This window comes from Myiozetetes cayanensis, unplaced genomic scaffold (genome assembly GCF_022539395.1).
Source record: "Myiozetetes cayanensis isolate MyiCay16 unplaced genomic scaffold, myiCay2020 scf4, whole genome shotgun sequence".
In the NCBI taxonomy this organism is placed as follows: Eukaryota; Metazoa; Chordata; class Aves; order Passeriformes; family Tyrannidae; genus Myiozetetes; species Myiozetetes cayanensis.
This window is the reverse complement of record NW_026087631.1, coordinates 14,199,913-14,344,091: the sequence shown is the minus strand read 5'-3', so window position 1 is coordinate 14,344,091 and position 144,179 is coordinate 14,199,913. Positions and strand designations below refer to the sequence as shown.

Genomic DNA, 144,179 nt, shown 5'->3' with positions numbered 1-144,179 from the left:
TTGCACTTTAAAAAGAAAATGATACCAAGAGTCAGAGCAAAAGTACTCAAATCTTACCAACCCTACATTATAGAAGTTACAGAATCATTAGTCTCTTCAAAAGCATCCAAGCCTCTCAGCCAAGTCCTTTGTCAGTGATTTCATGTCATGTTTACTACTGCTGTGAAGCATCAGGACCTTGGAGTACAGCATTCTTACCAGCTGAGGAACAGCTGAAGAATGTAGTGTCTGCTTTAAAGAGCAAGTGAAACTGCCTAACTTACACATAATATTAATATTCAAACCACAACCATGAGAAGCCAGTGAAGAAAGTATTTTATACTTGAAGGTTAACAAGGCCAAAGGACTACAGGGGACAAATAATTTCACAGGAGAATCAATTGTTGAGGTAGACATTACAGAATAAAACCACTTACATAGCCTTTTGTTTAACCTTTCCAAGTACTTTGGAAATCTCTTCAATTCTCCTGTCTGTGACAGATTTTATGGGCAGATTTTAGAAGAGACTTGCCAACTTCTTCAGTAATTCCAGACACTGAGGTCTCTAGATATTTGAAATGATTCATACTTGTAATACAGATTTCACTCATAATTGTTAATACATATTTTACTCAGTTCTGAAGCCAGAATTTTATTAACTTCACTGTCTAGCTCAGATGAATTAAATACAGCCCACTAGTAAAGATTCCTTTTTTCTCTTACAAACATTGAATTAACAGTGCAGAAATTTCTATGAGTGGTTCTTTCTATTGCCCTGGTTCAGAAAATATCTCTCACTAGTAGCTTCCTAATGGATAATTTCTTGGGTATTGATGCTGGCTTTAGCAAATAGCCTACAATCTGTTGAATCCTTTCCTCAGTGTTTTCAGACATGTTTTCTGGATACTGCTGTAGAAAAGACAGGGTGTACTCACTAACAGTCACCTAACTATTACAGTAATTCCTCTTTTCCGTCCCTTGTTATGCCCTCATTTTATCAATAGATACATTTAATAATAAAATTACAACCTGCTCATTGGAACAGTCTTTTCCTTTTCATTCTCAACTGATCTACTAATAGTTTTCACTTTCTGAGCATTAGTCATTCACAACTAGTAAAACTATTCACAACTAGTAAAACTATTCTTCTTTAGTAGTTCTAGACTTTAAAAATACAGCTGCAGTGAACCTAGTCCTTTGGAACATATTAAGGGTAGTAAGTAGCCATCGGGGAAGGAACGTCTAACTTATGTACTGAGTTATTTGCATAAATCAAAAACTAAAACACTCTTGCCTGACAGTATTACTTTTACAATCAGTAAAAGGACTCAAGAGAATACCTTAGATATCTCTTCAGAGTATCAAGGAAAAGCATCAAGAACTCCTGCACAGAAGCACGGCAATAAGCATGAAGGAATTTATTTCAGTGCAAAAGCTGAATTGTTTCTTTAAAATACTAAGCCCTTGAGAGAGGAGGGAAAATTAACATTTAAATCATTGAAACTTAAAATGTTCTCCTATAAACCTGAAGACAGAAGGACACTATTTCCCTAGGCTGTGAAAAATAGCCATATAGAGAAAATATTTTCAAATATTAAGAAATAAGCTTAAATGTTAATGATCTTGGTCCAGTTATGCTCAAAGCAAAAGCAACACAGTAGTATAATTATACAAGAAATGCCACAGAAGTAGACTTATGCAAAATTAATGAAAATAAATTAAAACTATATAGAAAAGACCATACCACTACATACTTTTGCCTTGATGATTTGAAGAAATAAACAATCCATAGTTAAGATAACATCATAAATGAAAAATAGAAAAGGATTAAAAAAGAATACTGCAAATAGTGAATAAAGAAAGAGATCTTAAAACACAAAATTGACTTATCCAAAGTCAATTTAAAAGTATTTTCGACCATCAACAAGAATATAAAAGTGATAACAACCTCATAGATATACAATTGTCACATGAAAATAAATATGGGAATATTAAAAAGCAGAGAAGAGAGCTTCGGCACAAATCAATTGTTGGTTAATGTCAACAAGACTACAGTAGCATTTCTCAGCACAATTTTTCATCCTGACTCCTTTAACAACTATACATGGTTTTGTTTTCAACAAACTGGTATTTTTAATACTGGGTTTTTTTAAATTTTTATCCTCTTCTAACATTTTAGCTTTAACCACTATCATTAAAGGTCAGACTTTACAGAGCTTTTCTTGAATGTTTTCAACTCCTCTGAGAAGGAATAAGTTATTTGTTCATGCTTTTACTTCATGTTGACAGGCTATTTACTTGACAGGAAGTCAGAAAATTCCTGCTTCAAACTGATGGAAATTCTTTCTCACTAATTGTTGCATTAGCAAGCTGAACAATTTTATATAACTGATACTCACCTTTTTTTCTCAGGAGAAGAGTATGAAATTTGTTATTACAATAACACAGCTAAAACCAACTTCCTATGGATCAAGTGACTGCTTGCTCTACTCTTATATTGGTATTCTTAAGTGATTCAAGGGACACTCTGTAAGAATTAGACTCAGTTCCTCTCAAATAAAAACTGGGCTCCTAAAGGGGACCAAAAAGATATGGTCATTAGCTCTTATAGTAAAATTGAAGAAGACACTGTATCTTTAAGAAAAGACTTTTACAGGTGTAAGAGTGTAAGACAGGTGTTTCTTCTTGGAGATCAGTATTAACAAGGTACAGTTATGTAAGTCATGAATCAAACAGAGAAATCAGACCATTTTTTATTGATGTATCATTCATCTGCATCATAAACCTCTCTTCACTTTAAATATAAACAGTCTCTTTTGGCGGGGTTGGTCTTTTCAAATTAAATACAAAGTAGTAAAAAAGATATGTTCATTGAGGAAAAAATATGTAAAATAGATAAAAGAGCAAGAGGAAACACACTTTAAGCTACAGTATATGAGAATAAAATCTGTGTTCTCATAAACATCCTGTAGTCTCCCTGCACAAACACATTCTGATAATAGTTCATCAAATGCATATGTGAATGATGAATTCCTACCAGATATAATGATTTTTACATGAAAACCACTTGCCTCTTCGAAAAGAATCATAGAATCATAGAATCATAGAATAGATTGGGTTGGAAAAGACCAGACCATTGCCAAATTGAAATGTAATGCTTAAACACAGGGGAAAAAAAGAAAATAATCTCTAATATGAATATTGGGTTAACATTTCCAATAGCTCTTTAGCAAGTGCCAAAGGACTGAAGCAGACTGAGCAAATAAAAATATAGAGAAAGACAAACACCATTAACTTGACTTGAACTCCATCTGCAGAGAGAATACTGTTAGCCTGGTTCTGGCAGATTATGGGCAGACACACAGGCCTCTATCCAGTCCACCTCTAATTAACAGGCTTCAGATACTTCTTAGTTGAACTATTTCTCATTGCTGTGACCAATACCTGAGTACAAAATACATCAGGAAAAAAATCAATTGCTTTATAATCATCTGAAGAAAACATTTCCTTCATCTATAGATATGTTAGTCACTTTTAGCCATACTGGACCTGAAGTCACAGGTGTATACAGAGAAACAATCTGACTTATTCAATATTATCTGCTAACTTTCCAAGGATTTTTTGTGCTTTTTCTATAACAATGATCAAGTGCTCTGATTTAATGCAGTAGTTTTTTTATGTATTTGGTATCAAATGCGTACTTTAGTAACAGTCAATTGCAAATATTTTACTCACTCCTTAAAATTTTAACAGCAGGTGTTCATTCTCATTTATTAAATTTTGTGGGACACTGTGTACCTAACCAATGGCTTTTTAAAATTATGAAGAGACTAGAATGTATTCATCTCATTCTTGGCAAATGGGTCATAGGCCAGACACCTTAGCTCCAAAACACCCGAGTACAGTTCACAGCTGTTTAGCAGCACAGAGTGCTTTACTTCCTCTCCTGCATTATATACCAGCCACATAAACAGCCTACAAAATCAATGGGTTGATTTTTCAGCTTAATTTTTGTGCAGTTGGATGGTACATCATGAATATGTAATTACCAAGATTTGACAGATGAATGCAATCAGTAAATATTTCTCTCCGTTTGAGCATACCTTCCATCAGAGGGAGTAAGATGAAACAATATGCTGCCAGTTTCCACGCCTCTCCATATGAACTGAGCACGCACCCTGTGGTGACAGCAGCTGCTGCTTTCTGCTGTAATGGATATAGACTTGGAAACATCGTTAGTAGACAGGATTACATCTGTGGTCTCTAGAATTTTTACTTCTTCAAATGCACATTCCCTTTCTCTTCCTAAGACGTCTTGGGAATCTTTTGAAAAACTGTTTCTTTGTCCTGGCTGGCCAAGAGCAGATCACCTTTACATTTGCACTGTGGTTGGGCTCACAATGAGTACTTGTATCAGCTCCACTATACTTAAAAGTGTTGAAATGAGAACTAGGCTTCAGCAATTGAGTCCCATAAAAGTTAATCTTTGTTTTATTAAAAATTGCCAAGGAGAAGGTACACCCACTTGTTAAAGTGCAGAGTTATGTCTCAAACACAGGGCAGCTTCATCTCAGTGTTGACTAGAGACACAGAACCACTGCCCCTGGAGCTCTCCAGCTTCTGTCTCAGGGATTTTCCAGGACTGACTCCACTGTGTTGGAACACCTCCATCACTTGTTCTGTTACATAGTAACATTATCTTTCAATTTCAAGTAGTAACCTTAGTTCACCTGATGATATGCTAAGTTTATCTTCCATATTTCTCCTACAAAAAACAATCTTCTCTATAAACTTCCAGGCCTTGTCAAATCTTTATTTTCCTTTGGAAGACTCCCTGAACACAAATAATACTGAATGAGGAGCAGTGAAGTCTGTGTTTAGTGAAGGATGTTATAAAAACTGCAGCTTGACTAACCATGCTAGTAGTCGGGAAATAATGTGTACATATCAATGAAGCTGATTTTTTTTTTTTTATACATTTTTATTAGCTACCTTTTCAGTTGGTCACTTTGCATGTTTTGCTTGCAAAAAAGGATTCCACTTGAAAAGTTAGCTGGCTTCACCAAAATTGGGTGGCTACAAGATCCCAGAAGTTGTTTTTGACAGCACTGGTAAGCCTCCAGCATCACAACACAGACCTTAATTTCAGTCTTGTATACTTACTTGGTCACTGCGAGTAAAACACATTTCTTTCACTCCTTTGGGAAAGGGATTCATAAAAACATGCTTTAAAAAACAGTATAGCCATCTTACAAAAGATAACTGGTAAATGTAAGAGCATCAGGGAGAATAGACTCCCTGTAAGAGAGTAAGACAAAGAACATCAGCCAGCAACATAAATAAATTTATTTAATAATAATAATAATAATAATAATAATAATAAAAAGTTTAAAGACAGACAGACACTTGGAAATTTTCATTTGTCTTTATTTGACCAAAATTACACCAGGAATAAGCAATGCAAACTGTCTCAGCTGTACTCTTGCCATACATGTTGCAGCAATGTAACAATATTGTAGCCTTTCCTCCGTGTGTGATGCTTTTTACCTAATCAGTTGTGACTCAGTTATTTAATTATGAGAAATGCAAACATTTCTTTATCAACTCATTTCGCAAAATATTCTGCCCAATTAGTCTCTCTCCAACACTACCTATTGCTTTCTCTCTGTTTTTAACCACAAGTTTTCACAGCTAACTTACAAGAAGATGACAAGGGCAATTATCATTAAAACAGAGCAGAACAAAGCTATGGTAATGAGAGGAACTACAGTTCATTTACTGAGGTGCTGGCAGTGATGAAAGAAGTAAACTAAGCCTACCTTTATTTTAAAGATAACAAAGCAATTACACCATGTAAAGTAATACAGAGAAAACAATAATTTAGTGGAAAACTGAGAGAACAGCAGGCTCTGAAAAATACAAAGGAAACCAACTTCTATAAAGAATAATTCACTGCATCAAAATTACTATGAATAAGTGACATATCAAAAGTGTTGGGACACATAGCAAACAAAACCACTGTTTCAAAAAGAAATACTGTTAACTGGAGAAGGGGGGGAATGGAGGTGGGGGTGGTAGATGGAAGGAAGTGGAACCCAAAACAACAAAACCAGAACAGAACAAAAGAAAAAATACAAGAAGAAATAGAAGTGATTTATTGAATCCTGCAAAGAAATAGCATATTTTATTATCACAAAATGTAACCACAGACACCAAAAGCCTATTTAAGTAGGGGAAACACCATGATCCAGGGGCAACCCATATACACTGAGAGGAATAGACACATAACTTTAGCAAGCTGCACTCTGGGCACTTTGGCAGGCTGGTGCAGACCAGTATAAATTGGAGATACAATTACACCTGCTCTATAGCTGTCACTCAGGATCTGTCAGAATGGCAAATTAAAGTTGCTTCTTTCTTCCTGCTCCACAGTGCTTTTGAACAAAGTGCAGGAATGGAAAACAGCATATGATTTGGTGTGTTCAGATAGGGCTCAGATGTTGCCCCTCCTAAAAACTGGCCACCCACAGTCCCCTCCACCAGATGGAGATGCTGGCAATAGAAATTGGTTGCGCATTCACGTCATATAATCTTGGCTTCTGATGCCAGCAATTTGGTCCTTCTTAGGAACAGCAAGGAAATAAGTAAAAGCCTTAGTTAGGAAGAAACTTCTGCACAAGAAACTCAGATTAATCTGAAAGCCATGAAACACCACACTAAAATCCAAGATTTCTTAGGCTCATGTTTTGTCAGCACAAAATGACTTTAAAGTAAATTAAGAACATGCAAGAGGAAGTCAGAGGCTCAAAAAAGACAAATTACAGCCTCAGACTCATGCAGTGAGTAACCAACCAATCCTCAGGTCCTTCTTCTGCAGAGTCAATCTAGTGCCCTGCTCTGCATCCTCTTCAGCTATATTTTTGGAGGTCTCTTAGAGTTTCAATATCCCTTAAAGTAAGACATCATTCTGTTGCCTTCTTCTGGGAAAGAATTGCCCATTTTTTTCTACAAGGAATTTCCTAAGTATTCAGCAAGGTCAGTGGTACCTTCCACAGAAGACAAATGCCACAGATGTGTCTCTTCCTTATCTCCCTGGCCCACAGTACAGGATGAAAAGCCACAGACTGGAAAGCAGCATTAACCCAATATGCTAGTCTAAGGAGCTGAGGTTTTAAACAGTACCCCAGCAGATTAGGAGCAGGAATAAGTGCCAAGTGAACCCTTGGGTTCCCACCCTCTTTTTGAACTTGTTTTATTGCAGAGCATAACCTCTGTGAGTCTCAATTCTCACACTTGAAAAAGTCAGATAATTACACCTCTGTACCTTACAGGGACTTTGTGAAGTTTAATTAATAATGTTTGCCAAGTGCTATATAAGTGTAAAAAATTATTAAAGTCATTCAGCATCAAAAAGGGGATCAGAGTCCAAAGTTTTATGGCTCTTGGACATATGTATAAAACACAAGACTTTCCACTCAAGCAGTTGTATTAAATAAATCCAGGGCTTCAATTCTTTAGTATGTGAAATGTCTAGACAGTCGTTCATTCCAAAACTGATTTCTACAAAACACATAAATTTTTACAAAGCAAAACTGCCTTTTTGAGCTGCCTGACTACTCATTGAGACATTTTCTGCAAGGCTGACTAAAAATTTTCCTCCAGCAGTTCTATTTCACAAGCAAAGTACTTGTTCCAAGAAGTTATAAAAGAAGAAATTTAATGAAAAAAGGATAAATCTTATAAGTATGTAATGGATGGAAGCTTGTTTATTTACAAACCATTTTATTAATATATCACTTTTTTGTTTTTTCTTTTTAAGGTCAAAAAATGCTGCATTTCATTGTGTGGAGAAAAGAATGCAAGTTTTTTCTGTGTTTATATTAATAGAAGAACTTGATCTTAGGAAAAAAACTAACTCATTAACAATACTTAAATTCAAATTAAGCCATTATAAAGAGGATTTAAACATAGTATAAATATGCCCTTAATAAAATTTTGGCCCAGTCATTTGGGAGGCTCACAGGGAAACACAAAGAACAAGAGTAATTTTTTGTTCAAACTATCTCACAGCTAAGGTGCCATAGGTAGCTTTAGTGTTACAAGACAACCTGATAGAATCAGTTGTTTTCTCTTCCAGATATATTCAGTGACAAGTAGTTGTTCTCTGCAATACAGTCTAAGAACTGGAAAAATGTTTCTTATTATCTCATCCAGTCATACTAAGAACAAAGTTCTCCAAAAAGTTTTCAGTTCGTTCCTTTCCTAGGGATGGGCTGGGGAGAGAAATCTCGAATATACTTTAAAAAAAAAATCTCTCATTGACAATGGATAATAATTTAAAACAATAACTCTCTGTAATACGTTCTCCAGCCCACAGGAATCCAGTAAAATTTGCAAATGTCAGACACCCAGAAGAAAATTTCTGAAGCATAAACTAATTTCATATTTTAACATTTCTGTTAAAGAAATAGGAAGCATTCCTGGAACTTCACAAATGAGATTACCCTCAGAACTTCACCCAGATTCTGCAGTAGGCAAACCCAGGCTTTATTTTAACCTCCTTGTCTGCCATTACATGACAGTGATTTTAAAACACAAGACATTTTTTTGTTTTCCTTTGTTCGTGTGTTTGCTTGGTTTTCCGGTTGAGTGGGCCACCATGAAGTTTGAGCACTGCTTTCTCCACCTCTCAATGGTATTCACAGTTAGAGTTTTAATTTTTATGTTATGGAACCATAAAAATAAAATAAAAAAACCAAACCACCAAGATTGGCATTGAACAGGACCGTGACATTTCCTCAGAATTAAAGTCACAAAAGAAATCAAATCAGTAGTGTTAAAGTATATGCAGATTTTTTTTTTTAAGTAAGAGAGCTTCTTATGAAAATTTCTGACAACACTGTAAGATCTAGCTTTACATTCTTCTCATTTGCAAAATCATAGAGTGTTAAGGGTTGGAAGGGACCCCAAAGATCACTTTATCCCATTATCCCCCCTTCTACGGGCAAGGACACATCCCGCTAGATCGGGTTGCTCAAGGCCTTATACAACCTCATTTGGAACACTGCCAGGGTTGAGCCATCCACAACCTCCCTGGGAAACCTGGGCCAGTATCTCACAACCTTCATATTAAAGAATTTCTTCCTAATATCCAGCCCAAATTCCACACCCCCCCCCCTTTTAATTTTTACCCATTACTCCTTGTCCTATCACTGCAGTTGCTGAAGAAAAGTCCCTCTCCAGGATCCCTGTGGGCCCCCTTCAAATACTGGAAGGTTGCTATGGGGTCTCCACCCAATCTCCTCTTTTTCAGGCTGAACAGCCCCAGCTTTCTTCACTTGTTTTCATAGGGGATATGCTCCAGTTCCCTTTTCAACTTTGTGGTCCTCCTGTGGCCTTGCTCCAAGAGTTCCATGTCCCTTTTATGTTGGGGGCACCAGAACTGCATGCAGTACTCTAGGAGCTGATTCTCACCAGAGCAGAGTAGAGGGACAGAATCACCTCCTTTAACCTGCTGGCCACACTCCTTTTGATGCAGCTCAGGACACTCTGGGCCCTTTGGGCCACAAGTGCACACTGACGGCTCATGTTGAGTTTTTCTTCAACCATCAACCGCAAGTCCTTCTCGGCAGGGCTGCTCTCAGTCACCTCTCTGCTCAACCTGTAGGTGTGCCTGGGATTGCCCCGACCCAGGTGTGGGACCTTGTACTTCAATTTAATAAATCTAAAATAATTTTTAAAATAGTTAATAAATATTAAAATAAAATACTCCATCTGGAAAACAATACTGTTATTAACACTACTGAGCCTCAATGTTTACTTCAAAGGAAAATGAACAGAAATAGTATTACCCTGGACCATGCTCTTTCATCAATAATTTTATAAATGCATCAATATCTACTGGGGGAAAGTGGCAATTAATTTGAAAATGAGGACGTAAAAATACATACATTTTCTTGAATCAAGCAAGAATTTTTTTCACTTCTTTACAGCTAGGAAAACACTACCAGCCTTGTAGCCAGATTTTCCTTGTTGATGGAATATAAAACTAATAGCACATTTTATGAAGCTGGAAGAAAGGATGCTAATTTAAAGTGGAACCTTTCATCCATCTTTGAAACAGAGCTTCTGATGAAGACAGCAATTTGAATTTGTTCTGGCTTGCTGGAGTAAAATCATTAGAAGGAGTATCTCATATATTTCTGGTTGTGAACAATAAACATGATACAAAGGTTTAACTTCATATTTCTGTTTGCTTTGTAAGCCATGCTGGAAAGTTTTCAACCATAAAAGCCATGCTGTCCTCAACTTTTCCAGACTGGCAGTGGGTTAACATATTTCCCATAATGTAGCTATCCCTTAAGAGGCAGAATGACCTGTTTCTGAAGTGGTGAGAGGAGAGAACAATTTAAGGTCTATCTGATTAACCAGATGCTTTACAGAGAATATATTTCACCATCTGAAGAGATGGAATGAAATTCAAAACTCCTTATCGCACTTATTTCTTCCTGAACTTCTCAATTTTCATCCCCAAATGGGCATAAGTCAATTCTGCAAGGTGAAAGTAAATTATTTTGATAGTGTCACAATAAAATAAAAGTTACATGCTTGAAATCAGCTTGGTGAAAATAAAAAGAAGTGCCACATACAGCAATGCCTGACATGTTGTGCACATCACTCTTTAGTCCCAGGGAGACTGTATCTTTAAACGAGAAAGAGTTTCAGTTTCAGTGCATTGTCTGGTTCCTGTCTCCTTCCACATTCCGTATGTCAGCTCTGTAACTATTACTTGAGCTAATCTAAAAGAAATAACTACCTATTCAGAAGAGGTCTGAACATTTCACTTAAGATTACATTTCTTCCTTTCTATGTCAGGAGCGATAAGCAAAACCCAATACCCTGAGCAGAGAAATGATAATTCAAAGAGAAAGAAAATACTCTTGACATTTTAACAATAACAAGTTATTAATATAATTCACTTCAGTTGAAAGAAAGTAGAATACATTTACAATGCAACTGCTTAAAGGTTAAGTGTATTTTGTGTTTTGCTCTGCATTAAATATAAATATCTGTCATATCAAATCCTAGACTAGTTGTAAGCACCCTCTTAAAATCTATGTTTCTAGCAGAAAGGAAAGCAATTTAAAATACCATTTTTACAAATGACAAAATCCAAATCAGGCAAACCCCATATGGAGTAGCTTAAAAAATCTAACGTAACTATTCCTGGCAGAGTTCTCTACACACTGGGAACATCACTATCTCTTCAATACAATTGATACTATTAAGATACAATACCCTTACTGCAGCTCACTTAGGGCCAGTTTCCCAAAACAAAGTAATGTTAAACAGACTTGTGTCTTCCTTTTACTTGCTTGTTTCACATACCCCTTTATGAAACCATGCATTTTTACATAGGAAAATATTTAACCAAGAAAAATGACACTATAGATTTATTTATAAGAATTTTTAAAAGGTACATGCAGCTGTTACCTAATGTATTATAAAAGTGCAAGACAAAACCCAAGCACAATTAGTAACAATCCAATGTTATCATCTCCCTCTTGTTAATTTATAAGAGCAGTCTGTCTCAAGGAATCATTGACTTCTTAAGGTGGCATTGCCTTCTCTACATTTGGAGTCACAGGTTGAAGCCACCAGTGTGTCCACTTCCATCAGTGTTATCTTAGCTCTTTCCTGGGACACTTTCAATACAGCATTTGAAATGCCTTTTCTATACTATAAAGCTCAAGTCAAATACAAGTCTCCCAAAGGTAAGGGAAGCAGTGGGTTTCAGGCTGGTTTCCCACCAAAGTTTTGTTTTTAAATTGACCAGCAGAAGTAGAACAGTTCTGTTCTAAGCTAGGAGATATGGCCTGTCATTAGGAAGGATATAAGGTGCTGGAGCAGGTCCAGAGAGGAGCAATGAGGCTGGTGAAGGGACTCGAACACAAGTCCTGTGAGGAGAGGCTGAGGGAGTTGGGGTTGTTTAGCCTGGAGAAGAGGAGGTTCAGGGGAGACCTCACCACCCTCTAGAATTCCCTGAAAGGATGTTGTAGCCAGGTGGGCGTTGGTCTCTTCTCCCAGGCAACCAGCAGTAGGACAAGAGGGTAAGGACTTAAGCTGCACCATGGTAAGGTTAGAAGTTTAGGTTGGATATTAGAAAGAAATTTTTTATGTAGAGAGTAATCAAACATTGGAATGGGCTGCCCAAGGAGGTGGTGGATTCACCATCCCTGGAGGTTTTTAAGATGACACTGGATGTGGCACTGAGTGCCATGGTCTGGTAACCACTGCAGTGTTGGATCAAGGGCTGGACTTGACGACCTCAGAGGTCTTTTCCCACCTGGTTGATTCTATGATTCTGTGATCACTAGCAAGAATCTCATTATTTTCAAAAATAAAAAACAAGCAAAAAATGAAAGCAAATGCTCTAACTTTGAGGAAATTTATACCAATCAGGATTTGGGAATACAGGACTCCACTTACAATGTATACTCCAGGTGGTAAAGTTCTTCGGCCAAGGACTGAACTTCACTTGCTACTATTTGCCTTACGATGGCCAGAAATACACACAAGGTTACCTACACAGATGCCAGCTACCAAATGTGTGGACTTTGTTCTCTAGACCCTAATCAGCCACGAACAAATAAGTCAGTGTAACAGAATAAAGGGTATATGGTAGTAGCATTTCTGTTTCTCTAGTATGCTTTCCTTCAAAGGTAAAGCAGTTTGCAGATGTGGTGAGCAAAAGATGCCTTACAGAAGGTGGGAACCCTCAGAGACAGAAGAAGAAAGAAGACATGAAAGACATCCATGTGCAGAAGTGTTCTTCAGTTGAAGGAAATTAAATGGAGAAAGCTGAGGAAGGAAAAAGACAACAGGGAATAGCACAAAAGGATACAGAGGGGAAAGAAAAACTAAAATTAGAAAAAAAGAGAGTTAATTGAAAGTTCAGATGCAAATCTAGGGAGTATAAAAGTATGCAAAGGTAATTAGAAAAACATGTTTAATCTGTGAAAGCAACACACAACTTATTTGAACAATGGTTTTTGCATTAGAAAGACCATTCCAACACCAATAACAGATACATGTTTACCTACTCTACTACTATGATAAAACATATTTTTACAATGACTTGAATGTTATATTTAAGAAGGTAAGGAATGCAGCCAGATCTCACTAAGGACAGATGTATTTTGTGTGCTGCAGCTCTAAGTTAGAAAATTGTAACACTGATGGTATTTGCAAGGTTTTAAAAGTTACCAGTGCTGTTCAGAAACATCTGCAGAAGCCAGCTGTACATGGACAATGCCAAAGAGTAAGGAAAAAACAAGCCAGTAAATTTTTCCTTTTAAATCTGTGATGACAGGCTCAAAGGCTGCTGAACAGCCACTTTTTACTGGGAAAAAGACACATAAAACTTCTGCAACAAGAGTAATAGTGGGTGGTGGAATGAATACAGAATTCAACTAACATGAATGGAAAGTATAAATGTAAACAAAGCAACTTCAGTGGGAATGCAACAAAGCAATTAAAATGGACACCAGCTCAGAGAAACAATCTTCACCTCCATGTTTGCCTCTGCTACTTTTACTTTAAAGTAAAAACCAAAGATTGAAAGGAAATCCAGCTCACTTCCCTACAGTTGAAAGGGGACAGCCTCCCCATAAGAACAGCAGCTTTCCTGAACGAACTACGCAGTAGGGGTTGAACAGCAGAAAGAGAAGGGAGGGTGAAAAGGTCTACTTAGATATTCCTCAGTCTTTAGGACACTTCCATAGGGAATGTCCTCCGCACATTTTTGACCTCAGAGTAGTTATTACTCTCTGGATTTGTCAAAAGTCCTATGACTTAAAAAATGATCCAACACTAACAGATGTTCAGCAGCTGCGGCTGAGGCAGCATATTTTCTTTTGGATTTACCTACAAAGAGAATTTAAATAGTATACAGCAAGGTGGCAGTTTAAGCCTTGCCATGAACGACCTCAGTTTCCACCCCCTCCCCCCTCACACACTCAGCTGGGGACTCTTGCCTTTGGACTAGTCAGCTATACCACAGTCATGCTGTGAAGTTACTTTCAGCTCCATTGGGAGATTTTAGTTGGAAGAAAATATCTTCAGGAATAAAGTCGGTCTTTAAAAATAGTAAATAAAAAGGTTTAATTAAATTGCACCCCTGTAGTTATTGCAAAACAATATATAGAGCTCTATCACAGTTTCTCAAGGAACTGTGCGAGCTAAGCAATTACTTAGTAAAAGTGTTTTAAAATATTTTTTTCTCTCAAGGAGCATCTGTAAAAGAATTGCAAAAAACATATTGCTTAAAGTATATTTGCCATTCACAAAATCTACCATTGTATGTACTTAATATATTCAAGAACAGCCTTCCTTCAAGTGTCTCACACCCTATTCAAGATATATTTTGGGGGAAGCCCAACAGCACTCCTGTCCTAAATCTATTAAAGGTAAAAGTCTACATGGCATTTTGTTAAGGGGGAGAAATGGAGTAGTAATCAGTGGGCACAACTGGTGAAAGGAAAGAGACCCAAGAAAGATGTTTCTGACTCGAAAAGTAGCTAAAGTATTTTCTGGTTCTTCAACAGATAAACAGGTTAAAAGTTCTGAAGTAAGCCTGATGAACCAAAGCAGTGACACTGGGTTTAAAAGTATTTTGACTGATACAATTGAAAGTGACAGTAACAAAAAACCACCCTTGTAACTAGAAAAGTTACTGCTAACTCCTAAGAGAATTATGAAGAAAAATAATTCTGTTTCATCACAACTTTGGCATTTTCCTTATATGAAAAGAGCAGGGGTTGTGAGAACACAGAAAAACAATGTTCACACTTTCATAAATGAAGCTTGTACCTAAAACTGCATTTTCCACTTTAGAAGCTCTCCATCACTTTTTTTAAGGAGTGGCAAGAGACCCAGGCAATGGAAACACATGTGGGGTTTGCCTTGTCACAACAATATATTTTCTTGAAAACACATTTGTATGAAAACTCTAAAGCTAACACTCAAACTCAGATATATCAAAGTTGCTTTCAGAAAAATATAAAAGAGGACTTTTTGCTACAGGTATTTCAATTGATCATTTCATCTTAAAAAGCTCACAAATACTAGATCATGTTAACAATATTCTTTTAAGGTCACAAGAAAAATCCAACCAGCTGTCTGTGTTTTACATAAGGGTTGAATCAGTGATATCAGATTATAGTATAGAGAATGGTCAAGACCTGAGCATGGAATAAGAATGAAATCTGTTTCTTATTGTAGCTCTTTGTTAACCTTTTGTTGACTTTTGTTTGACAAGTTACCTCTAAGGCAAGAAAGAGCTAAACCATGAATACTACAAGCTTCTAATTTTTTTCCCAATCACTAAAAGCCCAAACAATTATACTGAAATCTTTCCATAATGCAGTAAAGATGTTCTACATGAGTCACTATTAACCAAAGACAATACACTGCCACTAATTACTTTCACTAATTAGTGATATATATTATCACCATCAAGCACTGTCCTCTTTTTTGCTAGGATGTAGTGGGCACCAGTTCACCCAGAAAATATTAAAAAAAACACTCTGGGTTCTCCCAGAAAAACTGAGTGTACATTTTTATTTTAGGATGTTCGTACACGGGTTAGTGTGATACTCAGGCTATCATATCATTGCTCACTTTAAACCAGGTAATTGAGAGTTGTATCAAGAAAGTATACAACTTGGTGGTCAAAAAGTGAGATGAAGACATGCCCTCCTAACATAGGGAGCAAGAGCAAGCCTATAGTTTGTCATGTAATGTTGCAGCTAACCTTCCTGGAGGTGACTAATTCTAAAATATGGTGATGTCCACAAGAGATGCAGTGACACTTCTGACTACTCCAGAAATGTTCTGACACACAAACTTAAAACTGTCATGAAGATAGAATGCATTTCCTTAATAGTAAAAAAGAAAAAAAAGAAACAAAAGGTAGCTAGAATTTGGATGTCAAAGAGAATGTGAATCAACACAGGACTTTGAGATGCAAAAATCAATGGATATGATTCCTGGCACTTCTAGCAACAGTTTCTTGGAAGTTTCTGGAGAGGGAAGTTTTGTTCACTTCAAATCCATTTCCATGTCCCTTGTAAGTGCTACAAAATCCCCACAATCTGTGAATAGTTCACTAAAAGTGGAATAAAGTAACAAAAGGGAAATTATTTGTTTATACTAACCTTCAGAGCAACACTTTTTAAGGGAGAAAAAATCTTTGTAAAAATTCACAAACAAAACAATTGGCATACAGATTAAAATCTGCAGTGCTTTCAACATTAGAAGCAAGCTAAGGTGCCTCACAAAACATCAATGATTTCTTAAGGGTCCCCCAGAGATTAACATACATCAAAACAGCTCTTTCAAAAGATGGGCAAGTTTTGCTACATCACTGAATGCTGGTAGCATGCACACATGGCTGAATAACTAATATTAAGAGTCTAATTTTATCTCTGAAGCTAGTAAGCACTTTTCAGCTGACATAGCATTCATAAATAAATATAATTTAAAACAATTGTATATAATTTCACATATTCTAAATTTTCTTTTCAATTGATAACTGTTACAACAAACCACATATTCTAGATTTTTGTTGGTGTGGACATGCAAACAATAAATAATGTCTTTGTTTACCTCACATGACTTTTTCTTTATTTTTAATTGGAGAAAACATACAGGGGTTTGTTTTTGGTTTTGTTTTTGTTTTTTAATAATAGCCATTCACAGCCAGGAAACAGACTACCATGCACAGAGAAGAGTTTTGTGGCTGTTGCTGTTAGGATAGAGTGTATTTTTATTTTGTGGGTGTTTCTGACCTGAAAATTGAACTTGTACAAAACCCATGGGGCTATCCAAAGAGTAGCAATTTCTCTTCATTTTGCAGGACAGCAGACTCACATTCCCCCTATATCAACTTTTGCATTCATGGAGAATAATAAAATACTTAAGTAAATTACAATGTCTGTTAGAAACAGGTATAGTGTCTGATGCATCATTAATTTTTAGACAATTTACATGATTCAATAAAAAGACAGATAGCTACATAAGACAATTTTATACTGAGCCTGTGGGAAGAGAGTATGATAGCAGTGATGTTATGAATAACAATCTTTCTATTGCAGTTACCTCAGATAAGTAATTTATAGGGTGGTGAGAAGGCTTAACTTCATAAAACTGTGGTGCCACAAAGAAGGATAGTGAACAAAACTGGAGAAGAGTGTCATGGCTCAGTGAAAATCTATGGAACAGCAATATTTTGATATTGCCTCTAATTCTGGACCTGTGCCCAAAAGGAATAAGCTAGAAGGGGCAACATAGATGATTAAAGCTACAACATGATATCTGCCTAAAGAATTACTAGATAAACAAGGTCTCTTCATTCTGGAGAAAAGCAGGAAGGATTTGCTAGGAGTGACCTACAAAATCACAAGTACTTGGAGAAATGAAAGTGAACAGACTTTCCCTAACCTTTTACATCACAATTACTGGCAAAGCAGATGACAAAACCAAGGTGCTATCTTGTGCCCCAAGAACCTCTCCACCCCTCACCCTCTCCAATGGGCATTCATCACATCAGTCAACCTTTGGAAACTCTTTCTACTGGGCACTGCATCTATTAGATGCTTACAGACATTCACAAAACAACTAGACTTCTTGATAGGAGAGGAAAAGACCACCAGCATATCGAATAAAAAGACAGACACACCCAAGCCACAGATGGTTGAACTCTGAGACCTTGTTTTGGAGGAGGTGTACTTACTGTGCTACTACGCCATGGTGTCCTCCATGTCCTGCTGGCGCCTCAACTACTCTGTTCCCAACTCCTGGCCTAACAGACTTGTCTCAGCTTAGAAAAAAATCTTTACAAGATTTTATAGAATCAACTGCTTACCTCAAGCTGTTGAAGGTGTTTTCAGGGTATGATACAACTCTATTTAACCATCTGTTACAGTAACATTAATGCAGAGCACAATTGAATCTAGACAGGAGGTATTATCAAACATTTAAGGCAATACAGTCTTAAACTGTATGACTGTCCACAGCTGAGGAGCAGAGCATATCATAGTTCAGACTTCTCTAGGTATTTAATCCTCTTCATAAAAGACTCTTTTTCTGGGGCTTTTTGAAGTTAATAGAAATTGCTCACAACTTCACGGTTTTCAATTCAATTTTTTTTTCTTGAATTAACTGTTATTTAGTTTTTGTGCTTTATACTGTTTCAAATCATATTATCGATCTCTGCCTATGTAATTACTTCCAGCATCCTAACATAATGCATGGAGTTTATTAATGTGAGTACCACAGTGTTTCAACAATGATCTCCTACAAGTTTCCAAGGGGGTTCCAAGCACAGAAACATATCTTTTAAAAGGTTCTTTAAGATGTTTAAAAGGTACTGTATGAAAGAAACAATGCATACCTTAAGAAGACTAACACTGTGTCACAATCCACAAAGAAGGAGAAAAAGGAAGAGAGGGAGAAAAGGAGGGAAGAAAGGAGAGTAGGAGTGTGGAGAGAGGGAGGGATAGATGGAGAACCTGCTAGGTTAACTAAAAACCAAGCAAAACTCCAGAACATTGTATGAATTACATAAAGCACCTCTGAGGACTCCTCTTCAAAACCACCAACCTTTGGAGCCCTACCTGAGCAAAGCGCATAACTCTTGTTTTCCTGTTATCTGATAGGTTGAATACTACAATTAATCAAAACCCTGTTCCCCTGAGAGCAAAGACTTGGTTGACAAGACCAAAAATACTAAAATAATCCCCACATTTAAAAGAAGAATTTTCTCTTATTAACAACTTATTTAGTACAAATAAAGTGCTCAAACACTATAAAAATCAGAAAATATCTGGTTTTTAGCTTTTGAAAACCAGCCTCAGTATTATAAAATTTCATAAGTTCTAAGTCAAAACAACTTTCTTAGCCCATTCTAGTCAAAGTCCCAAGACATCTCATTTTGCTTTCTTTCTCCAAGACATAATTTTGGAACCTGTCAATGACAGATGCTGTAACCATCCTTCAGACCTAGTTAAGCGCTGTTAGTTATATGATTTAATATATAACCTATTCAAAAGCAATGTGTTGAAAACATTCTTCCAAACCATTGGCTGCTAATGAAATATCAGCTCTTCCACATTAAATTCTATTATATTATGGTGCTGCTTCGCCTCTTCAGAATGTAATTCTCTACTGAGAGATCAAGGATGCTGCCAATCCTGTACCCTTTAATCAAATCTGAATGCTCAGTTGTTTTATCTGGCTTCTACTTGCTAGTTTGGCCTTGCACATGGTCCTATTTAACTCCTGTGTGGTTTCTGTAAAGTCTGACAGGATGTCTTGGCATGATTACAGTTCCTATATGTGCTGAACTTATTACTGTGGTATTAGAAAATGTGTTGTCAACCAGGAATTAGCAAAACAGCTAAGATAAAATAACTGTAATCCTGCACCTTCATTAAAACTGGATTCAAACTGTGATTATCAGTGGGAAGGAAATATGAATTTGCAGCTAATGCCACAGCTATATGCTGAAGCCTTCAGTTCCTGGTAGTCTGAAAGATTTCTTGCTTGATATGGAGCTGTGCCTCTGGGAGCCACAAGACTGAAAGCACCTGCTCTTAAAGCATCTAGTCCCATTTTCAGATTCTCCAAAAGGTCCTTGCATATCACTGACTTTCAATATTATGCAAGCATGAAAACTAGCATTTTTAAAAACTTCAGTGCATATCTATCTGCACCTCCAGAAGCCCGTATGCCTTGGAAATATTGAAAGCTATGTGTTTTCACCCCTTTTCAGCTGTAAATTTGGGATAGCATTGCTAAATCTATTTCACTGTAGTATTAAGAAGATCATTTTACCTGATGACCAGGGTGGGTCATTGTGATATGGTTGTAAGACATGATAGCTCCACACAACCACTCTCTAGCAAAAGTATAGAAAAAAACATCTTGTGCAAAGCTGTTAGTGTTTTCATTATTCTGCTTGAATAATAACTTCTGGTACAACTTTTGTAAGACTTGCTGTAAAAGGAAAAAAACATGACTAGGAAAGACCTTCTTTTTTTTTTTTCCCTATACTAATCATATCATTTACTGTTGTAGGTACAAAGCGAAAAGATCAAATGCATCACTAACAAAGTGCATTTCTCCCTCATGACTCCCTCTCTAGAACACCCACCAATGAAGCTCCTGGATTAATTGCTTTTTTATATAAGCCTAAAATCCACCAGTCCATAAAGCAATTGGTACAAACACAATTATTACCATGATATTTGCAAAATATTAGGTTGTTTCAGAAGTTCCTATGCTTGAGATAAAGAGGATCCATGGGCCACATCATACAAACAAAGCTTCGCTGGAGTCACTAATAGGACTGCTATGGAGGTGGCTCTTAAAGACTAATGAGTGAAAGACTGGAAAAGAATGTTAGTATCACCTCTCAGAAGGTCTGAAAGAGATATCAAAGGCCCTTGAACCAACAGTGTGGATTGACTGAAAAAGCAGAAACACAAACAAAGCTCCAAAGGTAGTTTCAGTTTTGGACTTCAGAGTTTGTCAAAGATTTGAAGAATAAGGACATGGATATTAAATGAAAGCAGAATGCCAATTTGAAAGAAAAAAATCTACTCTTTACTGATTTCTTTTTCAATTATTAAAGAGAGAACCTCATTAATTTTTTCCTGTTGGGCAAGTAGACAATAATTATTTTATATACCCAAATTCCACTGCATTTTTAGTGAAAACAATGGGTAGTCTCTTTCTTCATTAACAACTGTGAAGAGAAGTAATATTAGAAGTAGCAGAGTCTAATGAACAATGTTTACTACTATTAACTATTTTTTAATTATTTGTTATAATTTTATCATATAAATTTATTACATTTATTATGTAAGACATGCCAAAATTCTTAACGAAAATCAGCAAAGTTCCCTTAAAATCAATTATTTTATCAAGAGAAACCTGCAGTTCTGTCATAAAAGTAACTCAATCAGCATGTTCTCCTATTCTATTTTGTACCCAAGGCACAACATTCTCAACAAAATTCAACTTTTAATTCTGCTGGTAGTAGAGGTAATTTTTGGTGGAGTTAATTTTCTTCACAGTGGCTAGAATGGGATTGTGTTTTGGATTTTTGCTGAACACAGGGTTGATAATATAGAGATTTTTTTGTTATTACTGAGCAGGGCTTGAACATTTCGGTTCTTAGTAGTGCCATGTTGGTGAGGAAGTCAGGGGTGCGTGGGAGGCTGGGAGGAGACACAGCCAGGACAGGTGACCCCAACTGACCAAAGGGGTGTTCCAGACCATATGACTTCATTCTCAGTGTATAAAGTGGGGGGAAACAAGAGGAAGGGAAGGATGTTTGGAGTGATGGCCTTTGTCTTCCCAAGTCACTGTAAGGTGTGATGAAACCCTGCTCTCCTGAAGAGGACTAAACACCTGCCTGCCCAAGAGAAGCAGTGAGCAGAATTAATTCTCTGATTTTCTTTGCTTGTGTATGCAGTTTCTGCTTTCCCTATTGAACTGGATTTATCTTGACCCATGAGTTTTCTAGTTTTCTAGTTCTTACCCTTCCAATTTTCTCCTCAGTACTGCTGGTGGGGGAGTGAGCGAGTGGCTGCTGGCTGAGATTAAACCATGACATAAAGTTTTCACTGCAGGCAACTCTGTACCTCAGTGGTCAGAATTCAGTTAGCAGAAGGTGATACCTTCAAATATAGATACTTATCAAATGTAGGCATTATTTTATGCCAATTCTAGACCCTATCATCTCTTTTTGGATGCACTTTCTCAAAAGGAGGAAAAGCCATTGTGCTCAGATGCAAGTGAGTCTTGGTATACTGACTAACTTCTGGAGGGATTACAAAAGGCTCTATGCCAAACTGCTAACTGAAAACTTGTGAGTGAGAGATGAGCTGGGTAACTTTTCCACAGCATGGAGAGAACTATTTTTTTCCAGAACTGAGTCCTTCAACTTCAGTGCACCTTGTGAAACACAAAGCAACCACTATGACTTTTCTCAGGTATAAGGCCTCATTGTAATTTCACAGCATGATAAATGCCCTTGCACTGAGAGTGGCAGAGCACTGGCACAGGCTACCCAGAGAGATCATGGAGTGTCCCTGTCTGGAGGCATTCCAAACCCACCCAGACATGCTCCTGTTTCACCTGCTCTAGGTGACCCTGCCTTGGCAGGGTGTTGGACTAGATGACCTCCAGAGGTCTCTTCCAACCCTAACAATTCTGTGGATTTATGATAATGCAAGGAAAATCTGATCTACATTTGCTAACATTAAAAATTGTCATTTAAAGATTCAGAGAAGGTTTTGTAGAGCTTTTCTCCACTGACAAATGATATCTATATTTGACAGCAGAGATCTGAACTCTGTATTACTGCTTTGATGGTGTGCAAATTTAAATTTTCATACTTTTTAGAAATCTTTCTGTCCATGATCAAGAACAAGCTTGGAATTGCTTTTTATTTAAGGAGATAAGATCACAGCTCTTGGTAAACATATTATATCGCTTTAATTTTTTTAACTGTATTTGAGTATCTGTCTTACACAGTACCTTGTAGACTAGGAATATTCAATATATCCTCTGCTAAGTATTTTCAATTAATCCATCTCTCATGTCACAGTTAGAGAAATGGTTTTCATTTTTTACAGGAAATGGACAGAGTCCCAGTTATCCGTTGCCTGCCAGAACTTACACTTCCCACAGTTCAGAGAAGAAATTGTGCAGGATTTACTACCCATGCTACAATCAGGTTACAATAAATGTTACTTTGAATTAGATGTGCTTTAATTTACCATGACTTTTGCATCTCTAAGCACCCTTCTGCAGTTCACTGTTAATATTAACTGAAGCACATAGTTCTTTTGTTACTCATTAATGACCCTATTCAACAAAAATTGAATTTCCACAGTGGCCAAGCACTGCAAGCTCCTAAGGCTGGGGTATCCATAGCATCTAATCCTGGTGCAACTGATAGAATTTCCTTCCCAGACAGCAAAAGCTTTCTTCAGGGCTACCATTCTATCTTAGACGACCTTCCAGAGCCTTCTGACCTAGATCCAAGAAGAACCACATTCAAGTATCGGACAGAACTTTTTCTGGAAGTGTTGATGTACCTGTCCGTTTAAAAAGGTATGCTCTAGTCATCACAGGGCTTTCCAGGTTTCTCAAGTCACAAATGTGATACCAACCTGGAATGAAAATATTAAAATATAGGAAACCTGATGAAAGCACACTTTTTATTGAGTGTCTGACAGGTGAAAGGAGAGCACTGCAATTTCAATGTTTTCATTCTTTCATTTTGTCGAAGACTATAAAAATTTGATTCTTACTCTTTCCACAATATGTTTCTCAAGATATAAGAGTCATGCTCCACTACGAAGTCTCCAGAATTCAGAAAAAAGCTGAGGATCTTCTCACAGCCTTCATTTCTGTAGTCATTTTATGTTTGCTGGTTAATGTGGGGACATAGGACTTGTTTCTTTACACTAGAATTTCTAATGATGCAGAAGATTTCTATTGAATACAGGAGATTAATATAAATTCATTAGTAATATTTCTCACGTAACCCCATCTTGACTAAAATTACCAGAAACTCAAAAAAAGCATTTTGACATAGCACTTATCAAAGCATATCTATAGATACAGCTCTTCATAGCTTTTACTTTGTCAGTAAACCAGCTTACGCTGGTGTTACAGGAAGACATTAAACACAGTTTAAGCCTCATAATTTATGAAGATGGAATACTATGACAAAAGCAGCACCACAGAAACCTGTGCTCTTCCTGAAAAGACATCTTGAGCCTGTCATAAAATCATTACATCATAAAATAATTTGGGTTGGAAAGATCATCTAGTTCCAGTCCCTCTGCTGTGAAAAGGGACATCTTTCACTAGATCAGGTTGCTCAGACCCCATCCAATCTCACCTTGAACACTTCAAGGGATGGGCTAGCCACAACTTCTCTGGACAATCTGTTCCATTTGTAATTTTCTTGACATTTTACTGTGTAGCACCTGGCATGAGATAGTCTCAATTGCATGTGTACCAATAGTGCTATTGTTATTGCTAATAATTGTTAATGCTTCTTGTTCCCCACTCTCAGATGGGTTCCTGCTGTACATTGTCAAGCTGTTTTGTTATGATGCATTACAGATTCATGGAATATCTCAAGTTGGAAGACTCCCATAAGGGTCATTAAGCCCAGCTGCCTGCTCCTCACAGGACTACCTAAAAGTAAACTGCATGAATAAGAGGATCATCCAGACTGTCCTAGGATTCTAGCAGGCCTAGCACTGTAACCACTTCCCTGGTTAGCCTGTTCCAGTGACTGACCACTCTCTGGGTTAAGAACCTTTCTCTTTGCAAGACCTTTCTACCCTCAAGAAAGTCCACAGCTCGTCCTAATTTAGTATTGCCAGCAAACTTACTCAGTGTGCATTTGTTTACAGCATCCAGGACATTTATAAAAGTATTAAAGAGCACTGGCCCTAAAATTGAGCCCTGCGGAACTATCGTCAACTATTTCTTGATTTTTCCATGCATTTTTAGTTTCTCTTGCTGTACTTACTTCTTTCTTTCTAGGTTTTTTTCTTGTTTTGAGGATTTAAAAATAAAATCTTTATGTATTCTTGAAACATTTCCAAAGTAAAGACAAAGTTATGTAAGATAGTTCCTGTTCCATAGAATTCTGATTATTTGGGATAAAATCTGAAGAAAACTCAATTTTATGGTCAAAAATGGTCACTATACCACCCAAAGTCCTGTTCAAATTAGCAGTCCAGTTGCACTGCACAGTAGGCGTGCAGAGGAACTGTTTTTCAGGAAGGGAAAAAGAACAAGGTGACGAAGTTTTAGTTCATGCTTCTGTGTCAAACAGAAATCAAATATACTAAACAAATACATCTACAAAAATGATCTGAAAGATCACCATGAATGGAAAATCCGTAATATTCCCACATAATATGTTCCAGTGTTTTGCTGGCCTCACCACTGCAAGGTTTTTTGACAATTTCAACCTTGACCTTTATTTCTTCTCGCAACCTGAGCTCATTAGGACTATTCTCTCCAAAGAAGGGAAAAAAAGTCATTCTTTTCCTTTGAGCAAGCACCCTTCTAACTATATCAGTAATTGATATAGTGCTTTCTTGACCTTTTCTTTAAGATAAATATTTATGGGACTTTCAGTTCTTTCTCACAAGACACATTTGCTCAAGCACTGTCCTTTCCTAAATTCATCTTAATTTACCTGTGATTCTCTTTAGGTACCCAAATCCACATGTTCCTCTGGTAAGAGATCACATGTACTGGTCACAAAGTAATACTGTGACCCATTCATGTTTCTCTTGGTATGAGACAATAAGAAACTTTTCCTTGTACTCATGAAGTTCCTGTCCTCTCGTGAGTTTCATCTTAATTTTTCCCCAGACTATTTTTATGAATGTTTTCTCCTATAGTTAGCCATCTCCAAATGTAAATTAGAAGAATTTTTGATTTTCATTAAAAACTGAACAGCCTTAGACCCCATACAGAACCACGATATATATATCCAGTTTAACAGTGAATTTGTGGTAACAGAGTCTTTAAATGTTGTCACTTACTACTGCAGTATTTTCCACCAAGTCAGTGTTTTATTTTTCATCCTCTTAGGCTACTCCAAAGCTGATGGTATTTACTATATCTCCCCTGTCCAAATATCTTGCCCCTTTGCTATGATTTGTTTTGGCTTATTTTGTTCTCAGTAAATCCAGGTTAGTTATTACTCTTTTCCTTGTTATTTTTCAAAAGCTCAAAGTCTTGTGACTGAAGTAGCTTGTTAATCCATAGTTCCTGGATCTCCCCTCTCCCCTTTTCTATGTAAAAGTTAGTACCAGGCACTACACTTGTTATTTTTCTAGCACTCCTCTTCAGCCGCTGTCCTCCGTCATTTCTCAAAGGCAAATTCCAGCCATTCTGACATTGCTTAAGCCAGGTCACTAAGCATAAGATTATGAAGTTTATCAGACCAGACAATTTGAACACATCTAATTTATCTAAGTGGTCTGTTATCTGTCATTTCTGAAGTGCAGCTTGAAATTTTTGTCACTGGTATTGTGTTAACCATGCGCTCCTGATGGAAGAAGAAGACTAAAGGTAACAAGGCTTATAAATCATTTGATGGTTTTTGGTTTGGGAAGGAAAAGGGTTTCCTTTTCCCCTCAACTTTCTTTTACTGATAGTAGATTCATAGAACTTACAATTACCTCATTTTAAAATGCTTTTCTTTTATCCTTGACATTTCTTGCTACTTAACCTCATTCTGTGCATTGACTTTCTGACTTTGTAACTACATATTCACATATATACTTCTTCTCCATAAGACTGTCAGCTAGATAGCCAAGTTTGCATGTTTTGTTCAGTCATTTCTTGAAGTCAGTAAAGCTGCCATGACTTGGCCTTATTTACTCAATCTATCTGTCCTGTGGCAGATTTCTGTAGCTTCTTTTTTCATCAGGTTTTCTTTCCATGTGACTTCAAATAACAATTCTGACAGCTAATTGAAATGTGTTTTGTGGAAGTTTATAATATTTATTTTTCTTTCCTTCTTCTTCTCTTTCCATGGATCATAAAATCTCATTTCAGTTTCACTCACTTTCAGTTCACAACCTCAGGCAATTCCAGATTTTATTTCCCTCTCTCCCTACTTGTTGCCTCCACATTCTTTAACAAAAGAAAGCTTTCACCTGTCAGTTCCTATATTTTGTGGGACAATCTTTACTTCGATTTGTTACTCAGTGTTTTCTATGTTTTGTTTCAACAAAATAAAAGTCACCTATACTTCTACCATGTAAGTCTGTGCCTTTTCTCATAGTCTTTGAACAAAAAAGTCTCTACTGAAAACCTCCAGGCAAGTATACTGTGTTTTCTCCCTATATTTAGGTAAATCCATTCTTGTCCAGTAGTCTGTGAAGTATCACTGCAAGAAATTTTGTGCTTGGAAAATGTATGATGTCTGTGGAAAATGCCAGTGTAGACAATGCTACTCAAAGCTTCTGAGTTCAGACTACATGGGATCTGAGGGGTGGATTTTTTGTGCTTCAATTTTTAGACAGAGGCAGGAGAATTAAAAGGAATAGCAGTGTTTACATTTCAAGTAAATATAAGTGAACATTAAACCTTATTTCTCTAGTCAGTTATAATAAGGTGCTCCAGAAACTCATTCCTTTTTTGCTAAAATCAGTAAAATCTGAAGGTAATCCTCTTCTTTGATTGGATTATTTCATTGCTACCTTTATATTTTCCTTCCAGGAAAAGAAAAAAATGAAATACAACTCTTGCAACTTCCTTGTAAAAAAAGAAAAAAGGAAAAAAAACAAATAGAAAAAAAATGTAATGTGATAGCAATCCTACTGAGGATTGATGATTAAGAGTTTTGTTTGAAATATATTTTAATTCAGATATCTATGTCAGATTTTGTGAAATCCACTTGAAGTCTGATATCCATATCTTAGAAAAGAAGCAATCTTGTTGGAGCCTGAACTTGTAAAGAGTTTCATTTCCACCCATTAGGCAATAATGCTATAATTTATCCTGTCATGGCAAATCTGTTTTAAAAGGTGCAATCTTCACACATTCCCCTTCTTGTTCTGCCAAAATTACCAGTGTGAAATTGGAAGGAGAAGTGATATCTCAGTGACAATAGTTTGACATCTTATTGTACAGTGGTCTGGATAAGTGACTTGGCCTGAATGAGCAACACTATCATAATGAAATATCTTGCCATGTTGTTTGCATGTGTACATTGTCTATCATGCTCCAACATATAAACAAACCATTTTACAATAAGATGTCTTATTACTATTGCAATAACACTTTGCTTACCAAAGAACTACCTCACCAAGAGTGTAACAGAAAGGGAATTTTAAGCAAATCACAATTCTTCTGGAGACTTTTAATTGCAGCAGTCTATATGTGCTTAAAACCTCATTCTGGGTATATTTGTAAATTACATTCTCCCAGGCATCCTATCTGACATCAGGCTTCCAGTATCTCAGTCCTCCTTCTCTAGACTGAATGACAGCAAGTGCTGCAAATCAACCCTGAAAGATGTACAGCCAGACATGGCAATGAAGAGATTCCCTCCGTCACAGAAGTGTACCTTGGAAAGGATGCAGTGCTTCCAGGCAAGAAGACATATGGCTAAGCTCACTGGCAGCTGGTAGAGGATGCAAAACCAGGACAGTACTACTAGCATCCATTTGAAAACACAACCTTGAGAAGCATAAAGCAAAGGAATTACTGAAAACTGACTCTAGCACTACTGAAGTGTGCCTGACAGTTTGTTTCTTAACCTTGTCTTATGATTTCACCCTGGATTGTAAAGATGAAGTTCAAGGTACAGACAAATCTATCATTGATCACACCTCAAGCTATCAGTGATGGACCACTGGAAATGTGGCTGGTAACCTGCTGCCTTCCTGCCTTAAACAGAAGGATAAGGAGGAAAATAGTGTAGAACAAGGATACTTAAAAATAATTTTAAACTGTGACTTTAGGTCTAGATTTATCCCCACTTTTTAAGTGCTTAATGAAGCCACTAAATCATCCTAGCCCTCCTCTGGGGTCAATATAGGAAAACAATAGGCAGAATTACCTACTATATTAAAGAGGTACCCAAAGGCAACAAGTCATCTGTTGTCAGCACCTCAGGCAAGAAGGAACTGATTGGGCCAAACCCACTTACTACTTAGTTCAAGGAAGTAATACACTCTATTCAGTTTATTAATCAGTGATCTACACAATCATTAATTTAAGCGTATTCCTCAGGCTTTCTTCAACTGCCATAAAAAATAGCTAAAAAGACATGAAAGAGTTTACTGGTATTATGGGTATTTCAGCTACATCTACTGGATGGACAAAGACTGAGGTTACTGGAAAGACAAAGGACCATTTTGTGCATTTGCAGGAACTGTTCTAGGTTTGCCTCTGTCAAATTGTGCTTCTTACTATGAAAACCTTGAATTTTAAATTTTTTTCTCCAATTAGGCTTTGTTTAATATGTATTTTCCTATCTCAATAAATTAAATTTCCACTCAGACTTTAATTATTAAAATTTTAGAAGTAAGCTATTTGACCATAATCTTAAGAGTAGGTTCCATATAATGCGTACATTAAGTACAATATATGAGTACTCCTTTGGAATCATGTGTGTTTGTTATGCATAATGCATTTAACAAGCAGAGTAGAATAGCAGTGAACTCAATGGAACATTCAATGAAAAATATATCCTGACAGTATGATTTCTATTCAAATAAATCTCTGGGGGAAAATTCTGTGTAAGCAGAATTACATTAGAAAGTTATTTCAAGAGAAAAGAAACAAAACTTACTGAAACTTTGCAATACTACAGTGTATACAGTCAGTTGACGCCTTAAAATTAGAAAAAACTGTGATTTCAGAGCACAAATAAAAAAAAATCTCACAGTTGCTTTCTGGGAACTGTGATTGGCAGAATTCTTGCATGCAGTTAGTGTAACCTTGGAAATGTCTCTTGGTGTTAATTATTATGAAGAGCAATTGAACAAAAAAAAAAAAAAAAAAAAAAAAAGATGAAGTGTGAACACATATTTCTTCAGGAAAGGTGTCCTTAATCTTTTTACTTGAGCCTGAATTTCATATGAACTTCCTGATAGATTTTCTTAGCACTTGGCAAAAAGGAAAATTATCCTTTCTGACCTCCGTTGTAGGTACTTTTAAAGGAGATAAAAGAGCTTTGCCAATATGGCTACTCATTCTCCCAAACAAATTGTGCTACTTCCTTCCACAAGTCTTGCTACCCCTCCGAGGGAGTGCACGGGTTAAGCTCATGCAACATTGCCATCTGGCGCTGAATTGTTTTCATTACACTATGAGCATGTCAGACAATGCTGTACAGATAGAAAATTAGACAAGATGGCTACTTTACTTACCCATGACTGACCACCTTTAAATGCTCAGGAGGAAAGAGAAGGGATACAGGTAAACAGGCAGTGTCCCTTTAAAAAGTTATTTTCTTGTATATTTAGTTCGAGCCATCCACTGCAAGAAATTATGCTCTGTCTTCACACTGTGAGAAGCTCCAGCTGCATCTATTGCACTGTGCATACAAGTAAACCACATCAGAGCAGTGGAACAAGTTCTGCTGGTTTTAAACAAACATAATTTGCATTAGAATTTTAGTGACGTGAAGAAGAATGTAGCAGAAAAAAAGGAAGTATGATCTTAAGAATCAGAGATGCAGATTTTTTTTTTTAAAAGAAGTCATTGTTGCTACTGTGCTTGCACAATTGCTAGAGACTCGAGAAGCAAAAGTCTTTTGCTTTTTTCTTCTTTTTGTCCCAAAAGAATCTATGTTGATAAAGTTCAAAACTTGACACTATTAAGTTAATGTACCGGTGATATTATTTTTTTCTCCTCTACATAAGTCACTAGAAATGAGTGTCAATAATCCATATCAACAGCTTGTCAAGTCTGCAACTGCACTAGATACATATACAAGACAAAGTATAGAAAAATGGTAACAAATATGTAGATGTATACATACAGTAAAAAACTCCTTTTTAAAATGACAAAAATGTGTACAGTCATGTACAGTGATGTAAAGATATCACAACAAATTCTTAGAAGTTTGATTTCTGATGTCAAAACCATGGGTAATTTAGGTAAAGTCAGTGTAGGAACATGAGGTGCTCATTTTGTATCATCGTTTTATTGCTTGTAGAATTATATCAGCATATTACCATGGTACCTCAGAGGAATTAAATCAGAGTCAGGAGGCCACAGAGCTGACACTGGGAAACAAGCACATTGCTGCTACATACCAGATTTGCCTGGCCCACAGAGTGCTACAGGTAGCCAAGGCAACACAGTTTGGGAAAAAATATTTTGAAAGGGAAGTTCCTCAGAAGATTTCTAGATTCGACTCTGTAGGATGAAATATGGGCCACATAAAGGTAACACAGCAGCTTTCTTATGAGCTATGGGGTGACTTTGGATACCACCAAAACTGAAGGGAAAGCATCTGTCTGCTGCTGCTTTACCTTTGACAGTTATGGCAATATTAGGATGCTTTTTTCCTCACCTCAGGGCACAGGAAAAACCAAGTAGACTCATGTTTGCTCTTTTTACTGAAATTGAAGATCTTTGCTGATCTGGACACATTTTGACCCTCTATGTACAGTAGTTTTTGTGTCTGTCCAGGTACCACTGTTTCTGCTGAAACCAAAGTCACTACCAGAAGCTTATGGACAGTAATGTAAGTGAATTAACTTCAGATGGAGAAATTTCTGCTTTTTGATGAGCAGAAGCTAAATAAGAAAAAAAAAAGTTGCCCTTGTTATAATTCTCATTCATTTGTATATACAATTATTCCATTTGTTCAGGCATGTTCTGAACAAATTATTTGTGGACTTACCAAATCAAAAAGCTGACTTGAGGAAGAGTAAACTTTTTTGTTTGTGACATTTGCAAGTAGTGATACAGAGGGACTGACATGGGCACATGCCAGGCACAGCACTTCTGCTTTTGTCTTCGCAGCTTTGCTCTCCAAGTTTAAAACCAAGAAAGGAAGGGGACTGACAATAGAAAAAATCCCAAACAGTGTGCTGCATGGAAAAGTAAGAAATGAAGTGGGTTTTGGGTTTGTTTGTGTTTTTAAAGGTAGTAGTAAGACTCTCAGGGAGTTCTCTGAACAATTATTTCCTTCGAAAGTCAGCATATCTCATGTACAGACCCTAGAGGAAGAGACATTTTATCTCATGTTCAAGGTGACAAAAATCCTCTGAAAATAAAGTATGAATGAGAGAGAGACTGATGATGTCAAATAGAAAAGTGCAGAGCAACACTAAACAAAAGTCTTACTGCCTGAATACTTTTTATTCTTTTGATATAACACAAAGGCGTTGCACAAGGGTACTATATATGTGGTCTCTATACATGCCCATGCTCCTTGTGCTAGCAGAGGCCTTTCTGGAAAGAACGAAGACATCTATTATGTCAATGTTACCCTTTAATTCTTAATCATAGATTTAATTTCCACAATTCATAGATCTGTGACACATAATGGAAGGTGCTATGCACTGCCCTACCACTATCAGATAGGATAATGTCAGAAAAGCAGAAACACAGTCATCTAAATGATTCTGCAACAATTCTCTGTTTCTTAATTCCTCTCATGATTTTACAGCCTTCTGATATTCACTTTAAGCATTTTGACATGGCTTTAGAATAAGAGAAGACCATTAAAGAACAAAAGCTCAAATACACAATAATGCGAAAATAAGCCTTTAAAAATGGCAGATCCACCTCACTGGCTGCAAGAGCCAGCTTCAAATGACACTAAAAGGATTGCAAGGAAGCATTTAAAAAGGATCCTAATTAAGAAAACTGACTGGCACTTGGTCTCATTGTTGGTCTTTTGGTATAAGGAGAAATCAATCTAGCACAGAAGACTTGACAGCTGTATAACATAAAGGGCACATTGCAAACTGGTGACTAGGTACAGACTAAATTCTGCATTGCACATTCAGAGAGGGCTCTGCCAGCATTAAATCAGAGAAACAGTCAAATACAGGGAGCCTTTGAGCAAACCCTACACACAGCAATTTGCCCAGTGTTTCACCCACAAAAAGAGAAGCCAGCTGTTGCTTTTTGTGTAGTGCAAAAATAAGTAGATTCTCCTCCAACGAGCAGGATTTTACATGGGAAAACTGTGAGGGAGCAGTGAATATTATTTCTCCAAGATTTATCTTCAACCAGCAGAGATATTCAATGCAGTATTATGGAGATATTTTAATTCTTTACCATTCGCTATTTATCTGTGCATTTTGAAACTCCAAGAGACTATTTAAAGTAAGTGAAGTGAAAAGGTATATTCACATATATGCATACAGCATAAAAGCCAAAATAACATAAAAATAAAGATGACTTGGGTTCAAATCAAATAATCTGCAAGACAGTCACATTGTAAGGAGACGGTAAGACAGATACCCTAAAGAAACAAATACACAGGGCGATGCAAAAGAAAAGTCTTTTAGGCAAACAAATTACTTCAAAATTTTACCTTGTCCTAAAGAAAAATCAGAGAAAACACTTACTTCTATAATGCCCATATTGAGAATACAGCTTTAGAAAGCTTTGCAACCTCTGGACAGGAATGTCTTCCCATGACTGTAAGCAAGGCACACAGGTACAGAACATTACAGCTTCAAAATAACCTTGAATAGTTGCCACCCACGTGCATAGAAATTTATTATTTCTAGTCTAACAGTATACCTATACTAATCTGCTACAACCAAAAATAGTGCCTCTGATACTAGTGTCAATGAAAATATTTGTGAAACACACATGATGCAGCTTATTAGAGATATAGAAGAAAAGCTCATGCAGCAACTCAGCTAAAACTGGAGGGGGAAAGACTCAGCACTATTTCATTGAAGTATTTTTTTCTCTGAAAGATATTAAGTTCCATCATTTTATGTCTTTCTATTGCTACAAGCAAATGATGCAAAGCACCGATGAGAAGTCAGCCACTCTTTTTGTCCCGTAGACTAAAGCTGTAATTGCTAGGCCTGTGTGGTAAAGAGGCCAGACACGAAAGCACGCATCTGAAGCTTTAACTACAGATCATGTCTATATCAACCTCTTTCCTAAATAAGAGAAACATTTTAAGAAAGTGTTCTACAGGTGCTCTCATGTATAATGAGCTTATCACCAGCACCTAGAAGTCCCTAGGAGTGAGATCTCTATTGTACGAGCACTGTAAAAAGGCAGTAAACAGATCCTTCCCTAAAAGCTCCCATCAGCAATTAAGAAGATAAGGGAAAAAATCAAGTCTTCTTTGTAGTCAGTAATTGAATTTATTAGCTATTGAGACCTCAAAAAAACCCAATCCATTGAATTTCATCCTGCATTACCATCCCCAAGGATTTTGGGCCATCTTTGTTTACAAATGACACTCAGTCTCTGAACAGTGGGGTGAAGAATTTACCATGGGCTTAAGGAAATAATTCCAGTGCTTAGTTCTACCACATTTAAATATGCATTCTTTGTTTCTGGAAACAACTTTATTGACAGTTTTTCATATTATGCTTTTGTCTCCTTTATTTACCCAAATAGTACTACTTTTGTCTCTGAGGGACTGGTTTGTCAATCCAGGTCCTTAGCATTCTGAAGTCTACCCCACACAGTGTCCTGTGGGACACACATTAGCAGTAGTCAGTGGCATAGTACAATTTGGCAAGTGTATGCCAGCTCAGGTACAAAAGAAATAAAGCTACAGACACATACTGTGGTGAACTGATCACAGAGGTGTATTAACACTACACCTAGATCTGGAGGCGGCTCAGACACTGCCAGCTTCAGCAGAGGTGTACATGTGGAAAGGGGATCTGTGCTACATCACACAGTGTGAGGCAGGCATACCATTTAAGGAACTCCATTTGAGAAACTCCCTTCCTTTAACAAGGTGACAAGAGCTGTTCATCATACTGCTAAACAACCCAAATCTTTGATCCAGAAAATTTAATTCAGCATGATTTCATGTTGATTTGAGAACTCACCCCCACACAAACACCAAGCAGGGTCATATCTGCATGTTTAATTACACAGCATAGTACGGGAAAGCAGGAAGAGCCATTTAGAAGCCTTTTTATTCTCTTGAATCTCAAACACACCACTGCTTTGTTATTAGTTGCAGTAAAAATTACTTGTTCATTTGACTTCTGCAAACAGACATCTTACCATCCAATCTCACATTTAGGGATGTATTGCTGAAACATTAACAAGCACCTAGTCCAAAAGATCAGAAGCTTTGATCAACTGTGCAACGTTATTAATCAAACAGTCTTTCTCAGTGGGCAGGTAGGAAACAGACAATGTGAAAAGGGTTTTAAATATGTCCTGAAAGAAAAATTTATAGATCAGTGACAGTGGACAGAAGCTGAAGTTAAAAAGACTTTTAATCCCATTCCCTACAGTTTCCATTAGAAATTAATGAAATATATTAAATTTAAATTTAGATAGCCTGAAGAACAGAAGCATATAAATTTGAGGGTTTGGTTTCACTCTTAAGATGGTAAGAGGTCATTTGCAAAATTAAAAAATAGACATGGATTTTATGTTCCAGGGTGGTCAAAACCACAGCTTACAGTTTTCAGGTGTGATCAGCTGAGTTTGTGAGTTCCAAAGGAGGCAAAGGAATACAATGATGAGGAGAGCTCTATGCTAACATTCTTCTGTTCACCAAATTCTAATATCTCAGGAGGCCAAAGCTACAACCTCCACCAGCCTCAATCACTAGAACCAGCTTTCACAATTTACTTGCTGGGACCCTTGATGTCACACAACATCATAATGTGTTACTGCCTGAACTTTGAGGGTTGAGGAAGCAAGCAAGTTGTGTCAGGTACAGCTGAATGGTAGCAGAGGCAGGACTATCCTGCAGAGGCAGGATTATTCCATTTTCCTCATTTGTCTGCTTAATCATGCATTCTTCACAGGCCTTGCTTCTGCTGGATCAGGGCTTGTTCAGGTTCCACTTTAGGAAAGTTTCAAGGCCACCTAGTAATTCTTAGCGTATGAAGGTTTGATTCTGTCCCTAGCTTCACATGTTTGTATGTCTTTGGCCCCAGAAACACATTATATTCATTCTGCAAGTCTGATGTTAACTAACCCTTATATTAAATCCTAATCACTGAATTATTGTATTAGTCAAGAACTTCAATTTTCAATCTGATTTTAAAATTTTTTAGGAATACGGATACAGTCCTTATGCTGGGGTGAAAAAACCAAACATGATAACGAAACGTTCAAATATCAAAAGAGTAAGAGTACTATACAATCATTAAAATCACTCAAGACTAACCTGGAGTACAGTTTTTACTAGTTCAAGCTGGCATAATGATTTCAGTTTGTAAACCTGTGTAATAATTTTTGAAATTATTATTTAAGAATATCTGTTTAAGATATACACTGTATAATGCCATACACTTAAAATATCATGAGTGCTTATTTTCATTGGAAGGGTCTTTTGAGACTAAGCATAAGATGAAGACAAGGAGACTCTTGTCTCCAGGATATGGAGTATAACTTGGAACAAGGGTAAAGTTGTAAGATGAAAGGAGAAGGCAACAGAGAAAGACAATCTTTTCTTGTAAATGTTATTTTGACTCTTGAGTCATAAAAACTGGAGGAAAGCACTGAAATTATCCCCCCAGAATCCAAAAAGAAAAAAATTCCTTGACTGTGAAACATGAACTGCTGTCTAGTTACTTCAACATCTATGTACGGTAAGGATACAGAGAGCTGCGGAATACATTTGGAATGAAAATGTATACACTTATATCTGCATGGGACACAGAGACTTTGTTTATTCATAAAGTTTACTCTCTCTACTTGTCATGAGCAAAATTTGATAAAATGAGTTTCCTAAGAGGCAGTTTGCTGGGGGAATTTTGACAGATCCCATTTAAGTTTTCTTTAAACCCTTCAGAGAAACATCAGTTTAAAAAAGTGTATTGCAATAAAAGAGCTTATTCCCTGCTTTTCCTTGCAGCCTATTTTCATAGCTTTTCTTTTGCAATATCTATATGTCTGCTTGTGCTAAGCTAAACCTGGAGAAGGAAAAAAAAATAAAAAAGAATTTACTAGAGATGAAGGGCAGAAGAACATTTAGGAGCAGCTTCCTCTGGGATGTTGCCAGGAATGGGAGAAAAGAAACTGGAGTACTAGCATGTTAGACAGCTTAGTCACATTTTTTAAGCATGAAAGTGTTAAAAGCAACAAAAGACTCAATAGCTGACATACCAGATGGTGGCTTATGCAGGACTCATCTCATTCTTTTTTCCAATCCACAAACTCTTGAGTTAATCCTACACCAGAACAAAAACAGTTGAGTTACCTGCCCTGTTATATAGAGACTTTCTAGAGCTATTAAAATACCATAATGAATGAGAATTTTTGGACTGTGACGGAAAAAGCTGGCTATCATTGATTTGTTTTCCTTAGGGAAAAGCTTCTGGGGAAACTATTGAAATATCATTCCCCTTTTCTTTTTTGCAGCTCCTCTTAAAACTTGATAATCACAATGTGCAAGCAACAAACTCCCATGAGTGTGCAACCCTAAACAATTTCCTAACATACTTGATACTAATGCACATCAGCTGTACACTCCAAAAAAAAGAATTAATAAAAGCGTCACCATTTTTTCTTGGGAAACACTCAAGGAGAGTGTTTTACTCTCCTGTGCTGTTTGCACATGTAGTTCATTGACTTCAGTCTTTAATTTTTATCCTCTGCTACCTAGTGTGAACCAGTTTGGCACTTCCTCACCTGCCCCATAAGCACTTCTCAGTACCTGTTCTTTTAAATTACTTGTAACGTGGTGTTTAATTAATACCTAAGACCCAACATATATAATTTTCTTGATTTTCTGCTTATTAAAATTCTCTGGTTCTTACTTCAAAATTCAAGAATATTTAACATATGCCATAACACTAGCACTAAATTTTACATCATTTTAAAACAAAGAAGAGCTCTCTTTCAACACTTCTGTGACAGATAGGTCCTGCTGACAATTTTAAGATCAGCATTTTGGTACTGAGTAGTGAACTGAGCTTTCCTATGAGACCAAAATAATCCACTCAAGCTATTGGACCACTGCTCTTTGGGTAAAAAACATTCAAAACCATTTAAAATCTCTATAGCTCTACTCATTGTCTGCGCCATGTAATTTTATTGTTTTCCTCCTGTATTTTTGTCATCTTAGTTAAATTTCAGACACATATTAGAACAGTTTAAAAATTACTTTCCTTTCAGAGTCACAGAGTGGGAATATTTGCAATGGAGCTCAGAATATGCTCCCTCTGTTAGCGTTGAAACAGAAAAGTAGACTACAGTGGTCATAAGTATCTCAAAAAGGATTTCTTTGAATTACTTAACCGTTTCATTTGACCTGCATTTAAACTGTTTCTCTCATCTCTGTGTCATGTAATATAGGAATCTGCAACCAGTTTGTTTGAAAGGGACAAGAGCCAGAAGTGCTGTATCCCTCTCCATATGGGAAATTCTGAGGCAAACCATGGTTAGATTGCTCAGGCCAACCAACCTTGCCAAGCACATGTGGCCACCAATAGTGAGGACTGAAGCTTGCTGGTAGCAATATTTATACAGCTCAAGAGCCAAACCTCTCCTAGCATAGCTTTGGAAACAGATAGGTGAGAGTTTGCCAGACAGCAATCCTCACTTCAGTACCAAGTGATAAAATGCATTTGTCCCTGGCAGGCTAACACAGTCACAGTACAAGAGCCGCACAGCCCTCTGTCAGATCAGGGCCAGGATTGTTTCTGCTTGCAGAGACCACACTACAACATCAGATGAGATTCCTCGTATTTGCCTGGTATTTAGTGAGGGGCATTTACTGTTAACCTGTAAGGTTGAACTGAAAAACACCCCAAGCTTAACAAGCCCTCTGGGCAAACACTAAAACAGCTGCCACTGCTCAGCAAATGTGTCTCTGGATAGGTTCCCTAAGTCCCTACATGGCCACCAAAGCCCAGGAGTACCCAGGAATGCTGTTGTAGTTATGGAACTCACCATGGCAACAAATTTCAGTTGGAGGATTCCATGGGGAGTGGAGGTGGGTTTCAACATGGTCCTCCATTTCAGGTGCTGGCTCTTCCAAATTTCTCATGTACCTTTATTCAGAACAACTAATACATGAATTCTCTTTATTAGTGACCATGAATAAGTCAACAAATAATTTACTTCTAGCCATTTTCATGGTAGTTTGCTACCTTTTCAAAATGCAACACAATGTTGTTTTTTTCCACAGGAATGAAGTTTTTCACTTGACTTGCATGTTGTTCTACTGTGAGCAGCTGTAACCAAGGGGAAAAAGACAGAAACCTCCATTCCCAAGTTAGTAAAAACAGTGAAATAAAAGATACAATAAAGAGACTAATTCTTCTACAGTGAAAGCAAAGCTGCATCTTCCCTAAGGACAACAGCTACTTCCTGAAGCACTCTACCTGGGACTCTGAAAATAGCTCTGGCTGTTTCTTTTCTGCTTCACATTATTCATGTACTCACTATAGAGAAATGAAACACTTGATTGTCCAAATGAAAGTTCTGACTACCCAGTGAAGTATCAGAAGTTTTTCAATGGTTGTTTAAGAATTTTGTACAAAATAAAGAAGATTCGCTTTACCTTTTCCTCAGAATACACCATAGTAGATTTCCTGGAAGATTAAATGTATGTAACATATACTGGAGCTATCTTGATACTGTTATGGAAACTGGGCGAGGATCAAAAGCCTGAAGTCCAAACTCATCCCAGGCAACCTAAATAGCCTACCATAGGTAGTGAGTTAGATAACCCTGCCCCATCTTGAGGCAGAGAGGATTAAATTTCACATCCTAGGTCAGAATGCTGAAGTTTTATGGATCATCTACACTGGACCCTAAAAGCTTAGTGACAGATCTCAATCTAAAAATATACGCCTCACACTCCTTTCCCATCTGATCCTGCAATGTTCTATCAAACAGGTAGACTTAAAAAAAATCAACAATTTAAAAGTCTGCCATCCCACAGCACCTTAATTCCTTCTTATTTTGCTGTGAAAAAGTATTAGGAATAAGAATCCAGAGCAGACTTAACAGCCATAAATCTCTGTTCTACTCATTAAAATATAATGTATTTGCAGGAATATCATGATCAAGGAGTAAAATTTTTATGGACAAGATATCTGGACTAAATTTGAAAAAAGTTTTTTTAACAGTGATGGAGCCTACAATAAAAACTGACTAGGTTATAACTGGAGTTCAGGAAAACATGATTGTAAAGAATTTTCTACAATCAGATTCCTCTAAATCTAGTAAACAAACAAAAAAAATATTCTTATAACTGTACATCAAATTAAGGGGTTTATATATTGAAGGAAAAAAAATCATGAAAAAAGTAGAAGAATGTTTTACATTTAGTTTTAAGGCAAACATATTGTCCTTATTAAACATTTGCCAGACTTCAAATACAAAGCAGCACAATACTGGCAAGCTGCAACTCAGACTGTGTTTCAGTCACATGGTTAATATCACGCATTGAGAATTTCTTGATGTTTATGATTAGCATTAAAGTTCAGAGTAAAGACTTTTCTTAAGGAAGACAGATACATTGTTAGCTTTCTTGTTGACATTGTTCAGAACTTCATTACAAGTGCTGTAGGACAGATCATGGCCCTTATTGAGGAAAAAAAGCCCACCACACTAAAATACATAAATACCATTAAATTTGCTCTTATATACTCCCTAAAAAGCAAAGTCAGTACATTCCATCACACACTTGTTCTCAGCATGATGGAAAACAGTAATACATGAGGGGATTTACATAAATATCTGGGAAAAAAAGGTGGTGTTCAGTTTAATATTCTTTTCAGACTGACTTTCATGAATGCTGCTTATAAAGTTCTAAGAATGGTCACTTGGAAGTGTTTAAAAACATACCACACTAGAGTCTGACAAATAACATGAAAAAAATTGTCTGTCTGAAAGGGAGCCTATACAACCTATATTAACTCTTTTAATCCTCTTTTGTTTTAGTTGTGAAGCTTTTGTTTTTAATGAATATCAAAGATATTATCCGAAGGAAACTCTAGTGAGACAATCATCAGCAATGCCTGTGCAACGAAAATACATATTATTCCAGCCAATGTCAGTAGCACATACTAGGACACATTCTAGAGAGGAAAGAACTAGTTAGAGAAAGATTGTAATAAAAAGCTCCTGCCAGACAGCTCTCTCACACACATACACTTTCCCTCATTTAAAATTTATGATGATGAAGTGCTGCTTTTGTTTCCTGTCTCCAAGACGAGCCCTAATACTCTTGCCAAAAACAAGCTAACACAGTGAAATTGTTTTTCATCTAAATTGCATGTCCAACCTGCTTAGTTTTCAAAGAACATTGATGAGGCTACTTTGATACCCAACTGCCAGATGACAAAGTGCAGGGTACAGAGGCAGATGGGCATGATGAGAATTTGTAATCATTATGTCTCTCAATCAGCTCACAGAATGTAGAATAACAGGAGGGAAGCATAAGAGAGAAGAAATAGTCTTTGTAAGAACAAGACGATAACTATTTTCATTAAGAATAACTTCGGAAAACAAATAATGAAAGAAGCAATTCAGAACAAAGGTCCTCTGAGGTGTTTTTAATCTGTTATATTCCACACAGCTAAAAAGGCTTTCTAAAAGGTCACAAAATGAAAGAGAATGGACAGAAGGCACAAAAGAATCTTTCTTTTTTAACAAAGACATGAGTCTTTATTCTGAGAGAAAAGTAGCTTCAGAGTTTGATCTTTGCTGAAACTGTAAATTAGAATATAAAGTTATAATCCTTTAACTTTCTCAAGTTCGTGGACATACCTGAACTGTCAGCACTGATCTCCTATTTTTCCTCTTAGATGTCCTATTCATGCCATCTGTTTTGAGAAAACAGAACCACATGGAAATATATAAGGAAAGCCATGAACAGTTGAATTACCAAAATATATCCTCAATGATTGTCAGCAAGTGTAGAAAGCCATACTGTTTTTAAGTTTGATCCATACACTTCATTCTGCTATCTGGAGCCAGAACAAAAAGAGTGATTCTGTTTATTATGCCTGTTCCATCAATATAATACCTTCACAGGTTAAACTATTGTTCTCTAATTACATTCTCTAAGCTTTACAGAGCAGGGGTCAAGGAGTGTGTTGCTTTCCTTGGTGGGAACGTAAAGCATGTGGCTTCAGCAGCTGCATCAATCCTGCTGGCTCTCTGTAACCTTATCTTTATCATACCTAGTCACTGATGGTTCAAGGAGAAGCAGGGCATCCCATAATAACTCCTTCATATGTGGGTGAACATGTGTGAAGAACAATTACATTCAGAAAATAATGCAAGGAAAAGTCTGACAGCACAAGATGATCACAGTGTTGATGTAGACCTCACTGTGAATTCAGGAAGGAAAGCAGAGATAAGGTTCTTTCACCAAGGCGCCTTTTTTTTTTTTTTTTTTTTTCCATTTATTGGAGCTACTACCATTCTTCTGTTAAATGAAAGGACAAACATAAGTTTCATTTTTAACATACACCCTCTTCTAATCTCAAAATTAGTCAAAAGACATTAGCTGTCATGTCTCTTCCTTTTTCACATAAACTTTCCATCCACTTAGGCACACATATATATTCCTGGCTTCAAAGAAACAGAGATTGATAAAATAAGACCACTGACATTCAATGAAAAATGTTCAAAGAGAAATTGACTCCAGGCATACATACTCAAATCTACTTACTATCACTTTACCATCTGAATACCAACCAGTTGTAACTTCTTTTTGTGACAGGCAGCACATTCATGGAATAGGAACAATCCCATGTACTTTCCCATGCAACACCAAAGTACATTGTATTTCAAGTGTTATTTTGTCCAAGTGCTTAACATTTGGCTGCCCACATGTTTTTTCATTCTCACTACGATGTAACTCTCCAGGTTGTTAGTACACCAGCTCTCAACACCGAACCAAATGTTTAGAACACGTGCTTAATTTAACCATGTTTATGTCTTTAAATATTGGTGTTTTAGCTCTGACACAGGGATTAGTGAGTGCTACTAAGTAATGGCTTGATATTTAAAAATTACCAACTATGTACTTTTACTTGTATAAAGAGTCTTTAACAAGGGCTTACAGAAAGCCTTAGAAAAAAGCATAAAAGATGTGTTCATGGTTTAATCTTTTCTCTCATTAAAGGAGAAAGAGTGGAGTGATTACAAAAATCAGTATGAAGCACAAAATATTCTGCTTCAGAGTAATTGGTGTGCACGGAATGCATCCAACTAGTGAAGTCCCACAGCCTATCAGCAGGAACATAGATTGTGCATTTACTAAAACCTGCCTGACCCTGTGTGAAGAAAGCAAAGAGAAGGGGGAAGCAAACCAGTGACAGACATAGGCTGAACCTCACCTGAGTGCTATTGATCTTATTGACTGGGGCACTGAAGTGCTGCTGTACATTAAGTAGGGAAGAACAACAGAAAATTACATTAATTCAAATTGTTAAATCAATATTTAGCAGTATAGTTAGTGGCAGTTGACCTTCAATACACCTTTAATAAAACAATAGTGAACTAGAATAGCAAGAGTCAGAGGCAAAACAACAGTAATCCAAATTGGTGTGGAAGTTGTGTTTTAAAGGCCTGTATAAATGTAGACATTTCTATATAAGTGTAGACATTCCTTGCAGCTACTTCTTTTCTGGTAGCAAGAAAAAGTTTTCTGTCGCCATGTCTTAACTTGTGCAGTTTTGTTAAGTAGTCATTCAAATAACCACAGACAAAGATTTGGAAGAAATGGAAAATTCTAATGTTTCACTGCCACATATCTTTTCATATGTTTGTGGAATTTGAGAAGAAGAAAGAAACAAAGAGTAACAATATGAATACAGGTCTCTGCCACAGGTCAGTTTGTTTTAGCCACTGCCCATAGAGAACACTGCTTTCTTAGATAAATGAGCTGCATCCTGATCTGAGCCTCAGGGATTGCCTCTGTTGGATGATTCTCATGAGAAAAAAAAAAAAAAAGTAATATTAATTTTTTCACCAAGTTAGCGCTTTGAAAATACAGAGCAAAAAAACAAACAATAAGCAGCTTTTGGTCACTGTAGTTGAATCTCACTGTTACGGGGTCCCAGGATGTACCCAAAGCTGCTACTGACTTTTCAAGTGAGATTCCTAAGGCAACACCTACGCAGTCAGGCTACCAGATCACAATATATGACAGATGATTCCAAGAAATGTAGGCTCATTAAGAGAATAATAGAATTGGGTTAAAAAATCAATTTCAGTAGAAACAGCTTAATCCATTCAATTTAAAAATAATTACTAAACCAGCCTAGCAATGGTTCCTTAGATCCCTAAGATCACTGGAAATCTAGGTTCAAATCCTTCCTTTTTCATAGGCATCTTTCATTGATAGCAAAGTACTGTCTTGACTTACACTCCATTCTGCCTGTGTATCAGAATGTTAATAATACTAAAACACAGAGAGTGAGATTTCTTGTTGAGATCTGATATTTCATAGACATAAATACAATTTAGGCTATTCAAAGGGAGACTAAAAAACTGGGATTTTACCTTGTCAGGCTTAAAAGCTTGCATTATTCAAGGATCTCTAAATGTGTAAATCTCTGGGGAATACCCAAAGACTGAAGCCTAAAATCTTGAACATTTTATGTAATATTATTCACTGTGCTTACTTAGAAGAATAATCTTCACATTTTCTGGTTTTTTTGACCAGGGAGAGAAGACATCAGGCCTTCTGAATCAGATATGAAAGGCCATGCCTACCTGCCTTTTAACTGCCTGATGATTCAGTGCCCCAAAGTCCTTGTACAATCTTTTTTAAGCGCTCTTCCTCCTTACCAGACAAAACATGTTCAATGCAATGCAAGTAAAAAGTCATACACTTTAAAAAAGCATGTAGAATGATACTTCCTAAGCTGACTGTTTCTGGTGACAAAAGATTTTGTGATTAAACTAGATGGTTTTACAAAAATATGTGTCCAACACCCAGTCTCCTGGCAAGGGATGCTTTCCATGCTGGAAGTTTAAAAGAATTCAAACAAAATGAAAAAAAAAAAAATAAAACAAACAAACAAAACAAAGAAGCAAGACTCTATTGTATCTATCCACCAAGAAGTATTAAAACAAGATATTTCTTTTAGTTCACATAATTCCAGAATTACGAGTGTTATTCTACGTTTGCCCTATAACTTCTACATAAACATTCACTACTAACTACTAACAGAAATAAAACTTAGACTCCAAAATATCACCCAGAATGGCTACCCTTTATTTCTCCTATATATGAATGAGCAAAACCATGGTAAATTATACTTTTTATGAGACATGAGATCACTGTAGTTTATACTGGGATATCAGCTAAGTTGCTTTTTGATAACCAGAACTATTCAACTACAGCAAGAGTTAGCATTTACTGCATCAAGTTTGATGTTAATAATACTCTCTTAAATGTCAAAAAAAACCCACCCCAAAACAAACAGGAATGACTGCTATGGAGACAACAGAGTTGTCTACAGCTGCTGCAGTATACCATGCACTCCCTAAGAATATTAACTGCTTATTAATGTAAGAACTTTACCTTCTTTCTGACGGTATTACTTTAGTAGTAGCAGCTAGCATGAAACAGAGCAAAACCTTATACAGCTGTGTTCATTTTGTTGCCAGAATTTCTCAGGCTCTCACAACAGAAAAGCGTGTTTTCCTAACATAGTTAACTTACCTCACAGTATTACTAACATGATTTTAGAAATTACTGGTTAACTAAACATTAGATTTGTAAAACCTGGCTCACAAGTTAATGAGGAATTTTGTTTGTTTGTTTTTTTGTTGTGTTTTTTTATTGTACAGGCATAGCTGCTAAAATTTTGAAAGCATCCACTGTGACCTAATTATTTTAATTCTAAATGCTCCCTAAGTCTTTCTTATTCATTATTTTTATCTGCATGGTCTGGGAAAGTTTTACATCTCCTTTGAAGGTTTAAGTTAAAAATTTTGCAAGTGATGGAGGCATCACGTTTTCATAATGCTTGGGTCCAGGAGGCTCTTGATAGACAGAGTAACTGTGAATTAAGGAATAATAAGCTCCTCTGAAGTGAATATTTAATTACTGCACTGCATTAATGCAGTTCACTGGTGCCATGAATGTCATTGAGGATATATTTTCTAACAGCTTGCTTTTTCTTTAATGCACCTTTCTGTCAAAAACAGATGACATTTTGTCATTACTAAAGCTGAAGTGGTTCAGGCATATCCCTAGTGAGTACACTTAAGTTATTATTTACTGTAAAACATACAGGAGATTTAGACTTAGTCTATTTATTACTTTGGTGAATTTGTTCAAGTGTTACTTCTCTTACATTAACTGAATTCTGGGGAAAAATATTTACTTTCCTTTTATTTCATCAATTAATGAATTTCACTGCCAAAATAATGTCTTCTAGTCAAAGAAAATGTTTAAATAACATTAGGAAAATAGGCTACTCATTGCCAAAAGTACACTGACCATTTTTCTTTCTGTCATTCAAGAAAAATTCCTATTTACAATTGCCAAAAACTTTAAATCAACCTGATGCATCCCAAAATGTCCCACACAACAGATTCTGACTTTCATTTAACATCAATTGAACAGCTTCTTTAATGATCTCCTAGAAAAGAATCAGCTTAAGAAAATGTTTTTTAAAATTTCTTAGTAGTAATTATAATTACTACTTCCTATTAATTTTATACCTACCTACTCAGCAGCATACCATGCTCAGTATATTCACAAGTGACCTGCATTTGTCTTTTCATGTCTATTACTTACCAGCACAAATGCTTTATCCATTCAAATGAAGTTATATAAATAATAGTGACTTGTTTTCAACCAAAAGTATTAGTGGACAAAAACCACAATAGCTGGAAGTGTAATGCAGTGTTCTTGTTTGACAGCTTCCCTTTTGTACAATGTAAACCTCAGCTGGTTTGATAAGAGCACGCTGCAGTTGGAAGTGTTATTTGCAGGGGAATGAGTCGTCATTGAAATGCTGCACTGGGTCTTTGATTTGCATAAAACCACGTTATATTTAGTCTCTGCTCATGTATTCATGCTAAATCAGCATTGCTTCATTGGCACACAGAGGTTATCTTTCTGCCTGTACTTCTTATAAGATCTTCCTAAGACTTCTTACTATTAGCAGGTATCATACTTCAAGTTTAAAAATATGCATAAAATTGTACCTATAATACTCATGAGTACTCAGATGCCTCCTAATATCCTATCTTTCTGTTGAATTTGTTCTTCATCTGCAATAAATGTCTGCAACCAATATTCACTTTCTAAAGGACTCCTCTGGAAGCTGTAGTGACTCCTGAGGTGCAAGTATCCTGAAAAATGTACGAAATTATGATAAAAATTATAGAATCATAGAATGTTAAGGTTTGAAGGGACCTCACAGATCATCTAATTCTAACCTCCCATGTCATTGGCAGGGACACCCCCTACTAGACCAGGTTGTTCAAGGCCTTATCCAACCTGCTCTTGAACACTGGCAGGGATGGGACGTCCACTACCTCCCCAGACAACCTGTTCTAGTGTCTCACCACTTTCACAGTAACATTTCCAACCTAAATTTCCCTTCTTCCAGTTTGTGCATATAACTCCTTGTCCTATCACTACAGTTCCTTATGAATAGTCCCTTTCCGGCTTCCTGTAGGCCCCTCAGATACTGAAAGGTCACTCTGTGCTCTCCGCCCAGCCTTCTCTTCTCCAGGATGAACAACCCCCAACTTTCTCAGACTTTCTTCACAGGGGACATGTTCCAGACTTCTTACCAACTTTGTGGTCCTCCTCTGGGCTTGCCCCAACAGTTCCATGTCATTCTTATGTTCAGGACACCAGAACACACTACTCCATGTGGGGTCTTCACCAGAGCAAAGCAGAGAGGGAGAATCACCTCCTTTGACCTGCTGGCCACATTCCTTTTGATGCAGCCCAGGATTCTGTTGGCTTTTTGGGCTGCAAGTGCACACTACTGGCTCATGTTGAGCTTTTCATCAACCATGAACCCCAAGTTTTTCTCTGTAGGGCTGCTCTCAATCACTTCTCTGCCCAACCTGAGGTGTGTCCAGGATTGTCCCAACTCAGGGGTAGAACCTTGCACTTCACTTTGTTGAACCTCATGAGTTTTGCATCGGGCCTGTCCAGGTACCACTGGATGGCATTCCTTCCCTCCAGTGTGCCAACAGCACCACGCAATTTGGTGTTGTCAGTGAACTTCCTGAAGGTGCACTCAATCTCACTGTCCATGTCAGGAACAAAGACATTGATTGAATTAATGATTAAGAAATTAAAGAATGCAGACAAGAAGATGAAGCTGATATATTCTCAAAGAGAGGGGAGAAAACAGGACAAAATCCTTGCCATCACTCCCAATATGGGGGTTTCTTTGAAGTTGTATGTTATGTGTGTGCCCCAGGCCCAATACTCTAAGTACATGAAGCCAGAAAGCATCCATAGCTCTCTAGATACAGGGACTGAGAAATGAGCATTCTTTAGGAACTCATGCTCTGACAATCAACCAAGAAAGAGAGTCACAAGTAAGTGAAGTTACCTGAGTCTTTAAACACAGACAGTGAGGATGTAAGAATCTGTAGATTTTATGAATGACAAGGTTTTCTTTAGTCTTACTTTGACCTGAGACCATCTTGATCACAGTTGCACTAAACTAGGAAAATAACATGGCATTCTATCCAGCCAGCCATGGTAATACTTTAAAGAAAGAAAGGATCAATATCTGAAGTGCCTTCCACAGCTCTGCTGAGTAATTCTGAGGGTAAATACCTACTTGTCTGCCAGAACAGCCTTGGGCTTGGTTACCATGGCCTCTATGGCCTGAGTGACTAATCAATACCAATCCCATTCAAGAGAAGGTACCACAGTTGTATGTATTTTGCATTACTCTTTTGTAATCAAGCAGAGAGCAATTCTGCAAAAAGTGGGCTTCAATATCATAGTGGCATTTTATGGAAGTGCTTAAACAAAACATAATTTTGGCCAATGTTTTCTACAATTTGTCCAGGTTTTTCATCTAGCAAACAAGAAGGTGGCAGTGAGGAGAAGGAGACAAAATCAGCAGTATGGGATTAAATCCTACAAATATGAGAGTTTTTTGAGCTGAAGCAGTACCTGGATTGTCTTACCAAAGTCAATCACAACTTGTTTTCTGATGTGCAGAAAATTGAAGTGTGTTCTTAAAAATGATGGAATAAAAACTTAGGTTGTTTCGTTGTCTCTTATCCCCCAAGGGGGGGAAAAAAAAAGAGTTCTAAATGCTCTAATGTCTCATTTACCATGTGAAAAGCATTTAGATACCCTCAGACACCAATACTCGGAAGGTTTTCTGGTGTAAGAGATTTAAGTACCAAGAACTGATCTCACTCACCTGGAATAAGTTCCAAAAATAGGAACTTAAACTATATCCAAATCTGCAGCCATCAAAGCACTGTTGGCTACTTGGAACTTAAACTATAGCCAAATCTGCAGCCATCAAAGCACTGTTGGCTACTGCAGTCTTGGTAGCATCAACGTACAGAACTGGTTGCCTTTGTCTGTGGGCTCTGGGCGCCTGTGATCCTGCAGCCAACTATTACTCTGCATGAAAACAAGGTCCCCGAAAAATGAAGTTCCTGAGCAGTCTACCAAGTCCAGCTAGGAGGCAAATATCAGAAAGGTCTTTGTTTAAAAAAAAAAAAAAAAAAAAAAGAAGAAGAAGAAGAAAAAATTATACACTGAAACAGGTGCTTCCAGAAGGGGGAGAAACTCAACTAAAAAAGGGGTTTTCTTTCTACCAAACAGAATTTTTCCAGAAACTCATGATACTTCCAGCACATGTCAGACATATTACTCTGAACTCAATCAACTTTAATTGAGTTCAAATATGATTTCTTTTACATACAGTTGAGTTCTACTGGACTAGAACCAAGTTACACAAAACACTAAGGCACAGATTCTCCAAGCATAAACACATACACCTGTTTAGTGCAGGTATGGATGCCATGTTAAGTATAATTATAACTGTTTCCAGGATCAAGGTCTAATCTAAATTACTAGCACATACAAATGCCTAAATGTGCATGTGGGAAGGTAAAATACACACACATATGTGCAGAGCAATTACCCTTTTTCAGTGGTACAGAACTGAAGTACCAGCAAGCAAGGAGGTAAATGTGGCTTTCTTTTGTTAGACTTAAGGAGAAAAAATTATCCAAGTCTGATAAGAATATTGATTTTAGGTTTTAATTATTATTCTAATGGAGTCACTTTCATTTGCAATTACACATTTCATTTTACAATTTAATAAATCATCACAGTGGGAGATAAATCAGCAGACATTCATGTTTCAGCCTGAAATTTCTGATGCGATTTGCATAAAAGACATCATCTCAGGGAAAATACATTCCTGGTTATGTTTTCATATAGTGGAAATAACTGCAAAAAACTAAAAAAGATGCAGTAGGCACAGGTTTATTTGAAAGAAAAGCCACGGTGCTAAAATTTAAATATGGAAACTTCCTGACAATTGTGTGATTTTTTATAGCTCAGAAATAGAAAAGCTTCCTGCTAAAACTCACGATCTTAAATGTTTTCTGTGATATTATATCAATGTAGCACTCCTTATTTAAAAACAAAACCAACCATATAGAAATCATCATTTTACTAACACTAATGCTATGCATCCATAGGAAAAATCACTGAAAAATCATGTTTTACTAACCAGAGGTATGGTTATGCGTAGTAAGTGGTTTGCATGAAGTAGCTACATTGTGTCAATGACTTAGAGAAAAGGACACATGGTTCTGTAAATCTTCACCCTTATAAAACATAATTATTCATATTTCCATATTTTTTCTTCAAGATTAAAAAATACAGGCACAAAAGTGCCTTTAATAACAGTGGTGCTCTTTCAAAATTTTAACTGCAGGTTGGAAATCAAATTAGAAGTTGATGACGTAGTGCAACATATTAAATGCTGATGGAACTCCAGACCAAAGGATGACACTGACTGAATCTACTCTTCCTCCTGATCTTTATGTAATTCCTCAACTTTATTTTATTTATGCATTAGAGAGCTTTCAAATCAACTAGTTTTTAAACACAATTACATGTAAATAAATTCTCAGGAAAGTATATATTCTTACTGGAATAATTTTCTCATTTCAGAAATTTAACACAGGTATTGAACCCTGTATCAGTTTCTTTCTCCATAACAACTGCTTTTCTACCTAAAAATAGTGCCCCCAAGAGCATCATTAAGCTGTATTGTTTCTTTGCTAGAAATGCAAGTAAAGCAGCAATGTCTCCAATTTGAAGGAAGTCCATGACATTTGAGGTCTCTAGCTTGACCCACAATCATAAGAGCAATTTTAGTGTCTGTGATAAGAAAAGAAGGAAAACTAGTATTTCCATTTGCTGGTAACAGAACATCCAAAGTGTTATAAATAAGAGTTTCCCAGTAGGGGGTATTAAGTAAAGATTTCACAGGAAAAATGGGAAAAAAGTCTCAATTGTTACAATGTCTTAGCTGTTCTTAGTTTTAAGTTCGAAGGCTGAACAAAATTTCACAAATTAGAAACCATCCTCCATACTTGTTAAACTAGAAGAGTATTGAGACAAGAAGTAGAAGGACAATATAGCTAGAATGCAGATTATTTTCACCAAGGAAACTGATTTAAAGGGGCTATGGATTAGAAAGTTTGAAAAACTGCAGATTAAAACAATGTGAAAATTCTACTGAACAGGGGAAAAAAAGAAAGCAAATAAAAGATACTCATAACTATAATGTCTGGCTCAGACATGGGAGAAATACACAGACTATTAGACTACCAAGAACACTTTTTACTCAGAAAAAAAAGAAAAAAGGTAAAAGACATTTATTTACAGCATAAAATGTGTAAGTATTATGTATGTGCATTAATCACACAAGAAATAAAAAAATAAAGTAGAAGCTATGCAAAAGGAAATGCATAAATGCAAAACAAGAGAGATTAATAAAATTAATGGCTTGAGCTGGTGTAAAGAAAACAAAAAATGCCCTGCTTAGTAGGCCACATGGTAGTCGTGTCACTGTGCTAAAGTTTGCAGTAAAGAAAAAATTCACACACTCTGAAAGCAAAACAGAATCTTGGAGGAAAGTTGCTGCACTTTATGACTTTAATGCAATGAAAAATAGCACAAAGAAATGGGTTCTAGAGCTCATACTAGTACCAGATGCAGAGACAAGGCATCAGTAGGCCAGCAGTAAACTGAATGCCAAGCAGACAGTGGGGCACCTACAAAAGGAGACATGGAAAAGGGGAGAAAAGACGACATTATTCAGCCTAATATATCCAGCATTAGGACATTGCAAATTATAGACAAAATTCTGAAGGGGTGGGAGGGGTGAAAACCAAGACATGCTAAAATTTTAGGCAGGAAAAGAAAGGACATGACCCATAAAATGCATAAATATGCGTGCAGGTAAAGCCACCAGCACTAGCAACATTCTGATGGGGCCCGTAGTATCTACTGGCATCTCTACAAAGGTGTTGCATATTTTTGTGACATATTTACAGGACCAGAGCATCCTTGCAATGAACACACTAAACCAGATAAAAACAACTTAAGCAATACATATTCACTGATTGTTTTTGCGATATTAGAGTAATAGAAAGAGCAAACAAAAAAAGAAGGTACTATGAGTAGTTTTTGTAAGTCATCTGTGCCAAAGAAATATTAAAAAAAAGGGGAATGAGAGTCATGAACAGATTAGTCAGTGTTCACGAGGTTGAGAACACAGCTGTTTAAGAAAGATTGTAGTCACAACAAAAATGCTCCAAAGAAATCTTTTAGGAATGGTCTGAAAATGAAGCATTCTCACTTCCCAAGGTTTGCACAGTGTGGTTTTTTACCTAAAATTATCACTTTGTGTCTAAAACAATTCTGCAGCCAAGAGAATCTGGACCACCTGGAAAAACAGAAAACGGAGATAGAGCAGATGAACTTGACTATGTTCCATAATTCAGAGAGAACAAAATCAAAACCAAACAAAAAAAGAAAAGATTGTTTGCATCTGATATTCAAACAAGGATCAGCTACTGAATGTTCTGAACTATCTAAAATCAAGTGAGAACACTGTCACTGTACAATAAAGCATTGAAGTATGTGAGATACAGAATTCTTTGTGAAATTCTTTTAAGCTGATTGGGAATAGACAACCAGTTCTGACTGGATTTGACTTTTGAGTCAAGCCTACTACGGACAGTTGCCTAACATGACCAAATATTCAAAATACAGTGAGCAGTTGTTGACACATTCCAGGAAACACAATACAATAGCAAAAGAAAAAAGTTTCTTGGAAACTGTGAGCATTCCTAGTTTTGGGAAGGGAAAAGGGGAGTACTTCATTGACTGATGGACTTGCTAAGGCTCTGTAAACCAGAACAGCAAGGCAAATGAGTAGAACAGAAATACAAATCTGTTTCTCAGACACTAAACACGTTTTAATTTGCAACCTATTAAGTCAAAATACAAAGTCACTAGCAAACTACCCAGTGTCCTAAGATAAAATACTGCTGATTTGATTTCAATTTACTTTGAAAGAGTGTAAGCACCTACAGCATTCAGGAAGTGATTCATGTTCACTCAGTCTTGAGGCAGGAGTAGGGCATTCCCAGGTGATACAGTCCCAGCTGTTCCCACAAACAAATTATATTAATCACATGCCACTACCCTAGAGGCAAAGACATAACTGAAATGAACATTTAAGTAACTGAGATTAGCTCAGTTGGTTAGAGCATGGTGATAATAATGCCAAGGTCATGGGTCTGATCCCTGTACAGGACACTCACTGAAGAGTTCAATCCCTTCCAACTCAGAATACTCTGTGACTATTTACAGTAAATTCCCTGTCTTGTTTCTATTTTGAAGATAACAGCTTCTGCCTGAGAGGATTAGGCAAGGTTGATCATGACCACCTTTATTCCCACCACAGCAAAAAAGCATGCTGGACACCACACTGAGGTTTCATTCAGACTTTGAGGAAGACAGCGTCCTGCAGATGTTCTTTGCACAAACCCAAGGCAAGAGTTTACAACACTTCAGACACTGTGTGGTTTGACATTGGATGGTTGTTTGCTAGCAGCACATTTTACACCGCTTAGCCAGGAACTCAGTCATATCCCTCTATCACCAGCCAAAGGCCAAAGCTAAAATGTTAACCTTTTAACAGCTGCATGAAGCAAATAAATATGTTAAGCCAGCCTTGAAAGACATAACTGCACATGAAATCTCATTTACAAAGTCTCAGTAAAACATTCAGTGCCAACATGCAGGCCTGGATATCTGCAGCAGGACACAAAATCAGAATCAGACCTACTGCACAGAGAGGTTGTGGAGTCTCCTTCCCTGGAGAAATACAAGAACAGTCTGGATGCAATCCTGTGCAATGTGCTCTAGGATGACCTTGCTTGAGCAGGGGGGTGGGGGCAGGTGACTGACCCATTCTGTGACTCTGTGATATAATGTACCATTATTGTGACACAAAACCTCCCAGGGACCTGAGAGGAGAAAAACCTTTTCTAATCATAAATTATATTCTGGAAAAGAGCTGCATATGTGAACAGAAAACTCCATGGGTTTTGGTTTGTTTAAGTTTTGGGTTAAGTGAAGGGGTACATGCTTTACAAACCCCACAAGTACAGACATTCATTATGAAAACTTGCATCTTGAAATACAGTGAGAATCAGTAACCCAGGAAAAGCATCTGCACTAGTAGGTAGCCAGCACCATTGAAGACATCCTCAAAAACACTATACCCATAAAAAAAGAGCAACAGAAATACTGAAAAAAAGTCCAACTTTAAATCACACACAAAACCCAGTCCCTCATTCAGTGCTGGAACAGAAAAAAAAAAGCTTTCAGACTCAGAGGTAAAGTGGTCAATTCCTAAATAGAAAGGTGAGGTTGAATGCTGAGTTTAAAAGAATAAGGATAGTGACGACAACCCAAGTTTTACCGTAATGATAAAATACAATAGATAAAAGTATGGTACAGTAGCTGCGTTTGTGTTCTGTTGTGTAAACAGACCAAAAGAACTGTTACAAGAATCAGCTACCTGACAGCAAAGGCACATAGAATGCATGTACAAAGGACCTTAAAATATTAGCACTTGAGGGTATATGAGAAAACCAGACCTGTTCAACTAGCTTTGTACGCTCCTTTTGCACTTCAGCAGTGAGCACATTCAACTGCACTTCAGGAGCACTGCTCCTGAATCACAGAATCATAGAATATCCCGAGTTGGAAAGGACCCATCTCTGAGTTGAACTCCTGTTTGAAGGCAAACATCTTTTGGCTTTAAACACATTTACTACAGAGAATCACATTGCACCTTCCAAACCAGTCTATTGGTGAACTTTAAAAATGTCAAAAATGAGTGAGGCAAAGGATGCAAAGTTTTCAGCAGAATTTCAAAGCACTGAGTAAGCACAGAGGCTTGTCTTTTTCTATGCACAGATGCCAGCGTATGAAGACTTTGTTTGTAGAGAAGCTGCTCCAATCACAGTTTCAGTTCCTTTTTTAATGCTCAAGTCCATTTTTTTTTTATCTGAAGTATGCAGTTAATCCTATAAAAATTATGGCAATAACTTCTGGAACACCAAATTAATTTTAGAGAGTTTGCTGACACAGCTTTTTATTTTACAAGTTAAAATGAATTAAAGCTCAGATTCTTTAAAAGTAAAGAATCTGTTGAACTTACTTTGTCTCATTGTAAAAATGTCTTCCTCACGTGTAGTCTGAATCTACGCTCTTTTATTTTAAAATCATTACCCCTCATCCTGTTTCTACAGGCCCTATTGAAACAGTCTGTCCCCATCTTTATTTTAAGCCCCTTTATTGAAAGGCAAGGTGGGTGCCTTTGTTGAAAGAAGCACTTTCTTCACTTAAGGAATCATTTCAGTCATGTTTTCAAGGTTTTCTCTAAATATTGAGAGCTAGAATTATTTTCAAAATGACAGATAAAATGTGCATGTAGCCATGGACCCAGGAACATAAGCTGTAAGTCAAAGTAGTGTTATGAAACTGCCGTATTTGAGAAGCACATACAGATGTGCTAGATTATTTGATGGTAATCTACATCCATGCTACAATACTGGCATCACGGGGAGGATTTCATCAACCTGAGAGTTGCTCAGTTTCTGTAGTCTGTTTGACACACCAGGTATTAAACCTCCTCATTTTTCATCCTCTTACAATTTCTTCAACCTCTTATGTATTGAAACTTATTTAAAAAAATTAATTTTTACATATGTTTGTTCACATTTCTGTTCTTACTGAGAAGATATGAGAAAAAATAATTTCTAGTATATGCAGATTTGAATAATCTAGATTTTTTTTTTTTTTTAAATAACACCACACACACACACACACACTTTCTATCAGCTTACTTCTCTCCTTAGGAAGGGCACATAAATACAAAAATAATCAAGGCCTCAAATTACACAAGAAAACATAAAATCAATATAACCAAATTTTATTGGTTGGAAAATACTAAAGAAACTACAAAATATTTCCCAGAATTGATTACCCAGCATAGAGAACTTTTTGACAGTTCTGGTGTATAAGCCCAGGCGTACCGAATACAACACTGGTATCTAAACAATTGACTTGAGCCTAATAAGAAATGAGACTAATTTGCTACACAGAGAATTAGTAGAATCATTTCAGAAAAAAATAACCAGAATCCACAGTTCCATGTAATTTATTCCTCATTTTCATCTCTAAGATTTCTAGTGTACTTAGTAATAAAAATTGGAAGTGGATAAGTGTGTAATTAGGTTTTGTATGGATTTTCTTTATCAGACAGTAATAGGAAGCTACACTGCCAGCCCATGGAATACTACAGGTTATGTCTAAGGTCCACAAAGGGAGGAAAGTGAGCATTGTATGCCTGATTTAAACAAAAGACCTTTCTCATAGTTTTCTGGAACATAATAAACTGCGGTACAGCATGGTGGACTTTAGTCTGGCAGAGGAAAGCAACAAATGCATCCAGGTTTTTTGTAGTAACAATTACTGTCTTTCAGCAACATATTCACTAAGATATCTCATTGCATAAAATAATAAACTGTGTATTTAGTTCTGTTTTATATTTATGGCAGAATTTTACTTTTAAAGAAATGTAAACGAACATGTATTCCTCATCACATTAGTATGTCTTGCTGTTTATCATCATCTGTAATGATCTTTTGAGAATCTAACTAAAAGCCTGAAGTTTCTCTACATGATGTCCCTTGGAAAACATCACAGAATTCCTGCCGTGTAAAATTAGGCCTAATCTTAATTATCTTGCTGTCTGTTTCCTGAGCTTAATTAACTTTTATGAGTGCTTTTCTACACTGCAATGAGGATTAAACCCATTTTGTCTTATTCAGCATTGCATAATTTCTTTTCCCTCAGTTCCTAGGACAACAAAAAGCTCTTCACAGTCCTAATTGTTACAGCAAAAGCTAAGGTATGAAATTCGAAAGAAAGCTACAACAAAAAATTTGAGAATGTTCAGCCATGCATACAAATAGAAGGACAGAAATCTGTAAATGTTGAGAGATAATCCATTCTATCCTCTAAATGAACTGAGTTTAAATATTTAATTATCTTGTTAAGTAAATTCAGATTATAATACTCAAATCCTATTCATTGTAGGTCATGAGGCTGTTTTAGGTGAATTACAAATTGTCTACAGTCCACAGTGCTCAAATAAGTTTAGAATAATATAGCAGCTCATTTACACAGCCAAGCCTTCTCGCTTACTGCTTGTTCAAATTTCCCTGTGATCTGGCCATTTTTATCACAAGAAAGAACAACACAGTGAAAGCTGAGCATGAATTGTATCATCTCACTTTCCTACTGCTTGAATTGCACTTTGTTTTTTTTTCAGATTATAAAAACCATCTGTATTCTTTGGAGAAAAAAAAAACCAAAACAATAAGACTACTTGCTTCATTTTTTGCCCATTCATGAGACAAAAGGGCAGTTTTATTTAAACTGGCTATCAAAAACTCCAGTACATTTATTTTAGTTAAAAGAATACTTTCTTTCAAGATCAGACAACCTCCATTAGTTCTTACAGTGCGTTTACTACATATGACTCTCTTCATCTCTACCACACCAGCAAGGAACAGAGTGGTTTCATGTCAAGGTATGGTCAGATGAGGACTCTGTGAATGATTAGCTGACATGCAGATGTTCAGCTAGACTGCTTTTTAATAGTACCAAAGGCAGAACAGACAAGTGAAAAAACCGGAAGGGGAGAGCCATCACCCTGTAATCTAAGGTTTACTAGATTTTATGGAATATTTGTTTGACTTCTCAGGATTTGATCCTGTCACTGTTTGACTGTCAGCATCAGAAGACAGATTCAGATATCAAAATAACCAACAACAAAGAAAAAATAATCATCTCAAGCATCTGTCCAGAAAATAGGGAAATCTAAGCTCTGCTTTCTGCTGCCCCTTCTCCCATAACACACACAAAAAGCAATTAAAAATCTTAGCACTAATGTCATCAAAGTGAACAAAAAAGCTGTATGATCATAAATAACTAACATTAAATTAGCCCTAGCCACTCTTGATGGGGCAATAACTCTAACCACTTGGCTCTTCTCCTCTGCTAACCTAGACACCAACAAAGTACCCTTTATACTAGAGGGCATATGCATGAGTGAAGAGTGCCAAAGGGTCACATTCAGCAGCTATGGACTACAGCCTTACAAGTACTGCTGTCCCGAGCTCTCCATGTTTTAGTGGTAACTTTCAGAACAAAGATTCAATAAAGGTATCTGGATGTACTGAAAAACCAGTATTCTCTCCTTCAGCAGCAGGAAGAGGAATCAAGCACAAACATGATAACTCCAGGGGGTTATACAGGAAGCACACTGCAAGGGCAGTTTGATTTAAGATCAAGCAAAACATTTCTCAGTTCCTAGCTTTCTAGGACTAGGGTAATGGTGTAAGAAACCATTGCCTAGAAAAAAGAAAAGTGCCATCATCACCTTACTATATTTATTGCCTTTTGAAGTCAGCGACCTGCTTTGGAATTTAATTGTCATCGACAGATGCAACCAAATACATACACATATATAAACCTTCTTGATGTATATTTGAAAAAATATGGGGGAGGGAAAATATGTATTTCCTTAGTTGTTTTGAAATTAAGTCTGAAAAACCAGAAAAACTCAATATATGTACTCATATCCTCATATTTAATTACAGAGAGCAGTAGGTAAATAAATGAAGTGGAAGAAAGAATCACAAAAATTGAACAAGTTCCTCTTCCACAGAGAAAAAAGTGGCTGCATATTAAAAGTGAGAGTGTAGGTTTCACACCCATGCATGCTCATTACAAAGCAGTATGTATTTTTCTGCTGTTTCTCTGATACGAAGCAGGTGATTAGAAGTGAACAGATTGAGAGACAACTGTCATGTAGGCTAAGTGTTAAAAGAAAGCAAGCTCATGTTATCCCAACCGCACCATCATAACACTTCCAGCTACTACTTGCTTGTCAAAATGAGGCAAAATGAACAACTAGGAAAACAAACAAAGCTAAAATAAACCCTAGTAGGTAACCTTTGGTAATAGCATCTCAAAGCTCTTTTAACCAAAAATAACTTCCTAGCAACAGTAACAGAAATTTGCTCATGTCTGTATATGCAGTGAATTTCCAGGTATGCTTCATGTTTGCTAGAAAATATATTAGTTTTATTTGATCTAGATGAATGGGAAAAAAATAATTCCTACCTCTGCTGAAGCTACTACCAGCTTATGACATATTCAACTGCACCACTTCCAGGTCTTCTCTGCTTTCATTAACATTTATCTTGGCAGTCAGTAGAAACAACAAAACATAGTAATTCAGAAGGTAGAAAAAAGTCAATACATAGCTAAAGAAAAACATACATGAACACACAGGCAACCTTTTTTCCTGTGCTTTTGTTTTTCCTCTCAGTGTGTCCTAATAGTTTTCTGCAGTTGTATCTTTATAAAACTATCATTCAAATTAATATGAATTTAATATATTAACATACGCACACACTTCTCTGCTCTTGCTGACGCCTTAGGATTCTTAAGATTTGTAGCAAATAGGGATTTTTGGTATGGCTGTAAAGTATCTTACACTTTAAAATAGCAGTTGGTAGTTACTAAACCTGTTCTCACACTTCTTATCAAATTTTTCCTCAGGACCAGAATAATAAGATAACATTATAACCAAAGGAACCTTGAAGGCCCAGGAACTTTGGAGGAGGCCATGTGTCCTGTGAGGAAGATGAGGAAGAAAGGGGTCTTGAGACCTCCAGCTCAGTTCCAGGGAGGCATGTCAGGGGGGTAGATTTGGGGAGGTCCTGGGGGCGGATAGTTCTCAGATTGAATGGATTAGTACTATAAAACTGTAGAACCCCTGGACACTCATGTGCACCTGTCCCAGGCTGGACTTGGATCCCAGCCAAGTGCCCGGACCCCAGGGACAAAACCTTCCCCCTCCCTCTCTTTCTCGTGCAATTGATCGAAAAGATCACGAAAAAGAAAATCAAAAGAATCCAAACCGAACTGAATTTTAAGTGGAAGATTTATATATATATATAAAATTATACAGAGGGAACCCCCAAAAAGGTAAAAAGGAAGGGAAAGGGAAAAGGGAAAAAGGGATAAAAAGGGATATAACGCAAATACTTCCCTCCAGAGATGGCGAACCACACCACACAACCACCAGCACTCTCTGCCTCTCAAGGCCAACCAGATGCGCTAGGCCTCACTCCCTCGCCCGGGCAGAGCGACAGCAAAGCTACCTTCGCCTTCGGTCCACGGGAAGAAAGAGAGCGAGAGCTTCCTCTCTCTTCTTATTTATACTCTTGGTTATGTAAAAATCGTATGGAATACTGGGAACATGGCCTTGGTTCCTTGGTTACAACCTGGTCACCAAGGAAGGCCTAGACTCAAAACCACTACAGCACCTTACGTGTTTGCTGCACCATAATGCACTTTATTAAAAGAAACATTTTCTGGCTTACCTATATTAATATTGTCCAGAAAGTTTTTTTTATTTTAGGCAACATTGCAAGCCATAGATTGCTTCACGTATTTTATGGGCGTTTGAAATTACGGTTCCCAGAAGCCACAGAAGCACCACTAGCCACAAACAGAAACATAATGCACAAACATGTCCGTGCATAATACCCATGGAATGCTCCAATGTCCATTCATCAATTCTTCCCTTCCCACCTTGCTTCCATTGCTACACAAGTGAATATTCATTCCTTCCCTTTACAGATTCCAATACATTTTGGCTTACAACATTTCCATGTAAAGATATTTGTAAGGTTTTTGCAGAAACTAAAATATTTTCAAAAGAGGAAATAGTTATTAGAAGGAAATGCTCCTATGAAATGAGCATCATTTCTGAATTTCAACACCTGTGGGGTTTTTTAGATAGCTTTGTATTCAAATCCTTTGTATATAGGACAAGCTGGCTGATATAAATCAAAGGCAGGACTACCTTTTAATGTAGTCTAGATAAATATATATGTATTTATGTACACATAAATAAATCTATATCTGTATATATCCTGATTGTATTCAAAAGTAGTAATAATAATAATAATAATAATAATAATGGCCAGTCTTCGCGAGCGAAGATCCGGGGAAGGTCTTTCCACCTTCCAGCCTGCGCATTGGATTTTTTAGGTGAGACACAGTGTGCGCGGAACTGAGCCCACCCTTTAATCCTAAGGTTCATCTGCTGGGGCCAAGCGAGCTTGGACGGTGGCAGCGAGGTCCTTAGGACGTAGGTGGGTTGCCTTTAAGGGCTAACGAGCCCCACCTGCCCGGGAGTGGCCCTGACCGGGAATCATATATTATTCAAAAGTAGTGCTGTCTATGATTTATATCAACTGGTTTGCTACATAGTAGATAGCAGGATCAGAGGGCCTCCTGTGACTCTAATGTTTTAATACTTTTTTTCAACCCTGTGTCTTCTCTAAGACTTTTGCAACCAGAAGGACAGGTTTACTACATTTTGGCCTGGCAATAAACTGGGAATTCCAAGCCCTGCAAATCCTACTATTACTCTTGATACCACTAGGTGAAGTCAAAATCTGGAAACTGTGAGAGAACTGAAAGTTCCACTGGGTTTTCTTCACTGTATAAGTGGAATTTGAAAGGAACATGAATAACTATTTTTCTGCCCTTCTTATATGCATAATAATAACAAGATCAACATCACTTTAAACACTATTTACAAGCACGAGGAAATAATTCAATTATATAATTTCCCTTTTCCAGTACAATACTCTTTCATGCTCCTTACAAATAAATCTGCCACTGGGCCCTGAAAGAAAGAAAGGATGATTCTACTCATAGTAAAATGTGGGGAATAAATACTTAGATTATGATTTGATACCTACTGGAGGACAATTCATATGAATCTTATGTGAAACCTAGAATAATACACCTTTTCTTCTGAAAAACGATCAGTACAAAGTGTAGCTTTGTAAGATCATACATGTGTGTACTTTCTGTTACTTCCAAATTACAGAAGGGACCAAGTAACTGAAAAGTGCTGAATAACACAAGCTGAAAAACAAGAAACGTGACAGAGCACAAATTTAATATCAATTTGGCTTGCAAGGTTAGAGTTCATGTTGCTTCTGTGAGCACTGGCAGTGTCATTCAGGGACTAACAGTTGATGATAATATGCAATTTCCATGTTTAGCAGTGGAATGGAGCAGGATATAGGCAAGTTCTTCCCAAATATAAGGACATCCTTTAAATACAAATATGTGACAGAAGCTCAGTTTGGAAGTGACAGAGAATAAATGTGGCAGGCAACTTAGATGAGGATAAGGATAAAAATAACATTTCTGGCTTTTAGGAAGAAAAACATGGAAAAAAATCAATACCTTCAGGAAAGCAGATTTCTATAACCCTACAGCTGTGGTCACTGAGGTCTAGTGGGATGAATGTCTAGAAAAGAGAAGGGAATGAGGAGAGCTGGTGACCTTTAAAGGGCACAGGTGCAAGTTATCAGAGTTCAATGAAAAGATAAGGAAGGGTTGGACAGCACTGACTTGGCTAATACAATTTTTCAGTGATTTCAAAAACAAAGTTCAAAGTAGAAATTAGGTTAGATCATTCTTTAATACCACTGGTAATTTACACACACACACAAACCAAACCAACCAACCAACCAGCCAACAAAAAAAAAAAACACCAAAACAAACAAACAAAAAAACAAACAAACAAACAAAACAAATACTGAGAAGAAAATCTAGAAAGATCAATCTATGAAGAGTTAAGGAGAAATTAAATTATTTGCTAAGTAATTTAATAAAAAGACAAACATAAAAGAGTTGGCTTGATACACAGTGAAAAGGAAGCTCTGCTTTTCAGTTCTCAGTGACTGCCATATTCAATACTAGTCCAAGTAATAGATAGGTAAAAACTCCAGCAGGTTTAGGAGCATTGTGACTGTTTTGAAGCTGGCAGTGTTGAAATTCACTTTTGAATAGAATGAGAGCAGCCTCTCCATGAATGGTGCAGCCCATTTAACAGCACACTCGAGCAGACAGCAGAGGAGAGGAACTTGCTTCCTTGCCAGCACCAGGCAGTTTATTGACCCATTTTACATTCCTAAAACCAGTGCTTGCAAAAGGCCAAAGGAAGTAGCTCAAGAACAGCCAGCAGTTATGCTTCAGATTTCATAAAGACCTGGATGAGCTCTGAAGACTGAGGACAGAAAAAATCACCTGGTAACTACCTTTAAAATAGGGGGGAAGAAAGAGGAGTACTTGAAACTCTAAGCCCTGTCAGACTATCTATGACTTCTAGAAAAAAAGGAGAACAAGAATGTTTAAGCCCTGTAGAGGTGTAAATAGCACTTATTCTCTTCCTTAGTACTGAATGGGGAGTGTAATAGTAAGGGTTAATACCTTGACTTTAAGCTTTGATTACAAAGCTATTTCAATTTTTTTTTTTTTTTTGTAAACAATAAGAAAGCAAGTTAAGAGAAAATAGTATGTAAGACAAGTAGGAAATGCGTAATGGAATAGGTTTTATCAGCCATGAGAATTTCTTCACTCATTTAAGTGACTGAGTTGTCCTTAACTGGAGAGTCATGCCCAGTTCTGGGTACTCATTCAAGAAAGATATAAACCAGCTAGAAAAGGCAGTAAAAATAATTAGAGGATTGGAATTCAAGTTATTTAATCTGGAAGGATGAAGAAGAATGTGGCAAAAAAGCCAAATTTACATTAGAATAAATCCTTTAGATCCATTGTCTACCGGCAATAGCTCAAAAGCTTTTACTTTACATGCCATCAAAAAAGTCTTGACATCTAAGACTTTCAGAAATGGAAGATAGTGTCTAGAACCATTCCTATCTGACAGCAGACTTGACAAGCCCCAATGAGAGATAGGTAGAAGCAGCATAACACTGATCCTCTAATTGAATGCAAAATAAATTAAAATAATCAAGTAAAAAGAATTAGAGTTGGGGATACAGGTGAGTGGCTGTCCTATATAAAGTATATCTGAATTATTTGAATTACGTTTGTGTTTGGGCTGCGTGGCAAGGTTTTGGTAGCAGGGGTCTTAAGGACTGGTGTCTGTGAGAAGTTCCTAGAAGCTTCCCACATGTCCAACAGAACCAGTGCTAGCTTGCTCCAAGATGAACCCAGCACTGGCCAAGGCCAAGTCCATCAGCTGAGATGGAAGCACCTCTGGGATAATACAGTGAAGAAGAGGTAAAAACTGCTCCACAACAGCAGCTGGGAGAGAGGAGTGAGAATAGGTGAGAGAAGCAACCTTGCAGCAATCAAGGTCAGTGCAGGAGTGGAAGGAGATGCTCCAGGCAGAGACATTCCCCTATGGCCTGTGGTGCAGACCATGGTGAGGGCAGGTTGTCCCTCTGCAGGCCATGGAGGTCCATGGAGCAGAAAATACCCACCTATGCATGTCTAGGGGGAGGGCCCCATGTCAGAGCCTGATTAGGCTGTAACCCCATGAGAAGCCTGCACTGAAGCAGAGTCCTGACAGGACCTGTGGTCCTGTGAAGAGAGGAGTCCATGCTGGAGCAGTTCATGAAGAACTGGAGCCCATGGGAAGGACACACATTGTAAAAGTTCATTGATGTCTGTCTCCATGGGAAGGAGCCCATGCCAGAGCAGGGAAAGAGTGTGAGGAGTCCTCCCCCTGAGGAGGAAGGAGCAGCAGAGACAATGATGAACTGACTGCAGTCCCCACTGAGATTAAAGTTAGCCCCAGGAAGAAGGGAGGATTGTGAAGGAGGTGTTTTAAGATTTATTTTTTTCTCGTTACTCTACTGATTTGATTGGAAGAATTGAAATTAATTTCCCCAAGTTGAGTCTCTTTTCCCTGTGACTGTAATTTCTGGATGATATGTCCCTGTCCTCATCTTTACTCACAAGAATTTTACTACTTTTTCTCTGCCCTGTGATGGAGCTGCTTGGCAGGCACCTGATATGCAGCTAAGGCCAAACCCACCACAACAGTGAAGATGTCACATACTTCAGGCAGCCTTCTCTTCCTTTCTGATTCGCAGTGACTTCTGCATTCAAGTTTTGTATTAACCTTTAAATCTCAATAGATTTGACACTTTATGGTACATGTTCTTTGCAAATATGACATTATCCCTGCTTTCTGGAACTGAATCATGAAAAGGAAGAAAGTAGTGATCTAGATTCTATGTTAGTATTTGTGAACTTTCCATTGGAAGGTGAGATTAAAGAAACAAAAGATATCTGATCAGTGTTTAATGTCTCACTTAAAGCTGCACATCACTTATAGCATAACAATGCTTTCTCATGCCAAGCCATTATCTCTGCTACAATTAGCTCTATGTATCGCCCACATTGATATCTGTCACTTAGGCAGACAATTCAAATGTGATACCAGAAATGCAGCAGTAGGTGGCATAATTACGCTATGACCTGTTAGAAATTTCAGCTTCACTCTTCTCTTTTGTCTAAGTCATGTAGATCAAATACTAAAAAAAAAAAAAAGCTCTATACTCAGCATATTTTGCTCTCAAACTGAGGAAGTATGAAGCTGGTTGATCAATCATAAGAGCAGAAACAATATAGTGAAAAATTAAGCTATGTTTTCTTGTAATAGAAAATTGTTCTCTAGGCCTAAATTCTTAAAAGAGTGGTCAGGATCAAACTGGAATTCAGTGTTTATATTCACTTCTTGGAATTGCAAGCAATAAAAGTTTCAGAAAAGAAATACATCAAGTTCTTATGTAGATATGTAGGTAATGTGGTTAGCATTACTAACTCTTACTTTAAGACTACTTTCTTCCATACAGATTTTAAGGTAAGGTTGGTTGGAAGTTATAGCTTTGGCAGTTTTTTTAAGAAATCATAATTACATTTAGAACTAACTATAAATCAGATTTTTCCCTTGGTCTTCACAGCTATCATAGGTTTTCAGAAATTTCATGTGAAGTAATTTTAAGCTACTGTAAAATCCCTCCCTGCATTTCAGGCTACGATTTGAAAGTGAGAGTAAATATTAAAGCACATAAAAAAATCACACCATAAACAATGTAGTTTAACAGCTTCAAAGTCATATGCAGCAGTAAAACTAAGCTTCCACTACCAGTAGGGGTTAGCAGCACCTTAAAGAAAAATGAATTGCATAGGACTTGTTTCCTTTGTACTTAAGAACATTTCAAGATGCTTGTTGTCTTGCAAAATACTTTGATCTTTCTGCAGAGTAAACTGTGCAGTAGACATAAGTATTATCTTGCTCATATCGTTCTTATTCATTGAATTGCACTCTCAGAGGGATCAAAAGTAGTAAAGAAAGAGATCCTCAAAAAGCTGTAGCATCAGAGTATAGCTAATATCTCTAATATGTGACATAGCACCTGAAGTACTCCACAGATAACACCAATTCCTCTTAGAATCACAGATTCCATTCTCAGGATCACCTCAATGGGTTCCTCCATCTTTCAGAAGAGCCTTTTATAGCACCTTCAGACAAAAATACCCACAACAGAGGAAAGAGATGAATCACCTTATGTAAGGCTTTACTAAGGAACATTTGAGACTTGGGAAAACAAACTGTTCTTCCAGTTCCACATACCTGTTCAGATTTTTGTTTGATTCAGTTGTGATATAAGCAAAAATGCTCAAGTGGACAAGTCTTGTATACCCTGTGCATTGCAGTAGCCTTAATTACCTTAATTACATTATCAGATTTCTTTCTACAAGACAAGCGTCTTAGTGATTCAGTGACCAGGATGCTGATGTTTACTACTGAAAAGAGGGGACTCAGCATTTTCATGTTCTTCTTATTACTCAGCTCAGCCTCACAATGTAGTACGTTCTTCATACTTTATTGTAATATTGACCTATTACTTTCTGTGAGAAAGTCAAGTGTTTGTCACCCATCACATCGCCTTAGCATTGCCTTCCAAATACTCTGCAAGCATTATGATTCCTTTGCTTTTACCAATGATAAATGAAAGCATGACAGTCAAAGTTAACAACATGACAACTTTTTTGAGTCACTACATTGTGATTCACTAAGTTTTCAGAACGGAACTTCCATTCACTAAGGTTTAACTGTGAAATCTTAGCATATGTGTGAACAGGGATGCTCAGGGTTAGAAGTAGCAATTAATTAGTGAGGGGTTTGGCTTGGGGCTTTGGTTTTTGAGTTGTTTTGTTTGTTTGTAGGAGTTTGATTTGAGTGATGTATTACTATTTCAGTAAGACTGTGCACAAGGGGAATTAAATTCTCAAGGACAAGTTTCATCTGCCTTAGTTTTAACTCCTCTTTCCTCTACATCAGTCATCAAATACTCCTGTCTGCGTATCATTCAATCTCCACAAACCTCTGAGACTTTGGACCTTATATTGCAAATGTTTATTATTTTCACATCAACATCATTACTGTTCAGTATACAGTGCAAGCATTGTAATTGTTCGAAATACAATAGGAAGAGCACTCTGTGAGAGCTTGTCCTGTATAAATTTACTCATACATGGAGATGTACTATATCTTGTTGCAAACTGTAGTATTCCCAAATCCCTTTTTAAGAGTGCTTGGGAATAATCTGCCTTTCCCTAAACTTTATAGCATAAGCTTCTATGTTGCATGTTAAAAACTATAAAAATGAACAATTCCCCTGCATTTTTCTCCAGCCTAAAACTATTTCAAATGCATGTAATCCAGTCCAACTAAATTCTTCAATAATACTAGAACAACTGAGGTCATTATCGCAATGAACAATATTACTGCTTCCAGAGGGAAATATTTTAATGTGGCATGATGGCCAGGGACTCTTCAGACCTATTCTCATGCTCAAGTCAAATCCAGTTGCATCTTGAGTGGATTTAATTGGTTTTTAAACAAAACAAGCTGTTTTGGAGAAAATGTTTTGCAACAGAAATGTGTTGTGTCATTTTTCCTCTTCTTTCTCCTCTCTCCCTGCAGTATATCCTGGAAGCCAAATAAAGTTTCCTAAATAGAACAAATATTCATAATTAAGCTCTCTTCTCACAATTATATCTCCCTTGCAGGTAGTGGAAATTTGGCAAGTTTGAGTGTCTACATAATGAGGACCCTATTGCCTTCTCCAACTCTCTTGCAAAATTCCCTGTTGGAGAATCCATTCTAGCACTGGGGTTTTCTGCTGTTTTTGGTTTTGATTGGGTTTGATTTGATTTGATTTGATGGGTTTTTTAATAACCAAAGGGACCTAGATCCTTTCAGCTTTTGTACTTTTATTTCTGTCACTGCCCTAGCCGAGTTCTTATTTACCACAGGAAAATGTTCTCAGGCTCTGCCTTACAAGTCCTCTCTGAAGGATGTCAGGTACTTTTACATATTTATCTAGTAACAGGTGTTGCTTTGCCCACTCTCTTTTCATGCAACATCTGTCCCAATTCCCTATTTGCCCATAAAAGCCAAGTATATCCTGCCTCATACGACATAAAATTGTTCTCCAGAAACAAATAAACTTTCCTTTTGTGTCAATCGATTCCCACAATATTACTAAAACTACTGTTCTGTCAGGACACTACACGATGTACAGTTGATATTAAAAAAAAAAGAAAAAAGAAAAAATCCAAACAAACAAAAACCAATCTACCAAGCAAAAAAACCCTTACAGCAACATAATCCCACACCATTTACTCTAGCTTAATAGCTCAATACATTATACACAACTCTACTTTTTCCCAGAGTGAAACATAAAAAGAAACCTGATGATGGTTGTATAGTTCCTGGTCTTATTCTTACTAGGAAAACTCTGCTGAGGTTTGCAAATTCAAGTATTGATGTAAGCTTTTTCCACCCTATAGGCAAAGGTGTGTCTCTCCTTCTACTAATTGTAAGGGCCCACACATTTTTATTGACAACAGCTTGGATCTCCACATGTTCATACACTACAATTTTTTTTCTCCATCATATTCCAAATTCTCAAGTCATACATGGTTTTTCAGAGTTTTCATTCAGTATCTTGCCTTTTATTGAATACATTTTGCAAAGCATTAGAAATCAGATGCTTAAGTCTTGCTGCAGCTCTCTCTGATCAGTAAAATCAAGTCCTCCAAATTTAATTTTTGCAAAGAACACCAAATTCTTTTGAGTTCCTATGTTTACATCCAGAGTTGACTCTACGGAACAGATCTGTTGATGTAACTGAATGCCATTACACGTCATAGGAAGACCCTCAGATATACCATGTCTCAACAGCAACTGCTTCTTGGAAAACTGCAGTATCACTACCTATATTTCTAGGGTCAAACCTGATTTAATTTTTCTCACCTTTTTTTTTTTTTTTTTTTGAGTTGTGTTAGCACACTACAATGTGTGGTATGCAGTAATCATTCAGAAATAAGAATAATATGCAGAGCTCAGATTTCAGACACCTCTAAGTTACAAAAAGTAAGCTTTCTCATCACCTGTTTCTCAGATGTGTGTGATCTGCAGCTCTATTGCAGGCAGCAGTCAAGGAATTTGCCTGCAAGGGACACAAGGTGCTCCTGAGGAGAGCAGTGACCCACCAGCAAACCAGAAAATGGAGTTACTACTATTCAATGTTTCATTTTTCAGTACCTGCTAATTGAGTATTCTGCTACTCAATAAAGAGATTCTACACATGCTGGACACTGAGAAGCCTTTTTTTACCTCAGGTTTTGTGGCACCTGCAGTTTTAAAAGCACTCAGATTTTATGCTCAAAATTAATTGACCTGGGAAATTAAATGCAAGGGAATTACTCCTTCGTATTTTTGCAACAAGCAGTAGATCTCCCAGTTTGGAAACCAATTTTTAATCCTCAGTTTCTTGTGAGATCTTTGGACTCCCTTCCAAAAAGCTAGCACAAAATAAAAATTTTACAGGCACTTCATTGAACCGAGAAGAAATTGTTACAGTACTAATTTGGAAAAAGTATTTGAAAATACTACATAGAAAAACAGACATTGCACTGAAAATAATGCAATAATGTAATAGAGATGCAGGTCATTGGTAGATCAGTTCAAAGCTCCTGATACTTGATATATCAATTATAATTAACTTATGGTTATGAAATAATAAGTTTCAATGTAGCATTAGGACTTGCTTATGAAGTAACAGCTAGACTGTCAGGAAAAACTTCAGGATCATTCCAAAGAGTGTACATCTCTGAATGGTCCTAAATGAAAAAAAATCATAAATGGAGTTCTCCTCTAAGGAGTGGTTAATTTAGAATGTTTATAAGACATAATATATATTTGGGGGGCTTGCTTTCTGAATTTTATATATAAAATGAAAGAATAGGACTCCATGCAAAGAAATGGGAGGCAGGGATTGTATGTTTGTATTGTTTTCAAAATGCACTTAGTGCTTTACTTCCAGTTGCTCCCACAGAGCAGACATGGGGACACTGCTGAAATCTTGGAGCATCACAGGGAATGTCCAGGATAAAAGCAAGAGATAAAAGGAATGTCCAGGAGGAGTGCTACTGAAAAATTGAGTGCTACTGAAGGAGGGCTACTGAAATCACAGAACCCTTCTAAGGCTAGAGTAGAAGGAACTGGACACATTGCAAATGATAGCTGGGACTTACCGCCTTCCTACCCCTCCAGCCAGGCACAGTAGTTCTGCAAGTCCCTGAGGCTATCCTGCCTCCCTTCAGGTACACATGGTTTCCCATGGTTGTCTATTCTGGCAGCAGTCTCTGCTCTGGTCAGGTGAGGCCCACTGTGTGTCCAAATCCCAGATGCCCCTCCTAGCCCAACTTGCATGTGCAGTATAAATTCCAGGGTAGGAGCCACCCACAACCCCAGAAGGCTGGGCACTGACTGCAACCCCAACCCTGTATGCCAACAGGGTTGTATATATAAACACAACCCTGGCTCAAGCAGGCTCTCAAGTGGAAGTTCCAAAGCCACCACTACAGCAAAGAGGACAAGGATCCTTCTGCATATGGAGAGGTACCCCATGGATTAACCCCCTCAGTGGGACACTTTGAGGCCTAATGCTGCAGTCTTCCCTCTTTGTCCAGGGCTGCCATCTCCTACAGACAATGAGACTCTGCACTACCCTACCAGTACCTACATTATTTCACAGCAATTGGATTTACTGCTCAGCTCTTGAGTCTAGACATCTGCAGCCCTGGGAATGACATGTGATAACTGCTATTCATCAGCTTCCTCTCTTGCTGCTTCAGCATGTCCGGACACAGGCTCCAGGCTGTGATGTCACCACCATGGAACATCGCAGTGATGTTTGAGAACTTCCCCTTGGAACTCACAGCCAGCTAGTGCCAATTCCTTGGCAGGATTCCTTGGCCAATTCCTTGCTGTCTGGCAGGACAAGCCATGGGGAAGTACCTACAGATAGGAATCACTCTACTCCAATCCTGAGAAGAGAATTCAAATGGGAGTCATCTCCAGGAGAAATATCATTTGTTTCTGCTCAGGATGAGTCCCTTCCAACAGGATACTTAGCTTCTCCTGTCCCTCCAGGATGGGACAAGAAAGCACCTTCTGATGATAGTCTAGCAACCCTCTAGGGAAAAAAGTATTTCCAAACATACAGTAATGACCAAAGCACCAACAGAACCCATCCCCTTTGTTCAGAGGAGTGCTCTGGTGAAGCTGATGATTTTGCCTTTCCAAAGAAACTCTGGAAAATTGCTCAGAGCTCCTAGTTTCAGTCCAGTTCGTAGGTTCATGATGGTATCTGTTTTGCCATTGATGAAGAAGCCTGCCAAAAGGAAGTGTTGGCATGGAGAGGACCTGACAGAGTGTTTTAAACTGACAGCATGAAAAGTTTCCCTCATCAGCTCCACCTCTGTTGATTAAAATGTAGCATGACTCTGATCACACCTTGGTGCCTGGTGACCAGAGTCTCTGCCCAGGCTGAGGGCCTGCCACTTTCCCATGTGCAGGCTGCCCCAGGGGAGGAGCTGAGCACGTGTCCCAGAGGCACACACAGAACATACACAGTACATTGACACAACCACTCACACAGACTGCCACAGTCAAGGTATTGTGGTCAAGAGTGCCCAAGTACAGGATTTACATAAAACATAAGCACACACACAACTTCCTAGATTCACAGGCACACATACATTTCTAGATTTCCTAAGCAGCAGCATGGACCCTCCTGTCCTCTCAGTATCCCTGCATGGATGTCAGCCTTCTTTTAATCCTGCATCTCCTGAGATGTAAGATGGAGTGTCTGCCAATGACAGTTCTGATGTGGCACAAGTGCAGCCCTTTAACTGGTGCACAAGTTGGACCAACCACTTGCCCCCATATTTTTTCCAAGAGTGTACCAAAATACACGGCCTAAAAAACTTTTGGGATCTCTCAGTACTTTTTGGGGGGTTTTTTGATAATGTTTCCTCTTCATGTTTACAAGGACAGGACTCCATTCTGAGTGTGTATCTAATATGACATGGACATACTCAAAGTTACAGCATTTAGGCATCTGACTAAGTCAACTTGGAAATTTACAAATTGTCCTGGTGGTTTTGGATGTGCAGCTATACTTGTGTTCTCCTTTTGTCTTCTATTATTTGTTGAAATCATGTCCTAGCAACAGGAAGGTTCAAGAATGTGAACAGTATTTTGCTGGCAAGCCTCAACTGTTTGAACTCTAATTTTTCTGACAAAAGGAAAGCCCATTCCAGATCAACCAAGCCATAGAACTATTTGATTTTAAAAAAACTGTATGTGGATTATACAAACCATAAATTTGTGTAGACTATTAAGAAAAGAAATTAATTTTCAAATTCTTTTACTTTTCTTTTTTTGGAATTACCTGTATTTTCAGATAAACAAACACTTTACAGGAGTAGCCTGTTTAGAATGGCATTTGAAACTCTACATGTGAAATTGCAGAGACTATCGGTCTCTACAAGAGCGTATTTTTTATCAAAAGAACCAAAACAACTATACAGAGACTGAGCAAGGTATCAAGAATAAAAGCTGAAGCCTCACAGGGCAGGCATGCATTTTGATGCTGCATAGCTCAAAATCAAAAGGCAACACAGGACCCAGAGCAGCCTTTGCTGTGTACCCTCAGTATAAGCAATGCTGGCCAGGACAGCTTTCCTTTCTTGGCTGCACTCCTTGCACATTTCACCAACATGCTCTTTAACCTTTTAAAGACAAGGTATCCTGGAATGAAAGCAAGGCATTGTGAATTTCATATACCAACTGAGGCTCCTCTGAGGATAAGTAAACAGAGGCACGTTCAGCTAGCAGTTTTATCTAGCTTTGTAACAGGCCTCGGAGATTGCATATCACCATCTGCACACTTTGGATTTAATTTTCATGGTTTGGGATGAACTGAAAGGCCAATTTGCCAACAGCACACAACTGCCTGCAATTTGATTGACTGGCAGATGAGAGAAGAGTTTTGTATTTATTACAGTGAAGTCCATTGAATAAGTAACAAGGGAAGCATTACCAAAAATAACAGTTCATTCTTGCCAAGGGTGTTGATTGTTGGAAGGAGTGTGCTGACACCCTTCTGCCTTCCTGCACACAAAGTCTTCATCCAATAAAATCAAACATAATAGGAAATCAAAACACCTTAAAGTCTTTCCTAATGTGCACTAGCAGATACGGTTGTTACCATAACAACAACAACGAAAGGTACAGTGGATGAGACTTTATTTTCAACACTGAAATATCTGCAGAACTATTTTGCTCAGGAAAAAAATCAAGAGGATACTAAATAGTCTCATCTTCAGTCACAAAAGAATCTGAGCAGCTGTTTGGAGAAGGAAACCTACTAGAATAAGGATGCAATTTAACAGAGGAAACAAAATGTACTAATAACCAGATTTGGGAAATATGCAGCAAAGTTTCATCCAGCCCCAACACTCTTGCCATGTTGCGTTCAAAGGAACCAAGGTAAGACACATTTATTGTCCATTAAAAAGGTATTTGATCCTACATCTATGTAACTAAGTCATGAAATTTAGCATTTATGATGAAAAAGAGCTCAAGTACATTCAGTCCTTCTTTCAATTTGTGCAATACTGTTCCTCAAGCCCACAAAGCTTGTTCTTACAAGCAAACGTATTAAATGTTTAATTTAAATATTGCCAGCAATTCTAGCAATCCAGAACCCTAACTGTGGACTTTGTGCCTATTTGTATGCAAGAGGTAGAGCTAGTCACTGCTTAGAAAAATTGGGCAAAAAAATTCAGTTTTCAGATCAGGAGATGATATTAGACACCACAGAAGCCTTCTAAAGTCAAAAGTTCAGAAACAGATAGATGTAGGAGAAATGAAGGTAAACTAGAACACTTCAGCATATTTATGGAGAAATTGATATTTCTGATCCCTCTTCTATCCATCTCCTTTGAGAAAGTGTAATTTATAAAATTCTTCAGATACTTCCTTTTTGGTCCTAAAGATACCAAAAATAAGTCTACAGTCCTTTTTAGCCAGGGGTTGAGGGGTTTTTTTAAACACGCAAAAGCCGTAAAAGAAAAGCACACAAACTTTTTCCCCCCCATAAAAAATTCTGCTGAAGAGTTTGCATGGAATTTTCAGAATTTAAGATGTATACTCACTTCCATATATAATTTCCAGTACACTAGGTATATTACTACAGGGGAAAAGCAAAAGTCAGATCCCTGATTTATTCCCAGAGATCTCTCAGTTACATAATGTAGCCTCTCTGTCCTGATCACATTCCTGTCCACCATCCTGGCAAATGAAGCATTGTTATCAATGGGGCCTCTCCAAGCACAAGCTTGGCAACAGCCTTTAAAGCAAGTTTGATTCACTGACAGATTATTGCACCATCTGCATCTGCAAGATTGTATTGTACAGCAGGCAGTTTGGATTAGCTTTCATCATGTTAACAAGTGTTTTCCAGAAAGCAGACAAACTATGGATTATACAGTAACCATGAATGGTTTGTGACTAAGCATAAATTCCCTAGTATACACAAAAAAATTCTTCCATAGCTGAAGAGCTGTCTTAACTATTAATAAATGCATTGCAGAGATAATCAAGAGTGCTCTCAAATGGGAAACATTTTTAAAAGATTCTTTTAATTGAAATGTTTTCAGAATGGTTTTCAGAACAATTAAATAATTCAATGGATTATTAAAGATCCAGAACTCACCCCAAGCTGTAGAAAAGTCATGCACTAAATTTTTGTATACTGTTTTCAAAATTGACTGCAGGCCCTGTAGTTTATCATTTGCATTAGCCACCATCCCAAGCAAATGGGAGTTGATAGATGCAGAAACAGCAAAAGAGATGCAGGTGTAGGGTCCCTGACTGTGGCTACCAAGGGAGAGGACGGCAAAAACCCAGCACAGGCCACCACCGTGGCAGGACCCACTAGATGGTGCTGTTCCCCCGTATATTTAGTACCCTTGCGATTAAAAGGAATCAGAAGAGAAGAATAACCCACTTCGGGGAGCGATTTTTGAAAAAAAAAAAAAGAAAACAGGATAAAGCTTCAGAAGAATATTTTTTCAGCTTTCTCCTTATCACCCTTGTGAGTGGTGTTGTCTCTATCACATCTTTTTCATTAGATCAGAAAATTAAACCTTGCCCTCGAGTTATAAGTCTGGAGAGGTGTTCTCCCCGCTTTTAACTGTTGTTCTCTAAAATAATCCAAGACTGAGGCTGCTCTAGTGATAATATAAATTATTCAACCAAATACTAATTTATACTTTGGGAGACTTTTCTTATTTTATTTATTCAAAGAGATAGTCAACAGGTTTGAAAATCATTTACATGGAAAATGCAATTCACATTGCAGATTAAAAAAAAAAAAAAAAGATTGTACGGAACAGAACCTGACCTTTTGTTTCCTGAACCTTTTCCAGTTTACTCCCTGATAAATGTCATAAGTTCACTGCACACAAAGAGCAGGACTATTATTTCCAAATGGCCTGCTTCTTTTTTGTCTTGATTTCAAAGTAACAGTCTGTGCACTTCCATAACCCTTAAGGGCATACCAGGAAGCAGGAGTTTTGGTGTAAAAATGGCTGCTTAACCATAAAAGGTGGTAATTTTGTTATTGAAGAAGAAAGCTACACACCTACACACACAAAAAAAAAAGTTATGCATGTAGAATTGGAGGAGAGGAATAATGGGTTGAGTCGTAGGGAAACTTTACTGGATGAGGGAAGGAGAAAGTGTGTAAACTACTAAGCCACTAATGGACAGAAGACTGCATCAGAAAAATAAGAGTCATAATGAAAACCAGTGGCAGTATAATCATTAGCAGATTCAGAATTTATAAAATAGGTGTCTTATTGCTGGAGACCTAATTAAAGTTCAAGAAGGAGAATTCAAGACAATTGCAGACTGTCATTGAAGAATCATGTTACAATCTACCTTTCCTAGCTTCTCAGGGAAAGCTCAGAAGCAAGGCTGAACCCAAAAGTTAGCTTCAACATGTTAGGCAAACAACAGATACAGTGCTTGCCTGAATAACAATACACAGAAAGAAATCTGATGCTGAAAACTGCTGCTGTACATGGAAAGTTACCATCACACCTCAAGAACCTAGTATAAACCAGTGAGTTTTTAAGGACATTTTTTTAGAGACAGGACATAGCCTCAAGCTGTGCCAAGGAAGGTTTGGGTTGAATATCAGGATGACGTTTTTCACTGAAAGTGTGATTAAGCACTGGAATGGACTGCCTAGGGAGGTAGTGGAGTTGCAGTTCCTGGAGGTGTTCAAGAAACAACTCGACATAGCACTCAGTGCTAGGATTTAGTTGTTGTGATGGTGCTCAGTCAAAGGTTGGACCCAGTGATGCTGAAGGTCTTTTCCAACCTCAATGAATCTATGATTCTATGACAGAGGATTAATAGAATGATTAATAGGATTAATAGAATAGGATTAATAGGATTAATAGAATTAGAATGGTGGACATAAAATCAAACCCCTTAAACTATGTAACCATTCTGATTATAAACCAAAAGTGATTCGAAGTATGACTGGAGAGGTTTAATTTAATTTTTTAGATATAAAATCGACAAAAATGTTAAAAGTTACCAGTAAAACTATCAAGCGAGAAAAAGAAGTATTTATGATATTTTGTGTCTTTCCTTAACACAAATAATTTACTATCAGATTACATAATTCAGAAAATTAGTAGGCAATGTTATTATAAATTTAAATTGCTAGCAATGAAAAATAATATTAGAAATTTATAGCTAGATGTTAAAAAGCCTTAAAGTATTGTTTCCAATTTTACTGGAACACTGAGCAATGTCTTCTGTATAAACAGACTTTGTTCACTTAGGGTATTACTATATTATTAATAACAAATTAATAGTTTGGCATAACAAACTGACCTAGAAATCTATACATAGTTTTCAACATAAAAGACTGTTCTGCACACATCAACAACTTATTTGGGCTTTTTATGCTATTAGCTTAACAGGTAGCTTATTACATTTTTCTGTTCAGTGTAGAAGGTATTTTTCAATACAGCACAATACAGAGTAATGGTCTGGATGGAAATTCCAATCGCTTTAATTTTTAATTCCAAAGTTTGTAATCACTGGAAAGTAAAAAAGGGTTGTCATATCAAATACAGAATTTAAAAATGCTTCCTTATATTTTCAAACATGTTTCTATATATTCTAATGACTAATACAAAAGTTTTTCTTGCAAGCTGTCAACTTCTCTGCACTAATCTGCTTTAAATTTGTTCACCTTCATTCTAGGAGTAGCAAAAGTTGCCATAGGAATATTGAAACATATGTAAAGAAGGTTGCTAGAAAACTAACCACAGTTACCATCATCTGAGGAATGGATGCAGAGATGAACAGACTAAAATTAGCACAATTCAGCTCCTTTAAGCAATATCTACTGCAAATTGAGCCAAACAATAGCTTTAGGTGACTCATCTGAAGTATTAGGTACTTCAAGGACACAGTTCTGTATTGCTGGTGGTACTGAAGAGCTGAAGTTTTGAAGGCTCTCCCTGTCTCACTTATTTGAGTGACATGGCCTGCTTGAATAGGCTTTTCAAACACTCAGCATTAATTGGTAACAGAGACTAGATCAAAATCAGTCGAGCTCTTTTAACCTTCCCCAAATACCTTCACATCTTCAAGTTTCACTTAATGTAATTGTAAAAGGAGGTCTACTGTTATTCAACTCTCAAGGGTGGCATTAACTTCATTAGGTGTTGTTTGTACAATGTGTTAAGCTCCTCATTAGAACATGCACAGAGGTATTTCAGACTAATGAGGCTCTATTGTTATAACCTATCCCCCTTTAATTGCAATTTCTTTATAAGTAGTTTATGTGGTGCAAACTCTCTAAAATAGTAAATACTGACCCAACAATCAGTTTTAACTGATGTGTACTTTAAGATAAATCTTCCAATTAAGGACATGCAGGCTTGTATGCCTGCAAGCTTCAGGGAAAAAAATAAAAAAAAGGTTTTAAAAGAAAAAAGAAAAATACATGTGTCCAACACCTCACCCATTTCCAGAAGAGTGTTGCAGACTCCTTTCTTCTTTGCAGCCCTGCTGCACAACCAGACACACATCAGCAGCAGATAGGCTCTAAGCTACTACCGAGTTAGAAGCATGAAATCATTTAGGCTGGAAAAGGCCTCTAAGATCACCAAGTCCAACCGCTATCCCAAGCACTGACAAGTCCAGGGCTAAACCATGCCCTCAGGTGCCACATCTATGGGTCTTTTAAATACCTACAGGAATGACAAAGTCCAGCTCACCCAGGCTCCTTCTAATGGTCATGCCTGGGGAAAAAGTGCTTTGCTATTAACACAATTGCACAGACAAAGACACCATATGAAAAGAGATGTCTGCGTATGCAGGGATAGACATTTACCTCTGAAAAGACATTCAAAAGGAAAAAGTTTCTTTCTAACAAAATATGTACTTTTATTTTACTTTCAGGAAGTACTCTACTGTGCAATCATGTAAGAATAATCTTGTCTCTACAACACTTCCTCCTATTGTTTGTGTTAAATAAAAATATATATTAAGAGGTAGACAGGGAACACATTAACAGCTGGGCTCATATTCTGATCAGGACTACGTCAGGGCAGTAAACTGCCAGTTTTCTTATAAAGAACAGAAAAACAGGTCTGAAGTGCTTAAACTTCCTGAATCTGTACTTTCCTCATGGGCTAGTCTAATCACTCCCTGAGAAAATCAAAGCAACCAAACCCATGACTTGTTCAGATCATCTTTATTGATCACTGCAAGCAATTTTCTATCAAGTGAGGTTTTCCTGTGCCTCCTATCTACAAATTAAATTCACTATTGCAGCACAGGGTTGTCTGACACTGGTTGGATCAGAAGTCTGATGAAGCTTCTGTTCACCTAGGTGGGGTTTTTTGTAATGCCTGAAATGCCATTCCTGCTATAACAATTTATTATACTGACATGCTAAAACTGGCCTTGTTGGAGTTTTATTTCTATTACCACCTTGTTGTCGTTTTATTGACAACTGTGTTTCCAGTTGCTATCTCACTGTCTCATGCATCTTCTTGGTGCTGCTACAGCAGGTAAACCTTGCTGAAATTTCCTGTTTTATTCACTAATGTCTTTGTCCATGCAGTGCTCAAGAGGAGGTGTCAGTATACTGTCAACAATAGTATTTTACACTGTACATACTGATACTTCATTTACCAACTAAACTGTTCAATAAAGCAGAGGTTGGAGGAAAAATTATCATTTTTGTGCAGACTTGTGCAGCAAAAAGGAAAACAAAAACTGAAGGCAATCCTAACCATGAAAGACAATGTCAGTTCTGAATCAGGCAGCTTCTTCTGTATATACAACAACAACAACAAAAGAAAAAAAAATTATGTGTGCTAAACCCATAAAGCAAGAACTTCAGGTCACTAGTTAAATATTGCTTCCCCTATCCTCCACCTGGTTACTGTAGGGATCATAATGGACTAATTATGCACAATCTTATTCCAGTTTACAGGGCCCTAAATTCTGAGACTCAGACCAAACTGATAAAATGCCCACTTATCAACTCCCCTGCTCTTTATCAAAAAAATTATATGGTTTTGTAGCTATAGTCCAGCCAAGATGTAAACTCTTATAAGATTCTACATAACAGCATTCATTACCATCCCAAATCAGTAGTATGACATTCTGCCACAAGCACAGCAGCTGGTTTATTGTTGATTTGATTCATTCTTGGATGGTAATAAAACTGAATGTTTTGTTCAGAATATATTTCCCAACATCCCTTTACATATTTTGTTAACATTTCCTTTTATCATCACTTCAACTTGCAATATTTATGTAGTTTCTTAGCAGTTACCTATCATGTGGTACAGAGGCTTTCCTTGCATAAATGAAACCTCTTGCTCTGAATACCCAGATTTCATCACTTTTTGCTTCCTATCCAATAACACAAGGACATTTTAGTAAAGACATAAGGACCTAAAATGGGTGCAACACAATTGGCATTGCTAATATATTTCCCAGTATCACTGTCCTCAGAAGAAATACTCCAGGGATTGAGAAAGCAATAATAATCTACCATTTCTTTTCCTGGAGTAATTAACTTTATTGTAAATTAAAAAAAAAAAAATCACAGTAGTCATGAGAATTTAAAAAATAAAATACATTTGTACATTTTTCAGGACAAATTCTAGCCTTTTAGTGATGAATGCTGCAGACTGAGAATAAAACTTCATGACGTTCAAGGACACCAAACACTTTTTTTTTTTGCCCTTCTGCCTGCCTATCAGAAATGATTGCAAAGTGCTAGACTCCACAAGATCTAGACTAGCTGGTAAGCGATAACAGAGTGTCAGTGACAAAGGTCAGAATTAAAGGGCATAGTTTGATAATTGAGAAAAATAAGGACACACTGGGGGGCCAAATACACACATGGAGTTGAAAAATAAACTAAAGGAGGAGGAAGATAAATAAAGGGGGAAAGCTATTTTCATTGTATGAGACAGTAAGAGATAGAGTGAAAAAAAGTGTTCAAGCTTACAGGCCACTGAGCTACCAATTTCTTCAGAAGATGAAAAACAATTCTCTAGGGAGAAGTCCTGTACAGCAGATAGCCACACCATCAGGAGTATCAACTTCTCCCCACACCTGATCCACTACATCAGAAAGAGAAAAGATATTGGTGTCTGTATAAGAGGTCTGAAGTAAGCAGATAAGAAAATTAAGTACTGTATCTGCCCCAAACCTCTATACCTGAAATTTCTGTAGGTATCTAAAATTACCTGAAAAAAAATTATGGATACCAGGAATCAGAAATTCAGAGAGTGATTAACTGCTTAAAAAATTTGCCTAGTGATTATAGATTATAAACTAAAAGATTTGAATTCCCTTGCATCCACATATGGCAGTCCCAAAGTTGGATGTACGTGTTAGATGCTCTTGGAATAAAAATGGCATGAATTCAAGTCATATCTTTTATACAGGCACTATCAAGTCACCCTTTTTGGGCTGCTAACTGCAAACAACCATCTAGTATTTTCCAGCCCTAAAACATCTCCAAAACATCTCAAGATAACAGTTCTGCAGAGGCACTAGAAACCAATAGCAAACTCAGTTCGTATGAACTTGATAATAAGGAGAGGAAATTGCCATGCCTTGGGTATATAATTATAGCATTACCACCACTATCTCTTAGAACACTTCCATCAGCACTGCCTCCGTACAATTCTAAACATCCACTGGACTGACTATGTGACCAACACGTCTGTCCTTGAACAGGCAGCAGTCACGAGCATTGAGGCCATGCTGCTGAGAACACAGCTGCGCTGGGCAGGGCACGTCTCCAGGATGCAGGACTGCCGCCTCCCTAAGATCGTGCTCTATGGGGAACTTGCCACTGGCTGCTGCAAGAGAGGAGCCCCGAAGAGGAGATCCAAGGACTGCCTGAAACAATCCCTCAGCCTTGGCCATATTGATCACCACCATTGGTCTACCCTGGCCTCCAATCGGGAGGCCTGGAGACACACCATCTATAACGCTGCTGCTGCTTTTGAGAACACACGCAGGATCACTCTCGAGGAGAAAAGACAACACAGAAAGAATCGCGTCTCGTCTGTATCACCTGGGGAGTCTTTCTGCTGTGCCTTCTGCAACCGGACTTGTCTATCTCGCATTGGCCTTTTTAGCCATCAGCGTGCTTGTAGCAAGCGTGGGTAGAGCCCTTCTCAAATCTTCGTTCGCGAAGCCTAGCCATGATGACCACCACTATACCCCTCTGCTCCCACCAGAAATATATCTTATAGGCCTGCTCCTCTTCTTTCCATCAATCCAGGCAGCAACTACTGCAACATTCAAGATAGGTAAGATCTCTTAATAAGCAGCAGCAGTAAGAGACTCAGTCTTTATTCACACAGTCACAAAAGCCTGTTTGGTTTACATGACCGTACATAACACCAAGTGCCACTGCAGCAAAGTTCATAAGGTGGACTTGGCAGTGCTAAGTTTACAGTTGGACTTGATTTTAAATGTCTTTTTGAACCTAAATGATACTGTGATATGATATGTAGGCAGGCCTGAGCTAAACCTAGACTAACTAGGTCAATACCAGCTGTGTAGACACAAAAGCATTTAAGTCCCTAGCCCAGTACCTGACCTGGTTAGTACTACACTAGAGTGGGTAAACCTAGAAGCTGTTCAGTACAGACATGTGCAAGTAGTCACATAATTGCAGGCTGAAAAATATAGACTTACCCTGTTGGTAGCACAGGATAGAAAACTGTTGCTCAGAGGCAGACACAATACTCTGATAGAATGTAACTGTTTTACATTCGACAAAGATGCATAACATTGAAGAAAAAAACATACCATAATTGTTCCTTCCTATAAAATATTCGTGAAATTACCCATTTGGGGAAAAATCATTGCCTTCTCTCTGTATTTGCTCTTTAACACACAGAGTGAACACAGTTACCATTCTGACTTTTAATGAAGGGTTTCCATTACATTTTACTGTACAAATAGATTGTTTTCAAAGATAAATACTTCATATTAATGATTTACAAGCTCAGTATGTTCACTTTAGTTTTCTAATCAGTTTTAAGAATGTTTCTTTCTTTGAGAAGAATAAAGACTTCCTCTCCTGAGTAGATGTGAACTACACAACAGAGTCAAGGTAAATTCTCCTTATGACCAAGGAAGGTAAAAGCTTTTCTTTACAATATTTGTTGAAGGTTATATCACTTGTTTTATGGAGGAGGAATAAAGTACAGCGACTTTGCCTAGCTGGCCAGCCTTGTGTCTGGCCTGTGATCACGTAGTATGAAAAAAACCTAGGTAGCAGGAAACCAAAGATGTACAGAGCAGCAAGGAGGTATTAAGTCCTATTGCAAGTAGCTTAAATACAGCTTCTTAAGTACAAGTTTCCCAAGGAATACCTAAGATGATGAAGGGCATATATTTGATTGCTTTTCTGCCTTTTATCTCCCCAAACTTCTCACATTTATTTTGAATTTTCACTTCCAAGGAAATAGCTGTTTCATCTTTAGTTTTTCTTCTTATCTATTATGCTAATCCTGTATTTCAATAGTTATTGTTTCACACATTTATAGATTTCATTACAGTTTAATACTGACCACAAAACAAATTTTATATTTAAAAAGACCAAGTATTTAGTTATGTAAAGAAACGAGACACATCTACCCACCCAAAAAAAAAAAAAAAAAAAAGTCATCATAGTATAACTAGATGTCTTTGAGTTTACAAATAAAACCCGTGAACAGTCCCAGTACAGTCCAAATGCATTTGTATTGTTTCACAATCTGTTTATAGATGCTAAGAATAGAAAGAGAGCACTACATTCAACATCTTCCTTCAGTCTCATAGAGAAACCCTTATTACCTTGCAGGTCCTAAATGAAGTCTAACAGAACTTCTGGATGCCTTGAGTGCTAAACTGATACTATAAGAGGATTTACAATTTAAAGAAACATTGCTGATCATTTCCTTGACTAACCTAATCATTATAGTAATCTTCAACAAACAGAAAACTATGTCAGTTTGTAGTTAATGTTTGCCAGTTCCTATGGAAAAACTGGTTTTGTCCCACTGGCTTTTGGTGCATTGAGAATTAATACTATTTTTAAACTGAACTGTAATGATTTGACTTTATAGCAGCTACATGCACAAATGTGCACAAATTTGTCACTGGAGAAGTGCAAATAATAATCTGACATGTAAGGACGGGTTGGCATAGTCACATCTGAAACATATACATATGTTGTTCAAACTTGGGTACTTAGAGATGTAGATAATTCAGAAAGTAGAATTTATAACAGACCACGTTATAGCTTTCGGTAAAATGTCAGCAAAACATCACTTGAAATAAGAGTTTTTGTTTTACATTCCTTCTTAATTCATCAAAACAAGATATTGCTATTAATAATGACATTTCAAAGAAACAGTGTGCTTAGATTTAGATGATTTCTGTTTTCAAGTGAACTTATGAAGTGCTGCGGTTAAAAAAGTAAACTCCCTTATGACGTCACATCAATATGTTACTCATTAACTGGCTTTTAAATCTGGCTGGAGCTGGACTCACAGCAAGACAGCACTTCCTACAGCAGTGAAAGGCTGTACATTTCAAGAATCACTCTAGAACTGAACTTACCTAAATCTGCAATTAACTCCATTAAAATGCTGAGAAAAGGAAACTTCTCAGAGGACTCCGTTTTTCTTTCTGAAAGTCGGAACAGCTTCCGAAACTCAAGTAATGACACCCCAGTCAGCCCGACAGAGAGTGTTGGATCAGTATTTATAAGGTAAATCCCCATGTGTTCGGGTTTATGTATGTACTTGATGTCAGGGGGAACAGGGCAGCAACATGGGAGGGCACTGGGACAAATACAGCAATGACAATACCCAGATGACAAAGCTTAATATGAGAAGGCAATGAATGCAGAGATGATAATTCTTATGTTACTGATTGCACTGGTAAGGGGAGTGTTACTGTAAAGGAGAAAATCATAATGTGGACAAAAAGGTGTTGTTCTTTCCTTCATTACCTACAACACTGAAATAGGGCTTTGAATTTGTATAACACTATATATGAATAAACTTAAGCCTTTAAGTTACCTCTGTGAGGTCATCCAAATCTCTATGATATCTGAGTGGATCTCTGTACATAACAAATGTAAGATTTGTTATATCAGGGAGCTTAACAAAATACTTTCATGTGTGTTTTGGTCTATACAAATTTCGCAATGCTTATTAAATTACGTTTCAAGAGAAAAGCTGCCTTAATCACAAGGAGTATTGTTCATGGAAGTCGAACATTTGCATGCATGAATACTGCTAAAGAGTTTGCTGGTAGAACAATAGTAAAAAAAGTTTTAAGGGGAAATTTGTTTTCTTACTTTGGAAGAGTGGGCTTTTTGGGTTGCATGCCACCACTGAGGTGGAACCTCATTGCAATGAAGGGTTCTGGATAAATCATTCACACTTTAAACAGCACAGAAAAATGAGGAAAGGTAATGTCAGGAAGCTTCTGGCACTTACTTACACTTACTCCTTCGCCATTTACTGCAGGAGCAAGACAAGTAAATGTTGATAGTATTTATGGCAGCCCATCATGAATAAAATAGCTTTAAAAGCTACTCAAAGATATCTTTAGACATTTATTGGTTCTTAGCCCGCTTGAAAATTCTTTACCAAGCTCTCGTGCTTAATATCTGTTCAGTGCCAACAACTTTGAAGAGTCATTTGAAAGGATCATCTCCGTATAGTATTTGTGTGGCTGAGTTACGTTTCTTTGTGGCTGTGCACAAATACTTTATATGGAGTAACAACTCATATTTGTAATTGGGTCACTACTATAAATGAGTCTGTTGGCCTAATTTTTTCTCATTTCAGCTGTTACTAGGGCTTTTTAATACCATATCTGCATACCCTCCTTTCTTCCAACTCATATGTCAGAGAGATAAAATCCAACAATTTGGACAGATAATACAGAATAAAAAATTTCAGTTTTAATTAAAAGTTTCAAAGATTCTTATCTAAAACTAATCACTTAGAGCTTGTTTATAAACAAAAAATCTGCACGTGTTTTTGTATACCTCTTGATCTCATTTTCCAATTGGGTATGGGATGTAAGTACATACAGTGGCATAAGGAAAGTGCAACAGAAACAGGTGACATTTACTCACTTCCTAATTTGTGAAATACAAAGTTTGTCCTCTTTTCTCTCTCCTGTCCAGAACACTGGGCAGACAGATTTACCTGCTTTTTTATTTACCACCAGATAACAGTACACAAAAAGCTGCCATATATACTCTGACAGCAATATGATTGGTCCTTACAAAGAACAGAGTCCTTTACCTCAGATTTCTCAATAATCAACCTGCCTGCCAAGTATTGAGTGGTAGGGGCAGGTCTTCTAGAAATCCAGTTTACTCAACTGCTGTTTTAGTAAGGATAATATGACCATAAACCCCTGATCACTATCAATAGCAAAGATGGAATAGCAGTCTGCAAATACTAGTCAATCTAATAAGAAGAATTCATGATAGCACACAATGAGCTAGTAGCAGGACTGAGCTCTCATCAAACTTGCTTTTCATGTGTTTGTCACAGTCATGATACATTTATTCAAAAATGAGCCACATGAAAAATCAGGTAAAATGCTTTTGGGAAAAAGAAATGCAGATTCTGCATTTAGACTCTATTTTCAATACAGTCCCATTTTTCACATATGTGAAGATGCACCCACAGATAAAATTTACTATATTAATGATTGTTCTTATTCATCCTAATTATTCATGCCTGAGGGTAAAAACTGACTATATGCCTAAGTTTTTATCTACCTCTGTTTTCACCTCACTGTAATTGGCATCACATGGAAGAGTATGAATTTGCCAGAATCCAGAGGGTTATTAACATTTCATAAAGGGGACCTTACAGTTTATTACTGTGGCAGCATGTTATTCCTGACATAGAGCAGAGCTGATTTCATAAGCAAATTAAGTCTCTGGAGCTCTAGCTGAGCTGTCAGCTTTATATGCATTATAGATCGGAAATTTGTATTGATAAAAGTATTGGCCACAGGTGTATGCAGCATTTTATCAGCACAAATGTACAGAGTGGTTCAGACATTAGAACAAAACATTTTCTACTAGTCCAGATCAAAAGATGTCCTAAAACAACAGGAATCTCAACCCCCCATTTGGAGCCCATCCCGATGTGATTCAATACCCTATATTCAAATCACTTAAACTTTAGAAAAATCTCAAGCCTTTTGGTTTTTACCAATCTTGAAAGTGAAAAAAAAAAAAAAAAAAGTAAACACAATAAAATGTGGGTTTTTAGCAATTTAGATCAGGACTACTGACCACTAGGTCTGTGAATGTCATACTGCTCTGTATGTTTACATCAATTCTAGCAATAATCACATTACACGTTGGATATTAAATGCTTCTGAGGAGGACGGGGGGAAGAGAGAAGATTTTGTACTTATCAGTAACATTAATATTAGGCAAAGATTATAAACAATTTCTTTAAAAATATAGAAAAATGCACAGTATGGAGAGATTTGTTTTCTAACTGTAAACTCATGGAAATGGGAGTCAAAAAGGTCCTCAACTCTAATCCTAGCTTGGCAGCTCATTTGGTGCACTAGAATACATAAATAAATTAAATACAATATTCATGTTTTGCATCTGTGATCTGGCATTAATATTTACCTATCTTTTGCATACAGAATAACAGAATAAAAATAACAGAAAAATTGTGTAACAAGTGCTAACATAAACTTTAAAGATGGTTTTGCTACTGATGGCTTTTTGGTTGGACACAAGGAATTATCCCTACATTAGGTTTTCTCTCTGAAAACTTTTTGACAGAAAAGTGACCCTTTTTAAAGTAAATTCTGCATTAAAATTATACCCCTCAGAATCTTCCAATGTACTGCTGTAAAGCTGAGAACTGAGGCTTAGTTCACACTAATTCAAGTAATCACGTTAGTTGCCTTTACAGCTCAATTACGAGTACCTGGAACACTGGCAATGGCTTTACTGTACAATGGCTTGCATCTGGGATTTGGCATTCACACTTTGTGGTCTGACTATGAAGACTTTTTTTTTTTTTTTTCCCCCCAGAGTAATACAGCTCTTAGTTCTAAATGAGACAGAATAGTAACTCTATCAGCTCAAACAGCTTATTATTCACAACCCCATGTGAGAAAACTGACAGAACGACCCACTCTTTCCCATTATCTTGTGTTCCTCACTTTAACCTTCCTCTTCTAAGGGTAAGAACAAACTTTTCCTAAGCTTCTGGAATGTCTGGGTACTATATTTTCTTACAGAAGATTCAATTTAATCTCAAAGAAGCTAATTTTCATTTTCTTACATACTTAACATACCATACTGCTGCTCTTTAGAGACTATCAGAAGACCAAAGTTTTCTCTCAACAAAATAATCACTATATTTAGACATATCATGAATGTTTGCCTGCCTGCATGCATATCTGGTTCCAATCCATATCAGGATCCACTGTATTCCTCTATGATACACAGATTCAATAACTATACACGTGCAAGTACCTTATTCATTCAATGCACATAATCTGTGTGATGTCCTAAACATACAGTTGTACCTGGACTGAAATTTTTTGTCTCAGTTATCTGTATAAAAAGATGTCACAGTTGGATGTCACCTAGCATTTCTTTGGACATTTTTAACCAGAAGATGACAAATCAAGCTAATCTGATCCACCAGAGTAGAACAAGTAATATTTGCATTTATTTTTCCAGCATAGCTAGACAAAATGTTAAATGATAATGCATTTCTTTTATTATATATGGATATATATATATATATATTTGTATTATAAATCGAGAAAAATGCATTTTGCTGTCATGGGATTTGACCCTATCCTTTTAAATTACAAGACTTAGGCATCACAGTACTCTAACATGCTAGCATTGCCACCCATGAGGCATCCAGGGCAATATATTGCATGGAGAATATGCCATAACTGCTTTTTTTTCCTTATGAACTAAGAGAAGACACCGACCTGTGTCCCAGCTGTGTGAGTGCACTCTCACAGGTAACAGAACAGAATTATTACGTGTCACAAGGTTGCTTTTGTCACAATATAAGAAATTTGTCGGGAAGAATTTGGAGAGAGATTAATGTTCCTTTATTTCAACACTGTGTTCTTCCATTCACCCTCCTTCCCATACTGTTCTTTTGATCAGTATAGCCCAGTAAGACACAGCAATGAAACTCACAGTATGCAGTGTGCCCTCTGTGACCCTACATGGGTCCCTGTGAAGGTTATTGGTATAAATATGGTTGATAAATATGCTAATGGCCATAAATGTGCTGATGGAGCACAAGTACAATGTGTTACACATTCACAATGAGGGGGGCTGACACCACATTATTAATAAGCCAGAAGTCTTGTGTGATGGTTTGTCTCCTTTTTCCTGCTAGGTGTTACGGTCTATGATTGAAGAGCAGTCTAGTTCATCCAACTGTTTCAGTATGGCAGCACAACAAACAGCCTTGGTATGCCTCAACATTTGCAATGAGAAACACTCTACCTTTCAGCCCAGCTTACTCCATTTGCCCTGTGTACTTCCCTGTCCAAAAGAGAATTCAACCAATAAAGTAATCCAGGCTACCTTAAACAAAAAACAGGAATGGACAGGCAGATAAGACTTCCAGTAAACTGCTCAGAAGAAAACAGTGACCTCATATGGGTCTCTATAAAGTAATCTCACACTTTAAAAAAAAATAAATTGCTAAACTCTTAACTCTTAACCCAGGCAATGAGTGAGAGTCAACTGGCCAAAACTGCTTCTCATTCCTTACAAAATTGCACCACTCTCTGTGTTCTGGCCCTAGTTATTTTCCACAGGCTATTTTGGACATTGGCTTACTGCATCTATTTTGAGAATACCTGAAGTGTGCTGAGTGACTTGAACACTGTTTTTGAACATTTGTGCTTGAGGCAGGAGTATCATCAACACCAGATTAGATCAGGTATTGCATTGTCTAGCTGGGTCTTGTAACCTTCAGAGTCCATAGTCTCTCAGGGCAACTTCTTCTAATGCTGTATCGCCCTTCAAGCGTAGTTTTAGTCATTTCTACTGTGCATCTCCCATGTTGTAAGCCTGGTTTAAATCTGACTTGTGTACAACTTGTATATATTCTAGAAATAAGATTTTTTTTCCTTGTTTCAACATCTTTCCAATTGTCTATTAGTTTGTGTCTCATACTATCACAGCTCCTATTTCTACAGTATTTACCATAAAACTGCTTTCCTATCACCTTTCAACTGTAAGGACTCACTTAAGCAGGTCTTTCAACACTTCATGGCTTCCAAGGATTTCTGTAGCTTTCACAGAATCCTATCAATGCATAATATCATATAAAAAACTGAAGACAAGACATATATAATGACTTATGAGCCATAAGTACCTGCACTCTGGTACTATTACGGTTTTCTCTCTTAACACATTTTTGCACCTGCAATGAAATACAGAAGAATTCTCTACTGAGGAGAAATGTGCTCAAAGAATGCCTGCAATCACTGTACTCATTTTCTGCTTTGTTTCTTTCCAAGGAAGGTTCCTCACATTCAGGCATGCTGATACTTTCCATATAAACTGAGAAATACTGTATGAACAGCCTTGACCATATTGAAATAAACTTTGTTGATTAAGACAATCTCTAACCCTCTTTATTTCCAGCTAGATTGCCTTTTTTACAGCAGCAATATCCTATCCAAGAATCTCTGGGCATGGTTAGCAGTTCTATTGCTTTTTATACAGACCTTTCCAGTGCGCCTCATGAGACTCTTTTATTCTTTCTTTCTTCATATCATTCAAGAGAGGATTCATAATTGTTCTGATAAATTGAAGAAAGAGACTGGGAAAAAAAAAACCACAACAGAGCAAAATGCACAAAGGATATGTAGACACCATACTTAGTCAAATCTAACAATTTGCTGGTAATATTCTAGAGGAGAACAACATCTCAGCTGTCCTTTATGAAAGTTTCATTGGGTCATAGTGGTTAAACACTAAACCTGAGCCAGCCTCACCCTGTTGTGAAACTCATAAACACTTTACAGCGACATATGACCAACAGTACTGTGTGTAGGACAGATGAAGTAATCTCTTAATCTCCTCTCTCTTCAGCCTTCATAAGGCTACTGGTGTCCAGCTTGGGGCACTGCACTTCAGAAAAATCTCAATCTATCAGATGCAGTTCATAGGAAAAAAAAAAAAAAAAAAAGGTCCAGAAAACACAATTTGTATGTTTTACCTGAGACTAAAGATAAGATGAAAAGGAGGACAAACGGGAGACAGTTTTTCACTGTTCTTTATTGAATAAATTAGAAGTAATGGTTTTAAATTTCAGCAACAAGGATTCAGGACCATGTTAGGGTTTGAGGATGTCTCCTGGATGATAGTAAATACCAGAACTGATTGCCTGGACGTATTGCTGACTTTTAAGAACAACTTAGACAAGAGTCTTGTCAGGAGTGACTCAGGAATAGCAGGCCTTACTTTGGGACAGGTAATCAACTCAATGACTCTGTGAGTCTCTCCCCATTCTGCTTTTCTGTGATTTAATACGTATTTGGAATCTTTTATAGTGAAATTGTTTCACTTCTAATTTTTCATCCTTTGCTATATCATCCATAATGTTGAAGGTCTCAATTATTGAAAATGCCCAACCCTCTCTGAGGTTTTATGTACTCTTCAGAGCAGGACCATGTGAGTTTTTGCCTACATGGCATCACTAGTACTGCAGGCATTAAACAGTAATCAGTAATTTTAGAGTACACTATTCTCTCTTTCTCTCCCTAATCTGCATTTCACCAATTAGAGAAAAACCCAGCCCGCATTTTTGCACAACAATGGGTCTCTGTTGGTAACAGGTTGGTCTTCAAATACTTGTTTTACCATATCTATATAAATGAACAATTATCACAGTACACTAAAAGGTTCTTTGCATTTTGTGTGTGTGTTTATAAGACTTGATCAAAATAAAAGCGTATTGGTTTCAAGTATATTCCACCAACATGAGCAGGAGCAGATTTGATTGTTTGATATAGGGCACTCCTCATTGCATATTACTGGGAATACTGGCAGTCATGACTTTTATCACTCAGGATTGTGTCCTCCTACTCTGGAGTTGCTGTGCCATGTACAGTTTGACAGAGCTTGGCCACAGTTTCTTTTTCAAATCCTCCAACAAAATCACAAGTTTTAGTCATTGCTCATTGTTTTTTACTTCCACTGTCATTTTCAGATGATAACAAACTGCGCTAAGGAGGCATATATTGACAATTTGCCAGAACTAACTCTCTGACAAGAGTTAAGGAATCATGATATGGAAGAAAGTATTAAGGAAGGATTAATTTCTTAGCTTTTAGGCTACAGGCATCAATTTATTTGAGAGTAAGTTTCTTCTACACTAAATAACTTGACTGATTTATTTAAATCAGAGAGCTCTGCACACCTTGAGAATGGAGCCAAATGAAACTAAAACAGAGTCTGAGTTCCAGGGGATCAAGTAACTCCTTCCCGGTTCTTGCACCATTGAGGCAGAGACAGGAACCTTTGGAGATGAGTGAACAAGAGAGCATCTCCTGTAGCTAAATTGCCAGACTGAAAATCCAAGTATTCAAAAGACAGCAGATGTTATTTATTCAATTATCTAAAAGTTAGATTCTCACTTACAGAAAGCACCACTATTCTGCTGAAGTGCATATAGTTTCACGGGAGTTATTCAACCACAAGTCTTCCTCATAATTAGGACAAAATTAGTAGCAGATACATTTTTAGTGCAATGAAAAGTCTCCAAAAACAAGATGAGAGGTAGGAAGTCAATTTTCCTGCTGATTCCAATCATCCTGTGCATGCCTTGGTAGTATGCACTTATATATGAGAACAATCCCCAGGGAACACAAAACCTCACACGGGTTGCTGCACCCCAGAAAAGGGTTCTGAGCCTGAACAGACATCAGATTCCAAGCCTGCCTTCCCTAATCCTTTCAGTTCTAATTCTAGGCACAGTTCAGACAGTCGAAATGGCCCCTATTTTGTTATCTTTGGATAAATGAGATGCTGGTATATAGCCACAGGTTGTGTCTGGCATAAGAGAATGGGAGAGGCTCTGCAAAGCAGTGCCAAGTTTGCTCAGGTGCTCCACAGGGAAGCATAATGTAGCAGTCAATGTTTCACAGGTGCAGGATCTAACAGGTCTGAATAACCTTTCTTACAAATTACACCTCATTTTTTTCCACATATGCCTTGACTTTTATGTCAAACAATACATAAACATCAGTAAATGGTGTTTCACAGAAATATAACCATTTTAAATGTCTTCCTTTCTATGCAGCTTGGCTGACAGTCTTCAGATTTTCTTGGACTGGAGCTAATGAAACTGGCATGGTCTAGGTAAATCGTATAGCAATCTCACATTTTCTGTGTACCCAAAAAGTTATGGCAGTCCTCAACATCTTCACCTTTAACACCTCTTGCTTTTCACTGATTTCCTGAATGTATTGCAACAATACCTAAAATTCATTTCTTGCACCTCCAAAAGAGTAAGTATTCAAGTAATCCTAACAATGCCACTCGGAGGTGATTAGTTTGCTTCTTGCACTTTCTAGTCTGAAATGTATGTTAGTGTCTATCTCCTACACAGATATACACTAACAGAAACCACTGTCCTGTACACATTCTCCTCTTACCTCCTGGGAACTGTTGGCTGTTAGGAAGAAACCAGTAAGTCCTATTATGAATTCTATTAATATGTTCTAACACATTAAAACATGAAAATAGACATTTTTCTAGAGCGATTAGCGTGAACTTTCATCCCCAAGATTAGTGCTCTTTAGATGGCATCCTTACAACCACAGACTCCATCGTAACTTTAAGAAAATATTAGAACACCAAACTGAAACCTGACTTGAGTATTAACCAGGTAGTGAAAACATTTTTCATATGCATGTTGACAGTTTGTGCCTGCCATGCAAGGTGCCTTGTGCCAAATGCTTCCTTAAATTTAACCTTCCTGAGAGCACAAACTTGCCCCACAGCTCCACCAGCACAAGCCAAAGGAAGTCCAAGGTAGGCCATGCTTGATGTTTTTTGCATAATATTAGGTCATTTTTTCAGAGTTGGTAGAAATGAGACAAAGAAGACTAAGACCCATCTGGAGCTGAATCTGTCCAAGGATGTCAAGGACAATAAGAAGGGTATCCTCGAATACATCAATAACAAAAGGAAAACTAAGGATAATATGAGCCTGTTACTAAATGAGGGGTCCCTGGTAACAGAGGATGCAGAAAAGGCAGAGTTATTGTGCACCTTCTTTGCATTTGTCTTCACTGGCAAGACCAGCCCTCAGGGATCTCTGACTGATGGGACCTGGGTAAAAGAATGTTGAAAGGAAGACTTTCCCTTGGTCAAGGAGGATTGAGTTAGAGAACACCCAGGGAAATTTGACATACACAAGTCCATGGACCCTGACAGGATACATCTATGAGTGCTGAAAGAACTGGCAGACAATATAACGAGACTGCTCACCATCATCATCTTTGAAAGGTCATGGAGATCAGGAAAGGTGCCTGAGGACTGGAAGAAAGTAAATGTCACTGCGGTCTTCAGACAGGACAAGAAGGAGGATGCAGGGAACCACTGGTCAGTCAACCTCACCTCAGTCCTGGAAAGGTGATAGAAGATCACATTCTGGAGGACATGCCTATTCACAGGGATGACAAGAAGGTGATCAGGAGTACTTAGCATGGATTCACTGAAAGGAAATCATCCTTGACCAACCCAGTCACTTTCTACAATGAAAAAACTACCTGTGTGAATAAGGGGAGAGAAGTAGATACTGTCTATCTCAACTTCAGCAAAGGTTTCAACGCTGTCTCTCACAACGTCTTCATAGAAAAGCTCAGTGGTGCCAAGCAAGAGGACAAGGGGCAGCAGACAGAAACTGATGCACAGGAAGTTCCATTTAACTATGAGGAACAATTTCTTTATTGTGGGGTTGACTCTATACTAGAAAGGATTGCCCAGGGAGGTTGTGGAGTTGCCCTCACCAGAGAAATACAAGAATTGTCTGGACCCAATCCTATACCAAGTGCTCTAGGATGACCCTACTTGAGCAGGGAAGTTGGCCCAAATGACCCAGTGTGGTCCCTTCCAACTTGATCCTTTCTTTGATTCCATGATTTTCTGGTGAGACAAACCAGCCTGCTCATGTGCTGCTCACAGGGTGCTGCTCATGACAAAGGAACCAAAACCACCTGAGGCAGCCACAGATGGAAATATCAGCTCGTCACTTCAAAAGTTTGCGTTAGTACAAGCCGTCCAGAGGCCAGCGTGGATATTTGGATTACTGCCTGCTTCCAGAAGTCACCGGGGAAATACGCTGACAGAGCCCGGAGCCCCGCTCACCGCCGCCTTCCCCCCCGGGACCGCGTCTGTGTGAAACCACGTATCTCCTGTCCCCCCGTATAAAACATTAAGGACGGCTTTTGTTGGAGCGGCGGGAGGCGGCGTCTCACGCGACACAGCATCCCGACTGAATAATTTAAGGCTCGTAAGGGATCGGCCGTGCGGGGAGTGCGGAGCGGCGGCGCTCCCTGAGCTCTCGGCCGCGGCCCGGGCCGACATCGAGCCCCCGGCCGGGCGGATCGACCGGTTCTTGGCGGCTCCGGCTGCGGCCCCAGCCGGCCGAGAGCGGGGGCGGGGCAGCGGGGGCGGAGCGGGGCGGGGAGGGGAGGCCCGTCCCGCTGGCGGCGATTGCTGTGGGGCGGCTCAGTGCTGCCGTGCCCATGGTGCTCATGACCGAGCCGCGGTGCGATGCGGAGGAGCCGAGGGCCGTGCGGGCCGCCGGCAAGCGGGAGAGCAGGAGCGCCCCGCGGCTGTGAGTACTGCCCGCGCCGGGACAGGGGGGACCCGCCGGGGCGCGGCTCTGCCCGGGGGGAGCGGCCCGGGAGCCGCTCGGCCGGGGACGGCGGGGGAAGCCCGCGGTGCGGAGCGGTGCGGAGCGGTGCGGTGCGGTGCGGAGCGGTGCGGTGCGGAGCGGTGCGGAGCGGTGCGGTGCGGTGCGGTGCGGTGCGGTGCGGTGCGGTGCGGTGCGGTGCGGTGCGGACGCGGTCGGGGGGACAGGGGCCTCGAAGTGCCCCGGGAAGAGTCACCAAGGGGGCCCCGCGGCCGGGCTTAAATGGAGCGCGAACGCCCCCGCTCAGCCAAGGTCCGCACCCCTGCACGGCGCTGAACTCTGAAGTTACACTTAAGGAGCAAGGCGTGTAAATGCTGCTTCTACTGATTTCACGCGGCAGCCTGGAAATCTTTCTGAAATACAGCAGCTGTGTTTTATCGCTTACGGCGATGTGCACGGGCTCCAGTGGGAAGCTGTGATCCTCTCCTCTGGGTGCCAAGAAAACCCAGAGCTTTGCCAGAAGTTCACAAAGTCTAATACAGGCACGAGGGCAGCAAAATGGAAGTTCAGTGTGACTTCTGTCCCGCACAGAGATGGGACAAGGCAAGGCGGTGGTCGCTCAGCTGCCTTGGCATGGTTCCCCACCGTGCTCCTTGCCCAGTGTGGCATTACCCATCCTGAGACTTCTGCTTTTTAACCATAAAAATTGAGCAGGTGTACATATCAAAAGGACTTAATGTTCTTCATGAGGAAGAGGAGGCCTCGCTGGGTGGCAAAGGCTGTCTGCCTGGTGGAAGGTAGGGAAGTCAGAGGGCTTCCAGTGGGTGGGAGGAGGACTCTCTGCATTCCCCTAGGGCTGCTGACCTTCCTAGCCTCTGATGGTGGCTGGGGACATTGGGGGTTAAAAGTTCATCTCCTGCATTGGTCTTTGGCTTCCTGTGCAGATCTCAAGTTGTTTAGGGTTTTGTATGCCATGGCAGTGACCATCATGTGAAAATGTTGCCGAAGTCAAGCAGCTGTCTTTCCATACCAGCCTCCCAATTCACATGGGTCTTGGCAGTCCCAAGGATAGTGTTTTGGGAAGTCAAGCATCTACAAAACAAGAAACTAAAAACTGTGGGGCTTTCTCCTCTAAAGAAATTTAAGAAGTTAACTTTCCCCTAATCTGAGATGATTCCTCTTCCCAAAGAACTATTTTTCAGAAAAATTTTATCTTAGCCTCCAGGAAAAAGGTGAACAAGTTACCAGGAGCTAGCCCTTTCTCTGTAAAGAAACCCTGAGAAGGTCTGTGGGTTTGGTTGTTTGTTTTTCTTTTTTTTCCCCTCAGCTGTTCTATCCCTGATCTCTAAGCAGGTGTATTCCCAAAGTATGTATCACAGTGAAATCTGTTGCCAGAAATAACTTGCTTGTTAGAGAGCACTGGGAATCAAAGTGTCTTCTAAGTGTCCTTTATCCTGTATGGTGTAATCACATCAGTGACTTCACATTACAAATGAGGCATAATTCCCAGACCTTCTCTAGAGCCTTCTGACTTCAAGACTTGGATCCTGATCCCCCACGTAGAATTATGCCAATGAACCTAATGAAGTTCTTCAGGTATGCAAAAACGTATCTGTTTTCTTTTGAGAGCAGAATTAGGAGCCCAAGACAGGGCATAGAAAGCTTGATCTCGAAGACAGTGCATGTACCCAGCTAACTAGCTGATTGTCTATTTTGACCCCAGATGTTTAATCTTTCACTCCTGAATCAGCTACAGTTTTAGAAGCAAGTTTGATCTTAACCACTGTGATAAATGGAGAAGTCTCACTTGCTATGATACTCTGATATTTTTTTAGCTGTCAGTTCTTGCTGTTTAGTAGGTGTGATGCAGGGGAAAGCTGGGAAGTCTGTTATGCTGTTAGCTACAGTCTTCAGCAATACTAACCTTGGCAGCAGGAGACTGAAAAGACCTGGGGTAGGCAAAAAAAATTTAAATACTTTGTCTTAGACTACAAAATTGTTGAAGCGTTTGCTGGCTGGAAGCAAAGCTGAAATTTGTTTACCAGTCTTATTTAACTAGTAGCTGGATCCTTCTGAGAAACTGTTTTATTCATTTAACTGTGAGTTAGCCTCACAAGCCAAGTAACTTTGATTTGACTAATGAGAAGTTATAGGGGAGTTGTTTACCTGAAGAAAAGGAGAATCATAGTTTTCATTCTGCAAGAAGTGAGCTTTCCAGAAGTTGAATTGTTGAAGATTTGTTTATAGAAAATGTTGTGCATAAGTGTGTGTGGATATGGTGGACTTTCATTCCCTTCATGTACTTCCAGGGAACAATATACAAGCCACAGAGCTCATGCTGACCTCTATTTAAAAAAAAAAAAAAAAAAAAAAAGCCATCATGTTTATAGAGGCTTATGGAATCTTTTCATGTTTTCCAAAGCTCAGGAGACAAGAGATTTGTGTGTAGAGAGATTTATGTGTGTACAGTAACCATACTTCCTGGAGTTACACTTAAAATGTTGTTCAGCTTAGAGATGGACTTTATAGCTTGATATGCTTCTGCTTCTATCATCAAGCTGTCCCTGGGGGATAGTTGCCTCTGAGAGATTGAAGCTGTAGAAGTATTTTGGGTTGTTTTTTTTTTTTTCTGGTTTTTGGTTTGGTTGATTGGTTTGGGTTGGGTTTTTTGAGTTAGTTTTCTTAATTATTTCAGGCTTAGAAACTGAGAAGTTTCTGTTTATCTGTCAGTGATTCAGGATCATTATACAAAAAGAGTTAAGCACATTCACACTGATTTAGAAAATGGTCTTCTCTGACATGTTTAGTGATAATTATGTATTTACAAAGTTTCCAGTAGATCTATGTGAGTTTTATGACCACAGAGGTAACACAATGTGTAACGTGGGCATTGTTAATATGCAGAAGCAAAACAGTGATGTTCTCATGTGGAGTTCCTCCCAAGCAAATAAAAAATTTCTGGCCATAAAAAACCTTCCAAGTGGTGATTCTTGACCATGACGTCCTGATGGGACCTCGGACCAAAAAAGAGTTAATCCTTGCATTGTATTTAGAGGATATTCAGTTTTCTGACCTGCAAGTGGGACGTGTTATATTTTTGGTGGCACTGGACCTGCCTTAGAAGCTGTCTACCCTGCTGCAGAGACAGCGGGTGGAATAGGTGTTTTAGCATTGAAAACAAGAGTGTGGCACGTTAAGGAGAAATGGCAGAGGTGTAGTAGCAAGCAATTCGCATTCCATGTCAGCATCCCTCTGCTTTCACCTGTACTTGCTTCTGCTGAAGTCATTATAGCACTTTGTGGTGCCACGGGTAATATTTGTCCTGGTACAGTTCAATCTGTCTGTATTGCTGTGATGTGCTGAGTTCCTGTATGGTAAAATCCAACTAATATTGTATGTTGTATTTTGTACAACTAAATACATACTCTGTCCCGTTATGGTTACAGTACAAGGTAATGTCAAGTTACTGAGTGTAACTTAAAGAAATTAAAAGGCTGGGCTTTGAGAGTCTGAAAGGTATGGAAGGTTTTAGATTTTTTTTTTTTTCTTTTTGGAACAAAATTACTTTGCAGATAATGAGGAAAATATGCTACTGAAAGAAGTGGAAAATGCTTGCAAGCAAACTGTATACTTCTGGACAAAGAGAGAATGTGATTTTTATGGTTTGTTGTCTGAAATATTATTCTACTGTAACAGATGTTTCCTAATAACTGTTTATCAGTTGATAAGTTAAAAGAAAATTGGCTGACCTCTGCGTAATCACTATTCATCAGTTATTTTCTCTCTTAAAGTCTCCTACTTGAGCAAAACACAAAATGCAGAGGAGAAAGGGGAGATTGTTTATTACTGATTCAAAGTTTTATTTCAACTTTGACCCAGGTTAACTTCTTTCCAGCAGCCAAACTTCTACTGTTTTTTCTTATGTGAAGGGCAAAAGGTGTAGGTGTGTACTTTCAGTGGATAAAGATATTAATGTCTACTAAGTATCACATTTTTTAATTCTGCCCTGGTAGTTCTTCCTTATTTTTATAGCAAAAATTGTAACATATGATCTGAAAAGAAGGACAGGCTTGCAAATGAAACATTTAAACTTGAGGTGTCACAGGAAAAGTTTTCAGTCTAGGTGACCTCCATTTGTTCGTGATGATGTTTTTAAATTCCTTCTATTTTTTCCTTTCTCCCCCTCCCCTTCTTACTTAGTTCTCTTTATGTGCATGTGTAAGTTAAAAAAGCAGCTTTTTAAAAATAATTGTTCCATGTGTAAATACATGATATGGATCTGAACAACCTTTTCTTTCTACCCAGTTGTCTCATGCGGCTAACCTGAAATACTCCCAAATGTGCTGCATTTACTGGTTATATGCAGTCTGTGAGAAATGCTTGTTAGGCAACATAATACTACAGATAAGCTTTGGGCAGCAGGATTTGTTGCTGGTATTTGACAGGTGATGCATAAACATAGTATCAGAGTATTGTCTTCATACCTCTATCTCCATAAATGTTGCAGTCGTGTGGTTAGAAAATATGTGCTTATCTAATGATACCACTGCTGGGGTTAATGGTCTTCTTGCTCTGTGCATAGCTGTTGCCAGGTCCATATATATCCTTTTAAATTAATCCTTTTAGACCTACGTTACTCATACCACAGAGATATTGTGTTTGGTCTAATGATCTTTAAAGACCTCTTTTGCAGTACTTATTGTAACTGAAATTCATAGGTGCCATTCTGAATCCAGCTACCAAAAGTCTCTTCAAATGTTTTCATCACAGAATTTGTTTCCCTGCAGATAATAGGAATATGGTAGGACAAGTGTTTCCCTGATTCACCATTTTTCCTTGAGAAGAAACTTCTTGCTTTATCTAGCAGATCTCTGAACTACCCCCAGATTAGAGACAGATTGTGTCTTCTTGCCAAAAGGCTGTAATTATTTACAAATATTTAAAACACCCACTTTCCCTTCTGGGTAGTGCAAGGGGGAATAGAAGATTCCAGGAGGACCTCGGCAACTGCTCCCAGCCCACCCACTGTGTAGGGTCCTTGTCTCATCTTCATAAAATGGCATAACATCTCATGCTGGGGTGCTCATTGCAGCAACAGAATCAAGTACTGGGAGGTGGGACAGTTAAATAAAAGGGATTGTAGGGGTATGTACAAGGAGATCACAGTTGACTTTTCCTAATTTCCTGATAACTTCAGTGCTGTACTAAAGTATTCATTTCCTTTAACTAAACTTCTACCTGGCAGTGATTGTATTCTGCCTCTGTCCTTGAAAAATAGCACACTAAGGTTACAGAGGTTAATAATGTTCCAGAAAGACTGGCAGGAAATAATATGCAAACTGCAGATAGGCAGCAGGGAATTTCAGAAGAGTAGGGAATGTGGAGGCAGACTGAAGCCTTCATCCTTTGTGGATAAAATTGAGAAGCCTTCTTGTTACCTGACTATAAAACAGCAGCTCTGTACTCCCTCATAAAACCAACCATACCTAGGCACATCTTCTAGAAAGACCTATTTCTGCAGATGCCTCAGTTTAGCCTTCTTGGATAGACCACCTATGCAAAAAACTCTTGATGGTACTTCTGTAGCTGCATCTATGGCTCAAAAAGAGCCATTTAGATTTGTTCAGCCTTTTTTCTGGACAAGAAGGAAGGTTATAGTCCAAAAGTTCAGTAAATAACAGAGTTTTATATATATATATATATATATACTTATTTATTTTTGTGATATTTTAAAATGCATGTAAGCATAGGAGCATATGGCCGGCATAGGAGAGAGTGTGTTTTGCCGTGAAGGACAGTGTGTGGCCAGTGGAAAAGTTCATATTGAAGAAGGAGGGTTTCAGAGCATTCAGGCTCATTGTCCTAGTAACACAGAAAATAAAGTCCAGCTGGCCTTAGTAGCAATCTGGCCACCATGTGTCACATCTGATTCTAATAAGGCTGTCTTTTTCCAAGACTTTGGAAGGAAAATGGTTCCTTACATTCAATGTCACTGTCAAAAGCACTGTTGCGATTAGTGTTGGTTAGACCTATTGTTGGGAGCTAGTATTTCCTACTGTGAAATAGTAGCTTTTATATTAGATTATCTACATTGTTCTGGGCTTTCCTATGAACACCTAGGCAGGTATGTAAGAAAAATCATAGGCTGCAAATATAATAATGGGAAATTCAGCACTGCCAGATCCTTGGTGAACAGTGAACCTCTAACACTGATTTTACTTTGGTTCACATCTGTCCTTGATAAAACATCAAAAATGTACTTGGGTATTCCTTGAAACTTCAAATTTTGTCTCCTCATTTACTGTTCCATTTTAAACAAGGAAGGTGTGATGAAACAGGTTAATTAGACACAGATGCTCATTTTTATCTCAGTTAATGTTTTTCATTTTGCCTTGCTATGCGCTATGATTGCTGGGGAACTTTGCAAAAAAGGTACATAGGTATGTAGGAATAGAGGAATCTGTCTTTAATACACTGCACTTTAGACAGGGAAATCTTATTAATGATTATGGGTTATTTGTTATCAATGCCAGTTCCCAACAAAACTGCTGCCTAGTCAGACCCAACAATCCTTTTCTTTGTGTATAACCTATCAGAAGAACCAAAATTATTTTCTCTTATATACATTGATTAAAACACGTTGCATACCACATAGTAAGTCGTTATTTCTAGAAATGCCATTACACAAATGTTGCTGGTCAAGTGATTCATGGCAGCTTCACTTTTTATAAGCAGAGAATGGAATTAAAGTGTTGGTAAGATTGCTCTCAGACCTCTGCTTTCATTTCTGACTGTTCTGCATTCTTAATAACAGTTGTTAATATAATTGCTGTTGTGTTTTGTTGTTTGGTTTTTTTTAATCCTGTTTCAGTCTGATGTAACTGCTTAATTTTTTTTGAAAGCACAATTAGTGCTGGAAAACTGGCAGAAAAACATGCCTCATGTGGAGGCATGTTCCTCTGGAGTTTTTCCTCCACATACCAGAGATGTAGCTTGAGGTAATGAGACCAAACCCTTATGCTTATGCTCTGGTGATCGTGCCTCATTTGCAAAGGTGCTTATATTTTTTCAGCAGTTGTTTGTGCTTGACTTAATGAGCAGCTCTACTTGAAAAGTGAACTGAACATAAGAATTGTATGTAAGTGCAGTATTTGTCTTTTTTATTGGATATGGTATAGAACAATTGGTAGACTAGGCACTTAAGTGTCTTTGTCCTCTTTTCTACACCCTGAAGATTTGTGTCCTGTGCTAGATTTGTCTCTGCTTTTGTTCAGATAAATAGTTGTTGGTCACCCTATTGAAACTCCCATGAAAACTGCATTGTGGGAATGTGTGGAGTTGAGTGAAGATACATATGAGAGGGCTCTTGCTTTTTGAGGTGGATATATGAAACAGAACCTCATGAAAAGACAAGAGAGCCAAATGGCTTGTGTTCCTGTTCTAGTGTTAACTTAATAAAATATCTTGTTATACTGTCTCTTGTTTCAGAGCACAGGGAATTCTTCTGGTTTGGTTGTTGTTTTTTTTCTATGGAACTTGATACCAGTCTGGTTTTGATTAGACAGGGAATACAGACAGTTAATAATAGATGGTATTTAGAGCAGAGAATTTACATACTTGCTAATGACGTCTGCAGTGTCACAGTGATCTCGCTGATGTCCAAGTGGTAAGGCAGTGTGAAACTTGATCTAGTTATTATGTGAAATGTCTATTCAGTTGAGGAGAAAAACCTGACTTCCTCTATCTTTAATAATGTCAGAGAGATTTCTGTTCAGTATTAACTCAAAAATTTCATTCATGTTTTTAATAAAGATATAGCAACACAGACATACAAAGCTATTCATAGGTGAGTAATTGTGTTCCAAGAGATAGGTGTGGAATAAAGTACAGCAATTATTTCTGAAATTAATTACCTTCATATATAAAATTAGATTCAGATTTTAAGGTGGTTCTTAACAATTGGTTTCATTCCTCTTTTGGTAACATCTGACATCAAGATTCCATCTGTGCCTGCAGACATTTTCATCCTAGAAATGCATAGGGAAACACATGATGTGTATGCACATTTGTCCATCTATATGCATGTTTTATGCAGTCAATGTGCAGCTATGTAACTGCCTCCATTATGCCATGTTTGACTGTGATCTCATGACAAGAGAATCAATCTGCTCCCTGAACAACCTGAGGTAATTAAATCTCAATCTGGTCCATACCTGTTCATATTAACAAACGCCTCATGCAGAGTTTCACATCTCCACACACATTAGTGCTTTGCTGCTCTCTGTATTTAGTATAAATACATCTGCCGGCTGTATATTTGGTATACAAAAAACAAACAAAATACTGTACTTCAGAATCAGCTGCTTTACTTCCTTCAGATTTTGGCCTTAAGTACTAACCATGTACTAAGTATGTGAAATTATACAAATACCAAATGAATATGTTATGGCCATCTTTAACATCTATTACAGCAGCTATTAAGCAGCTCTCTCTGCTCCTGTGTGATTAGGGTAGCTGTAGGTCATTATCTGCCTTTTTTGATTGTTTGGTGGTGTCAGTGATAGTCAGTTTTTGGCTTTCTGTTTACATGGTAGAAGTGGTACTTGTTCTTAGAAATAGATTAAATCATGACAACATTTTGAGGTGTTGTTTTTAGGAGAAGTGTTTTCTCACCTAAACGGTGCTGTGTGCCACCTAACACTGGAGCCTGGCTACAGAGCTACTGGAGGCATTTTGCTTCAAGTGACCAGATATACAAACAGACAGCACCTAAGTCCTCAGCTTGAGCACTTCTTTTAGTTTTTCCATTAGGGAAACCACTCTGCTCTAAGAGGACGGCAGGAGAGATTACTGTGAAAAGGTATTTTCTTCAGTCCAGATGTGAAGTTAACAGAACTGTGTACAGTATGAGAGCAAGCTCATCAGATAAAGCACTCCAGAATCTAATTACACATGCAAAAAAAGTTTGTTCAGACTGGTGTGGAATGATGTCTTCTGAAAGAAGACTTAAGACTTTAGTCCTAGCACAAGGTAATTTGAGATGATTGCTCCTCTTCAGTGTGATAGGAAAGTCAGTGTCTAGGAGGAGACCTCTGACCTGCAACGTGCTTAGCAGAGTGTCCTTTCAAGCATTGGTACGTTTCATCATACCCTCTTGCAGTTTTCTCTGCTTCAAGCATGTTTTCGATATGTCTCCTGGATTACTGCTTAGGAAGATCTCTTCGTCCTGCTCAATCTCCTTTGCTTCGAAAGCCTGCCCTAGTCTGTCATCTTGATCGCATTCTACAACTTCCTTGTTGATGGGAAGAGGAGGAGCAGACACTGATCCCTTCTCTGTGGTGACCGGTGACAGGACCTGAGGGAATGGCCTGAAGTTGTGACAGGACCTGAGGGAATGGCCTGAAGTTGTGTCAGGGAGGGTTAGGCTGGATATTACAAAGATGTTCCTCACCCATAGAGTGGTTGAGCACTGGAACAGGCTCCCCAGGGCAGTTGTCACAGCACCAAGCCTGACAGAGTTCAAGAAGTGTTTGAATGATATTCTCAGGTACATGGTGTGATTCTTGGCGCTGGTCCTGTGCAGGGCTAAGGGTTCTACTCGATGATCCTTGTGGGTTCCTTCCTTTAGAAGATTCTGTGATTTGGGATCCTGAAGTATTTGAAGTCTCTTCGTTTGCCTTTTAGTTTCTGAATAGAGACCCATGTCAGGGAGTAAGAATAGCTTAAATAACACTATCAGCATTTGGACATTTCAGACCACTTTGATTCCTTTGTCAAATCCTTTTGGTCTGCCAAGTAAGTACAGTAAATCCGACAGAACTGAGGGATACAGAATTCCTTTGTATTTGTGATGGATATTTTCACCCATGTTGTGCAAGCATGGTTGTGGACAGTGGGGAGAAATTAATCCACACTACTGATTGATCATTTGCAGTAATATAGCAGTCTAACAGCTGTTGCAAAATTAATACTTTTTGTATAAAAGAAACAAAGCAGAACAACAGGGTTTCTAAGGTAACATGGTGATTTGATGCAAATGCTACATCCATAGAAGGAATGTTGCACCAACTCTGAGTCAGCTTTAAACCCTAGGGAAATACTGGTTTGGCTCCAGTTTTACAAACAATTGAAGTTGTAGCTAACTTCTCTGGTTATTCAACAGGCCTTTCCCCTCCTACGAAACTGATCTGTAATTTGTGGACCAGAGGACTGGTTAATCGCAACTTATTGTGGCTTCTGAACTTTTAGACCTTTTATCAGGTAGTCTAAGTGGTGTCCTGACAAAGCTTTGTAGAAGCTTGAGAAATTTGTGGGGTTACACAGAATTAAAGACAGTAACCACCGTACAGTTCTGGAATTTTTGGTATCTTATGTATGCCTGAGAAGTGTTTGTGTCTGGTTCTGTACTGGGGTTGTTGTTTAAGACTCACTTTCCAAACTGTGGCTTATTTTTTTTTTCAGTGCTTCTTACTCAAACTGGTTTAGAAGAGAACAGGGAAAACTTTGTATTTTAAATTAATGTGTTTAATTTTTTTTCCTCTTGAAAAATTCCCAGTAATATGGTACATTATAACTTTCATGTGGAGTTTTAATTTTTCTGGTCCTGGAGAAGATTAATGCCAAAAAAGAAAACCTTTTGAAGTTCAGAAAATTTTATTCAGTACAAAGAACTTTATGCACATCTACCAGCAAGTTTTTGTTTCACAGAAACCATTCAGATCAGAAGACATGAAATTCTTCTGAATTTTAAAATATATTGATGAATAATGTATTTTTGAACTTCATTGGAATGAAATTTAGTCCACTGCCTTGGGTTATGGATTCCGTAGCACTTTCCCTTAAACACAACTAATGTTTATTTTAACTTGCTTGGATACAGTGTATGATCCTATAAGAAGTATAGGCCTTGGCTTGGCTTTGAAAATGTTACTTATGACAACTTATTTAGAAACTAGAGACACCTTTTCTTTTTATTTTCTTTTGGATGTTATTTTAAGTAGGTTTGGTAGTAGTATCAAATATACAGTATAAGTCCTATTTAAGAAACTTTTATTTTCATGTCAACAATCCTGATGTCTCAAGGTCTTTTTACTTTGCCCTGATATTTGCAAATACAGTTGTTTTATGTGCAACTACTGCAAACAGTTGTAGTTAGCTTCCTTTTTTTCTTAAATACTCTTTAATTTTTTTTTTATGGATTCCTAACTTTTTTTGCTCTTTTTACAAAGCATTTATGAATACTGAGTCACACACAAAAATGTAAGAACTGCTTTAAAATTACTTGTGATTAGGTAAACAATATTTTACTGGTTTTAGAAAAGGAAAGGAAGATTTAGGAAGGAGAGACCTTCTCCAGAAGGCCAGCTAAAATTCTTCTGATACTTAAAAACCGCCTACTAAGTGCTGTGTGGAGCTAGTTATCAGAAATGTAAGGACAAATCCTTATGTAGATTTCCACTATGTGAAGAAGGCATATAGGAGGTAGGGTGAAGGATGGACATGGTGAAACCATGTCAGCTAATAGGAATGCACCCCATTGCTGCTGCCAGTTGCACATGTTACATGGGTAAGTCTTCTCACACCTGTGTTTGGGTACATTGTCACTGTTCTCAGATGCTAAAGACCATCTTATAAAGGTGACCAGACTGGCAGTAGTTGGCTCAGCATTTCCACATACAGCTGTCAGCAGGATTAACATGTTGAAATACCCAAACTCTCTGCCATCTGAAAGCAGCTAGATGGAATGAGTTCAGACAGTAGAGATTCAGGAATAGTAGAAGTGAATGGGGAAGACAGATAGAACAGGCTCATAGGTTTAACTGTGAAGTAGGGATTCATTTATGGATGAGGAAAAGGGAATAAGAATAGTAAGTAAAAAAGAAGCATTTAAGAGCAGCAAAGCATCTAACCATGCTGATAGGTGTAAGAAAACACTAAAACCTGTGTTATAGGGCTTTTTGAAAGTTATTTTCAATGCAGAGGTGTGAGAGAGGCCACTGGATCAGTTGAATTGACAGGTAAGAATAGCAGGCTGCCAAAGGCAGCCTGGGCACCAGTCAGGCTTCAGGCTGAAGCAACTACATCTTAAAAACACTGCTTTGTTATGTATTCGTATTCACTTGGGAGTTTCCATGCTGAGCTTCTTTTGAAATGCTTATCTTTTGAAATTCAGTGCCTCTGTGTCTGGGAGTGCTGAGGGTTGAGAAAGGAATAGATAGAGAAATAGCTACTGTATGTAAACATAAAATGCCTTGAGAATCTTGGCATTTGTCCTGTGACATCAGGTCTAGTTTAGCTGTGAGGTGGGATAGCACCTTATTAGATCTCAATTAAGATGTTCTGATCTTTTTCACTAGAGTGTAATAAAAGCAAAGAATCTTTTTGTTTCCTTCCTTAAAAAAGAGACATTAAATCCGTCTGAGAACTCTACTAGCAAAACTTTTGTCTTAGTAGGAAATGAAACTGTTGGTAGTAAAGACATTGTCACATGATGGTTGTGGTGTTGCTGTAAAATGGCAGAAATTAAATCTTTTAATAGAAAGCTTTTGTAAATGGGGTCATTCAGGCCAGGCATTTAATTAGTGGGCAACATAGTTTGGCTTTGTTCTTTAATGCTAAGAGCATACTTGAGTCTTTCTGAGTTGTCAGGTTTCCACAGGCACATGTGTGTATGTAATTGTCATGTCATTTTAAAGTATTGTCATTCTTCCGACCCTGTTATTAATGACAGGTTTTTTAATCTAAATTTTCTCAGTTAACAGTTTATTAGAAAATTATGAAAAGGGAAGCCAGGGCTCTTGATGGCACCTCTCTCAGCCTTCAGGCTGTAGTTCCTTAACATATATTTCTGAGGTAGTGGTATGTGATGTGAAAAGACAATGCACTGTGGTGGCAGTGCTGCTTTTGTAAAATAAAAACGATGGTTTTTATACTTGGAGAGGAACCTTTATTGTAAAAACTCTGCATGTGGACTCTCACAGAAGAGGTACGTCAGAGGCAAAACAGGACCCATCTTCCTCTTGCAACATAGAACCACAAATAATCTGCTAAGCTCTAGATACTGTCATGCAGGATGTTTTTCTCCCAGCTTGCCAATCAAGTTAATTTCCATTAGTCATCTGAGTCTAAGTACTGAACATGGAATGCATTTTTCCTAAACGAGACATACTCTTTGGAATGGAAACTAGAGCTACAAATTTTATGAGCACTGAAATATCTATGGCAGTATTTCAGTTTTCCTCTCTTCATTGCTGAAATTCCAGTATTGAAGCTCAGAGTACTGTTCAGATGTGTAATACAGTCAAGTCAGTAGATGAAGACTTTTCAGGGCCTTAATATAAAAGATATGTCACAATTTTATTCTTTATTATGTGCTGTATTATCAACATGTTGCAGTGGCGTTTGACATCACTATGAATCCTGCAATACACATTTCTATCTGGGTTTCTAATTATTTGTTTATTTTTCCCTCTGCAGTTCAGATGGAGAAAATGGAACAGATGAAAAGAGAAAGGCAGGAAAATCACCTACTGTGTTGCTGCAGACCCCCACCAGTGAAATGGAGTATCTTGATGACCGGAAAAAATTTGATTTTGCTAGGTAATGTCAGAAATACTGACAATTTTCCTCTGGTCAGATTATTAGAATGGTTACAACCCACTGAAAAAGCTAGACTGAGTAGCAATATTTATCAGACATCCTAGTTGTGGGTTAGGGTGCACACTATGCAAATAAAGAGGAATCAGCCCTACTTTCCAGGGTTGCTCTGTTGCCTAACACAAACAGTCAGAATAGTGGGAATTTAAACTTTGAGCTGGCTTAGTTTCCCTGTTCTAGAAAAAAAATACATTGCACTGTTCGTTGCCACCGCTAGTTATATCCCTTTCACAATCAATTTGACAGGCAGTCAAACTGAGCTGCAGTTTGAGTCCTGGCCTGTTTCCAGAATATTTTCATGCTAGAATGTTTATTTTCCATGGTGAAACTATGACATAAGTTTTAATTTTGGATTCTCAGCTCTATATTGCAATAGATTATTGTAAAATGTCTCCACAAAAACAGTCATTATTCCTTTGTTGGAGAACTGGAATGCATTTTAAACTCTTCTAAAAGAAAAATAAGTAGTACTAAATCCCACTTGAATGGCTTGCACACAGCTTTTGCATCACTTTGTCAACTGAGCAGTGAATTCAAAAGTCAATGGTCAACCTGAGATTCTGGGTTTGATCACAAGGCAAATATTTAAAAAAACATCATTTAATTTCATGAAACATCTTTGAGGAAAAGATATTTGAAGGAATATGTAATTACTATTTTTCCCAAAATCTTTATAGTGTTACCTCTCAGAATGTAATTGATTATGTTTGGTGAGAGGTAGGCATGAGGTTTTTGTAACCTGTACTTTAAATAAGCACAAAAATACATGTCCACATGTATTTCAGAGTTTTCTTCTCCAAGGAACCACCTGAGATAATGCAGGTACTTCCCTTCCTATCTAAATCAGTCCTACCATACAATCTCTTTCCAGCTGTGTCTCCCTTACACTTTGGGTTTCTGTTCCTCTCATCCTTAGAGAATTTAATGTTAGTTCTGAACCTCTCAAGTGTAGACAAGTAAAGATGATTTGTTATACAGGATATGGTGCAGCAATGGAAACTTCTCACAGAATATGCCAGTTGGGAAGGGGCCCACTAGGAGTATTGAATCCAACTTCTGGTCCTTAACAGAACCATTCCCAAGAGTCACACCATGTGCCTGAGAGCATTGTCCAAACACTTCTTGAACTCTGTCAGGCTTGGTGCTGTGACCACTTCCATGGGGAGCATGTTGCACTGCCCACCTACCTGCTGGGTGAAGAATCTTTTTCTAATATCCAACCTAAACCTCCCCTTAGACAACTTCAGGCTGTTCTCTCAAGTCCTATCATTGCTTATGACATAGAAGAGATCAGTGCTTGCCCATCTTCTTCCCCTTGCAAGACTGCAGTGAGGTCTCCCCTCCATCTTCTCTTGTCCAGGCTGAACAAACCAAGTTACCTCAGCCACTCCTCATATGGTTTCTCCTCAAGTCCCTTCACCATCTTCGTTGTCCTCCTTTGGACTCTGTCTAACAGCTTAATATCTTTCTTATACTGTGGTTCCCAAAACTGCCACAATATTCAAGGTGAGCCTGCCCCAGCACAGAGCAGAGCGGGAACAATCCCCTCCCTCCACTGGCTGGTGATGCTTTGCCTGATGCCCCCCAGGACACGGTTGGCCCTCCTGGCTGCCAGGGCACTGCTGACTGAGATTCAACCTGCCTTTGACCAGGACCTCCAGGTCCCTTTCTGCAGCACTGCTTTCCAGCATCTTATTCCCCAGTCTGTCTGTACACCCAGCGTTGCCCCACCCCAGGTGCAGAATCCGACACTTTCCATTGTTAAACTTCATATGATTGGTGATTGCCCAGTCCTCTAATTTGCCTGTCTGCAGGGCCTCCCTGTCTTTGAGGGAGTCAACAGCTCCTCCCACTTCTGTCTCGTCTGCAGACTTGCTTAGTATCCCTTCCAGTCTCTTGTCCAAGTAATTTATGAAGATGTTGAAAAACACAGGGCCCAAAACGGAGCCCTGTGGAACCCCACTAGTGACAGGTCACCAGTCTGATGTCACCCCATTCACTATCATGCTCTGTGTTCAACTCATGAACCAGATGCTCACCCAGCCCAGGATGTGTTTATCCAGCTGTGGGCTGGGCATTTTGTCCAGAAGGGTGCTGTGAGAGACAGTATTGAAAGTTTTACTGAAATCCAAAAAGATTACATCAGCTGGTTTCCCTTGATCATCGAGGTGAGTTACCTTGTCATAAAAGGAAATCAGGTTTGATAAGCAGGAATTTCCTCTCATGAAGCTGTACTGGCTTTGACAAAAAGCTGCATTCTTTCAGGCGTTTTTTAATGCCTCCCGGAATAATTTTCTCCATAACTTTATGAGCACCTTTCTTTTCCTGTTTTGTCTTCAGCACAGTATGTTCTTCAGGTCATTCAGCATAAGAGTCCTGTGATGTGTTTTTATTTCTGCTCTTCAATCTGCAACTGAAGGCATCTGAAAAAGAGCTGCTTGATTTTTATAGGGTGTTGATATGCATTTGTTCTGTGCTAAATAGCTCTCAGAGATAATGTTCTCTTCCTGATTTGTGAAACAATTATCAAAACTCTCTTTTTCTGAACAGTCCATGCCATGCCTCATGTATAAAGCAGACAAAACTTATTTTCCCAGCCATCCACAGAGACTTTCCTCTGTACTTGTTCTTCTCTAGAGTTGTATGATTGGTTCTTTTGTTTTTCAGTATAAATGCCTAGAGCTGTACAGGTACAGCTTCCTATACAACTGGCACTCAGAATTGCGTTTCATCTCCTGTAGGGTTGCTGGCTGTCTTAATGATTTCATTACACTACACAACACAGTTCATAGCCATCCTCTGACTTGTGCATCTGTGTTTCTTCTCTGTTGCACTTTTCAAATGAGCTCACTTCCTGTAATACACATTCATAGCTTTCAGCACACTACCTTTCGCTCTCAGCTACTTTTATCTTACTTCATCTTGCATTAGTAAGCAGTGTGCTTAGTATTAGTATTTCTCATATTGCCAAGAAACAAATGAATGTGAAGCTAAACCCTATGATAGCTAATTCACTAAATTGTAAATTGTCTTGAAATTTTCTTACTTCCTTATAACTAGTAAGTAATTTAGAATAAATATCCCTTCTAAATTAAAAGTCAACCTTCAGGGAGAACTGACATAATTTAAGAATAAGATTACGCCTCTTTATTTCTGCATAATTCTTAATGAATTAGATAATAGTTACTTAAAGGATTAGTATGTTTCATGGAAAAGCACATCCTGTTGGTAACGTACCAAGACTAATGAATTGAGGCCGGGCTTATATCAGATGCCTTTTTTAATCTTCAGAACAAAGAGCAGCACAGATAGTCCAGTCCTGTCAAGGGATATCAAGAGTGACTCCAAGATTGAAAGGAAAAAACGTGCCTCAAATCAGGTAGGACAGAGAATTTACTTGGTTTTTTACATATGGTAAGAGTAAACACATAACTACCATGAAAGGCCCTTTGTTTAGCAATATTATAGTTCATGGTTGTATAAGGGTATAGGTTCCTTTTCCATCAGTGTGTTAGAGTCTGGGTAAAGCAGATTATAGAGTTAATAGCCGCACAGAAAAGGAAAAAAAAAATAGTATTTATTGTAAAACAAGTGGGTAAAATGAGAAGATATAGGGAGACCAGGAAGTGGAGCAGGTCACTTGATTGTCAGACTGTCTAATAAAGTATGTGTCTTTTTGGGTGTGGGGCTTTTTGTTTTTTAGCTGAAGGCAAATGCACACTTTCATAAGCTGTTTCTAGATGTTCCCATTGATGAGCCACTGAAACAAAGTAAGTATTAATCCCTGTGTCATTGACTGTGGATCCTAGATAATGTAGTTAACCAACAACTGTGGTGCTGTACAAGAGGAACTACTTACATTTTAAAAACCTTTAACTCCAGCTGCCTAGAGCTGTAGGGCCTTTATCTACATGCAATGGGCATTTTGGTGTAATCTTGCAAATGTTAAATCTTTGCATTTTGGGCTTGTTTGGGAATAGTAATCCACTTTGCAATCCTTAGCAGAGTAGCCTAGTGCAGTATTTTTTGGTACTGAATCTTCCTTACTAAAGGCACTACTGAGACAGCACTGATCAAGTGACTAGCTTGAGTTTTTTCTGTTGATGATACTTTGATGTTTAAAAACACTAATATGGAAAGGACATCAAATGTTCAAATATTCTACTGTTACCTGTGGTACTTGCAACAAGGGAATTCTACATAGACATTTATAAAAAATGTTTCTTAAAAGTAATACAAGGAAGGCAGTTCATGAGTGAAAAAACGGTTTGCTCAATGTCTATGCAGTAAAAGCAGTATTAATTTGTGTGTTCTACCTCTGATCATCTAGTTTACACAACTGCTGTAGAGCTAGAAGTTTAAAGCTAAAAATTTCATTAAACTCTTTACATTTAAGTAATATAGTTTCCTAAAAGCTAGTCAAAAAGTTTATAGAAAGCTAGGTGGTAGTCTCTCGAAAAGGATTTTTGACTTCTAGAGACCAGTTGCATGTTACTATTCATTTCAGCCATCATTCTTCAAATATTTTGAGACTAAACTTAGGCCTATGACATCTTCTGAGCTTGTCAGTGTCAGTTAAACATTGAAAATTTCAAGGTTTGACAGTGTTTTTCAAAGTTATAAATCTAAATATATTATGGCTTTGAAAAAAGAGCCAAACAAAAGCTGAATTGGCTTGTCTTGGGTTGTGATTACCTTGAAGATTATAGAGTATCTATTTGTTTCAGGCTTTACCTGTGCTCTGCAGAAAGAAATTCTGTACCAAGGAAAGTTATTCCTTTCTGAAAACTGGATTTGCTTCCATTCCAAAGTTTTTGGTAAAGACACTAAGGTTAGTAAAATCTTTATGTACAGAACAGTTGCTATTCTTAACAACTTGTTCATTGCCAGAAGTTCAGATTATTATGCAAGACTAGAATATTAATATTTCTATGTTTTTTAAATACAATCACTATTTAGAAGTGATGCCCAAAATTCACTCTAGAACTGGAGCAGTATTATCATTATTAGAGGTTGAGTGTCTCTTGCTTTAGGACTTTCTGTCTGGAAAAAAAAAAAAAAAACAAAACACACACACCAAAAAAACCAGATGAAAGGAGAGAATCTGAAAAGCAGCAGTGAGGGCACTGCAAAACCTGTGTAGCAGAAACTGCAAAAATGTCTGTTTTGGGATAAGTATGAAAAAGAGGAGGAGGGGGAATAATGAAGGCTGAGAAGTATTGAAAGGACTCCGATTTGGGGAACTGGGGAGAAGGATCATGCATATTTTAAGGCAGTTAAAGAGGAGGAACTAAAACTGGCTTCTGACTTGAGTAGCAAAGCTCTTTGAAGCATTCTTCTATCACTCTCATTCTGCATAAATAGAGAACAGGGAAAGAAAAACAAGTTTACAAGGTTCTTACCTGTGAGCCTAGTATGCAGAGCAGAAATGAGATGTGAACAGTTGGGAAGATTATAATTTAGTCCTTCTTTGTGACCCACCTAAGGCTTGGTCCCACTGTGGTGAATGATATGCATATAGACAAAAATAAAGACTTTGCAAAAAGATTTGTGTTCTGGCTCAGTTGATTTGGAGCTTTTGGAGTGATTTTGTTTACAGAAACTGCTTTTTCTTGGCTTTTATTGCAAAAGAGCTCAGTTCACTTCAAGGATTTCTTTGGCTTCTTTCTTTCATGTACATTCCTAAACAAAGTTCCTGGATAGATCCAGTGAATTGGATGTTGAAGCCAGTTTAGGGGTTGAGATTATCTTATTTCTCTTCTGTCAACCATATTGATAGTATAAATCTGTCTTTGAAAGGCTTTTAAAAAGGTGGAATAATTTTAAAGAATGCTTAAAATTATTAAGGGCACATTGTCCATTAAAATTGAAGCTGTTGTACTAGCAATCTTCTATTCACGATGAACAAACATAACTAATTCCAACTACAGAATAGCTTTCTAAATTAAAGCTAAGCTAAATGTTTACAAAATATGGTAGAACTCTACTGAGTAGAAAAACATGGAAAAAAAGGTGCAGAATGATAGTGATGTAGTACTAGGAAATTATCTTTGTCAACAGGGTTTCAAATGCAGGAACATACATATACATATCTATGTATATGATGAAATGTGAAAACATTTTACAAGATAGGATAGAACAGACAGTATTTGTAAATGTGACAGTAGTAAGATTCCAAATTATTCAGTTCTGGTCTTGTTTTCAGAAAACAGTGTGGGAAAAATTAAGAGTGAAGGGGATAGTCGTTATCATTTACTTACAGCTTTGTCCAGTTTTTAGGAATACCATCGACAAAAAAGCAGGAAAATAATGAATAGAATGAAAAATAATGTAGTGGGAGAGAGAGGAGGAAGTCAAGCTTGACAGGAAGAAGAAAATTCTTAACAGTTAGATACACTGACAAAGTCTCCAAGATGCAAAGCCTCTATTGCTTAGAACTTGTAAAACAATTTAAGCGTAATGATAAAGTGTTTTATTGCGAGAAACAGCAGATCTACATGGTCTAATTATTTTTTACATGAATTCTACCTGCAGAATTTTTTTATTGAAAGCTTTGGCACAGGGAACAACTATGCAAATCAGGAATTTTGAATACACAGTGAAGACAATTGTGCATGTTCAAAAATAAGAGATTACTTTGGCAGGATTGAATAGGTTTTGACAGACATTACTTTCTTTCTAAGTAGCACTTATTTGGCTGTATGTTGGCCTTGAGTCTTTCTTGAATTTAAACATTATCTCACATTTTTAAATTGCTTTCCAAGTTGCCTGCAGGTTAATCTTGTATTCTGAAATAATTATTATTCGAGATATAAATAAAGTAGTGATAAAGCAGTGGTTTTACCATTTCAGTCTAATACATCAAGCAATAAGCAAATGCTTAATCCCACTGAAGTACACTTTAGTCCTGATTACAGTAATACTATCCATCAAAATAGCGTGCAGTATCATCTCTGATTCAAAGCTCTTTGAGGTGAACTCTGAACTGAAATAGAAGACTTGTAAGCTGCTTTTTTTGGACCTTGTAGCAGGATTTCTGTTCAAACAGTATTTGGCAGTCTTGTAACCAGCCTGTTGTACAATAATGTATTTTTTATTACTGGAACAATTTTTCGTTTCATGATTTTGTGTTACTGTTCTGAACAAAAGTTAAAAAGAAACTGTGCACAGAGTAACTTCATTCCCTTCTAGTGACATATTTTTAATTCAGTGCTGTGATTGCTCTGAACAATCTGTGGAGACTTTTAACCTTGTTTCCAAATTTCTCAGGTAGTTGTGACAGTCTGTGCCAAAGAAATTTTTAACAGGATCTGTATCTTAGTCATGTGTATCCAGGATTATTATATTTGCCTACCTCTCTAAGCCTCTAAGCTTTTCAACTGAGCATCAAATCAGATATTTGGTCCTTGAAGTGAAATCCTCTGAAACATAGCAGATGTTAATTAAGCTAATGGGGTTGGATGTAAACACAAAGCAGGAGGGAAGATTGAGAACTTTGCAATGTAAATGTAGTCAAGCCTGGTTGGCACACACAGGAATCAGTTTAAGTCAGAGGGTGTGTGGGTATTGGATCTTTCAATATTGCTGAAGGACAAGCTGTTTACTCATCTACTTGTTGCAGATCTGCAACAGGTGAAAAGACTTCTGTGTTCATTCTTCAACAAGCTTCTTTTGTCTGATGCATTCTGCAATGTTTGGTTTCAAAACAAAGAAGCCTGGATATAAGACTGGTTTGTTCTGCAGATCTACAATGAACTAAGCCTATAGTCTTGCAAGAACCATAAGGGATCAGGAGAAGAAGACACAAAGAGAGGCCTAGATTAGCATTTTATAATAGGAGAAGTAGTTAAGAAATAGTGATAATCTGAAACCATACCTAATCCTTATGAAACAACAGTAATCAGGGATGTAGTGGAGAAATCTCTAAGTGAGAAGTGTTGAGGGTCTGCTTATCACAGTTGGTAGGCTGGCCCCTTGCAAAAGACTGTGCTGCAGATTTGTGTGCACGTGTTGGGATTTGAACACTGCTGCGATCTTGTTTCAGATTAGCATACCCGTGCTGTCAGTGACACTGCTGAAGAAAACCAAAACTGCCCTTCTTGTGCCAAATGCCCTGATCATAGCAACAGTCACAGACAGGGTAAGTTCTGGTAGAGGGCAATGGTATTGCACCCTATCTGCTTTCTGTTTCTTTTTTTTTTTTACTTTTTCTTTCTCCCTACGTACAAGCAGTAATATGAAGGCATCTGGAAAGCACCAAGTGGCCACTTAAACAGCTGTAGAAATTGGTCACATATGGATGTTTAGAGTCAGAACCCTGAGAGATCTGGTTTGCTGGGGAATGATTCTTAACTTCTTCTGCCTCCTCTCATTTGACAGGCAAGGACTGGCAGCTCTGACAGTCTTCTTTCGTTTACTTGTATCTCTTACCTAACCAGCCATACCTTAGACACACAAGAACTGGTTGCTTACAGTGATATTCAGGAATAGTAATTGCATCAGTCAGTAGGAAGTGTGATTAGCCTAAGAGCAGCTTTAGAACCAACCCACTTTCACTGCACAAATACTTTGTGGGTGCAGGAGACTGTACATTAAAAGCAAGTTGTGGATTTGGGATTTTGTTTGTTTGGGGTTTTTTAAGGTGTAGGTAAAACATAGCATGGAAAGTGTTTTTAAAAGAAGGAACAAATCTGGATTATGCTCTGGTTCCTGCAGCAGAACACAGTAACTTTTGTGTGCCTGTCATGTATTTGTGGTTAACCTCAAGTCATAGGTTTAGAAGAAGTGCAGATTTTTCCCACTGTACTAAAGTTCTTAAAAGTAGGTACTTGACCTGCAAAACCACTTGTCAGTTTTATTTAGCTAAATGGAATCTTGTAGTGCATACCTTTCCTCAAACAATTGTTGAACTTTTGTTTTTCAGTATATGTTTGTCTCCTTACTCTCCAGAGATACCACCTACAAGCTGTTAAAATCCATCTGTAGACATCTTGAGGTAAGTACTGGTGGAAGTGAAGGTGGTATGTAGCTTTGTGTTCTTTATTTCTCCCTTTCTGCTGTTAAATACCAGGTAGTTTCCAAGTGTGTTCCTGTTAACACTGCTTCTTTTTTTCAGGATACAAGCATGGGCAACAGTCCAAATCCCTCTTCTGCAGAAAACAGCTTCAGGGTTGATCGTCCTACAACCTTACCCCTGGTAAATGGTTTAGAAGTTTGTTCTTTTGTTGCATGCCATCTTTCCTTGCAAGTACTATTTATAAGCTCTTATGATAGGAAACTGAAGGAAATCATGACATCTACTTTTAAATTTCCATGATTTTTTTAACATTTAGAAAACACTTGGAGCAATTACCATAGGTGTCATTTGATCTGATCACGTGCAGTATATGTACATGCATGTGCTCTGGATTTATCCCAAGGTTTGTATGTTCTTCACATCTCTGTTTTGCAATCAGGTTTCACTGTACTCAGAATTGCTTCATCCTCTGCCATGAATAGTTTAAGTGTTTCTAGAAGCAGTCCTTCCTCTGTAAGCTTGTTCAGGCAAATGAAAGAACTGTGTAGCCACACATGATGACCAGAGTCTAAGCCTAGTAATGCCCACCCTGGACTCTCCAGTTTGTCTAACTTAGCAGTCTGACTTTTACACACAGACTCAATTTCTTTTCTTAAACAAAGGCAGGGGATGAGGCTTGAATTCTGGTGATCTTACAGATCTTATTTTTTGAACTTGATCTCATCATCTTCATACCAGAGAATATTCCTGGTTAAATAATCTTAAAGCTTTAGGTTTTGTTTCTAATTGTAGAGGGAGGTTGAAGGAAATTAGATTGCTTAGATTTAGAACATGACTGAGCCTTTTTGTGATTCTTTCTCCCAATCAGGATTTCAATGAAGATTATTCTGATCTGGATGGAATAGTACAGCAGCGAAGACAAGAGATGGAAGAGTCCAGCAGCACAGGCTCACAGACACCAGAGCTGGAATGCTTCCAAGGTGAGTGGGATCATGGAGCCACAAGAAAATTAGTATGGCTTAGCTCTCAGTTATGCTTCTGTAATCCCCTTCTGATGTAGAATCTACATTATGTGATTTTTGAGGTCTTCCTCAAGTCCCCAATACCTGCATTTTTGTTATTATATCCCTTTGCAATCCAGATTCAGGCAGTGGCTTGGTCATCAGCAGATCTGAATTGTCACTACTGCCTCCAGTTGCTTACCCATGCCAGCAGAGATATAATGTAGGAGCTGTTCCTGCTTTAAAAAACAAAAGAAAAATACTTAACACTGTTGTTTGCAATCTCCTATTGTCTCAAATTCTTCACCTAATTAGCAGTAATGCTGTGTGGAAACTCACTGCATCTAAGTTAAATGAGTACAGCAATACTTGTTTTATGTAGCCCATGCTGAATGTTACTTCATGAGTTGCCATCTTTCAAAGGATCTGGAAATATACATGCAACATGCATTATCCCTTTTCAATCCAGGTGCTTGTTTTTATTTTGCATTGATGCGGAATTCACATGTAAACTGTTTCAAGAATACAAAAACTGCTTTATATCCAAGTACAGAAATGCATCTTTTAAAATCCTCCTCTTTCCCTATTCCTTGACTAACTTAAACTTCCAGCAATTTTCTTTGACTTCATATTTCAACTTTATTAAAAATCTTACTTTTCACAGATTATCATGTCCTAGAAACACAGACTCACTTGAAAGTTTCCAAGACTGAGGCCAAGTCTGTTCGTTCAGATGCACATAATAAACGTGGATCTGATGGAAAAGCCAGAAACAGTCCTCGAAATGGTAAGGAATCAAAGGCAGACCTTCAGCTGGAGGTACTTGAGATAAGTTTGCATAGTTATGTCAGTTCACATAATTTGGAAGATCTCTGTCTTGGTTTTCCCTCTGTTTGTATTACCTGTTACATGCTTCAAAGCACTCTTTGTATGCAGTGGTCTGCTCCAATCAAAGTAACATTCTGTTTCTTTTCCTTGCAGGCCATTCTGAAACCTTCAGGTTCTTCCACAAAATGAAGTCCCAGAAGCTCTTATCTCTGAACCACGTACTTGTATTTTACGCAGTTGTGTAAGTTAGTAAATAATACCAAGATTGTCCAAATATTAGGATTTTCTTATGTTTACATAACTGATATAATCTAAGCTTCATCGGAATTGTGACCTTTATACTTTTCAGAAGTATATATATATATAAGGCTGGTGGGACTGGCCTTTTAAATGCAAGGGATCTTTTGATTCAGTAAATGTTAACAGTATTTAAGTACTTGCAAATTCATTTTATATGTCAATTAGAAAAGCCATACTCAAGGCTGAGACTCTCATAACTGTCTGAATGCCAGTGACTGTATTCCTGAAGTGTTTTTAAGAATACCTTTACTATTGAACATGTACAAGTAACCATTTAAGTGGCTTTTAACATTAAATTTGTTGGGTACCACTAAAGTTTCCTCAACTGATGTACTTTATTTTTCTCTTTTGCAGTGTTTGTATATTAATATTTTCTACCTTCTACATGAGATATAAAATCAGTGTCCTGGAGGAACGTCTTATGTCCATCACATCCTTTGATTCACATATTAAGGAGTAAGATACAGTCTGTAAAACACTCACCCTGGGTGTTTAAAATATTTTTCAAGTCTCTCTCATGTTCATCTATTTTCTTCAGAAACTACTATAACACTGTAGTGCCCATGTGATATTTTAGTGTTCTGTAGTTCTCTCATCTAGCCTAATCTCATCTTTTTGTTTCAGACTATTAGTAAAAATGTGATATATCATGGCATACTACTGTCTTGAGAATATTTCAGATAGCTGTAACTTCACTGTAATCTGCTGGAGTGAGCAGTTCCTTTCCAGAGCAGTAATTCTTGAAAATAGTGTAACTTCTGTCTTCAGTCTTGATGTAATTTGATTAGTGTAAAATAATATACTGCAGAACATACTGCATAATCTTTGGGCCAGTACATCTGTCTTGCTTGTGTATCATTTTCTAAAGCTTTGGGCTGCCTATATCCTCTTTAGAAACTGATATCCTGTCTTGCTAAAGTAAAAAAAAACCCACACCAGAAAACCAAACCAAAACCCAAACACACCAAGGGACAACAGTTCTTCGTGTATTTGAAGAGGAAATAGGGAAAGGAACCACTGTTCCATAAATAGTTCCTTCCTGTAGCTAATCCTGTCTATCATCTTCCCATGTGGTTAGTTTGTTTGTTTGTTCTGTTGTTGTTTTGTCTCCATGTTTCGTAGGTAGAAAATATGCAAACATTAAACGGAGAGGTAGCACAGAGGTATGTGTTTTCCACAGCAGTTTGCTGCCAGAAGTTGTCAGCTTCCTGCACCAGTCACAGGACAGAAGGCAGTTAACTGGATAATGCTGAGAATATTAATCAGTTTATTGAGCCTTGTATTTTGCATTAGCTCTTCTTCCCTTCTTATAATGGATTTTTTCCTGAGCTACTCTGAAGAACATGGCTTCAAATGTCATTTGTAAATTCAGTGCAAAACCTGCAGCTACAGGCAGCATGACTGGGAATGCTGGCAGCTGGAGGAGCACCTTATGAAAAAAAAGAGAGGGGAAAAAAAATTCAAGACACAGCTGACTCAGGCATGGTGGAACTGTCTGCAGGGTGTTTCAAACCTATGCCAAGCTCCTAAATAAGTGTGCCTTTTAATTCAGCTTTCTTTGATGAGCCATGCATGACAAAACATGTCACTTTGACATTTGCACTTGTGGTCATATCGAACAATGACTGCTTGTGGTCCAACTGCTCTCAGATGTCATCTTTGGAAAGCAGTAGGACTTGGGTTCATGTGTGAGAAGACAGAGCTGAGTTCTTCATAAAAAAGGAATGGGAAGGAAGCAGTTCTCTGTCTTAAAGGGCCCTGTATTTATATGTTACCAGCAATGCAAGGAGTGGGGTAAACTTTCCTCCCATAGTAGGTGACGTCAAAAGCTTTTTTCCCACTTCTGGCATATTTTTATTAGAAGAATGCTGTGTCCCTCTTCAGAAACTCAAGACAGTCCTGCTTCTGTGTTCTGATCCCGAAGAGTAAAAGATACAGAAAGGAAGATCTAATGTGCACTTCTACATTCTCAAAGGGGTGGGCTTTTTGATTTCCTCCAAGTCATAGGATGGGAAACTTACACACCTTTTCCGTGGAAATAGCATTAAAGTTTTACATCCAAACTTCTGGAGAATGAGACCACATAAAGAATGTAGTCAAGAAATTACTTAGTGCTTTCTTTCTGTTAATAAGTACAATTCACAATGTTACCACTGTATTTCCTTCTGTAGGTGTATTGCAGTTCTGTTTTCCTCTGGTTTTTAGTCTGTCACGCTTATTTTTCCATTCTGTTTGATAGAAATCCAGTTCACCAAGGTTTGGAGTCTCACCTGCAAATTAATGCTGATGCCTTTTGTGATGAGTTAACTGCCAATCTTGTGAAACTGGAAAAGGTAACATCCTATGATATAATGCAAATGCTGATAGACTAATCAGGTTCTTGCTATGTTTCTATCTGTTATTTTTAAAAGTCTCAAGTTACCTCCAGATTTGATACCAAAGGCTGACACATTTTCCTAGACAAAGGACTGGTTTTTGGACTACAAATTAACCCAAGTATAATATTGGTATGTGCAGAAGTTTTGCCTTGACCTCATGCTTATAACTAGGAATACTGTCCCTGAAGGGAACACTTCAGGAGTGATTATTGCATATAATGATCTCAGTTCTTATCTTAATACATCAGGGCTAAGGATTTTGAAGTTAACCTTTGTGGCTGTTTGATGAACTTTCCAGTTTGGGGCTTTTTTGTTTTTTTGATTAAGAAAAATGATGCTGACTTTTATATAACTGCAAAACTAAATGTTTTTGGTGACTTAACTTGGAAACTACACATAACAAGTGGGTGTGCACATCTTATTTCCACTTTGGGTGTTGTGGTGTGCTAACTTTGGCCAGCAGCCAGGCACCCATGCAGCTACTCTCACACTCCCCTTTCTTAGTGGGGCAGGGGGAGAAAATAGGAGGAGAAAGTTTGTGGGTCACAATAAAGGCAGAGAAACTGCTTCTTACCACTTACCATTGCTGTCAGAACATACTTGACTTGGGGGACATCAATTTGGGGGACATAGATTTGAGTATTGATAAACAGGGACAACCAATAGAACACCTATCCTTTTCCTTGTGCCAGGCTTAACTTCACAGCTCTGCTCCTGACTTCTAACCCACATGGGGCTGGTGGGGGATAACATTCAGTGCATAACTATTTTCCCTTTTCTTCTCCCTTCTTTACCCTTTTTCCCCTTGCTGCAGAGTGAGCTCCAAGGGCTCCAGTTCTCAGGAAATGCATGCTTTGACATGGATTCTCCATGGGCTACAGTGTGGACATCTCTGCCATGAAGCACCTTCTCCCCCACCTTCTTCTCAGAGCTTAGGATTTCTTTTGCTCTTTCCTATCCTCTTACTCTCCTCCTATCTCTGCATGGTGTTTTTTCACCTTTCTAAAATACTTTATCAGATACTCCACCACCATCATGGCTGTTTTGATGCAGTGGGTCCATTGGAGGCTGCTGAAATGGCTGTGTCCAGCACAGGGCAGCCCCTCATTCTTTCCCACAGCTGCTGCCCCTGGAGAGCTCATCCCACCCTACCCCCAAGCCCTGATAAATGGACCCAGTACAGGTGTATGAAATATTGTGTGTTGGGAGCACATGCAAGGGCCAAGAATTACAAAAGTACCAGTGGAACAAAACCAAAAGTTACTTGAATTCCTGTGTGCTTAAGTCACATGGGATATTTTTGCCTCTGTTACTAAAACTGAGTCTGTGCCAAGGTCTTTGAACACCTTTTTTTCCAAAACCAATTTCTCAAATAGCATAAAGCTAAAATTATATAATATCACCTATGTAGCACAGATTTTAGAAATACTGCCAAAAAGGAGTTTCTTCCCCACATCTTCACCCCCTTATCTGTGGAAATCTAGAGTAATGCTATCATTACCCCTCTCTATGCTCTGAATAATAACAGTGTGAGTACAAGGGGAAAATGCTTTCCAGATGGTTACCAAATAGAATCTTTAGCCAAATTAGGTAATTTAAGAGGTTACTGCTTTCTAGCTGTCTGGGACAGGCTGGCAAGATGGTTCATGGGAGGCCTTATTTCAGTGGGAAGACAGCCAGCCCTTTGCAGCAGGGCTAGGCACTTTCCCACTCCCTTATATAGTCTCTGCTTTGAGACACAATAATAGACAGCTGGATGGTTGGATCATTTAGCTGTTCCCACAGAAGTGACCCCCCTTAAGTCATGTGCTTTTTTCATTTGGTGTCTGCAGGATTGGACCCTTAAAAACTTACTTGACAGCTGTTCAAGACAGTGAAGTGTTCTGTATACAAGCTAAATCAGTATTGCCCATAGCTGTATAATGCCACATCCTGGCAATCCTCTAATCTAGATGAGCAGTGGTTAAAACAGAGTGTTTGACCCTACTCTTGTACTGCAAAACTGGTAGAAATCTGATAGCTTTTTGTTCTCTGAGCAGAGTTACTTTGGTTGCTTAACAGTTTCCTAGGCCTTAGTGAATAGGGGTGCAGCAGCAGAGGTGGTGCAAAAAGTTCCAGTGTAACTTGTCATCTCTCCCCTTGCTTCTTCTGTGAGTGCAGCACTGTAAACTGGAGCACAGAGATTATCTAGGTTGAAAACTAAAAATAACTTTGCAGTTAAAAGATGTTCAGTGCAAGAGTATGTTGCAATGATTTTTTCAGTGTGACCTTGTGATTTTTACAAGCTCTCCTTTATGCTTGGAGCCAAGGAGCTACCGTAGCTTACCAAAATTCTGTTAATTTGGCATTTAATTGTATTTATAAGGTTGTTGAAATGCACTGTGTGTATCAGAGGATAAAGCGTTAAGTGGGGGAGGGAAAATGTGTCCTAATATTACTCATTCCCTTACACTAACTTAGCTTGTTAAAAGGAAATTCATGTTTGTGTTGTAAGTCTTAAAAAATTAGGTATTTCTTACTGTTTCCGTTTCTGCAGAATGCCACAGAATGATATCAGTGTGCATCTGGGATAGAAATTATGAATTAGGGTTAAAAAGTGATATCCTTTGAACAGGAAGTAAAATGGCTCCTCAAATAAAAGCCTGAAAGTAGCTGTGACTAAACCTTCTGTAACCAGTGACAGTGAGTTACTAAAATACTGAGATATCAAGAACACGTGTGCCAGGGGATGTGACCCACTATATTCCCCCCTCTCTGCTTTTAAGGACAAGGAGATGAAAAGTGGAAAAATAGGCTGTGTAAAAATAGGTCTGTACAAATTATCATCGAGGATGCCACTGACTGGCATTGCCTTCAATGTAACTGAGGGAGGATGACCCACAATCAGTGGACTAAACCTGGCAAGCGAGACACATTTGCTAATGGTTAGAAAACCTTATTTTTGCTGTGCACACATCATAGAGGAAGCTGTTACAAAGCTATTTGAATTATTCACTTAAACCATAGAGCTGTGACTTGGAAGTTTGAGGCCTTTATCAGATTTTGATCAAGCTCAAATTAATTGGGTTTGTTGTCCCATTGCTTCAGGCTAGAATTTTATTTCTATCTTATTTTCTCGTACCTAATGAAGGAGAGAATCTGTAGGAGAAAATTGCAGGAGATACTCATAATATGAAAGCTAGGTATCGTGCTGGTTGATTGTATCTATGTGTTTCCTTTGATGATAGTGCAGGAAGCATTTAACAGGAATACCATTGGTATGAATAGGTGTGACACACAACATTCACACAGAGTGTATTGAAAAGCATGTCTTGATTTTATTTTTTATTTAAAATGCAGTAGAGCATTTCTTGTGTCCCACCTGTTTCCTTCTCTTTTTCTAAGATACAGAACAACTTACAGAAACTGCTTGAAGATGGTGAATGAAACATCAGTGTTCTCAGACTGCTTCAACCTTGTTCTTCCGTCTTGACAAACAGTTCCAAAGGAGCTCTGCTGGCCGGAGTTCAAGCTTCTTTATTTTCAGTCTCAGCCAAGCTTGAACTACTGTGAAGCTCATGTCATAATGCAAAAAGTCAGTTTATTCTTGAGCATATATCCATATGTTTTGAAAACATACATGGTTTGATCTACATGTATCTATGTGTTTTAAAAAATGGGGATTTTTTCTTTCTCTTTTGTGTGTGAATTAATGGACTTTATAGCGTACTTGATTCTAGACTTGCTTACACCAGTGTAAACCTGGTCCATATCCTTTTACCTCAGCATTTGCTTTATGCCTATTGTCATACAAATGTAAATGTGAAGAGTTTCAGTCATGACTCATGTGCTGAAGTGCTGTGTGAATGAGCAGGTATCTGTTTCAGCTTTGGTTATGGATTGGTGCTGTGCTCTTCATTTTTACTTCTTTGCGCCCTGACATCCCAAAGATCAGAAAACAGACGCCTCTGCAATTTGGGTGTGCAAAGTGATGAATGTTTGAGGTGTTGTCAGTTCTCAGGTGCTGTAAAAAGGCTCAATTCCACCTTCAGTGACATTGTATCACCACTGAGGGTAGGTCTATTTCTACTAAGCATTCAGTTTCTACTGGAGTAAAGCTTGAAATCTGTATGGACTTGCCAACTTAAAATCTGGTTGTTTATGAATGGCAGTATGGGTGTGACACACCTGCACAATTTAGAAAAGCTGCTTGGTTTTTTTTGTCCACTCATATGCTCTCTGTCCTTTATGTTAATCAGTGTGAAGACCCTCAGTCAGATTTCCTTGGAGTTGAATGGGGTTTTGGTTGGCTGAACAAGTGCAATTTGTACTCCAGTTACTCCACACTTGGTATGTGACTCCAGGGACTGGATATTTCCACATAATAGGGACTGGCAAATTAATGGTGCAGCAGTATAAACAATCAGTACCTGCTTTGTTTTATCACATACTATTTTTTTCAGAGTGCCTATGATGGGGATTTTTAGCTTTCTGCTTCACCATGCAGGCTCATTAGTTTTTAAAAAGCAATATTTAGGATAATAACAACTACTATCTGTAAAGTAACAGTATTGTTTGTAATATGCTATGCATTTTATAACCATTTCTGTGAAATGTACCTACTATGTTTAAATAAACTTTTTTAAAGCAAGCAACTCGACTGTAATTTGAAAGAACCCAATTCCATCCATCAGTTTTAGTCAAAGGTGATAATTATGAGGCTTATACTTCAGAGTACGAAGTTTGTGCAAAACCCAGCACGCAACAGAAAGGCTTAGGAACTGCATCCTCCTGCTGTCCTTGCTCTTACTCAGTTGTGCATGAGTTCTTCCCAGACCACAATAAGAACAATACAAGCAAATTTGGCCCCTGGAGTTTTGAGGAAATTTTAATAGCTTTCTCAGTGTCCTCAAGCTTCCTCCTTGAAGGATATTGGAAGAGTATTGGAATGCTTAGGCAGCTTAGGGAGCCCTGTGTGCTCTAATGGGGCTACCTGGCTCAAGATTCCACCAGAGCACAGCATAAAAGCAATCTGTGAGATTTGACTGTTCTCCTACTGAAGCCTCTGCCTTTGCTTCCTCAGCTCTCTTGACTTTACTGGAAAACTCAGTTTCACGAGAAAACTGTGGAAATAAGTTGGGGGTTTTTTTCCTTCTTTTTTCTATCCTTTTCCCTACTGTCTTCTACAGTTAAATGGCTTATGTAATGTTTTGGACTCTGACCTCACTCTCTACCTTCTCTATTTCCCTCCCTTGAATTCTGTACCAGTAGCAGAAGTCTGTAGCTCTGTTTGTGGTTGAAAAACTGATGCCACAAGTCACCTTTATCGAAGGAACTATAAGAAAACTTGATTATATCCAGCAGCTGAACTGAGTTAGCCAGTTACTCCATTACATTGGGAACTCTGTGCTTTGCTATAGCAGAACAAGGGGAGATATGATATTTGGCATGTGCCTATGTAAATCAGGCAGGCTAACCCCTTATCATTACCCATAAGTGAGCAAAATAATTACTGGAGTGAATGAGTAATCAGAGGTGGAGGTGTGCCCTTTAGCCTGTTGCAGCAGAGTGCCAAGGGAGGTGAGTCTGGACAAAGGTGTAATGGTGTCCTTCAAACGGAGGAAAACAAACTATGCTCCAGAGAAAGAATTGTCTTGTGACTTGTTGGTCACGTGAGCTCACTGATGCAATTCAGTTTGGCCACTTCTTGCCCTTCTGTTGCTACCCTTAGCTCTCCTTTTGCTGGAGGGTGGAGTAGGATGTCCTTGAGAATGTCACACTTCTCAGGTGTCAGTGTACATCTGGGCAGTGAGTAGTACTGAGGTACTTCAGAGACCCCGCACAGACAAAGTTTACAAGAAAGTGGAGTGATTTAAATCCTGTGATTCAGTTTTATGACTAGAGAGGAGGAGGGTTGCTCCAGTCATGTTGGAGAGGAAAGTACCGAAAGCAGTGATAAGCAAGGAAAAGCTGCTTCCTGTGAAGCTGGGAGTCTGTTAAACAGTAGGGGCACATCTCACAGCATCTGTGGTAGGTGGTGCATACAAAGGCAAGGAGGAGGGCTTCTACCTTTTGGCATAAGTGCATAGTTGCAGAAATAGGAAAGATGTGTGACTTCAGGGAAATCAAAAATCCACACAAAATGCTTAACGCACACTCCTAATAATGGGCATTCATAATTTGCTGCATAGACTACAAATAATTTTTCCATGTTTGTTTTTCCAATTTTATCTGTCTGCTGTCCTTCACAACATAGAGGCTAGAAAAACAGCTGAGTTCCACCAGCCATGAAGGACCTAGCAGTTGTACCAGGTTCTGGGAAGATACTTTGTATTGCAGATGAAAGGAAGAGGGGCATATCGCTAATGTTTTCTCTGGTTATAGTTGGTAACCCAGTATTTTTTTCTAAACAGTCTTAGACCAACCTTCTTCAGTTCATGAGAGTGCATCTTGTAAGGGAGAAGAGGTAAAGCAAAACCTGTTCTCTTCTTAGAGAACAATTTTGAGGAAATTCCAAAGACACTTTGGTGCTTGTCATCAGGAACCATAGGGAAGATGTGACTTGTCTGGCAAGTGGACTTAGAAAGAAACTCCTGGCCTGCTGAGACTAATTTAAAATGTTTTTCTTCACATTACTGGTATGAACATATACCGAATAGCTGGTAGCTGCTGGCTAGAGGGGAAAGGAGAAGAGAAAAGAACATGAAAGTTTATTATAGGCATGCCTTTTTGATCTTTTGAAATTCCCCTTATCTTCAGGGTGCTGTCAGTGGAAAGAGTCCTCCTTTCCATTCCTCCGCTCCTCCAGATTCATGGTTGCTACTTGCCTGTGCATTTTTCACCAGGTAGCAGAAAGGAGACAAAAAAAGTAATGTGCATTTGGAGAGGCTGGTTGGGTTGAGGGGTTGTTGAATTAGTTTTCTGCCAAATCATGTGCCAGATATGTACCAGGTTCAGGATACTGTTGGTGTGAAGGGTGCAGGTAGCACTCTAAGGGGGAAGTATTATAAAGCCTCCCCCTCAGCAGAACATGAAAGGTAGTAACTCCCATTAGCATTTGCAGGAGACAGTTTTGTGTGTGGTTTTTGTGTGGGCATATTTAAAACTTAACTGCTTTCACATGAACCTTCAAACAGGTGTGTAGTAATGCTTTCTGCTTCCTGCTACGACAGCACTTTTGTTTCCATGTTTCCACCTACAAGTCAGCTGACAAATGCTAAATAAATCTCCAGGTTGGTGTCACCCAGGCCTTGGCAGGCTATTGCTCAGCTGGTTCAGCTGCAAGTGCTCATGAGGTGTTACTCCCAAGTGCAGAGGAGATTTTGCATTTACAGAGCAGGTGTGATATGCAGTAATGACCATGAAAAAGCTGGCTATTTAGACAGAAAACTGAGCAAACATTAAACTGAGCAAACAGTTCCTTTTGTGCTCAGTGCCTCTGTATGCTTCTATAAACAGCAGAGGAATAATGTCATTTGAAAGCATTTTACCAGCACCTGCTTTCAGTTTGCCTGGTGAGACTATCTGAGTCTAACAGGCAGATTTGCTCAGGAGAGAAAATTGACTAATCTCATTTGACAGTTCTAAGTTTGTGGTTTAAACCCAGTGAAGCTTTCTACTAAACATGATTGCACGTAATGAGACTTTACAAAAGGGATGTGGGTTTTTTTGGCTTTCTTGGTTTTTAAAACCAGTGTAATACAACTTCTCGCTTGTAGAGCCTCTTGATATCCTGTTGTTCACTAAAAAGCCAAGATAAAATATATGCCAGTAAATTTCACTTAATTGCCCCTTAAGTTGCTACTCCCTGTTTATCAGTAGCCATCTGTATTATAACAAAAAAAATTAGTCAAATGCATACAATAAAACAATGTATAATATACACTAAGTCCACAGCACTTAGGAGAGTTTATTCCTTGAGCTTCATGCAATGTTATGATGCCTGTCACTATTCCTGTCCAAAATACAGGCATTTCACTGACACTTACATAGTGGTTTTTTCAGACCTTCTATTTTCTTCCTGGTGGCAGCTACTGAACCTCAAGTTTCCATTTAGTCAAAATATAAAGACTGTGCCTTCTCAGATTAAGTCTAAGATTATTTGGTGATGAGGCCTGTATCCTGTGCTTAGGAAACCTTGACTACAGCTGCTATTGGTAGGACCCTCAAAGGGGATGATCCTCAGAAATAACTGATAAGAAATATGCTCGGAGATGATACCAGCAGGGTTAGTATGATAATCAGAAGGTTTTGTCTTTCTTCTGCACCTGGTTTCATATCATAATTTATAAATGAGGGGTCAGGCTGCAGCATTTTACTAAGCAGACTTTGAGCTGGAATTCACGATATGTCAGAAAAGCCTTTGCCAAGATTGTGTTTCAAATACAGAAGTATAAGAATATTCCAGATACCCCCCATTAAGTTACAAACGCTTTGCATGAATCACTTTACCTGTTTTCCCCACAATGGGCAAAAAATCTTCCCTCTCCTCCAAGGTCCAAGAGTGTAACTGGAGTTGTAAGGAGTTGTAACCACCCTGAGTTGGATGTCTGTTCACTAAATAAACTGTACCAAAAAACATGGAAATTAGCTCTTGAAGAGAATTGTCCGAGAAATTATTGCCCATATACATTTCATAGTGAGTAGACTCTCTAGCTACCAGCCTCCATGAATTCAGTCTAGATAGCTCTTCCCCCCATTGTTTCTTTTTCCTTTTGTTCATTGTGTGTAGAGCCCATGCCAATGTATTGCATTGTCTGTGTGACCTTACCTTGACAGTTTCTGTACTGAGTTCATCTGGAAACTGCTTAGAAGTTCATTATGTTCTTACAGTTGAAAAGGTATCTTTTCCAGTCTTTACAGAAACAACAGCAACCTCATGTTATGATGATGCAGTAGCTGCATCCCCTTATGGATGTGACACTCTACATTAAACTTCATAACAAGGATTTATTAATCTTTGGCAATGCAGGTAGTTTGGACTGTACAATAAAGGCCTCTTCAACTGCTGTTCTCACATAATGGTATTGATAAGGTAATTTTCCACTGACTAGGCATTTTAGCTGTGCTTAGCAGGAGATTAAAGGAAAATCATTCCAATGTGCTGTCAAGTACAAAATTAAAAACCAGCTCTTCACACTGTCTTCACGTAGATGGATAAGGGCTCCCTTCAAGAAGAAAAGGTAATGAGTAACTTAATGATGACCTTACATGCTGAACCTGGCATGCAGGGCAAAATATAGCTCTGAATCCTTCCCACACGTAGAGCTTGTTGTCGTGGCAATGTGCACACATGGGCACCTTCTGGAGCAGGGGCAATGTGGGAAGAAAGTCAGCTTGTACTAACAGCTGTTTCCATGATGTATGTCATGAACTATGAACTTTCTCTCACAAATGAATCATGAAAAATAAATGCCTTGACCCTGACTTGTGATAGTAGCATGAAGAGATGTCCTTCTGTGTTTTTCCCAGAAACTGTTATAAGTGATGTCACTAACAGCACACATGAAAAAACAATATAATTAATCTACATTAGCTGATTTGGAAATGGTCACACTTGTAAAGACTCTGATCAACAGTAACAGCTACAAGGAAGAATGCTGCTGAGTGAAAGACAAACTTCATGATCAACCACCCTTCTCTTCCAAGTCCCTTCATACATTTCTGGTTCTGAAATCAGTCTTTGACCATCACGGTAACTCCTACCACAAAAACTTGAACTAATGAAAGCACAAGATTTGGATTAGGTTTAGGATTAAAGAAATAAGAGTGCTTAGAGTTGGATATTGAGACCTCCAGTACCTAGTTACTCCCTCCTTCTGCTTATAGACTATCCTCTGCTTCCATTTCCCATCTTGTTCTACCAGATGTATGCTGGATCCAAAAGCTGATCTGCTTTTGGAGTAACTGATCCAAAAATAATTTTCCACCAGAGATATTGATAAGAATCTGTAAAACAGCCCAGTATCAAACACAGGCCTGTTGAGCAATGGCTGAAATAATGTTTTAGGACTATTGCTGACATTACTACTTTTTTTTCCCTCTGTTGCTTTCTGTGTAATTGTATTCCATGTAAAGCGAAGCAACAGTGAAAACCATAAGAATATTCTGAGGCAATTTCTCTGTACAACTGCCCTGTACTCCTACCTCTGTGCTTCCCCGTGGAGCCATGGGCACAGACAAGTGAGATGGAGCAAATGTGTCAGCAGCAGTAAGTTCGACTTCTGCACAACTCTGGTTGTATTTGAAATGTGAGCACCAGAGAAAACTACTCTTTTTTTTCTGTTTGTATTCCCTACCAAAGCAGTTAGAGTTATCTAATTCAATCAAACCTGTACTAGTATTTCCAACCAGAGGAAATCAGACCTTCTTTTAAGGTTGTGACAACTTTTAATGGTAAAGTTGGAAGCACATCTGTCACAGCAAGTATACCTCAGGATAAGATGGACTCCGTGCTATGTGGAATATTCTTTACTCTCCTGCAAATCAAGGTTGTATACTGGCACACTTTGTTGGAATTTTTCTTCTTTTTAAGTAGTGAAATTAGTCTCCAGACACCAACACTAAACAGAAATAATCATCTTCTGCATCTCTTACTTTCTCTGCTTACCAGTATTTCGATTCACCTCTCTTTCATTAATCAGTTCTGATCTGCTGTAAGAAGCAGAGCCATTATATCCCGTGTCTGTTTTAATGCTTAGAATAAGCCCTTTAGTACTAGAAATTCTATTTATGGTTCTGCAATTTTTGAAAAAATGTCATTCTTTTTGTTTTGGAGATACACAGTAACAACTGTACAGTGTATATAGAGTTCAAGGTTTGGGGTTTTCTTTTCTGCCTTTCTGAAACCTAACTTTTTCTGTTGCTTTTTGGTTTTTGGTTTTTTTCCAGCTCTCAGAGTGAGAGGTGTTTAAGCTACTTTGATTTCCAGACTTTGGATATTTATTCTGGTCTGAGTTGATCCATTCTTTCTTTTGCAATGTGCAAGAGTGTACTGCAAAAACAGATGTACTCAAATCCCATTGGAAAAACAGAGAAGTTAATGTCTGAATCATAAAAGATATTTTTTCTCTGACAGTTTTTCCATCAACTCAGAAGTTATTACAATGACACCAAGCGTAGCTGAGTATGTAACAACTATGCTATTTTAGCCACTAAATTATTATAGCATGGTGTCCCAGGCCATCCTAAAGGGTGCTTGGGAGCCTGGACTTGGAAAGCTCGAAGTAGTACAGGATTTCCCCAATCATCTATTCCTTGCTCTGCCCAAGGAAGTGTCCTGTGCAGAGTTCTGTTTCTGTCCCTGGCAGGCAAAGACCTTCCATAATGTACTTTCACTACCAAAATTTTGAATCTTCAGCCGTTTCGCTGCTTTGGTATCTGTTACTTCTCCTGGTGACACCCACCACTTAAAGCTACATGCCACTGCTGTTGGACAAGAGAATCCCTTCTACTGGATTCTCATCAAAAACTGGTCCTAAGGAGTGTGGAAGACCCTGGAGGAGAGAACTATTCCTTCCTGTGTTTGGTCTAGACACAAAGACTTCGTAAGCAATAAGCTTGCACACAGACTAACAACTGCAGCCTCATGACAGGAAACTGCAGCATTGTTACCAATCTTGGAGGGAAGAAAAACGTAGCTTTGAATGCTGCAAAAGTTTGTCATCTTTGCAGAGTAATGGGGATGAGCCATTCAAGCAAATTAAACACAGATAGATGGTCTATGCACTGAAATGAAGTCTTAATGTTTTCTCGAACATATTTGTCCTCATATCTCTCTCAGTCTAGAATAGTTTTTGCAATCTTATTAAGAAAGTCAGTAGAAAATCTGCCCCATCAAAAAGAGAGTATTAACAGCCTAAATTATGTTATGAATAAGAAGTTGTTCAAAGGACAAAAGTTTCTGTATTGTTGGTTTTTATTTGGAATTCCAGGACATTTCCCCACTGCTTTGCATCACATACAATTGCATAACACATATGATAATGCAATTGTGTTATACAAAGCATTGTTATACAGTGTGAATTGCTGCAGTGGGTTAGTTAGAGGTCTGAGCAAACAATGGCTTCTTGTTGAGGGCACTGATGGGCTTTTGGCAGCAATGCAAATGATTGACAACTGAGAATCTGCACTGTGCAAGTGTCTGCCAAGCTGCTACTTTCAATATAGGTTTATTAAGGAAGAAAAAGTCGGTAATTTTCCTACTGATATGTCGTTGGTCTATTGAGGGCACAGTTCAGGAAGTGTGAATGAGTCAAACAAACAAAAATATCCTCTCACAACTCTGTTGAGGCTCAGTGAATCTTCTTACTCCTCTTAAGTCATGAGCAACTGCTCAGTTTCTCTGCTGGGGCTGGTGGATGAGTGAGTTGCTCACCTGGCATTTTACTGACAATAGCAGGTGTCTTGGGCCATGGGAGAGCAATTTTTAGGTAACCTGCACTACCTGTGCTTCCACCACCTCTCTAGCACTTGCAATGAGCAATCTCTCACAAAACACTGGTGACCAACTACATCATCATCATCATCATCATCATCATCATTATTACTAACAATAATTATATGGTTTTTTTTTATTTCACCACTCATAAGGTTGAGTGGCTAATGTCTTTCCTAAGATTAAAAATTATTGTAAAGAAACCAGCATTGCCTGATCCTTGAGGATTTAGTCATGAGGATTTCAGATCCTTGGACATTTCCATCTCCTCTGCCATTAAGCATTTAAATGAAGTCAGCTGTGGTTGTTGTCCAAACCACCATCAGTTGCTCTCCTTAAAGACCAGCATTACTGCCACCCTACCTTCACCACCCTCCTGATCATGTGCTGCTGCTTCCCCTCCCCACCAATGCGCCTGTGGTGCAGTATACCTAATATGCTTCCAGGAAAATCAGCTGGGGTTGTTTTGTGCAAAAGTCCAGAGTGCAAAGATATGTTGCATCACCTCTGCTGCATCAGCTTTGCTAAATAGATTAGAGCATCTGGGTAATCAGTTTGGCAGAGGAATGAGGAACTGGAAATGATGAGTGTCTGGGGTAATAAGACATTCATCTGCTATGGGTAGATGTGGAAGATGCTGCTTTGGGTTTCTAATTCCCTTTTGGCAGCACTTGCCTGTATTTAAAACCGAGGTTGGATATATACTGCTGGACATAAAAGAAAACAGTTATAACTAGGTTTTTGTGAGGTTCTGTGTCCTGATTCAGAGAAAACTTACTAAATCAGGCAGCCAAATGCTTTTGGACAGCTAATGATAGAGACTTTGCAGTGGGCCACAGGAAGAATAGCATTGTCTCAGAGAGCAGCACATGTCCTGTGTGGGAAAGAACTGGATGAGGCAACAGTTTAACCAAGAACCTGTTCAGCCTCTAATTCAATGCACAAGGTAAAATCCTGCTTTACAGTGCTCTGGCCACAGCTGTATGAAGGAAGATGTCTTTGTATTGAAATCTCTATGTTTTTACCTTGCAGTCACTGCAGTAATTTCTCTGGAAATCTTGTAGAGAGGAGCAGGCCTCTCTCAGTCCAAGATGCTCACGCATTGCTCTTGCCTTGCAGTCAGTCAGACATGTTTGTGACTGACACAGTGTAAGGCCTTTTGTTGGTACCTCTGACCCCTGGCAATTGGCCCTGCTGATGAGAAACTGGGAGGGCACCTGGTGGGTGCAGGCTTCCACTGTGGGCCAGGAAGGGCAGCAGGAAAGGGCAGACAGCTTTTCTTTGGACGAGTAGAACTACACAACAGCATATTGCAGAAAAATAGAGCTTCTCGCATGCTCTCTCCTGGGGGAGAGCTGTGAAGGAAATAATCAGAGAAGAGATCAGGAAGAATTTGATTTTTCTGCATTGGCTGCACTTACTGTATTCATCTTGCCTTCATGGAAGAAAGCAAAAATTAATACCTTGAGTCTTAATTACGCAGCCTGGTAGATCCAGGTTCTCTACCCCCAGTAAATATCAATCTAGAGTAATTATACAGACAGAAACAATGTTAAATCAGAATAATGAGGAAAGAGCAGAAATATTTTCTGCTCTGCTCTGATCATTTACTGAACTATAACAAAAGTTGACTAATCCCTCAGTGATGAAAAATGAAAAGCTACAGAATGATGAAACAGATAATTAAAATGAATGCAAAGTCATGGACATGCTAGAGAGAATATTATGTTAGTCTATAGGTATTTAAGGGGGAAAATATTGTTTTGACTTGGGTTATATCTGCTGTAATTCTCAGTCACAGAACTTGGTTTGATCTCTGGTAGGGAAATATGAAAGACTGCGATTTCCACGTTTTAACCCACATTGCAGAATAAGTTTTCTCAGCAACTTAAATACAAAATTCAAAATACATTTTTTGAGTAGCTGAAGGCCATTGTAAGCCAAACAAATAACTTATTTTTTGCAAACCAGTGGACACCAAAATATTAATGTCTTATCCCAGCTTCAAAAAAGCCCCAAAGAAACAAACTAAGACTCCAAGGAATGACAAACTTCTCACTTACAGTAATCAGGAAATTTGTGATTTGAAGAACTCATAAAAATTGTGAACTATTCTTCATATTTGCTGTTTTCCGTAGGAACAACACAACATGGAATAACACAGGCTCAGTACCAGGAAGGGTTAGCCTTTCTGTGAACTTTCCGTGAATTTGTTGCTCAGAAAGAAGAAGGCTGTGAACACCTGGAAGAGTAAATGATATGATCAGCATGCAAGCTGGAGTACTTAGACAAACAATGGTTGACATAAATCTCACAGAGATTTGAAATGCATGGTTTGTAAGATCAGAGATGATTTTTAAAAATACAGACCAAAGGGACTGGTGTGGTGGTTTGGTTTGGTTTCTTTTTTTCACAAAGCACATTTAATGACATTAGAACAATTTTTTACAGCAAAGAAAAGATTAAGAGAAGCACAACCATCAAAATAAGAATGTTTCTTCTGTTCTGAGGTGCCTGTGTTGATAGCGGATTTTTTCCTTAATCACAATAGATAGTTTTGACAGTGTTGCCTAAATGGCACACAGCCTATTAGATTCATGATGTAATCAATGAATTCTGAAAAGATTTGGAAGGTTTGGGATGATATTATCCCACAGTGAGTCTGTCTATGCTTAAATCTGCCATAAATGTAAACTTACATTTTAGCTTAAACATCTGGCTCGTTTCCTTGCTGTCTTCACGCAGTAATTCTCTTATCCTTTTATCGATTTCAAAACATGCTCTTTCAATTTATCCTATTTTGTGCACTCTGCCCTGCCTCCCATTAGCAATAGCCAGACCTCCCCCAGCATTTCCCATGTAAAAATCCGGTACTTGGTCCTGTCTCTCTACAACGCTGCCTGTGTCTTTCTTCAGACTTTTAAGGGCATCATTTCTGCATTAAATTGGTAGGGGAAAAATAAATAAATCAGTAACACAGCTAACGAGAAAATATAGGAATGTAACGAACAGGCAAAACAGGGTGCCAGCAGCCCATGTTGGTTAAGCTGCTTGTGGAACAGCAATGCTTGACCTACCATTTTCAGATTTCCTACCTTGTGCTCCATTCCTTTTTTTTAAACCTTAAGTTTCTGTCTGTTTTGCCTTCAGTCCATGATCCTAAATACCCTTTCTTTCAACTGAAGTCCTTACACTGTTTTTTTGACCTGCAAGGACTTAATACAGTAGCAAATCTTTGGAGGATAGTTTGACTTGTGCTGTATCATGAAACATCACTAGAACTTTATTCTGCCATTTATTCTGCTTTAAACCAAGACCATAAATCAAGAGCTGAGTCAAATGGAGAGGAGGATGAATGTCTTTACTCTTTATATGGCAAAAAGATATCCCCCATTTCTCAAACATATAATCAGGAGCACATACAGTTGCATATGAACTAGAAGGAAGTTTGTATTCCAGAGTTCAATGAGAATTCTGAATACTTCTTCTGATGAATGTCTTCATATAAAAATACCAGCAATCGTGGTACAAACTGTAGTTAGAAGAAATACAACTCAAAGAAAAGTTACATGCTACACTTTTTCAATACTTTTCAAGTGCAGCTGTCACACTGGACTGAGAGGTTTTTATCATTATAGGTCAGCCTAAATCACAGGCCACTGAGTGAGTAGCCTCTTAAAATCCATAAAAGACAGGAAACAATTAGCATTTAGTAACAGTTTGGGAATTAAATAAAATCCTTAGGAGCAAGATATATTTATCCTCCGTTCCTCCACAATCTCCCATTTTTAAACTCTCATACTGTAATTTCATTATTGCTATAACACTTCCCAATATGTGAGCAGGTGATGTTAACTTGACTATCACTTCTGAGGAGGTTTGGGTCACCTGTAAGGATAGTGCCAGGGAATTGTGAAACACAATTGCCACCTATTGCCAGCTTTCCAGACTTTAAGGTAATGCAAAGATGTGCCTTTCCTTGAAGTTCAAATATCTAGCTTGCGCTGTTTGTTCCCTATTAGCCCACCTTGAACTCAGGCTTCAGGAAAAGAGCTGTAATGCTGGAGAACAGCAACATACTGGGTAAAGTATGTATTAAACCATTTGTTCTTCCTTGGAAAGGAGTATCCAGCTGAAACACTATTATTTATATCCTTTGGGTTTTGAAGTTAATGTTTTATATAGCAATTGCACTAATCAACAGAGGCTTTTGCAGAATAAAATGTATTTAATTACTAGCTCAGGAGCAGCATTCCCAGATGTACCGGAACATAAAAGACATTCAGACAAAGAGGTCTGTGTTCTACACAGCTGGCTAGCAAATGCAAAGGCTTCAGCCTGACCAACAGCGACACCAGCAGGAACACAATGATTTTTAAAAAAGGCTTCACTACGCTCTTTGTAAGTTCCTCCCCCCAAAATGCAAGTGTATTTCCCTGTTATGTAATGAAGTCTATGGAAAATCAGTACTAATAACTTAGCAGAAATTAGAGAGACTGATAACAAATTATCTACCTTTGTACCAGTTATCCATAGGCAAGCATGCTGAAAATGCAAGGTAAGGTAAGATACTCCTCTCTGCAAGCAGCACATCAGTGGCAGCAGAAGTTTGCAGACTGAATGCAATTAATCCATTAGTTTTACAACACCTGGCATGTGCTAATGACAGTGGGTTTTGCTGATCAAGGAATACTAAACAGAAAACACAAAAAAAAGTCTTTGCTAAGCCAGTGTTTTTATTCAAGAATTTGATTCTATGTGATTAAGTCAGGAAAATGAGAGTATACACTTGTGTAATACATGCCCAGCACCTTAATGCAGCATCAACATGGCCAGTGATTCAGAAGAAAATCCAGGCAAAAATGTGTCCTGTAATTTACACTTTTTCACATAGTTCCTGCTGAGATTAATGCTGAAACATAAATGGACTAGTACTGGCTAATGAGTCTTGAATGCAGCAGCTATACATACAGTTTCTCATACAGAAACATCGACAGCTGCCATAAAGTAAGAGATCTGGCAGCCATGTGGTTTTCAACTTGTCCAGCAACAACACATAAACAGAATGACAGAAATATCACAAGAAAACAACATGATACAACACGAATGGGCTGGTATGTTAGTAGTGAAAGATAACAGTGAGCACTTTCCTGGTTCTTTTAAATTCAGCACTGCAGGACCACTTCTTGTAAAATCCCAAGCTCTGAGACCTATTACTGGCAAGTAGTATTCTTGGTTCCTGAAAACAGTCCCCATACCAATTCTGCAGTTTGGAACTGTGACAGGATACAACAGAAGAGAAGGAGCCTGTAGCTCACATTTTCATCATTCATTAAAAAAGCAACTGCTCTGTTTATCAGCAAAAATTATATCAATAGAATTTTCATTTTTCTTCAGATAATAATACCACAAAAAGAAAGGAAGCTACTTGCAAGACTATTCCATCAAGGTCATTTCACAGTAAGCAATACTGTGCTAACAAATGAATTATTGATCATGTGTCATTTAACACTTGTTATTCACTGGTATTACACACTCAGTGGTAATTAAGTTTATGCAACTGTGGAAGATGCTGATAGAATTTGTATTAAAACTGCAAGTTCCATTATGTTGCACATACCAGTAGCTCCAAGACACCCTTTATGAATTCTAAAAATTGCTTTGTTTGGGTGAAACAATCCACTGACAGCTAATGTAGTTTACAATCTCCTGAGTGGACTTTCCAAATTAAAGCAGAAACTGAGAAACTGGGAGCTTATCATGTCTTTAAACCTCCTTAGATTAATACTTCATCATAATCATAACTGCTTACAGGCACCTAAATTCTTGCCAAAACATACTGCAATGTGCAGCTGTCTTTAAAAGACACTCTCCCCTGAGCTACTGCACTGAAGTCATACAGGTAGTCAATTCAGGTAGGATTGTTCAACACCACATACCTATACATAGAGAAGGGTGGGAAGAAGCAAACTGCAAAAATAATGTAAGGAATTCAAAGCTGCCTGGAAGGCAGAAGCAGCATTATGATTACATGCTCCAAGGCCATACTAGTAGTCCAGTGTCAACGTAGATAACAGGATCTTTGCAAAAATCAGGATGAATTTGTACTTACAGTCAATCTAACGGTCTTACTCATAACATACAAAGGTAGTTATACGTATTTCAAGCCAAACCCTTTGTAAGACTATTCAAATTTTTTATTAAAGAAGTGACTGTTATGTATTGAAGTGTCAAGCTAACCCTTAAAAGCAGTTTAGTATGGTTTGCTATAATCACCCTCTTGACCATACTCCCACACTTTTTCCATTCATATTCATTTTCAGATAATGATTTGAAGACCAGTCACACATCAGACTTGCCATCCCATTATTTCTTTTCATTCATGGTCTAAGTTCATATATCTAAAGCCAGATGGCAGAATCAACCTTATTATTGTAATTTAAACCACTGGATTTGTGAAATTATTTTACCCAAAAAGAGTAAAAAAAGCCTTTATTTTCAAGAACAACAGAAGTGACATGAAGCTATTAATAAGCAGCAGAACATTCTTTTTTTTCATTGTTGAGAGTTTCATAATAACATTCAGTGCCATAGAACAGCATTAAAGAATACAGTTTCTATAAATCTGTGTTATTTTCAGAATTACTAAATTCGGGAACTGAATTGTTTCTTTATCTGCTGGTGATTTACCTCTCTGCTTAGTTCCTTCTCTGTTCCTATACATTCTTTAATGAAATCCATTTCCTATTTAAACAGCCAAGCACAAGGGAATGGAAAAGAGTTCACCTGGATGTAAGAGTTGGTAGGATAAAACTTTGGCTGCCTAACGTTTGATCTACAGAAGGCAACACCCCAAATACCTTATATAATACAGATGTAAAATTCTAAACACTATTCATTTTAAAACTAGATACTAACGTGAAAGAAGACCAAATAGCATTGTGTTATGGTGGACCTTCAGTACAGTTTGCATGGTATTGCTATTATAATATCAAAAGTCAAAACAGACTCCTAGAATCTGAGCCCTAAATGAATAGTTCTGCCACGTCTAGAGATTGTGGAAATTTGGTACGTAAGGAAACGAAATCTCCAAAAACAATACTTTAAAAACCTCAGAAGTTACTCTGTGGAAAGCTAAAATCAGTCTAGTAGCACTGTGCCTATTCTAATCCTGAGTCTTGAGTAAGGCTCCCAAATGAGCTGCTGTTAGCTATAATCTCCAGTGGCCACAAGAAGTTCCCATCTGAGCTGAAACACAAAAACAATTTGCCTTTTAGTGGCAAATTCCCTCAGGAAGAGTATTCCCTCCTGGCTGCATCTCCAGTTCTTCGCTGGTTTGGTTGTAGGGTGTCACAAGAACCATGACAACCTGAATTGGCTGTAACCCTTTCTAGCATCAAGAGAAGGTTCCAAAAGACTACAGTGGTCCTTGGTCTTACCCTGTGTCTCCCAACATAATCAGTGAAAGTCTCCTTTCTGAAGGAGAAGCAGGAAAACAAAAGCAGTCCAGTGACTATTCCCTTAGCTTGCAGTCCAGTGTGTGAAAACGGTCAGCTGAATGTTCCTGCTCCAAAACAACGAACAAAACAAACAAGAGGCCCAAGCTATCTCACAAAATGTACTTTTATTTATGCATTGAAAAATAGCCCTCTACTGCCCACCCCCCACAGCACCAGTTTTCTGCAGGAAACCTGGCACACAGCTTGAAGCACAGACTAGGAGCTGGAAATATCAGCAAATTGTAGGGAGGGAAGGGATACAGTGTTGGTAGTGAAATACAAGAGTAAGGCAACAGGTTATCCAGGCCACCTGAATACAAGATTGTTAGTATCAGTCCCTCTCCCTTCTTCCCAAAGACCATATACTTCTCTCATTTGAAGACTGAAGTAGTAAATTCATACACAGAAAGTGAAGCAATTTTAGAGTAGATGATTTTCTGAAGAATTGGTTTCAGATAATAAATTTTTATCCCCATAATGCTTAGAAGATGCTTGATTCTGAAATGGTAGGAGAGTTCATAGCACGGCCACTCATAAGGCTGTTACTGAAACTTAATTCCTTGAGCCAGAGGCAAATCCTTGCTGTAGTTGATTGTACTGGAAGAGAAACAAGTATTTAGAGACCAGAGTTAATCACTGAAACGGATTTTGCAATCCACTTCTTACATACAAGGTTTCTGATTTCTGTCACATGTAAACAAAAGACTTCTGTAAGCAGTTTGCCTATTTAAAGTGAGGAACTGACTCTACTCCAGCTTTCAACCTCGTAACTATATACAGGGAAAGACCACATTCCTCATTATCTCTTCCTTGATAGAGAATCTATTTCTCTCTTCACCTATTTAAACTTTTACTATAACAACATCCAGATAGAAAAAGCAAGGTGGGATTTCTCACTTTCATAAACCCAAAGTTAGCAGAGGTAAAGGCTGGGGAGGTCAACAGAGAATGTGAAC

General features: G+C 38.1%; 2 protein-coding genes across 6 annotated transcripts in view; one reads left to right on the top strand and one right to left on the bottom strand.

Annotated features, from left to right (window-relative positions):
• Positions 1–84,782: 84,782 nt before the first annotated feature.
• GRAMD2B (GRAM domain containing 2B) lies at positions 84,783–127,902 on the top strand. Of its 5 annotated transcripts, none has more exons than XM_050330211.1 (14): positions 84,783–84,972; positions 109,607–109,729; positions 113,078–113,165; positions 113,490–113,556; positions 114,514–114,617; positions 117,831–117,926; positions 118,710–118,781; positions 118,902–118,982; positions 119,671–119,782; positions 120,468–120,590; positions 120,785–120,872; positions 121,286–121,387; positions 123,171–123,264; positions 126,700–127,902. In XM_050330211.1, exons 1-14 carry the CDS (start codon positions 84,848–84,850, stop codon positions 126,733–126,735), a joined length of 1,311 nt encoding a protein of 436 aa, XP_050186168.1. In that variant the 5' UTR covers positions 84,783–84,847; the 3' UTR covers positions 126,736–127,902. The 5 variants fall into 5 exon arrangements, with proteins under 5 accessions (XP_050186168.1, XP_050186167.1, XP_050186169.1 ...); XM_050330210.1 differs by having other exon boundaries at positions 126,694–127,902; XM_050330212.1 differs by lacking the exon at positions 84,783–84,972 and adding an exon at positions 95,992–96,112 and having other exon boundaries at positions 126,694–127,902.
• Positions 127,903–143,329: 15,427 nt separating this feature from the next.
• The window catches only part of ALDH7A1 (aldehyde dehydrogenase 7 family member A1), a 54,790-nt gene continuing 53,940 nt past the window's right edge, over positions 143,330–144,179 (bottom strand). Inside the window, exon 17 of the mRNA XM_050328924.1 lies at positions 143,330–143,820. Coding sequence (XP_050184881.1) covers positions 143,766–143,820 — 55 coding nt within the window. The 3' untranslated portion in view covers positions 143,330–143,765. The remainder of the gene's footprint in view (positions 143,821–144,179) is intronic.

Bases quoted from the DNA above. Each gene is read 5' to 3' on its own strand.
- GRAMD2B (XM_050330210.1), top strand. From the start codon at position 84,848: ATGCTGAGAAAAGGAAACTTCTCAGAGGACTCCGTTTTTCTTTCTGAA. The intron at 118,782-118,901 runs GTAAGTACTGGT...TCTTTTTTTCAG, and splicing joins CCATCTGTAGACATCTTGAG to GATACAAGCATGGGCAACAG. The intron at 121,388-123,170 runs GTAAGATACAGT...TCTGTTTGATAG, and splicing joins TTTGATTCACATATTAAGGA to AAATCCAGTTCACCAAGGTT.